The sequence below is a fragment of the Anticarsia gemmatalis genome, chromosome 12, assembly GCF_050436995.1.
Source record: "Anticarsia gemmatalis isolate Benzon Research Colony breed Stoneville strain chromosome 12, ilAntGemm2 primary, whole genome shotgun sequence".
Taxonomy (NCBI): Eukaryota; Metazoa; Arthropoda; class Insecta; order Lepidoptera; family Erebidae; genus Anticarsia; species Anticarsia gemmatalis.
The window spans coordinates 8,549,378-8,693,556 of NC_134756.1; the positions used below are offsets into that span (position 1 = coordinate 8,549,378).

Here is a 144,179-nt window from a genome sequence, read left to right on the forward strand (position 1 = left end):
ACGAAACTCAATTTCTGGCAATTAATATTTATTTGGAAATATCAGGAGAATGTTATTTCGAATATAAGCAAGAGGGAATTTAATCGGAGTGGTGAATGGAAACACGATATGTTGACTGCATCTATGTTTCGAACTGTTTTTATGATCACGAGTTTGATTCCAAAATTTAGCAAGGGCCTATTGGGCTTTTCCAATTTCTGTTAACATATTCTTGATTTTAGCCTAGGGCTACTTACGCCCGGACTAGTAGTGTAAAACGTGGTAACGTGGGTGCTAATCATGCACACACCATGTTATGTAATAGTGTAACCAAATATTTTGTTAATAGAGCTAGCTCCCTACTCATTAAATGCATTTCAAGAAAAATAAAAAGTACCGACATATTTCCCCCACATCTTGAAGACGCCTAGGTCAACGACTATACGGTCATGCATTTATGAATTCCCTAGATAAACTACTTACCTCTCCTCTCTTTATTTTAGCATGCAGGTATATTGCAACTATACACATATACCGCTGCTGGCTATCAGTGCCTCTAAATACATCATAATATCTCATAATCACAGTAAATTGCTCACACAAAGAGTTCCAAACACAATGCAAGTATAACACAAAAGGCTTAACGGGAGTTGTACTAGTTACACCGCCGCTGTAATCCGTGTGTCGGTCGAATACATACGAATGGACTTGCGAGCTTTGCAATCTGTTTTCTTTTTGCTTCACAGATAAATCTATCACTAGCTACCACAAACCCATTGCGACCCAACTGCGTATTTAGGGCTTTAGTGTTTTCGTATATTGTTCGAAAATTATATATTTGCTGCCTGTACTTCGATTTTCTACAACCGTTACGTTCGAGCATCGAAATTTAGACATTTAAAATGTACTGCAAAAACTGTTCTTACTGCGCCCGCTAGAGGCGCTGATCAGATTTTTATACAAAAATTCTCGTTAGCTAGCTTAGTCAACCCTAGCTCGTTAGCTACCGATCTATTTTATTTTGTTACTAGGAATTATATATTTTCTACATTCTCTCTAATTATGCCTGAAGCTTTGTTTGATGGGTGGCATACACAAAAGAGGTAGTCGAGCCGATTCTATCTGCTTGGCAGACACTATATTACACAATATATTACATCATATTTATGAAAATCGCGCACGCTCTCCTTATACATAATATGTGTGACAAAATCAACTAATATAATAACTACATCATTTATCCGCATTATGGGGAAAATTTAAATTAGTTTGAATATAATTTAATGATACGTATTGTATTGACCTGTCTCGTTATTAAATACAGTTTTGAATAAGTTTTACGTGGAGTGTATTGTGCGCAAAATATAATTAAAATTATTTAAATATAAAATATTGTGCTGTTATGTTAAAGTGACTTCAAAAAGACCGTGAAATAAAAGTGCTCTGCTACTAAAATATAACCCATCTAAAAACAATCTAATTAAAAAATAATTGTTCAGGAAAAGTGTGACATAGATACATACATAACGCTTATAATATTCGCGATTATTATTTCAATATGGATAATAATCAAAGCGCAGTTATGGGTGTGTCTCCTTATAAATCTGATGAAGATCTCGCTGCAGTAGAATTATTTAAGGACTACCCAGAATGGCTGCTGATCTTGGCCACAACTTGTGCATGGAGTTTCATGATCATCGGAATATTGGGTAACTTCGTCACTATTGTAGCTCTGGCGTGCTGTAAAAAAGTAAGTTGTAGTTCATATTTCCTACTCACGTTTTTCCAAAGATGTCCGCTTTGGACATAATAATTACTGGTATCAACAACAAACGAAGATTTTCTGATAAAAAGAATTTCTGAAATAAAACAAAGAACGACTTAAAATGTTATCCTTAACTAATCTCACTCTGGTTGAAGACTTAGCTAGTGAAGCGCTAAACTCGCAATTCTTACCAAACAAGCCAAGACGTAGATATAAGATCTTTCAAAATACTAATACAAAATCTACATATTTTTTCAGTTCCGCAACGCCACAGCAATTTTTATAATAAGTCTGCACATCAGTAATCTATTTACGTGCTGTATCATACTTCCAACGACGGCCATCACTTACTCTTTTAGACATTGGATACTCGGCAAGGCTATGTGCAGAATGTACACGTTCATAAAATATTCCTTGAACTGCAATTCTCATCTGACTGTTATCGCTATCACTGTTAATAGATATATCATGGTCTGCCATCCTATGAATTATGCCAGGTTAGTAGAAATTCATTCTTATATTAGTCTGTTTATAGGCAATCTTAGTAAAAGTTCCGATATTTTTTAATCTGACTCGAAATTATTTTCATATAGCTCCGCGGATGCACTATCTTTATAACTCTAAGTTCCCAAGTTGTTGCTGTTATTGGTTTGGATGTCCCCAGACAGATTTTGCGTTTAAGGCAGGCCCTGCCGGTCTTCGAAACCATTTCACTAAATATAAAACTATTCTTCTTCGTCCGAGAGTAGAGTAGTAGCTATACAGAAATGTCGGGTTTGATTCTCAGGCAAAAACAAAAATTACGAATTTTTATATATCCATATGGAGTTTTGAAGTAAATGTCTAATACCAAACTTATATATTTGCAGAATCTACACAAGACGGAATATAATAATAAGTGTGATCTGCACGTGGGTACTGGCTTTCGCTTTATTCCTACCATCCTACTTTGAAGTATTCGGGCGATTTGACTTGGAGCCGAGAACTGCAGGTTGCACTTTGGTACGAGACGAAAACAACCTCAGCCCAAGACAATACTTCATTTCTCTCGCATTCGTTGGGCCGGTATTATTTATCTCTGTATTGTATGGTCGTATCTGGTGGGTAGCAAGAAAAGCAACCAAACAATGCAAACAAAACCAAGTCGCTCCAGCCGCGACCAGTCACTCTGGATCAGTCGCACAAACCACTAAAAGTCAGACTGGAACCATTTATTTGGAGCCCCCGTCATCAACAGTTTCTCCGGTGACTTCAGTTTATGAGATGAAGGACGATGAAATTGATCCAGAAAAATCTACTGCTTCAACGCTCGGTAGAATCAGTCCCAAAAGGTTCTCCAGACATGCGTTCCGAGTGAAAGATAATAAGAGATCGTATCTACCGACTAAAAAAGACAAAAAGCTTGCCACAATGATTATGGCTATATTCGTTTCTTTTGCGCTGTGCCACCTACCGGTTATGATGACAAAAGTATTGTACAAAGATTATTTACAGAGCCCCATAGCTAGTGTGTTTGCTAGTCTCTTCTATAATTCATACGACTTTCTCAGCCCTATTATTTATGTGATAATCTCAAGTGAATACAGACAAACGTATTTACATTTGTTTGCAAGTACGAAATACATGTTTAGAACGACATTTTTACGCACATGAAATACAGATTTTTGTACTCACTTTTATTTTGGGCTTATTTAAAATACTGTTATTATTTAAAATATGTATCTACTTATTTACTTGTTAATTTCGTATAAAAGTTTTAAGTTAATACTCATAATGCTTTTAATAACGGTAAAGCATTTGGGGATAGTTGTCATAACCTTTAAATTAGCAATAGCATTTATACCTTTCGCACTTTCAATTTTCAGTAGCGCGATTCTCTAAATTCGGTATTGTCGCGTTTCGAAAGTTTGACGTTTAAAATATATTTCCAAAATAGTTCCTAACGACGCTCATTGGAGGCGCTGATTAGATTTTTTTAAATTTTTTCACTATCAGCTAGTGGTATAAAATCGAGCTATAAAGCATTGAATAGAGTCGTGTCAACTTTTTGTTAATATGTTGACTTACTCAGTAGTCCGAGGTGCAGTGTATTTAGCTGCTGATCACGGGATCGATTCACAGATAGGATAAAATTGTATAAGGTACAATTAGTATTTTTTTCATATGCGAAAATATCCTAAGCGCGCCTTTTATTCGACGTAAATTAAGTATTTTTTGAGTGACAGTGTACGTATATTTCTAACATTAACTGTATTGAAGTGCGTACCTTATCCGAGTTATGAGGAAAACCTAAATTTAATATAATTTATTGATATATAATTACGTGGCTCATTAAGTAGTGCAATTTCGAATAGAATACACATGGAGTGAAATGTGTTAAATATAATTATTTATGTATAAAATAAAGTGTTTTTATCATAGAGTGAAGAACTATAGAAAGTGGTCATTTCATATTAGTATTCATCTTAAATGCAAATAATCTTTATAATCATATTAAATGAAATATCGTCCTAACTTGGTTATATTATTTCAATATGGATCATAACCAAAGCGCAGTTATGGGTGTATCTCCGTATAAATCTGATGCAGATTTTGCAGCAGTAGATTTATTTAAGAACTACCCAGAATGGTTGCTGATCTTGGCCACAACTTGCGTGTGGAGCTTCATGGTCATCGGTATACCAGGGAATTTCGTCACTATTGTAGCTCTTGCGTGCTGCAAAAAAGTAAGTTGTAGTTTATAGTTCCTACTCAAGTTTCGTTTCCAAAGCTGTCCCCTTTAGACATAATTATCACTGGTATCAACAAAAAACTAAGATTTTGTGATGAAAAGAATAAAAAATAAAAGAAAGAAGGACTTAAAATGTTATCCTTAACTAATCCCACTCTGGTTGAAGACTTAGGTAGTTAAGCGCTAAACTCTCAGTTCTTACCAAACTAGCCAAGACGTAGATATAAGATCTTTCGAAATACTAATACTGAATCTACATTATTTCAGTTCCGCAACGCCACAGCAATTTTTATAATAAGCCTGCACATCAGTAATCTATTGACGTGCTGTATCATACTTCCAACGACGGCCATCACTTACTCTTTTAGACATTGGATACTCGGCAAGGCTATGTGCAGAATGTACACGTTCATAAAATATTCCTTGAACTGCAATTCTCATCTGACTGTTATCGCTATCACTGTTAATAGATATATCATGGTCTGCCATCCTATGAATTATGCCAGGTTAGTAGAGATTCATTCTTATATTAGTCTGTTTATAGGCAATCTTAGTAAAAGTTCCGATATTTTTTAATCTGACTCTAAATTATTTTCATATAGTTGTTGCTGTTATTGGTTTGGAAGTCCCCAGACAGATTTTGCGTTTAAGGCAGGCCCTGCCGGTCTTCGAAACCATTTCACTAAATATAAAACTATTCTTCTTCGTCCGAGAGTAGAGTAGTAGCTATACAGAAATGTCGGGTTTGATTCTCAGGCAAAAACAAAAATTACGAATTTTTATATATCCATATGGAGTTTTGAAGTAAATGTCTAATACCAAACTTATATATTTGCAGAATCTACACAAGACGGAATATAATAATAAGTGTGATCTGCACGTGGGTACTGGCTTTCGCTTTATTCCTACCATCCTACTTTGAAGTATTCGGGCGATTTGACTTGGAGCCGAGAACTGCAGGTTGCACTTTGGTACGAGACGAAAACAACCGCAGCCCAAGACAATACTTCATTTCTCTCGCATTCGTTGGGCCGGTATTATTTATCTCTGTATTGTATGGTCGTATCTGGTGGGTAGCAAGAAAAGCAACCAAACAATGCAAACAAAACCAAGCCGCTCCAGCCGGGACCAGTCACTCTGGATCAGTCGCACAATCCACCAAAAGTCAGACTGGAACCATTTATTTGGAGCCCCCGTCATCAACAGTTTCTCCGGTAACTTCAGTTTATGAGATGAAGGACGATGAAATTGATCCAGAAAAATCTACTGCTTCAACGCTCGGTAGAATCAGTCCCAAAAAGTTCTCCAGACATGCGTTCCGAGTGAAAGATAATAAGAGATCGTATCTACCGACTAAAAAAGACAAAAAGCTTGCCACAATGATTATGGCTATATTCGTTTCTTTTGCGCTGTGCCACCTACCGGTTATGATGACAAAAGTATTGTACAAAGATTATTTACAGAGCCCCATAGCTAGTGTATTTGCAAGTCTCTTCTATAATTCATACGACTTTCTCAGCCCTATTATTTATGTGATAATCTCAAGTGAATACAGACAAACGTATTTACATTTGTTTGCAAGTACGAAATACATGTTTAGAACGACATTTTTACGCACATGAAATACAGATTTTTGTACTCACTTTTATTTTAGGCTTATTTAAAATACTGTTATTATTTAAAATATGCACTTATTTACTTGTTAATTTCGTATAAAAGTTTTAAGTTAACACTCATAATGCTTTTAGTAACGGTAATGCATTTGGGATAGTTGTCATAACCTTTAAATTAGCTATAGCATTTATACCTTACGCACTTTCAATTTTCAGTAGCGCGATTCTCTAAATTCGGTATTGTCGCGTTTCGAAAGTTTGACGTTTAAAATATATTTCCAAAATAGTTCCTAACGACGCTCATTGGAGACGCTGATTAGATTTTTTTAAATTTTTTCGCTATCAGCTAGTGGTATAAAATCGACCTATAAAGCATTGAATAGAGTCGTGTCAACTTTTTGTTAATATGTTGACTTACTCAGTAGTCCGAGGTGCAGTGTATTTAGCTGCTGATCACGGGATCGATTCACAGATAGGATAAAATTGTATAAGGTACAATTAGTATTTTTTTCATATGCGAAAATATCCTAAGCGCGCCTTTTATTCGACGTAAATTAAGTATTTTTTGAGTGACAGTGTACGCATATTTCTAACATTAACTGTATTGAAGTGCGTACCTTATCCGAGTTACGAGGAAAACCTAAATTTAATATAATTTATTGATATATAATTACGTGGCTCATTAAGTAGTGCAATTTCGAATAGAATACACATGGAGTGAAATGTGTTAAATATAATTATTTACGTATAAAATAAAGTGTTTTTATCATAGAGTGAAGAACTATAGAAAGTGGTCATTTAATATTAGTACTCATCTTAAATACAAATAATCTTTATAATCATATTAAATGAAATATCGTCATAACTTGGTTATATTATTTCAATATGGATCATAACCAAAGCGCAGTTATGGGTGTATCTCCGTATAAATCTGATGCAGATCTCGCAGCAGTAGAATTATTTAAGAACTATCCAGAATGGCTGCTGATCTTGGCCACAACTTGCGTATGGAGCTTCATGGTCATCGGTATACCAGGGAATTTCGTCACTATTGTAGCTCTTGCGTGCTGCAAAAAAGTAAGTTCAATTTCTGATTTAGTTATTTCTGCTACGCGATTATTCGTGGTGTTAGCTACAACCACCATGAATCTCATCATATATAGCAGTTTTGCATACATAACCACGGCATCCTAACTAATGCCCTCGCGAAGCAAAACTGAAGTGTGATAGTTGATCAGACTTTCCTAGACCCGTGAGTTTAGCACTCTTTACTATTTTAGTTGTAAATTATTATTCTTGATATTATGAGTACGTTTAGTTATCTGCTCAAAGAAAAATATTATAGTCTTGTTCACAAAATAATATTTATTGTATAAAAGTAATTGCTTTAAAAAATATGTGTTCTATAATATTATTTATTCAATTATTAAAAGTTAGTTATATGTTTGAAACCATTTTAAGCACTATATAAATAAATAATATTCTAAACATACCTAATAGTTTATTTCATTCAATGTGAACTTTAAAATACTAGGTATCAGATCGTGGTCTTAAAGCCAGTAAGATCTATCTAAACAATAATCTTTCTCAAGACTAATACTATCACACGTGTGTAATTTCAGTTCCGCAACGCCACTGCAATTTTTATAATAAATTTGCACATCAGTAACCTACTGACGTGCTGTTTCATACTTCCAATGTCAGCGATCACTTACTCTTCAAGACATTGGATACTCGGCAAGGCTATGTGCAGTTTTTACCCGTTCATTAAATACGCCTTGAACTGCAGCTCTCATCTCAGTGTTGTTGCTATCACTGTTAATAGATATATCATGGTCTGCCATCCTATGAAGTATGCCAGGTTAGTATAGATCCAAACTAATGTTATAAATATGTATATCTGTTTGCCTGTTACGGTTTCGCGGAAAAATCATTGAACTGATTTCGTAAAATGAAGCTTGAAAATATAGTTGAATTATCGAGATAAAGTATTCCATACTTATTTCATATGGTACTTCAATTGTTCTCTGGTTCTACTGGTGTATCATAATCCTTATAACTTGCATATTTTATATTATTAACGTAAAAGTTAAACGTGATCAGTAGCCACAGGTAAATGCTGTGATTTTATTTCCATTTAGCGTGAATCAAATACGTAGAACCAATTTGTACTTCATACATTCATCACCTGGGAGGTGGGCTTTTATGTTTATGGTTTGGAAATTCCCAGGAAGATATAGTTTTCCGAGCAGTCCGGCTGTTTTATGCCAAACTTATTTATTTGCAGAATCTACACGAGACGGAATATAATAATAAGCGTGATCAGCACGTGGGTACTGGCTTTCGCTTTATTCCTACCATCCTACTTCGAGATATTCGGTCGATTCGACTTGGAGCCGAAGACTGCAGGCTGCACCTTGGTACGGGACACAAACATCATCAACCCAAGAGAACTCTTCATTTCTCTCGCATTCGTTGGGCCAGTATTATTTATCTCTGTATTGTATGGTCGTATATGGTGGGTGGCAAGAAAGGCAACCAAAAAGTGCAGACAAAACCAAACCACTAGACCTACGAGTAACACTGGACCAGCCCGAGCAACTAAAAGTCAGACTGCTTCAACTTTTTTGGAGCTCCCATCAGCAACAGTTTCTCCGGTAACTTCGGTGTATGATATGAAGGACGATGAAATTGATCCAGAAAAGTCTACTGCTTCATCGCTCGGTAGAAACAGTCCCCAAAGGTTCTCCAGACATGTTTTTAAAGTGAAAGATAACAAAAGATCGTATCTACCTACTAAAAAAGACAAGAAACTCGCTACAATGATTGTTGCTATATTAGTATCTTTTGCGCTGTGTCACCTCCCAATCATGATGACAAAGTTGTTGTACACGGATTATACACAGAACCCCATAGCTAGTGTGTTTGCAAGTCTTTTTGATGATTCGTCAGACTTTCTCAGCCCTATCATTTATGTAATAATTTCAAATGAGTATAGGCAAGCGTACTTATATCTGTTCAAGACTACGAAATACATGATGAGGACGACATTTTCTTTTTGAAATATTCCATTAATAGGCTTAGTTATACTTGTTATTCATTTAAATAATTTACTTGTTAATATCCCATATCAATTTTAAGTAAATACTCATAACGTTAACACCTATTTTTGTACCGATGATGCATTTGAGGATATTTGTTATAGCCTTAAAATTAGCTTTAGATATTGTACACTACTTATATTTGCGAAGCAAAACATACTAGTCATCAGGCTTCAGTGCTTAAAAACAACTGTTTATGTCTGAAACGTTTAGTTTGGAGAAGAATTTTACAGAAATTTACCCATTAGCAGTCATAATACGTATTTCAACAAAGTTATCTGTCTCTAACCGCAGTCAACTTGACGCATTAGGGAAAACAGAATAATAGCAATAAACACTCAGTATTATACGGTTTCACGTAACGAATCAAACTCGTTCATAATTAAAATTATAGTCATAGGACACACACGGATTTTAATATTGTGACAAAAATGTAGAAACCGAGCTAATTTATAAAGAAGTGTAAACTAGAATAGCTAAATTGTGACGGTTGCGCCGGTTAAAGTTAGACAGAACAAAGTGATTTACAGAAGTAATTCTGTATCTAATTACTGTTTTAAAAGTGAAAGTGAGATCTAAAAAAATGTTTACAATGGCTTATAACGAGACTACGGTATACGCAACTGATGAAGAGCTAGCAGCCGAAGTATTGTTCAAAGGCTACCCAGATTCACTCCTCGAGTTCGCCTTCGCTGCTAGTCTGATCTTTATGCTTATTGGAATCCCAGGCAATCTAATTACCATCATTGCCCTCGCCTGTTGCAAAAAGGTTGGTTTGTTTATATTTAGTTTTCCTACTATTTTGATTGCATGCTAATTAATTTGCGTGTAGCAGGATAATTTTGATAATATACAAACACATTAATTGTTTCAAATCTATTTCTAGTCATAAAAGATAAGTAAAATAAGGAAATATATCCGTACAAATTCAACTTTTAGAGTTATTGTTAAGTTTATATAAGTCTGATTTTATCAGTCTTTTTTAAGTATTCATAAAACGTATTTTACTATTTTCAGTTCCGTAATGCCACGGCACTATTTGTGATAAACCTGCACATTTGCAACCTGACGTTCTGCTCCATCGTTCTTCCGATGACGGCTACCACTTACTTGACGAGCCACTGGGTATTCGGCAAGACGATGTGTAGTGTGTACCCGTTGTTGAAGTACGCGTTGAATGGGACCGCACACTTCACTGTCGTTGCCATCACCGTTAATAGATATATCATGGTCTGCCACCCGCTGATGTATGCCAGGTTAGTTCATATTCTATCTTTACTTAATATACAATGAGATACTAAAGTAAATTTTAAGCTAGCCTTGTATAAAAGACTTCTTGATTAATAATTTGATTGTATAATTTGATTGTATTCTCTATACTATCTTGTCTATTTATCTCATGTTTGCAAAATACTAATACTGTTTCTATATTGTTTCAGAATTTACAAAAAACACGTTTTAATTCTATCCTTAATTAGTACGTGGGCAGTGGCATTTTTATTATTCATGCCATCTTACTTCGAAGTATGGGGTCGATTCGACCTGGAGCCTAAAGGAGGAAGATGCACCATGCTGCCAGACAAAAATGATATCTGTCCAAAGAAATTCTTCCTCTGCCTTGCATTTGTTGGTCCGTACTTGATTATTTCTGTATGTTACGGTCGTATTTGGTGGACAGTGAGAAAGGCAGCAAAGAAACGAACTGCCTGTATTGCCAGGGGTGTTCCACCTCCTACGTTAAGTAACAGTGGATCAGATACATCAGTTGCTGACACCAGTCGCGCTTGTAACGAACTCTCGGTGTACGAGAGCAGTACCGACGATGATGCAAATAAACAAAACAGCCCAGTAGTTCTAACCCCTGGTGGAAGGAGTATTGTACAGTTCTTCACGCCTACATTTCGAAAGCCAAAAGACCAAAATAAACCGAAACTACCGACAAGAAAGGACAAGAAACTGGCCACAATGATTCTTGCTATATTAGTTTCGTTTGCTCTATGCCATGTCCCAATTATGTTGCTAAGATCGTTGTATGGAGAATATAAATCTGATCCAGTAGCTTATCTTATAGCACACTTGTTTGACGATTCGGCGGCCTTTATCAGCCCTATTATTTATGTGATAATGTCAAGTGAATACCGACAGGCATATATCAGTTTGTTTATGAACTTAAAATCCAATACATGTAATGCATTCAAAGTGTGAGATGCAGTCTCAACTGTACTGTGAATGTATTAAGCCGCCTCTATGTGCCTAACGACAAAGTTTTGTCAACACATTTTTTGGAATACCTTTTTGCTAATGGAGATAGCAATTAGCCATACAATATTCTTTATCCCGCGAAGCGAAAAATTATGCATTAAGTAAAAGGAACCGAAATGGCCTACCGTTACTGTCTTTTTGGTGTAGTCGGAATAAATGTGTTGAAAAATGTTTATCTTCTGATTACAAATGATTCTGTGTTTTGGGAGAAACGCCTTTGAAGTTGTTAAGAATCTGCGTAAACACAAACATTATAAAATGATGTATCTTGCTTGCTGCCGATTGCAAGGGAATGTCTTTTTTGATCTCACGAATCGCTACTATTGAAAAACAAATAACAGCAATAAATGTGTACAATTGTAATTATCAAAAACTTAAATAAGATTATTTAATTGTCTTTCTTATTGATTGTTCAATGTATAAAATACTTTACAAAAGGCTACTTTGTGAAGTTTGTAAATATTTATTTTTAAAACTCCAGCATAAAGGAGACCGCGCAAAAATATCAAACATATTATTATACTGTAAATAAAGACTGTAAATTAATTAAGATTATATTTAAGTAAATGTTAATATCGAATAATAAAGTTGCAAAGCACACATGTTAAAATGTTACAACAAAATGTCTTTATAATTTTTCCCTTTTCTTGTTGGTTGTTAAGACGGCGGCCACAATGCAGAAAGGCTGCGGAAAGTGCCAGTTCAGTTCGTTAGTTGTTCATTAGTGTTCTAGAGAGACAATGGACGATGTAATGTTCATTTGCCAGCCACTACCCGCACCGCCACTTTGCTCTCAATTCACCACTTGCCTTTTAATGACTCGTCCAGTTTTACTGCAGAAAATTGTGTACAATATACCTTTGATAATACGAATTGCGCCGCAGAGAATACATGAGTAATTTATTATTTGTGTAAGACGTGCTTAATATAAATAGGTGACGATATATGATGCTGCATAGGGAATAAATTATTCATTATTGTAAAACGCCTTGATTTAACCGCTAGTTTACAAAAGGCAATGATTAAATACAAATTTTATATTGTAATTTAGGTAGCGATGAATGTTTCAGAACGTCGTTTTTTTTGCTAAACCTACATCTATCAATAATTGAGCTTAAAGTAAATCAACTTCAAGAAGTACTCTATACAAAAATTTGGAGAGACATAATTGCCTACATACACGTATAATATCCTAACTTTACCTAAGCAACTACCGAGCAAAATTCACAAACTAAGCACAGGTTAATGCGTATAAATATCACTTATACAGTTTAATTAGTGGGCGAAGTTTCCCGACGAGTAGCGAGTAACTACCCCTCATGTGAGGCCGTATTTCAGCCACATTGGTCCCCCGTGGGCTCTGCGAGCAATCCTGTAGCGGCCGATGTGCGATCATTGTCCAAACATACACACTATAAACGAACTATTGAGCTCTACGGGAATTTTCGTTGAATGCTATTGAGAATGAAATATATTGTGGATGTTGACCGTTAAGACAATTGATGACTTTATTTCTAAGTAAAAGAAACTGTTTTAGATAACATTTTATAGCAAATTTACTCTATTTCCAGGATATAAAAATTTAAAAAGATCGGTAATTGATTTAAGGCATGTAATAGTAATAAGAATTGCCAAAGTAAAATAACTCGAAAATTACACAACAGCTTGAAAAATATTGCGTCTATTAGTTATTCCTAGGGCTTTTCGAAGGAATACCAGCTAGAAACTGGCCGTTTTGTATCACAATTCATAAAATACATTTATTGTGTAATATAGTCACTATTGTGCAACCAGCGTACGTTATTATATGCTTATCAGAAAGCTTAAATGGTCATTGTTTTATAGTTTTGACGTATGTTCCTATACCACATCGGGAAACCCATGGAATACTGGGGTAAGTTCAATTATAATTCACTTGATGTGTCATGAAGCGGAGCGAATTATTTTCCTTTCAGCCCTTTTAATACCTGTTTTCCTATTTGAATTTAATGACTTCTTTTCGTATTTACCGTGACATATAGATATAAGATATGCTACCAGTATTTAACAATTAAACGAAGTAAAATACAACAATTGAATATATTGCGACCTAAAACGTTGTAATTTAGAAAAGTAATTTACCTCATTTAATATCACGCCTGTTACAAGTGAAGTAGTCAGAAGTGTATGCAATATATCCACGTTTCGCCAATATGAAGTTTCGCTCAATAATTTAATATACTGATACCGATCATCCATAAAATGACACCTTGTGATACAATGGTAAAACTTGCAATTTTACTCTAGAACCATAAACATTTCTCTATTTAACCTATTTATCCTACTAATACCAAATATAAATAATAAAGATAAGCTTTAAGTTGTCAAAAAATTGCGCATCCGCTATGGATACACTAATGATACAACATGAATTGTAACATCGTATGTACACAGTTATGCAATCAATTTTTGAATGACTTCAAATAAATATTCACTCCAAATATTGAATGACTTGTCTCCGACCGAGCACCGACATAATTTCGAGATCCTCTCTCACTTGTTCACCGATGTGCTTCAAGGGAACAGTAGTGTACAGTTCACTTGTCAATTAAACACACTCAATTAACTTGGAGAATATTAACTTGATACATCCTCGATATATCCTTTTCATACAGTACCCTTACTATACTCCTAGGTGTGGAGGCAGATATATTTATTGTGAAATAAATATATCGAACTTATGACATCATTATCAAACGGAAACACAACCAACGCCACGCATTGGAAAACCTCATAATAGAAATTCCATGCCTTAAGTTAATTAAAGCTGTCCTTGATAATTCCTAGGTCCCCAAACCGCAATAGGTTAGCGTGGTAGACTCGAGGTCTAAGCTTTCCCTCGTCATAACCTGCATTTGGCCAGCGTGATGTACACTTCCTCATTCTAAAACTGTCTGAGGGAGACCCTTGCCCAGCAATGCGACAGAAATAGTTTTTTTATTGTTAATTATTTGATACATCCAACTTCTTTTGCACAATAAATATCCGTTAGTAATATAATCAAGATATTTGTCGAAATTTCTAATTGTCTTGTTTATATGAAAAATATTTATGAATATGACTTCAAGACTTCAAGGACTTCTATGCGTTTATCTATTCTGCTTATTTGTGCCTACTTCCTTCTATTGTTGAATACTCATTGTGCTATATATCTATGTTATTATTTGCAGTGCAGTGAGACGTTGATGAGTACTGGAAAGTATATAATAGTCCTTCATTATGTCATAGTTTTGAAAAGTAAATCTTGGGAATGTGGTACTTTGCACTTAGGTCATTATAGTTCTGGTAAACGTCGATCGGAAACTTCGCACAAACTTAGAATAAAAATACTCCATCGGTCTTTATGTCAAACATACTGGTTATCACCTCAAAGCTAATATATTGAGATCTCGTCAATTCAACAATTCTGCCCAACAACACGACAACACGCTACACAACATTCATTAAATACTTACTGACTTAAAATAAGTCTTGCCTCACAGGTGACTGAACAAGTGACGAACATAATTCTTACACCTAAATTAAATTTTAAAACAAATATCCTCGTAAAATATAGGTATTTTTGAGAGTCGTTTAATTCACAGAATATATGAGGAATTCCGATACAATTTGTTAGGTATATGACTAAAAGATCGTACGATGCAAAGGTTGTCACTCATGGACTATGCACTCAACCTCATATAGCATGTATATTTTTAGCTGAATCACATTTAGGTATTCAACTTGTTCGTAATAATACCTTAATCTAAACAACGCTTAGTCTGGGCTCTCTATTCAAAATTTTATCAACGAATCGAAATGGGCAGATAGAAATGAATTATCCAAATCAATGAAGCTCAGAAAAATATGATTGAGTTTTATTCTAAGGAGCGTGCTATCAAACGTAAACCATCAGTCGCAAAGTACGACCACACTAAAAAACAGCAACTATCAGTGAGTCATACGAATATTTCTTTCCTGTGGGAATTGAACCCGCAATATCCGACGTGAAAGCAACTAAAAACTGCACCACACGCGCGATAACAATAAAACCCGAATTCTGTAGTTCCCTTGTTCGTGAATTCTAAACTATTCCCCTACTCCCTACTGAAACAGATTTACATACGGCGGAGATTAAAATGTGTCGATCCATTTAATATGGAATGAATTTCCAACGACAATGACGAATGGTCATCGCTACAATATTCAATTCCGACCGCAAATATTTAGTTTCAATTTTGCTATCGAAATAATGGCACGTGAGGGGTGAACGCTGTGGATTCTGTCATGTAGATTTATGAACGTCTAGGTACACTAGATTTTTAGATCATAAAATTGCATATAAAAGTTAGCACTCGTAACTTTTGACATGATTGGAAAGGAATGGAAGTAGCCGTTGTCCAGCATGGAGTAATATAAGTTAAGCAAAAATCTTGGTGACTTACTGCAATCTGTCTTTACGATCTATACTTACTTACTTTGCCTCGTAATATCTCTCGCGATCATGCTGATAATTCCGCACCCAAGTTATGAAATGAAGTTTGATAGGTTATATCATCATCATAATCATTCACAAGCCAATTATACTAACTGTTGAGTACATAGGTCTGTTTTTGTTCATGTCGCGCTCTTCGATCCTAGTTGGCCTATAACGCTTCATAAAGGAAGGTAGCGTCTGTGTAAGAAAATTGTTACATTCATTCCGATTTTTAGTAGACCGTATTTCCAGAGATCATGCATTCGTTGAGTTGATTGAGTTCAAAGAAATATGCAAAACCTATTTAACTTTATTATATGAATAAATACCTATATATTATATTCATTGACTTTATAAATAAAACAATAGTTTTACCTAGAATGTATTGTCATTGCATACAATTACAGCCTCATCTTATATAATTACTCTATGTTCTTTTTCTATGAATTCCTTATTTATTCCGTAGAATATAAAACAATTAATTATTCTTGTAATTTTTAACCGTAAGTGTATTTTAATATACATACATGTATAATAGTATATAGAATAAAAGATATTTTCCTTATTTAATAAACACATACAATACCAAATTATAAGAATCATTCAGCTTCGATACAAGGAAACTTAGTTAAGACCGTCTTTGTATGGTATGTAAAAAATAATTGCTACCTAAATAATGAAGAAATAAAAACCATTCTTGATTTACTGCTGTGGTATGACTTCTAGAATGTGAGACAAATGCAAACGCAAACACACCCACAACATTATTTGAACCAAAAAAATATTAATACAATGTTACCACATGTTTTTTCATTATTCTTACTTTGTACCTAAACGTCAATTGGCAAGACCTCGACACGTAATTTAGTTTAAAACCAACACGCAGATGGCAGCACTTTCTTTGTGCTTATCACGGCCATCAGGAGCAGACAGAATTAATTAATTACTGCAGCACATAGCCCTGAAGCCCAGAATAAGATAAAATTGTGTTGCCACGTGTGAAACTAGACGCGTCGGTTTAAATATTTGGAGAGATAAAAGGAATATAAGAAACGAAAATTAAAATTTTACCCATCAGCAAATTAAACTTAGTCCTTTTTGTAAAATATGTTTACCTATATAAGTAAAACTAATCTAAAAATTATTTAAAAAAGAATCCAATATAAGGCAAAAATATACCTATTGTTGTAAAGATTTCGCTTAATTTGTACTCTAATTAACGTTCACCATTAAGTACTTATATTGGTTTGAATGAATTAGCGTCCATGTATACCTACATAATCATATATTCCTGCATTTAAACAAGCACTATAGAAATACAAATGTAAGTAATAACATAATAAAATACAACTCCGGTCTTTATTGCATGCGGATGATAAACATTCCTTATATACAGAGCAGAATAAACAAATAAATAAGAAGAGCATCAGGATGAATATACAGAGAAACTCTTAAGACGTAGCGCAGTGTTTATCTCGGTTAAAATCTTACAAATATTATAAATACGACAGTTTGTTTGATGGATGTATGAGTGTTTGTTACTCTTTCACGAAAAAACTGCTTTTGATGAACCACATAAATTATTTGCCATAGGGTTGCAGAGACCAAAAAACGCCACGCCTTATAACCTGGATTTACACAAAGGAAACTTATTACCGTGGAAAATCTTTCCAAACAGAAGTTGTCGGACGAATTTATTAATTAGTTTTTTTTAATGCATGTAGGAACTTATAGCAACCATTAGTTTTAAAATATTATTTTTTAACTTCGCGAAATGCATTATAAAACATTATATTCCCGAATATAACAAGTAGCAGCAAAAAATAATTGCTACATTATTTAACTTTGTTTATCTAAAAATCCAAGCACTATACAAGATTACTAAATTATTTCAACACGAATTTACACTTAAAAATGCGTTTTGTAAGATTTTTAGACGACATTCTCTGTCAAAAAGAGCATCTGAATCCAGTTATTTTCAAATTATGAGAGGACGATATTAAAAATGTAGATTTAAGCCGTGGATGTGGCCCGGCCACGTCACTGAATGTTAAATAGGTGGATGGCGGCGAACCGCACTCGATGTAACAGTCCCTTTGCCGCTTCACAAACTATTTTCGGGCTAAGAAACACGCGGCTTGACTTAAGACAATTATATTAACTTAGAAATAATTTGATGATATATTTTTGATTGACGTCTCAAAGAGTCTTCATGCCAAAGTCCGATATATGGTCCGTTCTCAAGATTGGATGGATGAATAAACTGGTAATAGATCTTTTGACAATATCTTGGTAAAAAGCTAGCTTATAAATAAAGATAACGAGCTTGTACACAATTTTGTAATAACACTATATTAGAGAAAAGAAAATTAAAGCATCATATACAATATCAATTTAAGCAACATTTCTTCGATACTCGTGGGCAACACATATCGTTTCTTTCGCGTCACAGTAAATATTTATGTTACACTTTCAAGGTGGGTAATATCCATTCAGCGTATTTTCCACGTGCGAACTTACTTACCCCGCCTCAAACACTTCCCGTACACATACTGATACACTACTTTTACACCGCTGTTTTCAAAGCCACGGTTTTACAACACATCCGAAAGGGATTTGCCGAAAGCTTCAACAAAAACTATTTACATTCAAAACTAAACTTTACACTTACAGCTTAGAACCGAAAATCGCATGTGTTTATATTACTTAGCCGTGTTGAACTCGAGTCAAACAGTGCATAAGCATATTTTTATGTTTATTTCAGGGCTGGATTGCGCCTGCAGTGAATTTAAATAGCGCAGTTTGTGAAATATGCAAGTGATATCACGTTCGTATAGTTTTATTTACACCCGGCCGTTGAATATGAATTTCCGATTTTAAAGTAGTAAATAACAATGTTCTTTTGCCGAAGAAGCGCAGATATGAAACGAGGATAATTTATAGCGAAGGGAAATTGCAGATTTTCTGAATTCCTTTAACCGAGAAACGGGTCATTTTAAATCCCCTTTTTCGTTTTATTGTGAAACTAGTTCTATCTTGAAAATCAAACAACTTATTTATTTTCTCTAGTCTAGTCCCACTGCTGAGCAAAGGTCTCTTCCTTGGATTAGACCCCTCCGTCGTGTGTTGCCTCTAGCTATCCATATAGGGACGCGTCCAACTAACTATTAAAATTAAAGTAAATTAGATACACACAAATAAATAAGCACAATTTTATACTAACCTAATTTGAACAGTCAATAAATACATTAATGAACTGTGTAAGGGCATCAGATAAAATCACAGGTTAATTCATTTTAATACTCTCGATTAACTAAACTTGTTATCAATTGTAATTAAAATTCATTCAATGAAAGTTATCAGAGCTAAATGTTTATTTTACACATTCATTCCAGAAAATTATTTAAATAATCGAATGATTAATTACGATTCACACTACACATTAAGCGTACAACTACTATTCCTATTGAAAAGCAATTAATTAATTATTTAAATGAATGATACGCACACATTGTGATAGATAAAAAACGAACTAAAACAACTACTATTAAGCCTTTTATTGCACAACAATGGTATGTTTTAAATTAAAAAAACAAAGCATGCTACGTTCAGTTAGGCCTGCGTAGCATACTCCGTAGCACACGGCGTAGCACGGTTCTGTAGCACACTGCGTAGCGCCACCGTCAACTACTTCACGTAGCTTGCTTGCTGAGCATGAGCATTACAGAAATACCTACATTATAAATAAGAAAAAGATATCTTTACTAAACTTAATATCAAATCTCAATATCAAAATTATTTTTTCGATACGACTGGACTTCATTTTTATTGAAAAGAAAATATGGGTAGGTTTCTTTCTATTACATGTTTACATTTTATAACGAAATATGTAAGGCTTTTTCTAAGAATATAAAATATTTGCCTCAAGCAGTAAGGAGGGTGACCTTGTACCCAAAGATATGGGTCCCTCGATACTTGGACTGTCACTACAAATATTTAAACGAATCTTGTTTTAGTTTATCAAGGTCAAACAGGCCATACGTTTCATAGAAATTCCTGAAACTTGAAGGGAACCTAATGTTTAATGAATGATAATTTTTAAAAAAGAAGTATATTTTTCTTAAAATGAATACAATATTTAGTTGTACAGATAAGTTTAGCTTACCATAATAAGAAATCAAGGTATATTGTCATCTGCAAAGACTTTTTTTGGGGTTAAATTCAATCTGATAGCAAAGGTTGTTAAAAAAAATTATCTTTATGAAGTGAAACAACACTTATTATCTTGAAACACACGATCATTCTTACACTTGTTGTAAGCAAAATTATATTAATATTATACGGAATACTATTCTCTATCCAAACTATTTATTATCACAATATTATCGCTCGTTGAAAATATAACATTTTCTCGTTATAAGAGTCGCAGAGTGTCATCTATTAAAATCCCCTGAAACTGCTTCATCCCCCTCGTAACCACCACCCCTCAACAGATGTCGCTTATCGATTCAAATTCAAGCTATCGTTTGTTTCACATCCAAGGTATAAATACTCGCAGAATTTATTCCATCTTCACTAGTTTGTAAGGCCATTATATCGAAAAAAAAAATGTAAATAGAAAATTAATTATTGCTAGATGAATACCTAAAATTGAAATTTTTGAAAATAACAGTGTTAGGCACTGTTATTGATAATACCTTATACAGTAGAGATTTTTATCTCAGACTGTAGACGAAGATTCGTTCATACAAATCTTCACGCGTACTGTTTCCTCAGGAAACTGTGCGTCAGTGAAAATTGTATGAACGTCTTGATATCTTCGTCTGTTATATACTTTCTGCCAAAATATGAACCTATTTGGTTATAAGAAGTAAAGCAACGTTATTTAGAATCAGTTGTTTTATTCTAAATCAAAACTTAATTGATAAAGTGTCAGCTGGAAATGTGATATTATAAGCCCTACAATCTTTTTTATAATGTAAGAAAAAAATGCCTTATAAATCATTACAGTTGTAACTCTGCTCTGCCATGATATTAGATACATTAATACAATAATATTATTTGTAAATACTGTTCAGTGTCCAATCAGAAAATAAATAAAGTATTTGGAAAATCGATTTAAAATAAAATCATGGTGCTAGTCCCTGCTTTGGCCCATCGCCATCTTGCCGTGTTCCATAAAGCATTCTTCGTTCCATCGTGGAAGGCTATTTCTCTCGGAATGCTCTCACGACGCCCGCACAAATCTCCCTGCTCTACGGTTCAACAGTGCTGTTACGTATTTGAGAATCTTTCAAGACATTGGTTCCGTTTTGTACATTTCATTCGCATTTTTGTTTAAGATTTTGTTTAGAACAATGCTGTAAACATGGCAGTATTTCACCGATGTTCCTTTTAAAAAACAAGCCTGTGTGGTTGTTGTTTTGAATACTATAATATATTTATACGAATCTAGATGCGCCTCAATTCAGTGATCACTTATTTATTTTTGCGAAAGCGCTTGAAATGCTAAAACGATATATTTAAGTATCGGAAGGAAGAAATCTGAGTTTGCTTAAATTTTAATCATACTAGTACCTTTTTTTTTTTAGAAGAAAATCTTCGCTAAAGTTACTCTACTCTCTAGGAATTGAGAATCCAATCATGCCGGATTCTTACTGACTAACACCATCATCAGCTCTCTTCAGAGAAATTCTGGCATCACAATCTGCTATCCAAAATTAATCATACTTGTATGTATGTCAACTAAAATTTCAAAAAGAGATTCTTCGAGCTTAAAAAATACACATAAAACCAATGTGATATTCAATTTACTTAATAAACAATACCATTACTCGAATTCTCAAAGTAAACAAACTGCTGCACTTTGTGAATAAAAGATACACAAAGAACTAAAAGGGTTTTATTGAATAAAGCATCTCATTCGGTGCAAGGAAACACTTGGAAAATACTACCTGCGATTGCAATTTTCCGCACTGACCCGAAAGTAAATCGAAAAGGCGAGCTATGCATTCTAATTGCTTACAGAAGGAACAAAACGAACTCTCTGCCTTTACCTTACGTTTTTTTTACTTCCATGAACAAATAATTTAAGTACAAAAACGTGAATTCTTTTGTTATTTAAACACGATTGTTGTTTGCCTCTTCCTTTGAGGAAGGAAACATTTTATGTGTCTTTGGTCTTCTTTAAATTTGTGTTTTATGTAGCACTGTTGCTCATTTTATTCGTTTAAAACTTTATTTAGTAATTACAAACTCTATTTCTTAGGAAAACAAAGATAAAATGTAAATCCTTGAATATCTGTTTTGGTTCAAAGTTCACAAAGAACGACTAAGCATTGATGATCCAAATATTATATGTCCTTAGTCTTAAAAGCCTGATGACTGCGCACGCGACTCGAAAGTTCTCATTAAGTTTACATTGTTCGAAAAGTCTTAATCCCTGTGAAAAAGAAATTGTTCGTAATTATGTAGAGTTAATACAAGGATTAAATCTATCCACCATTGATTATATTAGAGTGTTATCTTCTAGGCCACGTAACAACTTGTAACAGCTGCAAAACTTTAATGAATACTAGAAAACAGATTCCCGTTAGTTTGCTACAAACTAAGTTATCAGTTGCCAGCCCTAAGTTTCTAGTTTCGATCGAAATCAATTTGGAAAGTGCACGAAGTTTTTAGAGTAACTCTTATCGGGAGTTTTAGCGAGTTTCTGAAGAGACGCTCCAACATAATCTAGTTTGTCATCTTGTATACGTACACACGGAAAAATTGATCCATCGATAACGTTATTTCGTAGAAGAATACGTGAACATTATATTTCTTTTAGTTATAGATACATTATCTATTCTCCAAGCTAAATAAATGTGAATTGATATGATACATATAATTATTATCTCTTTCGAGAAAATACAGATACATTTCTAGGAATTCCAGATGATTTTAATGATTATCAACAATAAAAACAACAGGAAACATAATTATTGACCTAATTTTGTCTAAATTATCATATAATAAGGAAATTTCAATGCCGGTACGCGATCCAATACTAATATAACTGTACAAGCGTACAGTGATTCATTTCGTTGTTTGTCGCAAAATTATGTCACGGTCATCACTATCAGTCTTTATTCCAATTATTATAAATATATTTCTTGTATTACAATAGTATTTATTTTAGAAATAATTCTAAATACTAACTTCCTCAAGCTTATTCTAGGTATTAAAATATAAAAATGTAGGTACATACAAGGCTGCGACGTCACTTAGATTTTTCTAACAATATTCTGTGAATAATATTGATGTTTGACTTAATATATAGATTAACATCTTAACAGATTATCTCAGTAAACCAAAATTAATCGTCGAAAGACACCTAACTATTTGTTTCAGAGTTATAATTTGAGGGATACTTACAGCTTATGTTCAAGTAAGTAAAACATGGTGTGATGACGAGAAGCATTTTTATCGGGTAATGGACAGAATTAACACATAAGAATGTATATCAAATAAAAATATACATTCTTCACAATTCAACGGATAACTGAAGCGCACATAAAACGTCTGTTCCGTGCAAGGATTCAACTTAAGACATCCTGCGTATAAACAGTGATCTACCGTTCTAATCAATGCGCAATACGCACATCCTAGTCGCATCCGTGTCGGAAACAAAACATCACAGAAAAAATCAATAAATTTGCCTTCAGGTATGACCAAATCAATAGAATTAACCAAGATTATTTTTGTATATCATAATTTACGCAGGGCCGTTGAACATACAAACATAAACTGTTTATCTTTCTTTGGTAGTTAGCCACTATAAATGACCCGGTCATTGCGCAACCGCACGCACTATATTAATTCAAAACCATCAAAACAATAGCTAGTCAGCTCAGTACTCGATACCGTATAGTGTTCACAGGACGTGCCACTGCGCAGGAATACTGTGCCGGTTCATTCAATGGGACCGGCATAATTGAGATCAAATAATAGAACTAGTGCATTAAATTCATTCAGTAACAACGCAACCTGTGCAACATCCTGCATTTTGAAACAAATTATCTAACAAACGACTGCTGCACGCACAATTTACAATGTTTTCATATATTATCATCACATTTCTCTGTATTAAATTTGGTTGTTCTCAATTGGACGGTGGATTCTGGTGGTTAGATAATCATTTTGCCAGCTACGCAGGTGCAAAACCGTCACCGCCAATATTTGAAGATCTTACGGAATTTGATAACGATGAAAATGCAAGAATTGTATTCAGAGATGATCATCTACCAATAAATAGTATAGAGGTTGTAGAAAGCGGAGTGTTGAATAAGCTCGACGAAGAAACAGTTGGTGATGAAAACAATGAACCTGGAACTAATAGCTGGTCAGCGGAGGATAAAGTTGAAAAACCTAAGAATTTGGAAGGTGACAAACTTACATTCAAGTTTCCTGAAGAGGAACACGATTTCGTTTGGAAGGATACCAAATTTACCGTTACAACTGAAGCTGCCAGCACTCTTAAGAATGTAACAAGCATGTCTGAAGTATTTAACGAAAAGGGATCCTTTAATTTACATTTCGGAGAAAGGTTATCGGAAAATATTTGTACTTACATCAAGAAAAGCGCATGCCATCGAAATAAAGGAGTTTACATCAACAATAATAAGTACGTATACTTTTATAGTGACCTAATTTTCAAACTAAATTTACATGTTATCTTTATAATGCCTTCAACTTAAACTCGGCACGTTCAGTTCAGTTTCAGTTTATAAACGAATGTACTGTAATTTCCCTATTCTATTCTTGACGTAGTTTAATTTGGTTGGGTGTGTCTTATATTTTCAGAAAGCATAAAAAACCTAAAAGCAGTCAAGAGTTAATATGTTGTATTTTACCATTAAATGATAAGAAAGGGGAGGACTCAGATAAAATAATATTCCCTGAGCCTTTGCAAACACGTTACAAAAGAGCAGATGACCACCAAAGACGTATGTTATTGGAAGGAAGACGCGCATTTCTAAGCGATAAGAAGAAAAAATCAACACAAACAAAAACGGTAGATTATGATTACGAAGACCCGTATTGGAATATAAAAAATGTCAAAAAACCTGAAGTAAAAAAACTGACAAAACAAAAATACGACGATATTGACGATTATTACGACGTTGAGGATTATACTGTCGAAGTGCCCAAACCAGGGTTAAAGGGTATCTATTCTGACAACAAAAAACATAGACCACGAACGACTTCCAATAGTAAAAGAACTAAAAGTCCAGGTTACGGTGTACCTAACGACTACGACGAAGATGATGAAGGATATTCTACAATCGATCCACGAATAGGTAATTCATGTCACTTAAATACCGATGCTTGAGTGGCAAACATGACGCTTGGTAATTTCGCCCATCAAACATCGGTACTAGAGCCACAATATTTGTGTTAGAATAGGTAATTTTAAATGATGTGGTAGATATTACAGGTAGATTTCGTTTTCAGGAAGTACTACTACAAAGCGACCAAGGAGAAGCAAGCCTACAAGACTGACAACCACATCAGAGGAAGCAACGATTGACGCAGAGAGTCAAACGATCAGTTATCAGTCTCATCCAGACTTTAACGTATTACCAAACTTCAAGCTTCTTCACGTCTTAAGAAATAAAGCGACCAAAAGTGCGAAGACCACGACGACAGAAGGATTTTCAGCTGATGTCAGCACAGAATTGTTGATCAGTGCACCGTTCGAAGGAAGCTCTGAAGCAAGTTCAGAAGCTAGTAACAATCACTTTAAACACCGACAAGTGTACCAAGAATGTGGTAAAACAGCTAATCCGCTTGTCTTGACTGTGGAAGGTAATATTAACGTTATTATTTGAAAAGAAACTACGCTTCAATAGGACTTAAAACCATATTTTATAACATAAAGACCTACCTACCTTTGGATTCCATTAAGACTCGTCAGAAACAAGCTTAAAATTTGTTTTAATAATTCTAGGTAAACAAATAGGCAATACAAAGAACGGATCGCATCCATGGTTGGCGTTCCTTGTACCGACACGCAACGTGAACAATGTACTGTGTTACGCCTCACTCATTCACCCCAGAGCAGCAGTATCAGCAGCGGACTGCGTACAAAAGTAAAGAAAAACTTTTTATTTTGTTATATCACGCATTTTAACGTTTCCACTCATGACTGTTTGCTTCTAAAGATTTTTCAGTCATATAACTTTTCAGTAATGTAACTGAAGTCGTAATTGAAAAATAATATGCCTCTGTACTTTTGTGTCGCTTTGTTTGTTTAGAATTATTTAGATTAATAGCATTATTAATGACGTAACGCGACACAACTAATCGTCTCCTAGGCAAGTTATATTTAGCTTATGTAATTGCCTAATTTTCCATCGTTATTGAGCTTTTACTACCAACTCAATTAGTTCCATTTTCGGAAGGCTTCTTTTAGGCGAGGTACGAGTATGGCCTAATTGGAAGTTTTCAAATAGGTCTCGAAACACGGCTGAAACAAATTTAGCCCGTGCCAACGTGGGTTATAATCGTATCGAATTTCTAAAGCGCTTGTGAGGTTGCCTGTTTGGTAAGCGTTATTCTCAATATTTAACCCAAGCTATATCAAAACTGTTTCAATACGTACATTTAATTTGACGATAGTTATGATTAGCTACTAAAGTAAGAACTATTCATTTGCTAATTTGCATCTAGCCAAGGGTTTACTAGACTTTTCATTCGAATTGGGGATAGAATTCAACTCGTTTCCTACATTATTTCTGTGTAATTTGCACTTGACATTAATCTAACTTGTATAATTCTTTTACCACAGAAGTGCTCCCGGGGACGTCACACTGGTCGCTGGAGTTTGGAACCTTAATGATAACTCACGAGCAAAGACGCGAATAGTTTCTGCATTAATACATCCAAACTATAAAATCGGACATCTCAATCACAACTTGGCTATTTTGGTGAGTCGCAAAATCAAGGATATGGATTTTACACTACTAATTGAAATATTGGTACCCAAACGATATCGTAAACTCAAACCAGTAAATGTTTTAGAAACAAAAACAGAACGTAGACCCAGTTCAGAAGAATCGTTCGACTGTTCTATCGATCGAGCAATCGAAGCGCTAAACACCCTTGCATTTATTTTCCTATAAATATGTGAGTTTATCTTGCTTTACCTTATAATAACAAAAATTTAATTGCATATTTTAGCACTGGAAACAGCCTATGAAGTTGGGAATAAACGTGCAACCTGTATGTCTAGCGAACCCACAGTTAGAAGACAACTGCATATTCGTCGGCTGGGGTGGATTTGATCAAGGTAACTCATTTACCAATCGACGTACCTAATTAATTAGTTTATTATTAAGTGCACGTATTATTATACTGTTCTTATTATAATAAACTTGTCAACTGACAAGGCTGAATAAGGTTTTCCTATTCTTACGAGCTGTATTTTGTTTAACCATTACTGTCCCACTGTGGGGCAAGCGTCAATCCCGAATTTAAGAGTTAGTCCTGGGGTTCACCATGCTGACCAAGAATAAAAAAAAACAGTTCAATTACGTCAATCGCATCTATATTTCTAAAATGTGAGCAAATCTTAACCGAAGTTATTTACAGTTATTCGTCCCGAATCGCGATGGCAACGCGCATCAGTACACTCGTGCAAGGGTCGACTATCACTAAAAGGAATTCATATACCGAAAAAAGCATTCTGTGCTTCTGTACAAGCTCGCAATACCGTTGTAAGTATAATTCATCAAAACCTTACAAATGTACAATATTTTTAGAATACATACCACTGTAACATGAAGCTTAGTTGCTGATCGTAGGAACCGAGAATTTCTCACGTATTTCTTTTCAATTAGATGAATGAACAATGCGCGTATGTTCAATAGGTTATAACTTTATACTACCTACGTTCATTCACAACAGAGTTGGTACCTATTAATTTTCCATAATAGTAACAAATATAATAGACATGTTTACATTTTCCCGTAATATTTTCCCATAGTTAAAACACCTATTGAGATGCGAATTGTTTGTACTTGCGAGTCCAATATCCCATTGAAACGACTACCGCAAAAGATTGATTTATAAATATAGTTTTTAATTGATTGTTCAGACTATCGCAGGTATAATTCACATAATCTGACTCTGCATTAGGCATATTATAATCCTGTGAACATTACTTGTCGGTTTCGTTTATAAAGGCCGACATCCATTGTATAAGTGTAGTAATATAACATGCGCTTGCGCATGTATAGAATTCTGTGCTCGGGTGCCTACAAATATTCAGTAGCAATTAGTATGAAGTCCAAACATCTATTGAAACTAAACTATATGTATTTTTAAAGCACGGAAAACTAATTTATGAAGCTCAATGATACCGTAGCATCGAGTATAGAGAGTTCGACATTTAAAATGTACTGCCAAAATAGTTTCTACAACATCCGCTAGAGGCGCTGATTAGATTTTCACACACAATTTTTCGATAGCTAGCACTGCTAGCAGAGAATCAGGCTAAAAATTACTCCTAGGTATGGTTCATATTTGTGTTTTTTTATGTTAACAGACTGGTATCGGCGGCTCCCTAGTATGTAATGTGAATGACCTCGCATCAGCAGTCGGCGTGGCCGTGTCGAGAGATAGCACGCTCGTTCTATTGCCTGCGTTCGAGTGGGTCACTGAGGCTGTCAATGCTATTCTCGAATCATGAGGAAGTATGTATACCAATAGAGAATTTAGTTCTTGGTTCCTTCTTTAAAATAATCGCTCGATTGACTGGTGACTGATCTTAGCATTTTCATGGCGCTACTTGTATTTTGTAGGTTTGAGTTTGAATCAAGTAGCAGTTTTGTCTTATTCTGAAGGTTACTTTGGTAGTAAGGGCTATTTTAAAGGGACGTATAAAATAAAATGGCGTGTTAGACATTTTATTAATTTATTCATATTTTATGTTCATAGTTTACATTATACATGAGGCCAGCCCTATAACGAATAACTCAACAATTTCACTCGCGGCTGGTCAAATAAGATGTCGCGGCACTATATGTTTATCTATAGGAACTAAACAGTAAAAAACACTACACAAAAACACATTGGGAATGTCGAGATCCATGATAATGTATACAACAGTTCAACGTAGATTTTAATATCATGTTGTACTTATAATCTTTGGTGCCGAATTGTCTATAATGAAATGATAAATTGTTCATGTTTATCTACAACAATTCCGATATGTCGGGAAACTTAAAACTTATGTCTTTAGTAGATTATAAACATAATTTAACAAGTCTTACGTTTTACAGCCCGTCGGTCGTTGCATGCTCTTCACGTCTCCTCTTATTCTATGCTAACACGATACATTTACGTGCACTGAGATAGTGTCGCACTAACATTACATTATTAACACATTCCAATCTGGGAGCTTCTCAAGCGATATAGTCATCTATGATCTTTTGAAAAGCTCTGAGATCCCCTACATTCCGCTTTGTGGCTGACCAACTTAATATCAGTACGAAACTCTCTGACTGCACTTGACATTGAGCTATTAATTCGGCTAAATTCAATAAGTCGGGTGAAGCGCACGCAAGCATTACAACTAAAATATTTTATCTGAATAACATAATAATACTCGGGGCGTTAAAAATGTACTAATCGATGTTACACTTAAAGCCGACGTTGAGTCTACACATTGCTTTCGTGGTCGTTGACTTACAATTTGACTAAGAATTTGGTAGGACCACAATGATTAACGAAAATTTCCTCCTCCTAGGTAATATTAATGAAAAAATAAATACTATATGACAAGATCACGGTTACATCACATGTTTGTGTCGCAGATGCGCGGGAGTGTTCACGCGATCACCAGCGGCTCGTCGTCCGAGAACCCGTGGATCGGAGGCACGTCGTCGTCATCTGCAATCGATCACGTCGCGTTTAAGAACACGTTTCAACACATAGTTAAGACACTTTTACATAGTTGTGTGCTAGTTTTGTAGAATTAATAAATAGGATTTTTATAAAATTTAACAAGTGTTGATAATTTCAATAATCCTACTGACTTCACTATAAATTTTGGTCTACCTGCTTGCTAGAAACACAAGTTATCGATAGGGTTAATAAATTTATGTATTACCTCATAACAACAGAGATATTGATCTCTATAGCGTTGTGGAAAGTGTAAGCACTGGCTACCAGTAAAGCGTGCAGAAAACTTGGTCTATACCGGGGTAGCTAATAGCTTAAACTCGCATAAATTACGGTATGACTACAGTAAGGTAGTGAATAGTGGTGGGTGTTACCGTGGTCGGTGATGATGGCCTGTCCGCGGCGCGAGTCGTAGCGCGGCGTGTGCGCCGTGAAGCGCAGGAAGGAGCGCGCCAGGCGGCGGTGGCGCAGCGCCACGTGCAGCAGCGCGCCGCCCAGCGCCGCGCCCACCACCAGCGCCGCGCCCCAGCCCCACCACATGGGGCCCAGCACGCGAGCGCTCTCCACCTCCGAACCTGAAGAGCAAAAATCATATTATTAAAATGTTTTACCAAAAGGTAGTGAATAGAAGTGCTTTACAAAATCAAGCAATTTCAGAGGAGATGAGTCTGGACATTTGCTCGGCGTCTTGCCGTCTTGCGTGTTAATTTAGGTTTTTTTTATGTGAAAATAGGTAAGCACCCAACTACAAATCAACTTTCGAAGGTTTTTAGATGATCAATATAGTAAATATGCCTATGAAACTGCCATAAGCAAAAAAAATGTAGACGATTCGCCTTAATTAATATGACGCAAACAACTTCGGATCGGGTACACGATATTTTCTTTCAAATCTTATGTAAGGAGAGTTGTGTAGAGAGACACATGGTGTAGGCCCAGCTTCATTTTAGTGGAAAGGTGACCGTTCAGGACCGATGAAGAAGGTGACTGTTCTCACGTAGTTATATTCTGCTTGCTGCTGATACCTTTATCCGTATTACAAAAAAATATAGACCCAACAATTACTTACCCTCCATAGTCAGAGTATGCACTTCGCTGAGATCACTATAATACCCGTCGCTGGTGACCCGTCGTACACCCACGTACAACGGCCCCGTGACACCTTCGGGCGCGGTCAGTAAGCACGGAGACATGTCCGCACTCACTAACTTCATGTCTTCAGTCGGATGCAACATATCTTCGGGGATTTCCTTCGATGATACTACTACTTCGTATTTGTACCTGCAATTGTGTGTTGTTACAGTTTGCTCTTTACAGTCGAAAGGCGCTATGGGACTATAAAACTATGAGTCAGTCAAGTTTGAAAGGTAACTGATTTTAAACCGTTGTGCTCTGAGGCACCGGCGCCATCGCACGTAGCGGTGGTTTATTACGACGAGGAAATAAGCAGCGATGTACGCACATTGCACACATGCTTTCCTCTCTCACTCATCAATTTACTGCATTGGAGAAAGTTTCTCATCAAAAAATATTATTGAACGAAATCGGTGCATCCAAAGTTACGAAGTAGCAAACATACAAAAATAGAACATACGAGAAACGAATCATCATTAAAAACCTTCTCTTATTTTATATTTAAGTATTGGTATAATATAGTGGTCATACTCGTGTATGGGCGCGTCCTCCCAGCTGACGAGCACGTGTCCGTTGGGCGACAGCCACGCCAGCACGCCCGACGGCGGCTGCAGCGTGGCGCCGTGCACGTCCACGCACGTCTGCGCCGCGTCTTCTACGTTCACCTGGCGGGACAAATTCAAAAAACAACTAGTTAAGACGTGTGTTATGGACCATTATTTAGATAGGAACACACTACGAAATATGCCTCTGTCGCACAGTCAAAATGCTCTTCTTAATTTTCTCGTCATTAAATTTTCAGGGATTGCAGGAAGATAAGGAGTTGAGGTTTTAAACCTCATTGACTCGAAGTGCGCGTATGCTTATGCGCCCGATCTCTCGCCAATCGTGTCGTTTATCCGTCGCATTGGGCTTTGAAAATCAGGGACCAAAACGTTTATGTATATTGGGCACATATTTAGACACTATAAACAAAGCTCTGCAGCAGTAACTGGCTAGTTTCAATTAATAGATGACCGTTGGAAGAAATCTGACTCCAAAATCAGTAACCTTCAATAATACTTTCAAAGTGGAAAAAATATATTAGGTACTCATGTAACTTACATGTACGCAGATGTTGTATCGACCGCCGAGCGGTACTTGCATGATGACGTGCGAATAGCTGGCCTCCTTCGACGGTGATAGCTCGTAGTGGCTCTTTGTGTTTTGAGTCATCTCTGTTATGTCCAGCTGTGGGAAAAAGATTTTGTTTTACTTTACGTTGAAATGCAAATAAGATACGTTTTGTTGTAAAGAGTTACTGGCTTCAGAATACGTTTTCACAAATGCTTTAGTTACTAACAAAGTCAGTAAATATTTTTTGTAATAGCTAAACTAATTTTAATGGAAGAGTTAATAGAAATAGAAGCCAAAACTAGATGGGAATCGGTAGTGCAAAAAGATATGAGTAAGTGTGAGGTTTCCGAAGACGATGTCCAGGACAGAGCGAAGTTGAGGAAAAAGATCAGAAAGGCTGACCCCACTATCATATGGGATTCGTAGCATGGAAGACAGAGAGTTAATAGGAATAGTAAAAATGTAGTATACGAATGATTCTTCTGCTTCCAACAGTTAATTTATAATTATTTTGGAATATCATGTGTATGTTATACCTCAATAGACTTAAAATTACCTAAAGTCTGAGTGGTATCATCATTATATGTCATTTTACTTTTTTTAATAAGAATCTGGTTGAGATATTTTTCAATCTTACCGAGTACGTGGCTGGTTTGCGAAGTGCGTTACAGTTAGCGTCCCAGAGGATCTTCATTTGAGCCTTCTCTTCGCTGTAGTCTACTCGCAAGTTCTTTACAGGCGCCCTAAAGATAACAATTTATAAGATTTTAAATAAAAAATACTGTAATATGAAAACACATGTTAGAAACGAAAAATTATATTTGCCCATCTTTCTGACTCGTCAAGACAATAGAAGATATTTGGTTACAATTTGCCGGTGTATTAAAATTTTAGTTGTTCACTTACTTCGGATTCTCCCTGGTGATGATTTCCACGAACTTGGCGAGAGGACCGCCGCGTATACCAACTGTGAATATGTAGCTTTCACATGGGTGCAGGTTGTCGATAGTCACGCTTGTGTTCTTTGTTATTATTCTTGTGTCTGGTGAATATAGCAACAGTGAATTAGTTTGTGTAATTATCATATAAATTTCTGCAATAACACTATTTTACGATTAAAATGCCATAGAATACATGACGATAACATTTACGTTCGCTAAAATACATTTAGACTTGATGTAACTTTCGAATGTTAGTTGCGTATACGCATTGGCCACGCCCCAATTGATGCGTGCAATATATGCAATTATGAAATAGACATACTAACAAGACCGAAACTTAGTATTTCAAAGTTTTAATAAGTGATTGAATTGAGCGACCAATATTTTCTGAATCAGGAATAGTTAAACAAGGAAACACATTTGATAATTAATATTACAATTAAAAGTTTTATAACATTTGTCAGTTTACACTCACCGTTAGACATTTCTCCAGGATTAGTCCTATGAATCATATTAGTATAATGCACTTCATATTCAAGTTGCTTGCCCTTATACCGTTCCGCGGTGGGCGGGGACCAGACAACTTGTACCGACGTTCGTTTCTCTATAGACAGTATAGCGGTAAAGTTGAGGGTAACGTCTTTGATACCGGTATTCCTCAGGGGAACTGTGAACGGCTCGCCGTAGATGTTCGATTTGAAGGCTCGAATGTCGATGTGGATTAGCACGCCTGGTGGGAGGTCGGTCACTGCAAATGAAATATATAGTTTTACTTGAAATAAATAACAACGTGGCTCGTGGATAATGCCATTTCCTGATTCCAAATAATTGAAAAGGTATTAGAATGCTATACAACGACACATCCATTAAGCTCTATTATCATGTTCATGTCCAAATATGGCAACAAGTCATTTGCTGAAAACCTGAAAATAGAAACGTAGACAACGAGTGAAGGTACTGGAACGAAAGGACTAATAATGGTCAAGATAAAACCCATAACTAGTAAGCGTAACTCGTTCCAGTTACATGGAGTAAATATTAACATATTTTTAAGCAAGTTTGTAGTTCCAATTAATACTAACATAATGTATTGGAAAGTAACACCGTCTAATAAACTTTCAAGTCTCAACGACTGGACAGATTCATAAAATATGAAATGTGGAAGATATAATACATAAGTAGTAGTACTTACATGTAACATTGTGCGCTTTATGTACAACGATAGGGTCTCTATTAGCGTACTCGGGCGGCAGTCGGACTTGCACCATATAACCGTCGACGCCGTGTATCTCGTGCCAGTCTAGTCGTACTGCGGTATCGTTGATCCGCGACACGCTCGCGTTCACCAGCTCGTCCACGTCGCTGTTCGCGTCGAACGTTATGTTCCATACTTTTGATGATTTCGATGTGAACGCGTTGTTTGTTGCTGTTAACTGAGGGTGGAGTAAATTTATTAGTACGTGTATAACGATGCAGCCAGATTAAGGTAGAATTGCTACTCAAAATTTAGCGAAAGGTAAAACTACGCTTTTTTAAATTTGACGACTGATTTTCACATGATTGTGACTTAGGACTTTTAAAATTGTACCTCCACTTACGTTACGTGGCTTTACCAAGTTTTCATTGAGATATTTTAAACTTTAAGTAAAAATCTGAATTTAGGTGTTATCTGCATTGGTAGGATTTCAAGTACTTAATGATTTGACATAACACAACAATGGTGAGCATAGTATGATTAAGTTGTCTATGGCTATATTAAACTTTGGGTACAGCAAAACTAGAGCATAAAATAAATTCATAATCAACTTACCCAGAACGAATAATTATTATTAGGTTCGAAGTACCCCTCAATATTGACAGACATGGTCTGCTTATCATCTGCCATTATGATGCGTTCTATAGGCGGGAGAGGTGGCGCGTAGTACAGCGTGTAGTGACGTATGACGCCGCGCGGCTGTTCCGGACGATCCCACATTACGTTGATACGGCGACCTATGAGCTGACGGACGCCGACGCGGATCGGTGGTGATGGTACTGAGGAGGGAAAGGTTTGACAGTTTGAATGTACTACATATGTAGATCCTACGTATGCTAGTCGATAAAAAAATACTGTTTTAAATGGCATAGTATTATACTCTAAAAAAGTATTGGATTATTGAGTGGTATTATAATTTTAAATGCAATAAATACTATTTTTATCTCAAGGGTTAAAAGACACATTTAACTCAAAGTAGTAGATTATTATTAACTTAAATTATTATTAGTATTAACTCTTACCTCCTTCGCCAGTAGTCGTGTTAACATACTTCATAGACGGATAAGTCCTATTAGATTTGCTATCTTGGATATAGAACGTCACATTGTAATTGGTGAAGGGCTCCAGATCTGTAAACCTGTATACAAAACTAGATTACTCATTAAGGACGAACTGGCATTCAAAGGAAAGACACACTTGTAAATATTTCTTCTTAAAGGATAAAATCTGAAATAAGATGAAGAGCATTAAAACAGTCTTAATATTATAAACGATTGATTATGTTCTTTTTATGTTTAAACGATTGATTATGTTCTTTTTATGTTTAAAAGATTGATAAACAATATAAAAGAAATCCAACCCGCACTTGGCCAGCACAGTGGCATCAAGGCCTGCTACCTCCCTTGTTTCAGGAGGAGACCCTTGCCCGGCAGTGGGGTAAATGGGTAAAAATTATTTTTTACAAAGGATTTTTACAATGATCCATGGATATTTTCCATAATTATTAATTTTTATACTACAAAATACAAAAAGGAAACTGAATTTGCTACTGATTAAACACTAGCTTATATCCATTTTCAATGTTTCAAGATAAGCCAACTCGGCATTGCAGCCGGGCAAGAAACTCTTTACTCTTTCTTTAAGCGCTTCTTATTCACAATGAGGTGTTGTTGCTATAATTCATACAGAAATTCTTAAAGTAACACAATATAGTGGTGCTTACCTATAAATACTATCATTGGTCCATGTCATGTTATGCCAGATACCGTCGCTGACCTTCGAGATGGACGGCAAGAAGCTGTACTGTACCATCTTCTGCTGAGCCATCCAGCATGAGATGAGGAAACTGGTTGAGTTTATAGATGACTGGTCCACGCCGATACTTAGGAACTGGTGGTTGTAATAAAAAAAATGAATTTCAATAGAAAGTATGGTTAAAAGTTATTTTATTGTTGGAGTTTCAAGTTTTCAAAGTACTCAAAGGTTTGGAAGGCAATTTATTAACATTTTCATTTACAACTAACTTATTCTTGTATATCAGCTTTCAACAACAGAATATGTTTGAAACGATGTATACAAAAAAACAAAAGACTAGGTAAAATTAGTGGTAAAGCATGTCACAATAAGATAATTTTTTTTTTTTTTCTAAGGCCTCCTAAACTATTTTTTATCATTCATTCTACTTACTTGATACGTATGAGTATTATCGTTGGCCGAGCTGGAGCAGTTGGTCTCATCTGTGCCATCGTAACAGTCCTGTCTACCGTTGCACACGTTCTGCAGCGGCACGCAGTTCGTGCCGTCGTCACACATCAGGTAGCCGCGCTGACATTCCACTATCGGTTTGTGACTCTGTGGTACAAAAGAGAGGAAATTAAGATGGCAGTCCTAATGAAGGGTGGCATCAATTTCGGTATTCTTTTTATAGGATAAAGAGCTAATTTACGTTAAAAGAAGCCCCCTATCACCAAACACTTAAAAGTAGTGAAACACACTTAAAAGTAGTGAATTTTGATATGATACAAGATTTATTAGGTAGTTACCGAGGTGACGGGACAGTGCAGCTCGTCCTCCCCGTCAGGACACTGGCTGACGCCGTCACAGAGCTGGTCGTTGCGCACGCAGGCGGAGGAGTTGGCGCACGGCGTCTCGTCGGGCCCGCAGCGCGCCGGCGCCGCGCCGCGCCGCGGACAGTCGCGCTCGTCCGCGCCGTCCACGCAGTCCACCGCGCCGTCGCACGCCCACTGCAGCGGGATGCACAGACCTGACCACGCAACATTAGTATTAGCTACCTCATACTTGGTTTGACCGTCACTGGTCTTTTCTATCTATGAATCGTGTATTTTATTTAGGTTTCAATTTCTTTTTGACGGTTAAAATGTTATCTTTTACTCAACACTCAAAGCTGTCGGTGAAATTTACTGTGCTCAGATTTCACTAACTATAACAATTACAATTCGTCGACATAAACCTATCTAATAACTGCATTAATGTTTATGCTGTAACAGACCTATTACTCAAAGCCTATCATAAAGTCCACACTTGTCAAAATAAATCTTTCTTTACATTGTCTAAATTTTCCTATGCTTGATTGAAAATAACTGAACGGTTAGACAATATAAATTAGTTATAAGTTTTCAAACTTACCAGGTGCACAAGTGAAATCGTTCTTGCCACACTTGCGTATCGGAGGCGAATGTTGTTCGGGCGTCACCGGCTTCAGTTCGGGCATCTCTAGACCGCACCCGACTTCATCAGACTTATCACCCTCCCCGCAATCATTGATGCCGTCACATCGCCACCAGTCAGGAAGACAGTTTCCATTGTCACACTTGAACATCCATTCTAAACAAGTTCCGTTGCTAAAGAAGTTCGGTTTCTCAGTAGGGTTTGGTAGTAGTTTCGAGTGTGATGTGTGCGTGCAATTTTGTTCGTCTGAACGGTTGTCGTCGCCGCAGTCGTTCTCACCGTCACATACCTGGTTGGACAATTTCCCTTTGTTAGATATCGAATACGCGAAAATCTACAGCTGGTAGTGTAAGTTGATTAAGTTTAGTTTTAGGAAAGATCAATTTATTAGGTGATCTATACTTAGTCATAGTTAATCAATTTAGGGATTTGTACACTGAAGAAGCCGAAACAAATAACTTGCGATTCATTTTTTTTTCTTTCGTCCATTTCCAACTTTGACACAGTATAGGTATTGTTTATTTATAGTCTATCTATTGTGTGAAAACACCTGAATCAGCTCACGCTCCGTCTAAATGACGAAATTGTCGAGTATTTGACATTTGTTCGATACAACCTCGACACTATCGAAAATTTTAAGCATGAAATACATTTAGTTTTAACTTACCCAAGATTTAAAGATACACTTCCCACTAGGACAGCGGAACATATAAGGCGCGCAAGTAGAATCCATACAGCGCTGTTCTCGTTCATCTTCGCCGTTGTCACAGTCTTTCTCTCCATCACACACCCAAGAGTTAGGTATACAGAAGTTGCTGGTGTTCGAACAACGGAACCCGTTGCCGGCGCAGCTCTCTACGATGTCCGGACGTTTCGTTTGAATCTGTATGGAAAGGTAATAAATTTGATAAAGTTTGACCACGGTCGATGTAATTCGATCGAAACGACGGGCAACAAATAAGGTATAGTATATACCTAAGGTATAGTATATAAGGTAAGGTATATAGTAAGTAACCTTAAAATTCTCATAGCGTTTAAGACCCGGTTTAACTAATAATACAAAATGGAAATACCAAGAATAGACAGATTACTCTTCAAGAGATACGCCATAGATTAAATAAGGGTCGCGAAAAACCCTAGTAATTTATATAACATTTTATATATTGATAATGACTCGCAAGCGTGAAGTGAAGCAGAAATTACCCAGAACTAAGATTGTATCGATGAATCATTGCCTGTTTTACAGATAATATTTAAATGCAGTAGTAAACAAGTATATCGATTCGTGATGCTGATATTGGGTGAATAATATATTACTTTCGTCATTTAGCTAACCATTCCGCCCCCTTTATAAACAATTATAATTATAATAAGGAAACTAACATAATTAATTGTTATTTTAAAGGGTAATCCCCTAATAGACTGAACTTCTCCTAATAAAATACAATAAATAACGCGGTCTTCTATATACTAAGACATGTACAAAATAGATTATAATAAAATATTTCTAAAGCTATCTAAATAGCTACGTACCGTACAATTCCTTTCATCAGATCGGTCTTTACAGTCATTATCGCCGTCACACACCCACCGCTTCTCAATGCAATGTCCGTTGTCACATTGGAACTGATTCGCTGAGCAGTTGCGAGGTCCACAATCTATAGCAAAAGAACTTATGATAGACACATATACGGAACAAAAAATACATCTGCACTGGTTTTCCAAGTAGACCAGTGGTTCCCAACCAGTGGTCCGTGGAAGTCTAAATATGGTCCGCGAATGATTTTAAAATTTTAAGGATGATTATTAGACTTTATTTTTAATATACTTACATAGTGGTCCCTGCTAACAAGAATAATATAAAAGTGGTCCCGGACTAAGAAAAGGTTGGGAACGCCTGAAGAAGACAGAAGGACATTGTTGCATTTATAAGTTTGGTATTCAAATCTTATAGGACAAGAACGTATACTTGCGTATACGAGCGTGCACGCATATTTACGTGCATACTCACTAGATTGATACGTGTACATATTTTGTTCTATGAGCAATACATGGTGGCACACAAGTCTACAGACTTAGTACCCTGAATAAATGGGAGCTTAAAATAATACCTATATTATTATGAATACTTAAAATACATTCTGTTCTATAAAATTGTGTATAACACTTGACAACACAATGAATGAGTCATTAATGCAATCGCCTCACTACGACCAATGAACAAAGACTTGCGGTTTTAATTCTCTGTAAGAATGTACTGACGCAAATATTTCCTTATTTATATTCAGTAAACAACTGTTCATTAATAATTGTGATGAACCTTCCATCACACTTTTCAGCGAATGAGGTTACATAGTGTCATTGACTTTCGTTCTTATTGTAATTCTTAATAAACTAACTCAAAACTGCTGTCCAGGTCGATAAAGACTTAAGCAAATGTCTTGGGAATTTTACTTATAACTACAAATCAGATATTTGCAAACCTTCGTCATTTGCTAAGATTAACCTACTTAATATTAGGTTGGGGAAAAAATCTTTAGGCATTATAGTATGTATGAACTTGAAATAAAATCTCTTTGGCTTCAATAACCACAAATGAGTACACGGTTCATTGGATTTCTTTCAGTGAGCTCGTGAGGTACAATAAATATCGAGCATTTTTATGTAGAGAAAAGATTTTATTACAAGTTCATACATACTATAACGCGAAAAGACTTTATCCCCGACCTAATATAAAACTGCCCTATTTCTATAGGTCATATAGTTCCCTAAACAAATAATTAACTCACCTTTTTCATCACTCATATCAGCGCAATCAATATCTTCATCGCACCTCCAATGTGGTAGATAGCACCTTGTATTGTCACACATGATCATAGGCGGCACGCACAAACAAACAATCTCGTCGGACAAATCACCACAGTCGTTGTTACCGTCGCAACGGGCGAATGAACTTATGCACTTGCCGTTCTTGCACATAAATTGATCCTGGGGAGTAAATAAAATAGTTTTTTACTGGATAATCTACCATCAAATATGTTCAATATTATTTCTACTTTGACGTATCTCAACAACTGCAGTTTTGATTTACAAAATAAAGATCTCCGTTTTAGATGCTTTAAAAGAAAAATAAACATATTAAAAGTAGTGTTCAACGTTTATCGAATCAGTGAACTAAAAGAAATAAAAAGGATTTTTAGATTTTTTAAGTAAGCTAAGAAAGCAACATTTTAATTTGACTGCCTCTGTGGCGCAGTGGTTTAGGTCGCCACGCTAATACCATAGCGCGACCGATAGGGAGGTCGTGGGTTTAAAAAAAATTGACTTTTAACAAACAATAAAAAGATACTTACATGACTACAAGTAGCTTCAGTCTTTTGTGGGCAAGTCATATTCGCGAACGGTTCAGTGTTGTTAGGACACATACATTTACCGTTTACCTTCATCAGACCGTCTGGGCACAAACAACTGAACGTATTCCCAGGGCCTCCAAGACATATTGCGTCACAGCTAGTATTCTTATAAGAGCAGGCGTTACTACCGTGCTGGACAAAGTGCGCGAACACTTTCAAGTCCATTAAACCAACAAACGAATCATTAATCGTCATTGTATTCGCACCAGAATCCTTATCAGCCACAAAGATCGATTTCACCTTCCAATCATCCCAATACATCTTATCCTTCAGCACAGCAACAGCGAACGGATGAGTCACCCTATCATCATTCCACAATATTCTTCTGAAATATCTTCCATTCAAATCAGCGCTTGCGATATAATCTTCCATCGCATCAACCCAATAAATTCTCTCGGACATTTGGTCGATCGTTATCCCATTGGGCCACTGGACAATTGGCTTGCCGAACAATTTCTTAACATCCGTGCCGTCGAGATTTGACCTTGATACTGATGGATTAGTCCTGTCCCAGTCGGTCCAGAATAAGTAACCTGCTTTAGGATGAACTGCGATGCCTCGTGGCCTTGACAGTGTTGTTGAATCAAGAATTGTTACTCGCATTCTACCGTCTAGTGTCATGTCAGTTCTTACAGCTTCAATTTTCTTTCGTAAGCCATCAACGAAGAATAGAACATTCGAGATCCAATCGAATGCCATTCCTTCAATACTCGCCAGATCTCTATCAACGATTATTTCTTGCGCAGTACCGTTATTGAAGCATTGACGGCTGATTTTGTCTAGTTCTATATCAGCCCAGTAGATGCAATTATTCTTTATGTCAAATTCGATAGCAACTATGTTCCTCTCGTTTATAACAGGATATATGGTGTTATTGTCGAATAAGTCAATGCGTGCGATTTTACTGCCTAATGCAACAAGCATGAATTCAGTAGGTTCTTCGATGGGGCATGGAATCATATCAGGCACGTATGCCATATATCCAGAAATGGTGCAGACGTCTCCATCGATTTTCCTGTAACCTTTTGTTCTCTTGTAAAAGTGTCCTGGACGACAATCAGATGGAATGGCATATGGGTCGTACTTTACAGATTTATTGTGAATACATTCGTTTCCAGATAGCATGAATCCGAAATCACATTCAAAGTCTCGTCGGCTACATTCACAGACTTCTTTCCTGAAAGGTCTATCATAATCGATTCCGTTATAACAATTGGTATGAGCGAGTCTTCGTTGGAAAGTATTCCTGGTGCCAAGAACGCAGGAAACCGAAGAATTTGGAGGCGAAGGTGACCAGTATTTGTAGTCGTCTTCAGTACAATTACGTGCAAATGTATTCTTCAAATCAATAGTGACGATTATCCACTGATGTTGCTCATTCTCTGAACCAAACATGGTGAAAGTAGTCGTATTCTCACCAGGCTCTGTCATCAAGCCGTATATGCGGAGGTCATCAGCATTGAACCTAAAAATTTATGTAGTTAATAAATGAATACATCCATTGATAAATGCAGAGCAGCATAATGTTTAATTGATAACATTGAACTTACTGATAAGAGTTCCATTCGATGCCTTCGTTCGTGGAATATAGGATTTTTCTCGTTTCGCCACGGGACTTGAAATATTTCACGGCTACTAAGACACCGCCGTGATCTCCGTAGTTGAAGAAATAATAGTCTTTAAGGATTCTCTTCCAAGTGAGACCAGCGTCTCTACTGAGATATACACCAGGTATTCCTTTCAAGGACTTGCCCATTACGCCTGTTGCCATAATTACACCAGGAGCCGACTTGGAGCTCATGATACTTGCAGATCTACAAAACAAAACACGTTACGATTTTCTTGACGTGTGTTCAATTGAAACAACCAGGCATACACTTAAACAAAACCCTTCAAAATAAAATATAACAAACTCAAAATGATGGCCGGTCTATATTTGAATACTATCGATGTAATATCATGCTCTGTTTAATAAAAAAATAAATGAATTAAACCACTGTCGATTGTGCTACCCTGGTCGAAGGTTATTACAAGTGAATAAAAACAACAAAATGCAACCCACATTGAATAAAAAATAATTTAAAAATATATTGTTAAAATGGTAACCGTGCAAAGTGCAAAATAAAAATCGTAAGCATAATGTCTTTTAATAACTTAAATGAATGCACGCTATTATTCTTATGAGTTTACCTCAGACCGTTCGCAACAACATTTCCTGGTGGGCTGAAAACAATTTAATGTTTATCAGCATAGTATTTTTACTGATGAAATAAAATTATTGATTCGTTACATTGATGGCTTATCGTAAAACTAATGATCCGTTTCTCTTATCTCACAGTTACATTTTTCGATTAGAATTAACGGGAAATGCTGGAGTTTTTATTCAACTAATTTATCTACAGTTCTAAATACCTAATGCTACAGTATACAAATCATATAAAACAGTTTTGACGTGCAAACTAAATCATCTATAACACTAACAGATGCAATCAGTTATAATAAATTATAATAGACAAATGTTAATGTATATTTTATGTATCATATTTTTATTACTCTAGAAAATAATTGCGTGGCAACTAGACATTAAATAAAATAATATTTCTCTAGTATATACCTGTACTAGAGAGATATTATTGTATTTAATGTATAGAGTCATTATGTAAATTACAGCGGTGAAGGATTATTATAGTTACATAACGATTATTTATATACCATGAAAGCAATTTACCGAGGACATAATGAAACCTCACACGACAGAAAGATTGAAACATTGTGTTATAGAAGTTATAACAATTGTAAAACAAACCTTTTTAAAACAAGGGATTTCGAAGTATTTTGTTCTATAAGTTATTTGGATAGCGCAAAGACATAGTAATAATATAGACATCTAGTGGCGACGAACTGGGAGTGAAGCCTAAACCAATACTCAGTACTAAGTTGAAGTGGACTAAATAGATAGATTGAGAATTATTAATAGGTATTGTAGAATAAAGACAGCTTGTATCCAAGGCTATTATAGTTTATATATAAGATCAATGTATATAATAGTATAATGACTAATACAAAACCGCATCCCAATACAATCATATCGCTTAATTACTCCGTCATGTTAACAATGCCATAAAATATTTGTAAAATAAATATATTATACACAATATATCTCCATATTAGGTCAAATGAATCATCAGATATGAAAAAAATGAGTTCAATTATTGGTCACTTGTGTCAGTTCAAGGATAAAATACAACATGTGGTAACTGCAAAAGCAGCTGTTTTTTTACAAGAGTGATTAATACAGGAAATGTTTATATTCCTGTATCTACATTGCAGAATAGATGTCTTAGTCACAACTCTCATTATAATATAATAGTCTACTAAGAACTAGATATTGAAGAAGAACATTTTCAAGAATTAATATGTTAATCAGAGAATAGCTCTTTTATGTACCAAGAATAATATATAACATACTGCCGACTGAAGTCAGATTGCAACTGCAGCCGGTTAAACTTGTGCCGAAACGTCAAGTAATTCTACGCACACACGTGATTATTCCAAATAATATTAAAAGTTATAATACCAAATACAAAATATCTTTGAACTTTGGATCGACACGCTTTCGTTTCTACATATGTATAAAACATACCTATAATATGAAAATCAACGTACTAACATCTACAGCAGTTGTTACGTTTAATCAGCCGTGTTATTGTGATGTTAATCGGAAAAAAATACACCAAATGTTCCATTATCTTAAAGACTGGCACTTTATTCTATAACATTGCAATACGATATGAATCATCGAAGAAAGATAGCACTCACAACGAGGCATTGAATTGTGCATGAGGTCAACAAACTGCACTACAGATAATGCTTCGACGCGGGAACTATATCAAATTATCTTCAAGTATAAAGTTCAAGGTAATACAGCTGTATTGTTTTAACGCTACTTATTTCATAATAAGAATAAGATTATCGTTCAGTAGAAAAATTTCGACTTGGAATGGGAAAAATGCTTAGTTTGGCTTTGGATATTTAGAGAGGGGTTGTTTGCCTCTTGAGATCTTCCCCCACCACTTGCTATCTTGGTCATAGTTCACACATTAACTAATAATTATTCAAGACCTAGTATGAACTATTTCTAACTTCTTCTAAGAAATGAAATAGACCAATCACCGGAATTTAAGTGACTAAATTCGATCAGACACTTTGTTATATAATATTAAACATACTAATATGAGATTTGATAAACTGTTGGTTCCGTAAACAACTTCTTGTAGTTATCTAGTTAACGTTTACATAGATAAATATAATAGAGGATATCACGGCCACATTATTACAATGATAAGTACGAATAGTTTCTATTATTTCTATTTGTATTCTTACTTCTGTAGTGTAATAACTTCAATATAATGTGCTCTTTAACTCTCATGCCTGGCTCCATGATAGTTCTCGGATGGAATTTTGTTACTTTTCATACATTTGCTGCCATTTTTTCAAGTAGATATGCCACTCTGACACTTATTTATAAATTGTATAAGTTAGTCTAGTATACTTTCACACCTTCATTTATAGTGAAGTTACTTTTAACAAAGCAAGATTTAATACTCTCTCTCAAATAAACTGTGTGGCACTTTTGAGCTGTAGATTGAATAAGATACAAGCTGTGCACTAACGCGCTGCCTCGGTGCCGAAGCGGGAAAGCGGTTTTAATGACTTTACTTTAATAAGCATTAAACCGAGCCAGTTTGCTCATCACTGCCTGGATAACTTTCACCGTCATTGGCAAAGTACATTTATACAAATTCACTCACAACATAGTTATTTTTATTCTGTAGTCAATATACATTATTACAGTCAAAAACACAACAAAAAAAATTGCGTAAGAAACCGTATTACTATCGTTCTGATAGTAATAATAGATTGACCGGAGTTTATCAAAAATGAGCTTTATTTATAGAAAGTTAGAGTTCATTTTTTTATTACTGTGAATGAGAGTGTGGAGAAGCAGTGGATGATATAATTTACCTTGTGACTGGATACAATTGGCTGAACTTCTGGCATAAGTGTAGACTGCATGAGTTTTCAAGGTGACAGTTCAATGGCTTGCCTGTGGACAAATGCGTTAAAAAAATTATGACTTAGCTTAATTCGTTTTGCACTTTTTTTGGAAATTAAATTGTAAGACGCTTGCGTTGCAAATTACAAGTTTTTACAATAACAATGCTAATGTTTTTAATAATGACACACTAATGACTTTTCGAAGTTATGTTTGTATTAGAAAAAGTTATCACATGTTTCATCGGTGAAGGAAAAGCATCGTGACGGAACCTCGCAAGTCTAAAAAGTTGTTTAACGCATTTCTTGAGTACATGCAAAGTCCCCAACCCGCACTTGGCAAGCGTGGTGGACTCAAAGCCTAGCCCCTCGGTCAATTCGAGAGGAAACCCTTGCGAAGCAGCACATAAACAACCGATTAGATATTAATAGAACAAACAATATAAAACGTTTCTATTAATCGCAATTCAGCAGAGGAAAATTGGTTCAGAATTATACCAATATGACGATAAATTTAATAACAATACAAATAGAAATAGGTTTCAGAGGAAGCAATTAATAGGTAAAGTAATTAATAAAATAACGTGCATTGTTTGAATGAATAGCTAATCATTAGTTTTATTTCCTCTTCATAGAGGTCAATGTTTTTAGAAATATCTTCCTCAAACATACTCCAAATAACTGCATATATTTTTTAAGTTAATTAATTTATATTGTATGTATATATTTCGACGGATTTAAGTTCTAAATAGTTCAGATATATGCGTTATCTTCAACTCATGTTGGTTGCGGAAGCCATTTAGAATTCGGATACATAAAAAAAGGAATATCCGCACACGAAATTACGCAGATTTTTTACCGCATAACACATTAAGCATTAAATAGCAAAGGAATTCGTTTTCCCCTAATACGTTCAAATTTCTAAAGTACGCTGGTATAAGTTACAACTAAAGGCAAACCGCGAATAAACATACCAAACAGTATAGTGAGGAAACCTTTGAACTATACTATGATTCACTAAGCTTCTTAGTAATATAATAAACAAAATAGGTAAGTATTCTGATATTGATGTCATCAAAACAACATATTGTTACTTATACGGTACCGTATAAGTAACAATATGTTGTTAAGCAATTCTCTACCAGTATCGAGTATCGACAGCCGGCTTGCTGTCGTATTTGTATGAAAATCTGATTGAAGCCATTAGCGGGTGCCGTAGAAACTATTTTTGCAGCAGATTTTAAATGTCAAACTCTCGATACTCGTTAATACAGACTGACTGACTGCAAGGCGCCCATAGCCAGTTGCGCTCACCGGTCGGGAAACGATCTGTGGGTTCAGCAAACCTTGGCGCGGTCATTCCATAGATGGGAGACCGCATAGTGGTTTTTGAACTGGGCGTCTAAGTGCTTCGGAGAGAACGTAAAAAGCCGGTCCCGGTTGTTGTCAGTTAAGATAACAGTCGTTAAGCCAGGTCAAGGCCTTTGGCGGCTTGAATAACTTTGACACTAAGTTAACCACTGGCCATACGAAGAAGAAGCACTGACTTTATAGAATCGCGCTACAACTGTTGGAATAACTACAAAAAAACTCACCATTCTCATCTTCAGTAGGTGGATTAATAGGAGACCACGTGACTCCATGATCGAAAGTGATCAGTGAAATCAAATGTTCCGGTCCGATGTTAGTAACATGTGCCTTAGAATCTACCCTCGAAGCGATGTAAATCCCCTTCAGTCCTTCCACACGGTACAAGTCAGTGAAAGAATCTTCCGTCACATCTCTGAAAATAGATAGTTTATTTAGCAAATTATGAAGTATATTTGTTTTGTTATCGACGGTGACCTACAGAAAGGTCAGGTGTCTGGAACTCTAATTTGGCGGTCATATAAGACAAAATATGTCTTTTATTAACTTTATAAAAGAAAATAAGACGTAATTTTCATTTAGTAAACCCCTATTTGGCGTCAGAAATAAGCATTACTCCATGCCCTTTCCAGGGAGGAGGGAAGGGGTATGTCGGGTTCTCCCGTTACGGTTCATTGGACATACCGGCCAAAATCTTGACGGTCATCGTAAAAGGGCCAAGACGCGGTACCTACCTCCTTTCGGATACTCTGCGTCCCGGCCGGTAGTATAGTACCCCCGCCTTAAAGTTTCCGTTGAGTGTATACGTAGAATATAAGTCATTATTGTACTAATTATATCATTCGTCATCTCATTGACATTCTTTGTACCAAAATAAAAAAGTATTTCCCGGCCAAATTATATTCGTCCTTAGTGCCAAGGTTTATACAATGTCGTTCCCTTACACAATGACACTTTGAAAGCAAAGAAAATCGTTTGACAAATGAGTGTATTTGTTATACTTACTCTAGCCAACTGTCCTTCCAATTAGCATCAGGGAAGTAGCATAATATCTGTTCCAAACTCAATACAAAGTTGTACTGAGTGAAATTGTTGCTTATCTCTGACACGTAAAGGTCGGCGAGAGAGTCAGTGTGCATGACAGAGACAAAGATACGTTTGTCGGTTACATCTGCGATGTGGAACTTCCTAAGGTCTAGTTCTGTCTGGAACTCGGCCTTGTAGAATGGACCGCGCTGGTGTGAGATGTACAAGTGTAGGGTGTTTCGCTGAAATAGAGGTTAAATTATTAGTTCAATGACCCAACAACAAAGATTTTAACGTCAGTTTTGGCAAAAGATGATAACGATAATGATACATACACTTTTTGTTGAATAAAACGGAAGACTAATGACATGTTTTTTTGGTTATTTATGTGCAGATTTCTGCAACTTTCTTTTCATATGGGACAGTTTAAAACATCAGACTTTATACTGTCTTCAGGCAGAACATACATGAACTATATTTTCCTCTAGACTATATAAAAGACATCTATTTCAAATACATACAAACAATGTATGTATGACTGCTACATTACTTTGTTCATACAACGTTACATAAACTGCGAATGTGCTCAGACACTATTCGGTAGTTTAGAAAGTTTCCAACTCGCTCCGTGCATTTGTATCATTTGTTACAGTTATTGTAATTGTAGTCTATATTTAGACTAGTCTCGTGTTTATTTCCAAAATGATATAAGCTACAAGAACAGACGTAATAAATAAGGCGTTTTAAAAGTCGCATTAAGCCGTTATTTATAGACATATTGCCAGTCTTGCAAGGACCTTAATCGTTACCTGTGTTAGAAAATCGTGAGCGTCAATGAGGAAAAATCGACACCTATCATTAATATTATTATAAACCTTATTTTATTATTGTTTATATCGTACATAACATTATCAACATATCAGGTGACCTACAGAATCATATTTAAAACACTGACAAAGAATTGATAACACATAAACGTTACTAAATCAACACGTGTATCTAATGACGCTTATAATTAGTAGCACCGTCTATTGTTTTTCAACAATTTCTTTAACCAATCAGCAGTTTTATGACAAAAACAATATCAGACTATCCAATGTTCCAATTTAATTATAATCAACGTATCGTATTACTGGTATGCGTTCAATTTATGTAACAAACGTATACATTAACCTAGAAAATGGTAATAAACGCGTCGCTTTTTGTTTTTTGCACAATCGTACAGCACGTGACTGAAATAGATTAATTCTATGTTATCTATCCCTACATATTGTGAATAACAATATGTAGGGATAGATAACATAACAATCAACTAAATAGTATAGTATTCTGCTTTTTTTTTTCTTATTTTGACTGACGGCTACTGTCCACATGAAAATATCGTTACGGTTTAAAAGTATTTTATATGATAAACCGGCTTATGAACTAATACATTAGTACCTATAAGTTACTGAAATAAACATTATTTTTATATATGCGTGTGTTAAATTGTATAAAAGTAAAATATTACTATTTGTTTAATATTTTTTGCTTGGTAAGGCAACAATCATACGAGGCATAATTGAGAGGATCTCAATTATGACGCAAACAGCTTTCATTTTTTATTTAAACCGATTACAGTATCGTGATTATTGTCGACTATAGAGTTTAAAAACATTGTCATGTGAGGTTTTAATATTGCGTTTTAGTAAAATATGTATTGTAAAACAGTTTGAGTACATACAAGGATAATTAAATCACTTTCTATTAATAATACTGTAGAAAAATATATCCTTCTCTTAATTAGGAACATTGTACAAATTACGCATTACCTAAATTCAACCACATGAGTAATGGAATATGTGGAAGGATAATTTAATATTGTCGACTGCACGAAAAATCACAATAATGTTAATTCTCACGATTTATATTTCCACGCGTTTAAAGAAATCAAATAAGTACTAATTCTAAATATAATAATCTATAAATAGATATATATTTACAGTCAAACCGCTGAACTTAAAACAAAATGCATGAGAATGTCAAGAACAAGCTTGTGTTCTAAACTGCATAAAAAACAGTTATCGATTACGCAAGTGAATGTCGATGAAGTTTACGTAAAACAATCGCAAACCACATTCACTCAAGGTTTTAACTAACTGAGAGAGAAACGACAAGGTAAATCTGAAGACGGTTTAGTAACGTTACCAATTACTAATGTTAAATGCTGCTTACAAATCACAAGAGGAAGGTTTGATCAAAATTATATTTTCCTGTTTAATTACGTTTTCGGGCTTGAACAACTTTGACACTGGGTCGAAGACTAACAAAACAATTTTCTTTGTTGAGTTACTTAGGTCCAAACACCTACATCACCACATTATAGGCAATCGGACAGTGCATCCCAACTTAACTTAACTAGACCATATATTATTATACAATGAAGTAGGACATGGGCCCTCATTACTAAAAGGTTTCATTCATAGTTGGAGAAAGTACTGCATATATTTCACAACTTCAAAAACTAAAAACACCCATATTTTACGTCAAGAACTAACCTAGTCAACAAAGCCACTTAAAACCGAGATAACAAAAGTATCCATTTGTAATTTCGAAACAAAAAGAGTGCTGTTCAAGTATCGAGTCCCATAGCTATTACTTGAAATAATAAATTACTGTTTGTGTGACCTGAAACACTCACTTAGATTACGTAAACAATGACATCATTGTCGAAGGCTTTCGTTGCTGGTATAATCTTAATATGTAGCTTCCGTTCGTTTAATAAACAAAGGATCAAATTATATTATGGCTAGATGTAAAACTTGATGACAGCTACGAGTAAGAAATAATAGGACGATCAATAATTTTTATATTATTTTCAACCGGCTATTTTATAAAATACTTCGGTTTAAAAATATACCTAATAGGCAAGCAGATACTAATTGCCAAATTACAACGATAGGAAACGATTTATATTCTTCTTTACAAATATGAAACTAAAGGGTTATTCCGATTCCCGTCTTGATCATAAAACCATGAAGATGCAGATAAAGAAAAGGATAGAATTTCTTTTAATATAAGGAATCCATATTTTTTATACTTGTAAAGAATATTATGCTTCTAGCAACGAAGTTTATTATTACCTACGGACGGGTAAATCGAATATGCTTAGACTTCTCATAAAAAACAGTGGTTTATCCTAATAGTTTTTGTCAGACACAAGGTTATTTGCTGTTAGTATAAAATAATGACTGACTATATAGCAAATTGGTTAGATATTTTGGTCCTGTCCTTATATCCAAGAACGTCCATATTAAGCAGCGGCAGTAACTTACACAAACAAATTATTTTCTTCTAAATTTGTTTGTCTCTTGACAATTTACTATAGATTGTGTAATAAAGCGATAAAGCGAATATTTATTTCAGTAAGTTCAAGAACGTGATTTGCATATTCACATTACTCGTTTAGGTACATTTCTTTCTATGGCACCGACCTAGTTTGCTGATTCGTAATTTAATTAATTTTAGTTGAATATAATGCTGATTGCAAAATGCCGACTGCTTTTAGATTTTTAAATGGGTAGGTATGTTCTTTAAACAAGCGAAATATACCAGGGCATAATATTTGTGATCAAACGGCATTTTTTATCAAATAGCTTCCAAGAATGTGCTACTAAACTCGAAAAATATACTAGTTGGTTGCTAAAGACAAGGACATCAAAAACGAAATTAAACCAACTAGGCGATATAAACAACAAAAACAATTAATTACTTTGATAATTAAAATAAAACAAAATTGTTTCAATTATTTCATATCAACAGAACCAATAAGGAAAATCTAATTTTCTATCAGAATTTGCCGGTCATTGAAAATCACTGTAAAGGATAATACTGTACCATTTTTAAAAAGGTTTACAACAGTTTTACGTTACAGTTAATGTACTAAAATTATGTAGAAAGTATTTATAATACGTAAATGTATATATTTTAATTCACTTTACATTTTTGTAAAATTGCATCTTGTCACCCTGACGCACGCACAGAAATATTTACTTAGGTATATTGGAAGCTTGCATTCATGGAATGAGTGCCAAAATAATATTTTGTACATAAATGTACACAAATTTATTTACAAAAAGAGGGCGAGGACGTTTACGAATATTTGCATTTAATAAAATTAAATCCATTTATTTGTGCGATTACTGGTGTTTGGGATTCTATATAAGAAAAAGGTATGCCAGCAATTTCGCAACAAAAACCCGCACAATATAGATAGTAATGAAATATATTTTTTACTTAAAAATATATTTTACTACTACGTATATTGTGCGACTCCATTCATGAGTAGTTTAATAATATTCCCTAAGAAAGAATAACAGCTGATAAAAGAACGAGCAAAGATCTTGGGGGCGTTTTTAACGACATAGTCCATACATACTACATTGTTACTCTATAATAATATCACAACTACGCCGTATTGTGGTCCTTGTTATAAAGCCTAAGTTCTGCATAAATTATCATATCAACAGAGGTGATTTGGGTAATTGTACGATCACTCGAGACGTTGAAGGAGCAAGGCGGACAATTTGCCACGTATTATTCACTTGACAAGCGGCTTCCTTCGTGTGCAACGTTATTTATACGTGTAGAAGGGTAGGCTAACGTGATGCGACAATGAACACCACTTAACTGTGACTCAATTAAGTAAGCCTATACTTGGTCTTATTACTGACGTCATTTTATTAGATGGATAGAATTTCAGTAATGTTTTGAATAAAATCAAAACAGAAATCTGATATCGTGATCGAATATGGCTTAAGGTATTTCAAATTAAATGGCCTAGTATTCTAGGCACTTTAATAATGTCAACACGCGCATTATAGATGCATACATTTGAACAAAGTTATATGTAATATTAAGCAGCAATCATTTCTGCGTAATACCATACGATACCCAACAAATACCTATTTTCACAGGATGTAGGTACAACGTAAGTCACGAATCCAATCATAAAGACGCAGAGCTACAATTCAATATTTTATGAAGACAATACAATCACGACTGGCACATACAATTTACTACAGCTCCATATACATACGCACATTTGAGAAGCTTATTATTGAAAGAGGAGACTCCGAAATGTATGCATTGAAGCTGTTTAATCGAATTAAATGATGTTATGAGTGAGCGACTATGCGTCACTCATATGAATCACACATTTGCTGCTGTATCAATACCTAAACAAGAATGTGTAGTAAATGTATCTACTACTGTCTGAGTGCATCAATTAGTACATAGGTACTAATAAATCTAGTAAGTAATAAAGTGATGACACTTTGTCTGCATGGAGCCCCCGGAACTACTGAACCCTTTGTAAAATATTCGCAAACCTTAATAAAAGAAAGCCAAACCAATAGCTAAGTTAACCCAAATCATAGTGGCTACATTAAATGATCGATGAATGATAAGAAATTGTCAGCGCAAGTCAGCGTCAGCGCTGTCTTAGACCGAAACTAGTGTTATGACAAACATAAGGAACGAGCAAACATCGATATCAAGGAGCTATCAAGCTACGTACATAAATATAATCACATGTTACTTTCGCCGAGTTAACGACTGATAACAGAGAATAATTGGATACATTGACACAAAATGTGAACAACAGTTACCTCGAACAAAGCCATAGTTGATTTGACAAGTAAATGTACTGTATCAATGACAAATGGCGCATACAAGTGAATCGGATGTAGGAATAAGTTTATCGGTTATGAACCTTATTAAATGTTTCCTGTGACGCCGGTTGATGGATGTTTCTTTTACCTACACAGTTTTGGGGCTCGCCTACATCGGGATATTTGGTCAACAACCCGTTGAAGCTACTTTATCGACTCCATCCCGAGGGAAAGCGCGGCTTGATCATCAATCACGATTAAAAAGTATTTTGTTTATTTCGAAACACAGCCATAATTTGAATGTAATAAAGATAGTTTTAATAATAAGCTATAGCAAGGCTGTACATTAAAGACAGTTTTGAAGATTATTCATCAAATGATTATTGAACGGAAAAACGACAAGATGCTAATGAGATTGTCACGCTCTATTCACTCTGTGAGCTACGATAGCATAATGACATGATAATTGACGCAAATATTTTTGTAAACATTGTTGTTTTGCTATCATGTTTATGACCTACGAAAGGTGAACGGTAGTGATTGATTGGCAACTAGTCGAGTGCTTTGCACTTTGTATTTCCTTTGTTTTGCTGATATGGTTCTACACCAATAGCTTTGGTTAAAAAAATAACGAGTATACCGACCATGAACCACAATATTATCATTGCAAAAACAAGAACAGAATACGGAATAATAATATTGTTTTTACTAGCGATCTCTTTTGACTTTCAAAACCACAGTATTACGTTCACTGAGGAAAACAAAACTTACCTCTTTTGATTGTTTCGTGGCGAACATAAAGTCTCCTTTGATTTGGAAGTCTTTGGCATCTTCGAAGAGTATGTTTGCGTTGACGAGGTCGGTGGGGTCACTTGCACTGAAGACGGTGCTTGTGCCATCAGGCTTCAAACGTTCCGTGTAGAAGACCTTCGGGAACCCTGGTCCAGAAGACCAGAAGAACGTCTTCACATAACTCTGGATCATTCGGAACGTTTTTCCGCCATCCAAAGTCAGGTATAACTGCAGAAACAGATGAATAAATTAGCAAGAGCATTATTAGTTCGTTAGAAAATCAAGCGATAAATTACTCGATATAGTTGCAACGTGATTGGGTGCAGGATAAATAAAGTAGGTATGCAGTTTCCTATTGAGAACAGAGGTCGAGTCACGTGAAGCTTCTCGAACAAACGTCCCGGCCGACAACATGATTGGTGATATCCCTTCAGTTAAACGTCTTACACTATCGTGTGTATGGTGCAACTATAGTAACTGTGTTGTGTAATAATGCTCCTGATTATTGCTTGGTTTCTATTTAATAAACTAATACAAAAATAAAATGGCAAAAAGGCCAATCTTGTTACGTAAATTAATTATCGACAGCCTAAATAATGCTTTAATATTGGCGTTCATCTGAAAAAGACAGGGACCGAAAACATCACAATTACTCGGAAAGGCTTTCATTAGATCCATTCCAAAAGGCATCATGTAAAGATTGCAGGTGTATTAATATCCTACCCAAAGTCAGTAACTATTCTTTTTGAAGCAAAATATATTCTTACCTTTCTGTTGATGTCAACTTTGTTCAGTATAACATATTTGTCGGGGAATTCCTCGTCGAAAGCCAGCTCACCCGGCGAGAAGGTCAGGTCCGACCTCTCTATCGTTCGTCCATTGTCTCTCGTGTAGAACAACTTTTTGTTCGTAGAGTCAACAAAAACGCACTGCAAAGAAGATTTAGTTTAGAAATGGAGCTGTTATAATTTTAATGTAATGTGAAGCGGGCAGATCTTTTTCTGTTCTTCATTATAGATGGTAGAAGGTAATGAAGGCAGTTGACAACGTCGAAATATACCGAAAAACCGGTGGCGTAACTAGATACTTGGCATCTGTGTGATTGGCAGAAAACGATCAAAAACAGAGACCAGTAGAAGATAAAAGGGGAAAATCCAGTATACAAGTGTTTTTTACTATGAAGGGAAGTGTGGGAGTCATCAATGTATTTCAGGAAGCTGGATTGGAAACTAACCGGATCAAAATTCCCCGAGTTATCAGGACAACGGATGTGACATGTGACTGTTTACGCGAGTTCCAGTCATTTTTATATAAATGTAGTAAAAAACAATAAAAATCGTAAATTTACTAGAATCATCCGTTTGCTGACCCGATTCAAGGCCAAGTTTACTCTAATGATGTAGTAAGCAGATACATGAATAGCATGTACAAAAAATATGATAATATGTTCTAAGCGTACGTTAGCGTCCATAACGGTACTCTAGAGATAGGCGTTTAATTTAACAAGAATCATAACGGAATACAGAATGTGAGCCGATGACGTCACTGTGCACACGGTGTTTATTTAGTAATAAAAACTAGTGTAACTTCGCCTAGGGAGAATCAACAGCAATTCCGAATGGACCTCAAACAGTCGCAAAACTGAGAGAAGTCTTCTTTGATACATGAGTTTTGAAGGGACAATATTGTGCTCGGTTCTAGTTGTATTTTGTGTCCATTATTTGTATGTTTGTAAAAGCCCCCGCGACACAAGACTAATTCTAAGCGCGGGAGTTGTCTTTTAAAAAGAAAAGCAAAAAAGAAAGAGATCATACTTGTCTTTTTGCTACTGTGCTTACTATAAAATATGTATGGTAGGGGCCATCTATTGTTCTAATTTTAACACTAACACACAAAAAAAATCTTCATTAAAACCTTTGCCACTTTAGTAATCTGACCACCGCACCGACGCTGGACTGATTACTTAGTATTAGTTCACGTTAAGTGGCTGCTGTCTGACCCGCCACAACCCAATTAGGAGTAGTGGCAACAGGTCATCTAAGTTTAGACCAACGTATTTAAAAGGTCGCACTCGATCAACGTACTAGGCGTCCCTTGATTTTTTTATTTATACTACAAATTAAACACGGTTTGCAATAGGTATCTTACTAATTTTATAAATGCGAAAGTTTGTAAAGATGTATGTCATGTATGTATGTTTGTTACTCTTTTACGCAAAAACTACTGAATCGATTTGGTAAAATGTGATACACAGATAACCTGGATTTTTCCCCGGAAAATATTTACACGCGGACGAAATTGCGAACAGAAGCTAGTTACTCCACAAGTAAGTTTTTGATTATTTTAAAATACCTAATGACAAATAACCAATTAATGTAACAACTCCATAATAGTTTCCTATAGTAATTGTGTATAAGAACAACGTAATGACGGTTTAATCTCACAAAAAACCATCACTTGGTTGCTAATTTCAAAAGAAAACAATATTATAAACTACCGATTCTCTATTTTAACAATAGATATAGGTTATGTGCTTCCCATTTCCTAAACAAGTGAAACATCGATGTAGTAAACTCGCATCACTTGCCAAATTGCTAAGCCACTTTAGCACAAACAACATTGGTAATGGCCTGCATTGAGTTAGTACATGAGGACTTAGTTAAAATACCTAACGTGAACAACCTCAGGTCTTTCACCTCACAGACATAATACTAGGCTGTTTTGTTACTGTTAAGCCTCGTATCCACTAGGCAACATTTGACGCGCGACATGTTGCTCAACATGTTTCGCAACTTGTTGAATGTTGACGCGGAACATTTGTTTAACAACGTTGTCTGTCCACACATTCTTCAGTCGTCGACAACATGTCGCCAGAGGAACTTGTGTTGATTTCAGCGGCAGTGGTTATAATTTTATCGAAATCAAAAAGAAGAAAACCACGTTGGTGGGTTAGAAAATACCTACAAAATAAAGAAAATGTATTCAGTGATCTCAGTGTGGTTGATGGATCTTTTACGAATTTTACCCGAATTAACAAAACAGACTTCGAGATACTGTTACAAAAACATTCATAGTTTTGGTACAGTTCGATTAATTTGAGCACTCGTTCGTTACACCACACTACGGACATTGTTGTGCGTCACGTCTCCACTCGACAACAAATGATGCTCAACTAACGATGCACTTTAAACAAACAACAAGCCGCGCGTCACGTTGCGCGGTAGCTGGCAACGTCGCGCGCTGTTGTGCAGCGTTGCCGTACATGTTGAGATTCACGTGTCGCGCGCCAAATGTTGCCTAGTGGATACGAGGCTTTATGACACTATTACAACATATTCTAGCCTTTTATGTTATTTGAAACGCTAATAATTTTCTATAGTAGTAATATTGTCTGATTTTGCTAAGTATACTGTTCTGTTTTATTTAATGTAGTGCAAGCAAGTCAGTTAAATTCAAAGTAACCCAAATTAATAATATTGTAGAAATATTTAAATATTCAAATGTAAGTATATTTAATCATTTATCCTTATATGTAAAAATTGCAGAACCGACGACTATCAATAACGATCAGGGCACTTTACGTCATATGACCAAAAATATTTACGAAAAGCAAAAAGAGCAATGTACCCTAAAGCTGCGTGAAGTCATTTAAAATCAAGGCTGCATCGTATCATAAGCGCAGGTAAAAAAATATGCATGCATGCATGTTTATTTATTCTAAGTTAATACATTGAGACCCTGAGCCGGCAAGCAAGGCTGATGAAACTATACACAAGTCATTATCTCGTTCTAATCACTAACAAGTACGACACAGGTGGATCGATAAAAAACATACGTATTACATAGTCTTATTTACTCTACACGCGAAATTGTGTGAGGATGTATAGTTAGCTACAAAAGTGGCTGAACGACTTCAAATCTAATCTCTTTATTACTTAATTTCAATTTCAATACGTAGGTACCTGAACAATCCAAGGTGTAATAGAGAGAAATTAGAGATTTCAATAATTGCCTACAGTTCTTTTAATGACGGTTTCGAAAGATTGGACATTTCGGGGATTTTTAGAGGCGACTGGATTTTGATAAAATTCTGCTCACAAGTAGTTTATACCCTGGATTGAAACGGTATGCTTTTAAACCCAAGGAATATTTGTAGGCGGGCGAAATTGAATGTAAAACTAGTCCAATTAAAGGTTTTTGTTTCAATACAGGCTTACTTTTTATTCAAAATATATTAAATCTATTGACCTATCAGCCTAGCAGCTATCTACAGATATTACGTTATCATTGTTTGTTTTTGAAAAGCATTGTTTTTATACGAATCTTCAATGTATCGTAAACATGTGACGTCATTACGTCTGTCGGAATAAAAACTACATTAGTTTGTTAAACACTATGTTAATATGGTTTATCTAATGTAAAGATAATTTTGTATGATCATTTGGTCTATGACAAGGAAGAATCACAAATTTTAATACATCTTTTGTTTGTATTCACTGTAAAGGTACTATTTGCAAAGATATAAGCATTTCCTTATTGCAAGTAGGTAGTGGTACTTGTGACAATTTTCTTCTATTTACGAATTAAAAGAATCTTGAATGATTAAAAAAAGTTGTAACCTGTAAGAGATTTCAGTATAATTTTATGTTACATATATTATTATTGTATTTCATCAACCCGAGATAATTCTTGGGGAAATTTGGTCTCATTTAAATACAAGTGATACAACTAGATAAGAATAATTAGCCAAGAAAGCAATTAGAATAATAGTTAAAGATGTAAACTATTGGTATTAACAATAAGTAGGTAACAAATCTTTGAGGATTCATAGATTATTTGACTTTGCTATTATCTAATCAATAACAAAATAAAAATCACTAATAGTATTAAAATAAGTCCTTTCACCTAATAGATAGAATGTTCTAGAAGTGTAAACAGAGTAATTAGAATGCTAACATATTGAAATAAATAACATTATCAATATTATCACTGCTTTGCAAACAATCTTCTGATAACATGAAGCAAATGTAACTCAAAATGTTTACAGCCAAACAAAGATTATTTCAATACAACAACTATTAAGACATAATAGAAATCATTATAAGGAAACAGGAAATTAAAAACACACAATACAAAATTACTTAATGACTCAATTAGTACTTACAAATTCCGGATATTTGGGATGATTGAAGAATTTGTCCAGTTGTGCATATCCACTGTCAGGTTCATCCCCTAGTTTGAAGCTCTCAGTCTTGTTAGTGAAGTTTTTCCCATAGTCATAGGAAATGAAGAGGGCTGAAGGTAATATCACCCCTTTATTCCTGGGACTGGAGTCTCTTGCTAGACATATTATCACATGGGAGCCTTCTCCAACCCAGTGGACCATCAACTGCTGGTGACTGTCATTGAGATGTGTTGTCTGTGGAAAAAAAAAGTAAATAAGTATGTAGTGCTAGCATCTGCCATCAAGATTTTTTTAAGTCATGGTGATTATTTGGGTATGAGTGTGTAATTAAATGCTACATAATCAATGAGTAGACAAAGACCAAGTAGATAATAAAAAATAATTTTAGCAGATAATAATATGGTTATTTTAATTCATGTAAGTAGTGTACTGTAATCATAAAGCCATGAAGTTGTCATTAAGGTAGGTTAGGATATCATTATTAATATGATAATGTATTTCCCTTGTTGATTTTATTATAAACAAGGTTATCAATACTAAAAATGGAACAAGAGTGGAAGACAGGTTTATTAGCCAGTGTCATCCCAAAACAAAAATAAATATTGTTATTGCGCCTTATTTACGAAATTGATAGATTAGATTTTTTATATAATAAAAGAAGACACTTTTCAAAAATGCATAGTCATGGAGACAATTACCGCCAATAACACTAATAGTTTTAGTGTGAAAGCTTCTGGAATATAAATAAACAACGTTGGCGACCTTCTGAAACTTCTGCTTTCAGACAAAACACATTGTCATTGTGATACAAAAATAGAAAGTAAATAACGCAATATAATAAATAAACAAGACAACAAATAACACACGCAGCACAAATAATAGGGGTTCGATTAAAAGAAATTAAAGCAACGTAGGGGAACGATTGTAAATAATAAGGATATGGACTATTACCCATGTACTCAAGTTTTTTTGTATGTCCGGAGTTGTTAACGTTGCCGCATCACGTTTTCTCCTTTCCAAATGAGAGTTCTCGTCTTTCTCTACGTGCCTATTGATAATTTGCCATTTTCCGCGGCTGGAGTGCGAATCTTCGGACACATACAATGTACTCCCCGGAGATCCATAGCGGACCGAAACCACACACGATATTAAACACAGTAAAACAATAAAACCGATACCACGTCCAAATGCCAACAACATTTTGTGATCACTGCATATCCAAACACATCCAATCAAATCCAATATTTCAAAGAAACTAACTGCGCTGCGACACAAAACCCGAAGTTAGCCGTAAATAACGGAGAATTTTGACGTTGACTTTGACAAATAATTGACATTTCGACGATTTGTGTTGCCATTAAAAATATAATTGCGGTTGTGGAGAAAGTTTTCAACAGTTTCAGATTCTAGTTATAAAGAAAAGGGAGGACAAAATGCAAAAAGCATGAATTTTGTAAAGTTATTTGAAACTTTAAATCAACAAAATAAATATGTAGACCAAGTACCTATATATTTTATTAGAATTTCTAACTCTAAGAATTTTCTTTTACAGATTACAAAATTATTACCATCGTTAAATAAATTACTTATTTTAATTAGGTGTTAAACTTAAACTTACTTATGTAATAAATTATTGTTAAATCTACTCCTCCTACCATATCCACCATATTATTATTATGATTCTTCAGAAAACTGAACTAGAGTTCTTGAGAAACTAGGTTAACTTCGTGATGTTAAGTGGATTTTAGTCAATATTTAAACAATTTTTTTTAGAATCCTATAACCGAGTAATAGCTTTCTCAGTATTATGCCGTAGGTAATTTTCTAATATATTATGGGGGATTGGAAAATGATGCGAGATCTTGCAATACCGAGATTAGACCTTAGATTGAGTGGCTACAAAAGTAGGGTAGACAGAATATTATTTTTTTTCGGAAGCTACCTATAACATGTTTCATATTTTACTCGTGTCAAAGAAGGTTAAAAATATAGTGAGAAAGTTATATTATCAGAATAGTATAGCTCTGCAGTGGCTTCTCGCGGCTTCAGAGGATAGGGCGGCCAGTACGGCACACAAACAAGCCCGCAATCTCAATTAAGTAGGAATTAATTAAATAATGCATCATGACGAATACACAGTCTAATTATATTATTGTAATGGGCTCTCGTATCTTATGAACCTAATTAATGCTGTTAGAACTTTGTATCAAAGCTGGACCTAACTCCGTTAAAATTAAAATGAAGAAAGTAGGCAGCTTAATATTAATCCTTCTTGACTATAGGGAAAAAATTAAAACATGAATGATTTTTTATAGTTTATTAGTCATTAAATTACAGAACGATGACTGCCTGCTTAGCGGCCTGCTTGGCCTTTAGGCGGACCTGCGCGGCGATTCTGTCAAGATCACGTCTACCCTGAACGGTGAGGATACGGCCGCCATCTTGCATCTTCTCGACCAGCTTGAGGGCCTCGAGGGCTTGGAGGGCTTTGCGGGCAATGCTGCCTGATGATCTGTCGAAATAGAATATTAATTAGAAAGCGTAAAAACACATTTTGCCATTATTTTGGAAATTGCAACAACAGCAACTTGAGCATTTGAGATGGAATAGACCTAGTGTAATATGGCTGTAGTATGTACATGAAATTAGCATAAGTAATACCTACATCTACAACAATTTAATAGTTCTAATTTAATTTCATAATAATGTTGCAGCTATTTAAAATAGATTTAAACAAATGAATATATGAAATACACAGGCTATATGAAGTCTATTCAGAACATCTCACAGAGATGGGAAATGGATATGAGAGCATAGTTTGTTTTTATTGATTTCAGCACAAGAAAATTTAGTAATATATTTACCTGCAGAAATGTGAGGGAGTGACACCATTACGTTTGCGACCACCAAAGACCTTGGTGACGGTCTTGACTCCTACGGGGGAGCGGATGTAGATGTGACGGAGGATAGCGGCACAACGTACATAGAACCAGTCAGGGTCGTAAGGAGCCAATTCCTTGAAGCGACCGGTCTTCACCAGGTCCATGTGTTCTGGCACCTTGACCTTGCCCGTCCTGAAATTGATAACAGTAAATAAATTAAAACATTTATTTTATAAAACAGACATCTTATTTATAATAAAAAGACAAGTTTCTAATTACATGTAGAAATCGATGATGATCTATTGCTACTATTGATAATGATAATTATCAATATTAGGTATTTAGTTAGGTGCCTAATTAAGTTACTTTTACCAGACCTTCATAAATGAAATGGTTAACTAGTACTCTTATACTGTCTACAAACTTGATTCATAAAAGGAACAGAACTACCTGTCCAGAGCAGTTTATAGTTTATGTTGAGGGGGGTAAACTGATCCACTACACTACAGATGCTGTGATTGAAATAACATCATAGTAAAACAAACAATTGCCACGGTAATTTAACATAACTCATCAAGCCGCACATCAATATTGTTATTTAGACAGAACTGTAACTGGATTGGACAAATTCCTCGGGAAGCTTTTCCAGCCTACTCTGCAGAAGGCTGACAGACAGATATAATCTTGTAGCATGTACTATTGGTATTACCATTACTTTAACAACAAAGTATAACTATTATTGAAGACTTTACCCTCAAGGTACAGTTTAGTTTTGCCTCTGTTATAATAATAATAAATTAATAAGAAACAATTACTTTTTAAGATGAGCAGCGACGGTCTTGACGACCTTGTCTTGTTCAACATCCTTCAATGTGACGGAACGCATCTGAAATGAAACATCACATCATAGAAAACATGTCCTGCTGTCTGTATGTTGAGCTTTCGACATGAAACTGAAAAACTAGGAAGAACTGTTTGTAGCTAATATTGATTATACTATTATGGTTCCATTGACCCACGACCATAGTATGATAATTTCTTGCACACTATAGGTAGAAAATTGAAAGCTGAAATCGTCGCTTAAAAATACAACTTGTTAGAACTAATTATCACAGGGTTTTCATAATTAACCGAGTAAAATTGCCTTTTCACTGTGTAAATGTTTACTTGTTAGGATTAAAAGTGAGGTTATGTCAAACAACGAAATATTTGATTACTATGCTTTAACTGTTGTAGTCTATAAAAATAACGAAAATAATGATCACTTTCCGTTCATAATAAACTTTAACACTATCTTTCAGTTAGAGAAAATATATTGGAACGAACACTTCCACAAGTTTCATGACACTTCATGCGCGTTGGGATGCGACATCATTTTTGGTTATTTCTCATCCCTGGTCGTCGGAATCGAACAGAACTTTTATAAACCTTACCTTAGACTACAAACTTTAACAGTAAATAACACTAAATTAGATATTTTATAATTATTTCACTGAAAAACCATGTGGCCTTTTCTAAAAACCCACCTTGCCTTGTGTTGGCAACCGGAAGAAAGAATTTAAAAAAATATCACAGTGATGACATTGAAAAAAATAAAATTTCTACTATATTATTACAACAGCTTATTAGACATGTTTAACATTTCTTTTACTGGATAAGTTTTTATAGGAGTAGCATAAATAGCTAAAAAAATATATTTTATATTTATTTATAACAAACGATTTAACTGAACGATTAATAATAATTAAAAAAAAGTTGTACAGAAAATTATTGGATTTTCGATTGTTAGTCGAGCTTGATTAAAAAACTATATTAGGTAGTAGGTACCTATATTGTTAAATCAAATCAAACTATAGCTAGGTATGCTACCAATGTAGGTATAGTTTTATAGTTATCAAACAGTTGTAGGTAATCCTTTTAAAGGCTAAAAGCTTTGAATGCTACCATTGCCATCGTCCTACCAAAATTATACTATTGTAATAATTAAATCTTCATAACTGCCCGGTTACGCTCAATAAAATTATCTATAAACCAAATCCTTTTGAAGCTTATTACATTTTTGCGACCATATTGTTATAAAAATTAGTAGATTTGCTTAAAATAAAGGAACCGGTCTTTTTCTGAGAACCTTTTTCAACTTTATAGTTTATGGGTGCATTGTCTTTGCTTACTTCATTAGCTCCTCTACACTCTATGCAATAATTATTGTCAAAAATTGGAAAATGGCCGCGAAACAAAATCCTATTGTTCAAGATGGTAAATGTTATTGTTTAATACGTTGTTATTCTCAGTGCTATTTCGGTTAACTCCGAATCTATTTCATGCTTAATATTTTCTCGAACCTCATCAAAATACGTGTGTCTCTATTCGTTTTCTAAGTGTTAAACACCCTTGTTGTTACAGAACAAACAACATCTGACGATATTCCATTGACGTCGTTGGAGGAAAGCCTATTCAGCTCTGAGAAACTAGATCGTGCTTCTCCAGAATTATGGCCTGAACAAAGTAAGAAACTACACCACACATTGTTGGTCATGTATTAATATTACACCTGTCATAATTATATTTTCAAAAGTCGCGGGAAACGTGTTTACTTTTCTAATGTTGTCATCCCGTTTTTGTAGAATTTCATTTTGGTTCTGAGTTTCGGTTATAAACGACCAAATTTTAAACTCAATTTGCAATGAGTGAGGATAATGTTATTGCAACTAATTCCGAAGATGTCTCACAATGTTCGACATCCTCGTTCGCAGTTCCGGGAGTATCGGAATTTGCGCCACTGCCGAATAGCAACCTGTCTCCACCGTCATGGAACAGAGGGGTCACCAAAGAAGATTATAATTATATGCAGCGTGAGTATTCCTGATATTTATATTATGCTAGTCTGAGAGAGTTATATTATTTACATACTATTTATTTTACATAACTAGATATCACACTGTGCTAACTTGTCTACTATTGCATCCATAGTAATTAACAAAAATTTATTTTTTATATATCTTTATAGTTTTTGGTGATGCTAAAGGTTTTTTAAGAATTTACTTTGTTGTAATTATTATAAATAGAACAATAATAATTGAGAATTCTGTGAGAGTGAAGATAAATTTGACTTGCATTGAATTTTTTCATACTTTGGTTTGAATCACAAATGTTTTCTCCCCCGCTATGCAATCTGAGTTATAGTCCTAATATCTAAGTGATTAAAAATTATTTGTTAATGTGACTTATACCACAGAACCCTAGTTATAATGTGGACCACTTTACAATTTCCTAACTTTGTATAACATGAGTCTTCAGATACCTAATAGATTTATAAAATGCATATTTTTCCATTTCCAGAGTTGGGATCATTATCTACAAGTGGTTTGATCATGGAGGTCAAGAAACTGCATGATTTAGCATATCAGCTCGGCCTTGAAGAAGCTAAGGAAATGACAAGAGGGAAATATTTGAATATATTTTCCTCAAGGAGACAGCGATAGTTTATGCATAGTAATTATAGGTAATTTTAATATATTGTTAGAAGTTAATTAAATACTTATTGAAAAAAAAATGCTAATAAAATTTGTAACATTTTTATTGTTTAAAACTTGCTATAACATACATCTACAATGTAAAGTAGATGATAATAAACTATTTTATGTTTAAAATGAAGTTTTAACTGAAATATTACCACACTAGCTTCATATTGTTAGGTTTGGGTCCACTTTGTTTTATTGAGACATTTCAAGGTCTGTCTACAAATCTTATTTTCAATGCTTTGTTAGGTCTAGATATGAAGTTCCTTGTTGAATGGATATCACCATAGTGGTATTCAAGCTTATATTTCTGCACAATCTGGAAACAGATAAACATCGAGATAATATATGAAAACTGTCATTGACATGAATGAAGCTTATTTCTTTTTTTATTGCAAGACTCATGTAAATAACAATCTGAGAATTTGCTTGTATCTGTACTTACTCTTATTGCTAGAAGTGACAACATAGTTTCAGCAATATTCTGTCCCAAACACTTTCTGGTTCCAGAACCAAATGGAATAGAAGCAAATGCATGGTATTCCTTAGCATCATCCTTCAGCCATCTTTCTGGCGTGAACACTGTAGCATCATTGTAGTTACCTTCTTTGAGAGATGCATCTTGTGTTGACATGATTATTACAGTGCCACGCGGAATACTGAAATGTAATTTTAAGTTTAGTCTTAGTACTAAATTCTCTCAATATTTTGTAAGATGTATTGTAAGTGTGTAAGTTACTTACTTGTATCTATCTAAAGTAATATTTTTCGGTAGGATTCTTGTCAACACTGGTATTGGTGGTACTAGTCTGTAACCAAAAACAATTCTCTTGTAAATTGAGGGCAAAGATTATAATAATTATGATTGCTTTGCCTGTATAGACAGTTCTTAAAATTATATGATCTATTAATTTGAGATTTTACCTCAATGTTTCCTTTATACAGGCTTGCAGGTAAGGAGTATGTGCAGTTAACTGTTTTATATTAGAAATGTTCAAATTCGTTTCTATATCGCGTACTTCCTTGTATAGTATCTTCTGCGACCTTTGGAATTTCGCCAAGTAGTATAACAAGAAAGACATTGACGAAGTTATCTGTAAATAATATCGAGGTAAAATTGTAATTGTAAAATAATATGGAAATTAATCTAATTGTTTATAGTCTAAAAACTTAGTAGAGAGCCTTGCCATGCACGATTTATCTTATTTTAAGTAAAGTTAAGTTATTCCAAAATAAAATAATTGTATCACCAGTCAGCTGTGTTAGCTTATGGGTATCTGATGTTCAAAGTCTGAATTTAGTGTACCTTTGTATACTAAATCCAGAATTTAGCCAGTATAGGCCAGCTCTACTAAGTTGTTGGACTATACATGAAATACGGTCATCTTACGGTGTTTACGCCAATAAGAAGCATGTCCATAATGATCGTGGCAATGTCTTCAGCTCTCATTTTTTCTTGACACATTAACATAGAATGGATCAAAGAACTTTTACCTGTAATTAATTATTATTTTTAATTTGTGTTTATCTTTATAATGTCTAGTTTAACAAAGTTACTTACACAATTCGGTCATCATGTCTCGGCTATCTCTTTTCAGGGCAATAGATTGTTCTGCTTCCAGTACATGCTTACCAATCAAGCTGTAAATATGAAATGTTCAAGTTAGTTGCAGGTCGTCTGAAATACGTCTGCGATTGGAGTCATAAACTGCATGCACTATCTTCAATAATAAAGGAGACAAGATGTATATAATACAGTAGGAACAATATTCCTATTCCTTCAAAAGAGCGTCATACTAGACTAGCTGAAAAGTAGTATTAATGTAGGTGCTTGGTCGACTCCAAAGAGGAATGATCGTTAATACTATAAACGCAAGAGAAGTCAGATAAAATCATCGTACCCGTCCAAGCTGTCGCAGTATTTAACAAGAGATGCCCAAGTGGGCGTAGGGAACAACTTCCACAAATGCAGGCCTGACTCGCACTTGATGATCGCTTCGGTGGCCTTCTCCAAGCTATGGTACAACCATGACATGTCGCATTGGCTGTACACGAGGTCCGTTTCCAGCATGGTGAACTTCTTTGAGAAAAGGATTAGTCCTAAAAAAATATGTTCTATAATATCGTTTCTATCACCCCAAATATAGACCGACAATGAATGTGAATAAGGTTCCACCCAGAGATTTTTATGAACCTACTCGGTCGACTTATCCCGTATTCTATAATTTCAAAGATACCTACATCTCAACTGTTTCTATTCTGCACTTACCCATACAATCAAAGGACCACTTATGAAGCTCCTTGTAAAGATCTTTAGCTAGTTCGTCTTGATAGTTCCTACAGTTGTATATCTTCTGCGTAAAGGTTTTGCATACGTCGTCGATGCCGATCAGGTGGTGGGCAACTGACTGGTCTAACGGAGCAACCACTACTGACCTTTGGCGACTCCAAGCTTGACCTTGGCTATAGTTATAAGGTAAGTAAGAATTTAATACATGCTTTGGTAATAAATTTAATATTTTACTAGACATAATTAGGTATTTGCTTTATATGAGATCGAACCCGCAACCCCCGTGCGCAATACTAACAACGTGACTACAGACTAAAGACCACACTAAATAGTCTCATATAGAATTCGAACCCGTGAAAAGAAATCCATCGATTTTTGAAAGAACTTAATTTACAAGTCAACATTTAGGTAATCGTATGTAATTTCATATGCAAAAGAACTAACACAGTGTACAATCCGTAAGTATGATTCCTGTGCTCTGATCTATATTTCTCCAAGGAGTCCAGCGTCGACCTGGCCGGGTAGTCCCCCTCCATAGTGTATACTTTTTGGATATGGTCCGGGTGGTTTATCAGGACTATGTCATTTCCAACGGGGCTGACGAAACGAACGACTGGACCATACTCGTCAAATAGGGCAGATAGGTTCTTCAACGGTTTTTTGGTGTTCAAATATGTACCTGTAATATCTATTTGTATTGAATCTATTATTTTACCCAACTCCATGATACAGAAAAGTCACCTGTCAAAAGAAGTAGGTACCTATAGGTACCTACAAAAAGGTTGGGTACCTGAACTAAAGCAAAAGGCGACCTGGAAATAATTTAACTACCTTCAATATAGTAGGTGCTTACCGATGTTTAGACCTAGTGTGAGGGCACCCGCAGTCAGTTGAGTGCCAAAGTCAGAAATATATTTCCGGCAAGTCGAAATATATTTCAAAGACTTTGGTCCGGGTACATCGTCAAATGGCAATACAACAGGTTCTTTATTTGACAACACAAATGGCACTACCCTCGCAGCGGGCAGTACTTCCCTTGTTATTATGGAATCTTTGTTGGTCATAGTCACAGCGACAGGCCCGGACTTTTCTTCCTGCTCATGTTCAAGCATATTCATTTCCTTTACGCATTTTGTCATGACTTTTTCAGAATAACGTTTCTGGCTATTAGCTAAGCCTAGTTTTATATACGGCTGAATATATCGCAACTGATTTAGTAACATTTTGACTAGCTGTTTGTCTCTCAACTTCGAAAATATTTGATTATGTGAGAATCAAATGTGAAAATAATGCACATAGACAGAGAATTGTTGTCTTTTTGACAAGTAAAAACAAGAGAACGATGTCTTTTCGAATTTGGCGCTTCAGCAAAGAGTACTTCTAGCTGAAAAGTTTAGATCTGATTCTGTATCAGAAATATAAATAACTCGAGACTATGAAATTTACATTCCTTGGCTGTATTTTTTTCTTATTCCATTGATTAGCTTTAAACACGTTTTTGTAGAATTTGTATATGGTTATAGAACTTCTACGCACAAAGGGACATAAATATTCTAGAACGATTATATCGAACTTGTAAGTTTCCGAACGTTTTTCTACTAGTATCAATGTTGCCAAGAATGTAGTTGGTGGTTGTTTTTATTTTGGGAAATATAATATATTTTGAACTATATTTTGAGAAGCTCTTATATTAACTATAAAAGAAATCCGTCCTTGAATTTTTTAATTTAAAGTAAGTAAAACATTACTAGTTTTAGTCATTGCGGTAGGTTTTGATGACAATTCTTGCAACACTTATCTGTCAAAATTGCGATTTGTCGCTTGAACGAAGATTAGCGAAGCGAGGGAGCGAGCGAGCTAAACTGGTAGATGGCGGGAGTGATCTCGTGTGATATAACTGTGTTAGATTAGTTTTTAAATTGTAGTGTTTAATTTTTAGAATAGTTATTAAAATGACTAGGTAAGATATTTGTCGCCTAATTGCCACCATTTCGTAGACCTAAAAATAACCCGTGTGAAGTATTACGGTGCATAAATGAGGCGCAATGCCTGTCCAATATCACGCGATTTTGCCAATAAAAGATCAAATTTGCCTTTTCAGAGCTAAAATAGAACTTGGCGACGTGACCCCACATAATATAAAACAGCTGAAGAAGCTAAACACAGTGGTATTCCCGGTGTCTTACAACGACAAATTCTACAAAGATGTTTTGGAAGCTGGTGAACTGGCCAAGTTAGCATATTATAACGATATTGTGGTGGGAGCTGTGTGCTGTAGAATAGACACGTCGGAGAACTCTCGAAGACTCTACATTATGACCTTGGGATGCTTGTACCCATACAGAAGACTGGGCATTGGTACATTAATGGTGGAACATGTGCTCAAGTTTGTTGAACAGGATGGCAATTTTGACAGCATTTTCTTGTAAGTACACATATATTATCATATTTCGATACTGAAAGCTGAATAATTTAAGTGTTTTATATGAATTTATAACATATATTTATAGACTGAAGGTTATGAATCTTTATGAGTAGGTACTGAGTTAACCAAGTCATTGCCACATTTTATACAGTTTATCAGTAGCTATAAACATGGCCTTTACAACTAACTAAACTAGATTTAGCTTATCAGTCAATTCTTTGTGTGACAATTATTGCATATCAACAAAATGATGGTTAGTACTACCTATACAGGACAATCATAGGGCTATTGCTGTTTGCATAAAATATGTCAAGGACCTATCACCTTACTTGCAAAGCAACATCAAAATACCTTTTTTGTATTAGGCCACTACACTAATATTCGCGACAATAAATGTAATAGAGTAAATTACCTAATTAACATCAACTCTTGTTCAATGCTTTGATTTGCATTTTTTACGTGCCTATATTATGTTAATTATGAATATTGAATATTGATTTGATCATTTAAACTCAAACATTAAAAACAGTTTGAAAACGCTAGAATATCTTATGACTAAGAAAGCTAATACTTTGAAATATTGTGGAATAAATAATGTTGGTGTTTATTATTATTGACCTATTACCATCTTACTTATGTTTCAAAAAGCTTCCATATAACAAGTCTTACCAAAGACTGTTATTGGTACTTGCTATTATAGACGTAGGTGCCTGCCTAAGTGATACATTAAGATATTTGTAATGGATGGGTTAGTCTTGTCTTGTGTCCGTTGTTTGTATGTTTGTAAAAGTCCCCGCGACACAAGAGCAATTCTTAGTGCGGGAGTTGTCTTTTATAAAAAAAAAAAAATGTCAGAAATAACCAAAAATGTTGACTTGGTCAAAATTCATATTTAGGTAAAATTATTACAATTGAATCATAGCTATAACTGAATACAAGTAATATGAAAAGGGGTGTAGGACTTGCCTCATATTATTCTTAGTAATCACTTATAGTTTAACAACATGGCTATAAAGATAAAATCAATACTTTATTAATAACTTAGATGTATGAAACCCACATAAAAAATGTGAGTGGGTTTTGTATTTAGACTTCTTGGTAAATTGTCTCATTTGGGATGTATCAATTTTCCTCATTGTACTGTTATTCATCTTGATATTTTGATACCAATATTTATATTATCAAAATTATGTATTTTCCTTGTCTGAAACTGTAGTACATATTCAGGTTTTGCTCCTGAGCTCATTTATTAAGTTGACCTATTTATTGTTGCTAAGCGAATAAATATAGAATGTTATATGTTCTTATCTTTATTGCTTGATAGTTGTGAAGAGTTCAATATGATAATCAAAATTAAATATCTAGGTAAACATTGTCTTTCAGATTAGATATTTGGTGATAATTTTTTGAACATGTTTTGTCCAGTTATAGTTAATAGAGCTTAAATACCCTTGCTCCATATTTATTTTATTTTTAATTTATTTTTCTACTTCCCAATATCTATGCACAGTTAGTATAGATTATTTAGATATTAATAGAATAATTTTTTCCTTTCAGGCACGTCCAAGTCAATAATGAGGGTGCAATAGACTTTTATAAGAGATTTGGCTTTGAGATCGTTGAGACTAAAGAGCATTACTACAAGAGGATAGAGCCAGCAGACGCACACGTGCTACAGAAGACCATCCGCGTACCACAACCATCGGCACCTTTACTCAATGGAACAGTACCACACGCAAAGACAAACGGACACGATTGAATACACAACCAGACCCAAACCATGTACTTGTAAAGCCTCAACTCGGTTGTTAATGTGAAACAAGTGATAACATAATGTGTAAGAATCATAATAAAAACATTGTGTGCATACAGGATTGATTTACATTAAGATATTTGTAATGGATGGGTTAATCAGTAAGTTGTGGTTGTGGACGCATGAGGCCATAAATATAGTACTAGAAATGACTGATATTCCACTCAGTATCATATAAATGTTGTACAGAATATGTTCATAATAATTGCGTGTGTATTGACTAATGTATTGACTACATTACAATATGCATTCTATCTAGTACTCTTTACAAGTAACTCTATGACTTATAAAATAGCATTCAACTTGTAAATTTATTCTTTTCATGATTTGAATAGATATATGTAAAGTAACAAATAATGCTTAGCTCTAGACATTCTTTTAACTATATCGGACATAAAAATTCTGTCAGTTTTTTACTGTACTTGTATATTGTGGTAAATATGTAGTCATAAAGCTCCTGTTTTCTTATAATTAATGTTCTTTATCCAGAACGGAAGTGTGAATAAACACCTCGCAATTAATTGGTATTTCATATCAATGCATTTGTTTTTCAAGCAATGAGGAAAGAATGGATTTTGATAAGCTGTATAATGAAACTAAAACATTTTTTTTATCGAGCGCTTATTATTATTGCACGACGAAAATAAAATTATTTAATGTATGTTGAGTTGTACTGAAATTTTTGTTTTGTTAAGATTTTACACTGTCTAATAGCTAAATAGATTTTTATTTGTAAACGGCATCTGTAAGTAGTCATTGTATCATAATGTTGTTACCAAAAAGTCAATTGACCCTCGTCAACAACTCTGTAAACAATACGATTTGTTAAACATCATGTTCACTGCAACCTTAGCATTATTAGTATAATAAACATGATTAACATTTTATGCTGTTTTCATTTTTTCTACACTCAAAGAAAACTAGAAAACCAGTTGGAGAACGAGGTATATTAGCTTACAATCATCTAGTGCTTTGCTAGTAATTCTGATAATTTTATCTTTAACACACCAAGTAAATACCCCGATAGGCCTCATAATTTTACAAAGGGTTAGTACCTAACTGTTCTGCTTCATAATCTGGAGACTTCATCATTTATAATATCTAGTCTGGTAAGTATAATAAATGATTGAAGTTATCAAAATATTATGATATGGCGCAAGCAAATCAACTATGTAGGTAATTCATATTGATCAAATCGCGGTCCAGCGCTTCAGAGAACCAATTGCGAGGTGAAGGATCATTGAGTGCCGACACGCATGCACAAACGTTAGCAATAACTGGGTCAACGAATGACAAGCGCTTCGCATAATTTGATGGATACATTTTACTGCACATACGATATCATTATAATAGAGCTCAATGGAGGACGACTTACCCCCGGTTTCAGAGCGTTTTATTTGTATGAGTTTTGACGCTATTGAATAGATAAACTACCGTTAAATGTACCGAGAAAGTATACTATTGTATAAAAGTACGTAGGTAGACTACCTACGCAGCGTCAAGGGCTGTTAAGTCTAAATCAATACAACCTCGATGAAAGGAGAGAACAAGGGAGAAACTTTTCAAGATTGTATAATAATAATTATTATTATTAGTTAACAACAGCCGCGCGGATCGATCTCTGAGGTTAAGCTACGCTTGCCGAGGTTGTTCTGTGGATGGGTGACCATCTTATACATATCGAGTTCCTCCGTGTTTCGGAAGGCACGTTAAATTGTGGGTCCCGGCTGTCAATTTCGAAGATCTTTGACAGTCGTTAACAGTAGTCAGAAGCTTGAAAGTCTGACAACCAGTCTTACCGAAGAATATCGTGTTATAACCCAGGTAACTGGGTTGTGGAGGTCAGATAGGCAGTCGCTCCATGTAAAACACTGGTATTCAGCTGCATCCGGTGAGACTGGAAGCCGACTCCAACATAGTTTGGAAAAAAAGGCTAAGCCATGATGATATAATAATAATATACCAATGTGGGTGTTACTGTGAGCGATCGGCGTTATAAATAGGTAGAGGACGGTTTAAGGGCTAACCGAGGTAGCACCTACCTACCGTTGTCCTGTTCGATTTTGCTGTCCAAAAATAGGTTTTTTCAATTTAGTTTAGATATCTGAGAAAGTTAGAGTCTAGTCGTGGGCCCGGCATGATGCTTGAACCAAGCCGTACCTATGTATTCTTTAGTACAAATCGAATTGTATTTGTGCTTAGTCCTTTGGGCAACAAGAATGTAGTTACTCCAACAAATACTTTGGTTGCGTGAAGATGGAGGAAAAAAGGGTGAAATAGTGCACGGGTATTCTTATCCACATATTATTATCAACCTAATTCCAGACTACTTGATGTGGGTAGTTATGATTTTTTAAATCTATATTGAGTACCTATTGCCATCAAAATTAATGCAAAATCTGCCACACACAAGTCAAGTTTTCCCATTTCATAAGTGTAGGTATGTTGTGGTATCCAAAGAAAAAAAGCAGTTAATTTGCATTCATTTATTGAAATAACATAAGACATTGTACAATATTGTCATTATTGACTAGTTGTTATATTCACTATGGACAATGGACCATAAATAACTATTTCGATTGTGATTATATTTTAACATCTAATGTAATCCATTTCCTCAAGGCCTAATTTCAATTATCCGTCTATTACAATAATTTATAGATATTAATTAACAATAAAATGTTGCAAGTTTTAATAAGTTCATGTATGGATATTTTTATTTCTATAAAAATATTGATAAATATATTTTTACATTTGATAAATTACACAAACAGACAACATTAATTTACATGAAATATTTTTTTAATAATTGTGATTTTTTAGAATACTGTTAGTTATGCTTTCGAAAAGCTTCAATTCACTATCACAGACTTATTGCATTGCATTATTGCATCTAACGTTTGTAGCTCGCTTTAGACAACTAATTGAAAGCCGACAGTGAATTTTGACTAAGCACGTTTATACAATACAAGGCGTTTTAAAATTAGATATGTTGGTATCCAGGAAGTCTGCCAATTAAAAAGAAATCCGCGTTGAAACATTGACAATCCAATTTGATATAATATTTATTTAATATCAAAACATCCAAAGCAAATATCAGTACTACTAAATATCCAGACTGAATGAAAATGTAAGTATCTTAGTATAACCAAATGTTAGGCATATATTATATCTACGAGCTAAGACTACTTGCTCTATTGAATAGTGAGATTTAAGATAGGTGAAGTATAATAAACATACTAGCATAACTAACAAGAATGAGATACATAGTTTGAACACAGCAGTGGAAAAATGCTTGATAACTTTGACAATATATACCTGTCAAATCGGCCAACATTTTGTTCTGCAAGGCTCAACAAAATGGCTCTTGGCAATAAAACAGTTCACAGAACTTCATTTCCTTTAATCATTAACTTGAAATTTATAGACTGTATAAAATAGGTATTCGTTCCACAAATAAAATTTATCAAAAATATACAAAGAAGAATTGAGCATTCCATATGTTCAACATTTTTATACAGAGTGATAGTAATTATGATATATTTCATGATGGTCCATCACGTTATACATACAAGAATAAATAAACAAGATTGCGTTCTTAAGTAGAGGAGAAACTGAAAACTAATAATCAATTCAAATAAATAAACAATCACAAGCCTTGTAAACGTATTCATTAAAAGAAAATAATTGCTTTGGTTATTGAATCTGTAAATTATATTTACACTTAATGCAAATCGGCCAACATTGAGCCGTATATTCGAATACTTTTATGTATTAAACATCGAAGAGCTCTCGGAGCTGTACCAATTAAAGGAAAACATTCAACGTTTTTCTACATAACATATAACATACATATATCTAGACTCTAAGTACACTTTTATTCATCTCCGTTTCAAGTGGACGATTGTAATAATAGAAAAGACGACTGGACAGTAGACAGATTATGAACAAGACAAGTATACTTAGAGCTTGAAAACTTAACTATAGAATATTATAACACAATAATAGCCACTCATTAAATACAACAAATAGATAAAGCTTGAATACACAACACATTAGCCGATTAAATAAACTTCACAACACTTTAGAGAAAGAAAATTTATCTAACAATATACAGGGAAATTGTCACATCGATTTAGTTTAAATGCATTTGCCATTATCACATATGGCAACACTAACAAAGTTTGCCAGTATATAAATATTTTGTGATGGAAATTAATGTGATTTAAACTGTACCTTTATTTATTTAAAAAGTAAAATGTACTTGTAATTCCCTTTTAAAGGGCGACAGTTATGTAAGTAGTGCATTTTGTTATCGCCAAATGGCGTTTTACGTAGTTATAATACGTTATATTGTTAACTAAAATACTGAACCATCCATTGCACATTCAATACTGAGCGTAAGTACTGACACACTTAATGAACTATGGTCTTGCGAAACGATCTATAGAAATTGTCACTGAAATATTTTGAATTTAAAAATTAGACCAGTTTTTATAACCGTCAGTAAACTTTTTTATTACTGAAAAAGTTTTGCAGTTCCAAAAACATGAAATTCCATTTTTTAGAACAAGAACTCCGTTCAGGATAACACTCGGGTCATAACGAACTAAGTCATCTATGTCACATACATTTGACTATGACGTAGTTCGCAAGTTTGTAACGGCTCAAGCATAATATGATATGTTTTTTACAGGGTCCAGTCATAAACAATTCATACTTTTAGTAAATTGTAAGCGAAAATGCATATTTCTATTGATCGTTCCGCAACACCTTTACATAGTTAGTAAGGACAAACAGTGTTAGTTTAACGTGTGAATTATCATATTCTTATTTATAACATTAATTTTAAATTATGTTCTTATTTCAATTGGACAGTACCAGTTTATTATTTAGAAAAACTTGCACCAAATCCTCCCCGCGGCGCAGACACGATGTTGTATGATTGTGACCATGTGACAATGCCACAGTGACGCTGTCGTCCGTATGAGATATTTAAATGAATGAAATGCGCAACCCACATTCCTCTCGATCGACTTACGCGACCGAATCAGCGTCGCAAATAATGCGACCTTATTAGATTAGCCACATATGACATTGTGCATCCACTAACAATGCGAATACCACAGGAAGAACATCGGGTCTCCAAGCAATCTGATGCCGAAAAGTCCGAAAAGTACCTATTCATATGCCTTTCAAACCCTAATGGTAGTAGGATGTTAGATTTTGTAGCTGTAGCTTAGTAATTGTAAATTTCTTTATACAAACTGGTACTGTACATTTACATTTATAATATTATAGCGAACATTCGCTTACTATAACGCCAATTAAGGGCACATTTACGTTCTATTCCCAAGTGCAAGTTTCTACTACGAACTTTGATGAATTCGTAAAATTATATCATATACTTTGGTCAGTGCGAAACTTTACGCGAATCATAATTCAACTTGGAAATTAATTTATTTTATTTTCACATTTTACTAATGCATTTATTTCTTTTTATTAATTCTTATATTATACATACGCGTGATAGATTTAACAATTACGAGAAGCACAAGACCGATTTAAAATCGATATTTTTGTCTACTAAGTAGCTTAAACGATCTACTTCAATTATTTTTTTACAAGTTAGTTGACGTATTTTAACACCGAACAAATTTAGATGTTTATCTTCCAAACTAAGGAAAAATAACAAATAATTTATTGAAGTCAAAACCATAATCATAAGAATAAGTAGTCAAGTACCATTCTTACTACTACCATACCATAATAAAATTTAGTACACGAAGAGCTTGCATTGTATACTAATGCACATTTAATCAGCTACATTTTAATTCGACTGATACATTAGTCGAGTAAGCTTACATTTAAACACGTAGCTTATTGACAAACCATTGTGATGACATTGGAAATCGATTAAATCGTTTAGTCGAGGAATTAATCGTCTTTTACACAGACGTTTGTTGTCCATAACGTGTCTATTTTATGACAACACTGTAGTCGAATAATCCAGCTCACATTCACGACTCGACCAAACAACTAAATCGATAATACACTCCACACGCAATCTTAAACATACATTGTAAGGAATGGCTTCATAGCCAGCACTTCTCAAATACACTTTAGTCGAATAAGATAAAGTTCAAGTGAGGGACATACGCTCGTACATAGCCTACCTGTGAGTTCAGTGACACATCTAGGCACACGTTAAAGCCTAATCTACGTCCGGCAGCAGAGGCCGCACATTCATAATTGATTGTTGTCTCTCGAAATAGTGGTGTTTTCTAAGTCGAGCAACTGTTTTATGCGCTCGATGCACAGTTTTGAGCCTTCGTTCGCTTCTTTGGCCATCTGGAATAGAGATAAAATGTTAATATTTTGCAAACAAAAAAATAGCGTTGGAGAGTAAAGGTAAAGGATTTGTATAAACGGGAATGTTGCGAAGTAACATCCTTTGGTCATACTGAATTGATACCACTGCTTGGCTCGAGCCGATACAGTTTTTTTTTAAACGACTTTTCCGTTCTATGAACTTGGTTCAATATTTAATACAAAATACATTTTTGGTGTTCTTTGAAGTTCTTCTAAAACGTCAGAAAGGTATAAAGCGTACCTTTTTTGTTCTAATTGAGAAAGAAAGCGTTTTAACTTACAAGTGAGAAATTAAGGAATCCATGAGGTAATCCCTCTAACACTTCAATTCCAACAGTGTTGCCGAGTTTCTTCAGCTTCTTGGCAAACATCACGCAGTCGTCCAGGCAAGGGTCTAAGTGCACTGTCTGAAATTATAAAACAGACAGTAAAATATCATCCTAAGGTTACAATGGAAAACTATTCCCGTAATTAGTTAAAATGTTGTGCTCTGGAAGACTATAAAAATAAATCATAGCATAGAAACCATACGCAACATACAACCATATCGCAGATGTAGCTGTCATTACTGGGATGTTTGTTACATACGTTAAAACTCTACAAAGTGACCAAAACATTTTGCTCCACGTAACATCTCTTTTAGAATTTAACTGTTTTTGTTTTGACATGTTTGCACGTGTACGTATACGTAACGACCACTCATATAACGTGCTATAAGTTTAAACAATTAAATTCATGCTCGTATACAAATGTATAGATGTTTTTGTTCAGCAAAGCTATACAATTTTGTTACATACCAGTATTCTAACAGGCGGGAACTTCTTGAGCAAGTGGTCTTCGGCCCAGTAGGGAGATATGAGCGGGTCGCGCGGCACTGAGAATATGAACTCATCGGACGGAGACCGCGCTATCAACGCGTCTAAGTTTGTTCGCGCGGCCAGGCTGAGGAGATATTAATGGGTTACTTTATGAATAACAATATATCTTGTCAATATTATACGCGAATTTACGTGAATATACGTGTTTTACCCTCAATTGCTTGAGGCTTAAGTGCAGATTACACAGGTCGTTGTCGCAAGCTGACTCAGTGAAAGTTTTGAAGTTATGAAAATTGATCCTTTTGAAAACACACATGATCTCAGGTGGTAATAACATATCTTCTTTACAATAGCTTAATGTTCGAATTGATTAGATCAAAATTGAAATAAAAGAATAGTCTTGAAGTTTACTTACTCATCCGGCGGAATCCTAGAAATAGCATTAGATCCAGTAATATAAGCTAGTCGTGATGACATTGCACCCATGAAACCCGTTGCCGCTTCACTTATTCTAGACAAAAAACAATAATTATTGAAAACGTTAAAAATCTTAAAAAATATGTATGTCGTCACGAAAAACCAGGAATTAAAAATAAAGTTTGTGTCTGGCATTCATATTTTCTTCTACCGCTGACCATACTTCATCGAGAGATACCACACGTGATTATGGGCTGTAGCAAATAGCAATATAATAAATACTTACCTAGTTTTAATTCTCTTCTTATTTTCTTTGCTGTACTCATCGTCTACTAAAGGCGGCTCACCAACTAATGTACTTGAATTCTCCGATTCTACCTCTCTGAAAATATGCACTTGTTTTAATTCAAACACACGTATAAATCTTAATAGATTATATGAGAGCTCTGCAAGTCAGTTTTGAAGGAAAACAAAGTCAGCAGTAGCAGCATTTAACCAGCATGTTGAACTCCAGACCAGACCATTTCACCGAGACGTACGCTAAGCTCGTGTACAGTGATGCATTAAGTGAACTAAATTAATGGAACATTTCTTTTGTCGGTTAAAGATGTTGTTTATTATATACCTGTGAGATTCGTCTCGCATTCTAGGCGAAGGTTTGATGACTGGTATCTTGCGTCCTTCAGAGTCCGTGTCACTGTCCAACACGTACCGCTCCAAGAAGTCAGACACGTATTGCTGAGATTTATCTTCTGGTGGAGTAGCACCTGATTACATTATATTCAATTATTTTGTACGCCATTTACTCAAAAACGTAAGAAGTGTTCCCAAGTTTCGCTATTAATATTGCTAGTTTTATGTAATTGGGCGTGCTGTATTATTATAAACTGGGCCGTTTAAGAGAATATTGCAACAGATATTCCGAAAAATGTAATGAGAGATTGTTACTAGTTTATGGTGCTTTCGGATAGTACTTCCAAAATTAATACACCGATTCTAATGTGGTTTTTATCTGAGGAAATATTTCTGAGATACAATTTTATTTTAAAATTTTCTCAACTAATGCTTATTTAGTTTGACGAAGAGGCAAATAGTTTTCAAATAAGTAGTTTTTTTTATAAGATCATGTAATAAGTGGTCTTTTACCAGTAGCGGTGTGTTCGCTCTGCAACGAAGCCGCACTGATAGTAGTGTCTGATGACTTGCGTCGTTCACTGCCGGACTTGTGCGCCTGCAGCTCGGCCAGGTCGGAGGGAGACACCTCCTCGAATGATGACGGACCTTCGCTTATACCTTCTGTGAAGAGGCAAGTAAGGTTTAAAATTTAGGCTAAATGTGAAGATGTATGATTCCCAAGACTTAGTAGTAGGTAATAAGAAAGCCAGTAATTTCGTACTATGTCCAAGGTGTGGTGCAAGATGTAATACTCAAAATTTAATATTTTAAGGGCTTCTTTGTTTACGTCTGCAAAGTTTTCTACGAGTCTACCTCTGGGTGATGCAGAGATTAAAATAAGTAGGTGTTTTAAAAAACAGGAAAGCAGGCAAAATTGTGAAAGGACTTACTCCTAACGAGGGAATAAATCATACCCAATGGCGAAACAGTAAAAATAGAACATAAAAAATAAACTTGATAAACTGTAATAAAAGTAATAAAACAAGTTAGCAATTTTGTTTACTCAAAGAGCTCGTTTAAAGAAAATGACTTGCATAACCTTCACGCATACAGCACTTCAAAGTATTTTATTTACTCAAGTACTAATATATTTCACAGTCTTTGAACACAGTAATTTACAGTGACCAGTTTAACCCGCTAATACTTATTTACGACACCGGCGACATTGCATTGTTGGTAATGAGCGAACGATCGTGGGAATTAACTCATAAATAAACAATGCTTTATGCTTAGAAATAGATCTCATGTTTCAAACATGAAACATTAATGAATTTTATAATGTCTTCATCTTTGTAATGAGGCGGCCATAGCCAGTTGCGCTCACCGATCGGTAAACGATCTGTGGGTTAAGCAACTGTTGGCGCGGTCATTCCATAGATGGGTGACGGCATAGTGGTATTTGAGCTGGGAGTCTCCGTGCTTCGGAGGGCACGTAAAAAGTCGGTCCCGGCTGTCCCGGCTCTACTAAGATAACAGTCGTTAAGCCATGTCAAAGGCCTCTCGGGCGGGCGGCTTGAACAACTTTGACACTAGGTTGACCACTAATCATACGACAAATAAACATCAATCTTTGTAATGAAACTACACTTTTGTTATTATCAAACTTTTATGTCAGACAATTATTGGCTGCCTTTGCCCAGCAGTAGGACAGTTACGGGTTAAAAATAATAGTCATGCATGTAAGTTGTAAATATAATTATACCTTCAAATGTGACGTCTGATATACGTTTGTTGTAACAGTAGAATACAAACTTTGATATCTCATAAAAGCTTATCTCAGACCACCGTAATACGGTATTACGTACAAGATCCGTATAATGCGTGCGTATACGTACCCGCGCCCGTAAATACATGAAAATAGCCAGACGATTTTCCAGTTTACATCGATCTTTGATGGAATTTTGCTAAGTTCATACATAATGTTCTTTCTCTTGGGTAGTTAGAGGCCAAAGAAATTGGCTACAAACTTGGGGGTTTTAACTAAATTGATATGTGCATTGTTACCTTGTGAAGGACTGACTCTAAGGAAGCCATTGCTGTCATTCGGCGTGGTAGCACTTGAATAAGCGTTCTGATTATTAGTTATCTGTTTGTCATCTCTGCCTTTACCTCCTGTGTTCGGGCTTGCGTATGCTGCAAACGAAAATGATATAAATTAAGTGAAAATAAATTTATTCTCAAAGAAATTCGGATAGATTAAATAAAGCTTCTGAGTCGGTAGAATCGAATTTCAGAATTACATAAACTTTTAAAAACATTTTGTTCCCTTCATTTGCATCGAATCCTAAACGTGTTAGATATATGTTTAATTATAAACTAGTCCTTAATCACAACTGTAGTAACAGTATAATTGCTTTATGTACAACTAAGTATAGATATGATATGCAAAGTTAGTTACGGAATTGTTTTCTTTTTGATGAATAACATAGTCTACTTTAATAACCTCGCGACCGGCTCCCGGTCGCTCCACAGACGAAGGGATAAGAGGTAAGATATCTAAAAACATCAAAAGATAGTCTTTCTTACCTTTAAGACACCTCATCATGAACCCAAAAGGCAGTACCGGGTCCATAAGACACAGTAACCTGGCCGGGCTTGGTACAAAGCTGATCATGAGCGGCGCGTACGCCAAGAACATTCCCTCAGGCACTCGTAAACCTGCTTGTAATATCTTCAGCGTGCACGCCGCTACGAGGTTCGCGCCAGCTGAGTCGCCCGCGAATACTATGCGTTTACCTGGGATCGGAGAAAGATGAGGTTATACATGGATTATTTTACCATCGATACGCTATGCAATGACTTTTCGAAGTTATGTGGGTATTAGAATTAATTATCACTTGTTCCAACGGTGAAAAAAAACATCGTGATGTAACCTTGCATGCCTGAGAGTTCGTTAAAACAGTTCTTGAAGGTATGCGAAGTCCCCAACCCTCACTTAGCGTTTTGTATTAAAGACCTTAATAACCCCTTCCTCGTTACGGGAGGAGACCCTTGGCCAATTATATTTTATTATATTTTAGAAGAATTCTTGCAGTATGTATTGTGTCCCTAAGTTGAAAAGAAGGACAACTGTAGTGACTATAAAACGTAAATTATAATGTCATTGAACTCTCTGACTTGACTTTACAAAATATGAAAAAGGACAAATAGGATTGAGTGCTTTTCTAATTTAAGCAACGTTTGGTACTCAGAATTGTATTTTTAGTAACTAATTATAAAATTATAATTTGACTTTTTTGTTTATTATTTTATTCAAAATGTTGCTAACAATATAATTCGACCTTACAGCGACACAGTCAATAAGCAGTAAAACATAAACATATACACGATAATGTTTCTAATTAATGTGCTAACAACTACAGCTGAACTAAACAGGAAAATAACTACAATAGACGTAGCTATTAAAATTCAGATATTTTTAAATTTATTTGTAACAGTTGTGCTAATTAATTCATTTACATAGATACTGTGATGGTCGTACCTAATTTGACTGTTAATCGTAAATTTATTATTATCGAATACTTATAATTCTATTATATTTTTAACACATTATATTTGGAAGACAATAAATGCAATGCAGATATTTAAAAGTAATGCTCTTGCTTTTGTTTCTAATAGTAATTACTGTGGCATAGACACGCCACAGATAACAACAAAAAAGTAAAAATTAAAAACACATACCAGTTGTCCCAATCTCCTTAAAATGCGTCAACATCCAGCAATACGCGTAGAATACTTCCTCCAGTGCTCTCGGGAATGGTGCTTGGGGTGCTAAACTATAGTCCACAGATAATATAGGCACGTTCAACCTAGCGGCCCAGTCGCGGAGGTAAGTCTCGTGGGACTTGGAACTTTGAGCCACGAAGCCGCCGCCATGACAGTGGAATAATACGCCGTCCGCTGGCGGTATTGATGTTGAACCTTCTCCAGACTGAAACAAATAGGTAGCAAATTGTATTTTGGAGTACAATAATAGGAATTGGTGAGGCTATTGGGATTATTATAAGATCTTGGACAGAAGATATTTGTAATCATGAAAATATAAAAAAATCTGTTAAAGATTTCAATGTTTGTTTTCTTTTATTGAATCAGCTTTTGTTTCAGACACAAGAACAGAAATTAGACACGTAAGTAATTAAACGTAAGTAAAAAAAATCTGAATTTTAGATACTAAATTTAATTCTTTGTTTTTATTCCCACAGTACTCAAGCTTCACAAAAAAATCCAATTAGGTAATTAATTTATTTATAACCTTATATTATACAAATTATATTCCGATTTTTACGAAGTGAGGTAGCTGTATGTAGATAGCTGAAGACCCAGAATAACACACAGGCTACTTTTTACTCCGTTTTAGTTCCCGAGGGATCGGGATTCACATGGGAAGGGTTTTCGTGCGGACAAAGTCACGGGCGGCCTCTAGTACGTAATTAAAATAGAATCATATAGGTTCTCACCATCCCAGTTCTCTTATTAACACTCATCAGTCTAACATTCAATCCCTGTAGTCCAATATGTACGGTTGGCGGCAACACGGTGGTTTCTTTACCGTCAGTGTTCAACACAGTGATGGGTTCGGGCGATATCGTGATTATTTTGTTCACGGCCACCGGCGGAGACATTAGGCTTGGTACTCTTTTCATTATCTCTGAAAATGAAATAATGTTTTAGCGTTGAACTCATTATTTACACGTGCGAGTTAAGTTAGAGAAGTAATAATATAACTTTGCTTTTCTGACTTAGTAGTTAAGACGACATATACAGGACATGTCTTATAAAAGTGTTCTTAACAATTCACCTAGGTGAATGAACCATATAAAACATTTTAACTAAAAAATGTTTTGAATGGTGATTCACATTTTTCTTACAAAACGCGGGGAATTCACTAAGATAAGCATTTAACTAACCTAATCATTTAATAAAATAAAACAAATGTAACGAAAAATTATAGTCAAAATTTTATTTAGGTTTACTCAAATGTAAACTTTAGCGTTGTCCAGAAATGTTTCATATTGTTCTCGTTATTTTTAAAACCGATCATGTTAACAGTTTACATTTATAATCTCTCAATGCCATGATCACAACATGATGTATACGGAATACGTCACAATGACAGATAAAGTCCATAGTTTTACGTCACTGTAGCTACAATAATTCAAGAGATACGTAGTAGTATGCTTCCGTTTATATGATAAAGATTACAGATGATTTAAAATAGTTTCAAAGCGATCTCTAAAATACTCAAAACAGCCATTTTAACAGTTGACTACTACAACTGTTAAAAATGACTGTTTTGGCTGTTTGATTCAGTATTCAATAATATACAAGAAGAAAAAACTGCACTATGTAAATATAGTGCAGAGGAAAAAAAAACACATACCACAATGACGTAAGACAAGGAAAATATGGGACATGGTGTCTTTAATTTAAAATGTCCTGTCTGCTAAGTATGGGATGTGTTCGTGCTGCATCTTTTTGTTACTTGCTTTTTCCGTCTTTCATAAAAAAATGAGACATTTGGTTCAACAAATACTACGTTTTCACGCCAAAATGTAACTTATCTGCTAAAACATAAACGTCATAACTGGCACAAACACAATTTTCCGTATTTTCATTCAAGAATAGTTTAGGAAAGTAAGATATCGCGTTGCACCGATGTGCGTCAACTGATGTGCATAACAACGTTCACGGTTTAGCCAATACCGTGACGAGGTCATTACTTACAAACATATGCTCGATTGTTTATTATCCTAAAATAGAAGCTTGTACGTTGGGAAATAAGCACTTTATGACGATAAGAAGACTGCAATTTTGACTGTTACGGTGGACTTGTTTTGGTGGTGATCGTAGCGCGAACGAATTTAAATGGAGTTTTCCGCTTCGAAAAACGTATTCAGTTTTTGATATCTAGCACTATTGTATACAGTATTATTTGAACATTTTTGTATACTCAGTAATATTTAGATTTAATTTACAAAGCAATGAGAACTGATCTGTCTGATAGTACACTTTTGATTTGATTCTGTCAGTGTTAGATAGTCCATTTATCGAGGAAGGCTATAGGATATATATCATTACGCTACGACCAATAGGAACAGAGTACCACTGAAAAATGTTACAAAAACGGAGAAAATTTTGACCCATTCTCTCTTATGTGACGCAAACGAAGTTGCGCGGGTCAGTTAGTATTACATAAAAATTACGTACCACTTTCAGCCAAGAACCAAAACGCCTTGCAGAACTCAATGCTGGCCGACTGCGATATGTTCACGATTCTTCTCGCTCTCATCTCCGGGTCTATCAGGTACTGGCCGCCGTTCCACACTGAACTTATGAGGTTGCCGTGACAGTAGTACGCTTCTGAGAAACCCACCATACATATCGATATGCCTTTGAGTATGCCGCGCATTGATGGTAGGAACTGTAAGGAAGAAATTGAGATTAACGTTGGAAAATGTAAAGTAGGATGGACATTAAACTTAGTGCTTGTGGAAATATGAGCCACAAATAAGAACTTGCCAGCAAATAATTACCTTGGAAACGTCACATGGGTAGTCACATAATAGGAAGACGGTAACATATCAGGCAAATTTATTTCCTTTCCTTATGATGGAGAGGACTGATCAGGCAAACATTAGTTCCTTTCCTTATTTAAATGGAGAGGGCTGGTCAAATTTCCGTTATTCCGAAAAAATCTAATACTCATAATAAGAAAAAAAACTCGATAGCTGGTTCAATATTGGCACGTGCCCGCTTTTCTGCGTAAAATAAACTTTTATTAACTTACTTGGAAGCCAAGACATCGTCCATAAAAGCAATACTGGTTGATGGTGTCGGTTTGCGCGAACAATTCTTCCGGGGTACGATGAGGTTCGGTCGGGAACAGTTCCCCTGGAGGCGCCCATGATAACAGCGTATGTAGGTGATGCAGGCAGGTGCCCAGGGACGCGAGGAGTTGCCCGCATGATTCTATCTCCCTGGAAGAAGAGAGTCCATTGAAACCTTGGCGTAATAAAACCCATCAGAAGAAAGTCCTGGCCATGTCAATCTGCTAAGGCGGCTTCAATTTTTCTTCAGATAACTTTCCTTTTTTTAAAAGAAATCATTTCTACAGATTTTAGGTATGTATGTATGTTGTCATCCGTCCAGATTTATCGTCTCGTATAAATCGATCCTTATTAAAATGATTCAACGTTACCTTTTAATTTTTGTTACAATTTATTAAAGGCTTTTGGTAAACAATAACTGCATACATAGTATCATCAGTCAGTACCTAAAAGCGTTTGAGATCTGCGTGCCAACAATCGCTCAGAGTGACAAACTACAGCCTAATCCCGTTTACAGCGAGGGAAAGAATTGGGGCACTTTTTTATACCAGCGCTATAAAACATAGGCCTATTAAAGTTTGCCTGCAGCTTAAAATATTCGTTAGTTATACGTATAGAATAATATTATAGCATCATAACGTGCAATATGAAGACCTGTAAGTTTAATCAGGTCAAATATCAGATGGCTTTGTGGTGAAACAGGTAACGAATACATTGTGAACTGATCAATAATATTGACATTGTTGCATCTGACATAAATTACTGATTAAATTATTATCGATCATATTAATTAGACGGATTAATGTTACAATGTATGATGCTATTGACTTTGGACTGACAACAAAGAGTTTAATGCCTTATTAGCGTGATAATCTTACTTTCTTTATTCTCGTGTTGGTTAACCGTGTTCAATCTTTTCAAAGGAAAAGACTACTAGATTTGATTTTATGTACAATTAAGAGTTTTTAATTAATTAATTCATTCATATAACCTTAACAAATCATGTTTTTACGAATAATCAGAATTTAATTACCATATTTTTAGCTAAAACCATAACGTTAACGAAAAAGTGAATAATGGCAATAGAATAGTATGTGGTAATATGCAAATCAAAGAGTTTTTCTGCTAGCCATTTGAAGCAAAACTTTAAGTTTCACGTTCCTGCATGCGCTCTTGGTAGCGGGCTTTCAAGCGGAATCCAGGACACTGATGCAATAAGTATAGACCCCTATTTTCTCTTTCAGTTTTAAATAGCACCACTTTATACAGAAGAATCGATAAAAATGCTATAACAAAGTTCCAAAACGTCTTCGTATGGCTATAAAGTTTTCTGCTAAGAACTGCCAAATACATTTGCCAGCTGTGTAAATATTTACAGATTTTTGAGACGAATCTTATTAGCTATTTATACAGGTATACTTTTACGTAAATGCATCTTCAGGTGAGTGTATAAGAAATTGCGTCAGTTATTTATATCGAGACTAATTAATATCATTACCGGCCCAGTTTGCGGCAGTAGAGAGAACAACATTGCACTTTATGAGTTTGTTGTGGAAGATGCAGTCATTTGGCGACAATTGCGAAGAATACGATTCACGTAGGAAGATTTCTAGAATTACGATTTGCTGAAATCGTCGCTATTAAGGTACCGATGACAAAACAATCGTCTTGTATTCAACTCATGTTATTTTGGGTCAGCGGGTACTGTCTATTATGTTAAGTTTATGAATTCTCTCCGTATTACTGCTTAATTAATGATAATGATAGCTCTATCATCCCTTATAAAACCAATATATTCTCCTATGAGACTCAGTTGAGAAGACCTTAATTATTCGTGTGGGTGTTTACTATGATCACAAATTTCCTAATGGTGAGTACCCTAACGTCCCAAAGTAAACCATTCATAACAAGCCAAACTATTTGCAAAAGCATTTTCCCTTTGAATAAGCGTGAAAGGTAATTAAATGCAGTGAATGACACCATTTTCATTTGAAATAAACAAGACGCAACTCCCAAGGCTGGGATATCGATCTCGGTTTGATATAAAAGTAGACAACTGAGCGATGCATTGTTTGTACCGTATTCTGTGTATGTGTGCACTTTGATTTGACTTCTGACATTAGAACAATGGGTCAGGTCGTAGGAGTAACCTTGTGGCCTTGAAGTAAGTAGAAAGCTATGTCATTGCAAGAGTCTCGATCTTCCGATCAATGGTGACAATACACGATAGTCATCTGTTTATCTATATTTACGATGGCGGTTATTGTCTTGATCAGTCAGATAAGTTTTATCCTATAACTAGAGTTTAAGATAACGAGATATTATATTGTTGTTTAGCCCAGTTTTATCTGCGTTTATCTCGATTTGAAATTCATAGTCTTATGCACTGTAAGGCTATAAATAAATGCTGCATCAATTGCGGAAATGATATGCGACAATAACGTTAATAGCGGTTGCTCTGAAAATGATTCTAGCAACATAAACGGGAACGCTGTTCATTTCAACGCAACTACGCGAATAATCATTAATCTTGTTTTAGTCCTCAATTGAAAGGACTTATCCTTGCAAAACACATCGTACCGCCTTGAAACTTAGGTTTATTTTCCTTTCAAAGTCCTCGTTCAAAGGAGTATGTGTGATCATGCCGTGTAATGAATACCAGTTCGAGGTACAAAGTACTTGTGTACCACAAACATGTCTAACTAGTCTGTGTTAATTTTTTGTCATTGTTTCTGCTCACTACTAGTACAGCCAAGGTCATAATCTTCTAACAGGTTTTATTAATACACACTTTATTAATTAATTGTTCATTTCTTAACAATCCAACACGCAAATTATTCAAAACAATGTACAAATTTACCTTCAGTGTTAGAAAAATAGAATTTAATTGCAGATGTCAATTTGTTTATCGAAATGTCGATAACAGCTTATTAGTTAGACGTACACCCACGCGGATTAGTAACACACTATGGGTCTGTTTGATTGACATATAGGTAAGTATAACATGACGTTAAATTGGACTTCGATCCTATTACTTCTCACTAGCAAGTGTACTCGATTTACTTATTAAGGAAAAATATTATGTAAGTCAAAAAGGTAGTATGTCACAAGAAACTTACTTAACAAAATGTCCTTTTCGGAACAGAAGCGCGTCTCTGCTGGTGTTCACTTGTCTGCTAAGCTTGAGTCCATGAAGAACACAGGAGTCCACCACAGACACGAAGCTTCGGTACCCGTTGCCCGGAGATACAGCGTCGAAGTCGTATTGAGGTGCCACCTTAAACAAAACGAAGAGGTTTGAGATAATTGAAGACAACAAGGCAAGAAAAGAAATAAGGGATGCTTTGAAATGTCGTAAAAATTTGTTTATTTTAGTATTGTTGTTCCTTTATACACTTCAGCTAAATCTTCCAAAATTGCAACTTTATCTAATGTATTTTTACAGAAGCGGCTCCTATTACAATACATAAACGTTAATTAAATAAAACGTGAGTGTATTGAGTGGCACTTCTCCCCTCGGAGTGCACTAGTACTCTCCGTGTATCGTAAATGCCAAGCACATTGCATTTCGCGTGAATCTGGAACGGTATTCCAGTGTTTTATTTACATTTTATTATCTAACCACGACAAAGCCACAAAGAGGTTTTCAACGCAGTTTGTGGTATGTAGGTATAAATATCTGAATCATGTAGGAAATTCCGCAAGTTACTTGCAGAAAGAGCTGCAAACAACCATGTTCATTGTTCTGTAGCTAAATTCTGTATACCTAGTCTGTACTGTCAAGTATCGAGAGTTTGACATTTAAAATGTACTGCCAAAATAGTTCTTATGGAGCCCGGTAGAGGCGCTAAACAGATGTTCGTATAAAATTCCTAGATAGCTAGCCGGTTGCCGATAGTAGTAGAGAATCGTGCTACTGGGATGAAAGCATTATGACGTCATTGTAATGTTACCATGAACGTTGACCGTCGTTTCGATAGATCAATGCTTTCAAATACTTTGTAAGAGCTAGTCTGGATCTAAGGAAATTTGTCCTAAATCCTTTATGTGTATATTGTAATGTATATTGTAGTTTCTTGCAATAACTTGCTTGAGTTCAAACCTGGATAGACGAAGAAACGTTCCAATATAAGAGATGACTAGCAGAAAAACTGATGCAATTTTCAATTAGTTTTAAAAGAGTTGTGTGCAATAAATGTCCACTGCAATTTACCGTTTATTACTTAATTGAAACGGTTTTGACCGCCACCCACCCATATTCATAAAAGGAAGACGGGTACAGTTATGTACGTCACGGTTACGATGTCTAACGGTATACTGTATCACTAAAATCAGTATTAAAATAGTCAAACAAATAGTGCTTAAGCCATTATGTGTATGTTCATAGCAGATCCAAAGACCATCAAAGATGTGAATGTTGAATATGAAAAAAAAAAATACCATCAAAGATCGCTTAAAGATTAACGGCCTCTTCAGACAATGCATGGTTTGAAATGAGGTTATACTATATATCATATCAAGAATGCGGATGAATATTAATTAAATATCTATCTTCTAATGACTTGTTCACAAGCAGATAACGCAAATTTTCAGTACAGCCGATAAAAGCTTTAGATATTGCTTGTATTTGGGTAGAATAGTTCCGTTTACTTTCGACGTCTGGGACTGGTATAGTGACCGATAAAACGGTTAAAGATATGCCAAATTGTTATCATTGTGCCCTATAATATTTATTTAAACTATCATTATGATTCCGGGACAGTTCTAGAACGAAGTGTATTTTACTGTATGACAATTTTTGCACGTGTTTACAATGCTAGAAGACTTAAGCGTTATGTATTTCTTAATGCATTATTCGTGGAAGCAAGTCATGAAGATCGTGCAACAGGATACATCATTCACGCACGTTTATTTGTACTCTTATTTTAGAGGTCAAGATTCAACATAAGCATCTGGTTAGTTTAATAGCCTACTATCCTCATGAGCTGCATCAGAGTACATTATCAGAAGGACAGGAAACGCTCGTACTAGAATCTTCACAACAATAGGCGGTCACATAAGGACGAATTGCATTTGAACGAATCATAAAGCGAGACAGTCATTTTCTAATCATCAATCCATCCCACTTCTATTTCCAAAACTGGACAATTCAGTGAGTCATTTTACCAGGTCGTCTGTCCATTGCGGGGGACCGACACAAATAATGGTCATGGACTTCATATTACACAGTTAAGGTAATGAAAACAGCCCGTAACTGTCTATTGTAAGCGGAATCCAAATGGTCCATTACAATGGATGTTCTAAACGAGACGATGTTACTAAGGCTGTGTGCCTGACAGACGGATTGGCTAACATTGTTAGATTAGTACCGGTGTGCAGCTATCCATTAATGTGATCGAATTAATTAGTCCATGAGTGCTCTCGACTGTAGGTATAGCATCTAGAGCTTGACATTTATAGTGCATAATGTGCTTATTGTTACGATGTTTACATTCAACGTCTATTTACTTACGTGTTGAGATTTATATGCCAATATGTTCTTTGCTATCTTCGAAAAATACGCTGTTTAGCCTAGCTTTTAACAACGAATAAAACGCTATAGAAAGTGATTTCTTACTGACGTATACGATGCGTACGAGTTTCGTTATACGTGAAAAGCATACGAATTAAATTATCAAGCAGGACCCGCATAGATCAGCGTATACCCACACGCTGCATAGGATTATTGATTGGTATACCGTTCAGCGCGAAATTTGTTTACAAATACATGTTTTCCGAAAGTTATATGACTAAAAAAGAGTGGTAAAAAACACTATACAAAATTAGGGGGCGAGGTGAAACCCTGACTCTCTTATCATTTAGTGAGCTGATAAGTTGTTTCATTATTTGGATATGAGGACATAATATTCGTATTAGTGTAATCACTATGGGCAGCTGCGCGTAAAAACATTTCAGAGATAATGTTCTGCTGAACCACGCGGCCAGGCATCGGGTGTGTGTTGTCAGTCAAAGCTGACAAGGAAAATATAGACATAAACTAAGAACGGAAAATCTTTCGCGCCAAATAAGAAAATTGTACTAGACAGAAACAAGATGTTAATTTTATTAGGAATAATGCTTATTGTAATGATATAACTTTTGTTTTAAAAATACGTTTATTTATGTCTACTACAAAATGGATTAAAAGCAGAATACAAAACTCATGAAGTAATAAAAGAAAAATACATTTTATTACTAAGGTACTTTGAAAGGCAAGACATTTAAGTCATTACACATAAGAATAATTTTAGATAATGTTTTAGATGCATGAATCTGCATGATTATCTGAATAACTCTGAGTAGGTAGGTGTAACTAGATACCTATAGATGATTAATCTGGGAATTTTATTCCATTGTTTTACTGGGAATTCCCATTATCATTAGTGACAGACGTGACAGTAATTAATTCCCAAATAAACTTCATGTTTACATAAAAGTGGAAATGAGCAGTATTTCAAATTTTTGATAATAATTATCAATTACATATTCTGTTCAAGTCTATACAGTTTCAAGCAGGAAGTTCATACCACACTGACTTTTGTTTACATAATTATGCACATTACTGATAATTGAACTTCATAACATGAGACGATAATGAACTCAGCGTATCTGTGACACATGTGATAATTAGAGACAAACAAAAGAACAGATACAAATTATGATAGAACCATCTGCATGACCTATTATTCTACTAATATTATAGATACAAAAGTCTGTGAAGATGGATGTACATTTGATACCCTTTCACAAAGAAACTACTAGACAGATCTGGATGTATATACAATAGTTCATACCCTTGATTAACAGATAAGATACTTTTTACTCTGGGAAATCTTTTCATGTGAACAAAGTAGCAGGCAGAAGTTAGTAATATTATATTTGTGTCTGTAGAATAAGTAATTTTCACAGCTGTATTAAATCTATTGGAATAATGTATGAGATAGATTGTGAATCATTGATGACTAAGATGTTATTCAGACCGGACAAAGTTCAACTCACATTGTCCAGACATGTGTTGTTTTGTGGAAATACATACACATGTGTGGAACTAATTTGATTTAAAATATTTTCCTTGTCACCTAATATACCTCCATATTTCATGTGTGGTGTATTAAAAATGTTATTCATTCCTTTTATAATATATTCCAAATTTAAATATATTAATGCCCCCTTTTTTTTTACTGAAAATCCCTGAATTATTAATAAAAGTTTTTATCATACTATAAAAACAAGTTTTTAACAAATGGATATTGTTTACCACTTCAAATACAAATTGACCTTGATTTGATTTAAAATTTCAACACAATTCTCTGAGATAAAAAGAAGGAAGTAAGATAATTTATTAATCAAGGGGCAGGCAACAACTGTGGCTTGTTTGTGTTGAGTTTATGTAACAAGCCTTTCTTCATGATCTTAACTTGAAAATAAACAAAATAAAAAATGTCCCTTTAAATTTAATACACTCTTGCCTGGGAATAACATAAATATGTGCCAGTGATGAATAATTAGTACTATTTAATTCATGCAATTAAAATTTCGAGGTAGCATTCTTGGCATCACGACGTAAATAAAAACGATACACATACCTTTCTCACATGATCCACCAGAGGCCACACAGTATCTACATGGTCAATTAGAGTCATGAAGCCCTGGTACAACCTCTGGCCGTTCTCGCTGTCGTCCGGCTGGAAATAGGTCGCGTTGTTCTGGCATGAGTCTTTCAAAGCTTCGTACATCGCATACGTCGGAGGCGACCCGTCTTGCGCGCCCTCGCAACACAGCGAAGCCTTCGCTGGTGAATCCGAAAAAGCCATTTTCGACAAACCCCTTTTTGCCAAACCGAATCCGCGTCTAAACAACTTTAGCCTCATCTGCAAAGATTTTATATAAACATCTGACGCACTTTATTTGTTATGCATGAAGAAAAAAATAGACCAATCCAAAATATAATTACAAAATACTTCGCGGGCAAATTTTGTTATCATTGTACCATTATTACTTTACTGTTCATTCATCGGCTGGTTCTATCAACACTGAATTTTACGATTGTAAAATTACCGTTCCACTACGATCGAGTATTGAATACCATTTGACATGCGACTAACTATTTACGTCAATTTTTATTGAATGACATAATGACAGCTGTTTTCATTGCGTTTCTTTTAACTCAGTGCAACTGTTTGCTATTTTGCCCTTACGATAACGCAGTAGTTCATTATTCAAGGATAAATAAAAGATAAGTAGTTAACACTTAAATAAATACGTTTTACTTTTGATTTTGATTATATTATAAAATTAGTGGTCAGAACAAAAGCAAAAAGTATTTACGTTCAGAATAGAAGAGTAGTTTGGAGTGTATTTGAATTGAAGCTTATGTCATAAATGACAACTAACGAACATGCGTGTTTTTATTTACTAATAAGCTGCCTTTAAATTATTTTCATTAATAAAATGGAGGATATATCAGTGGAATCCGACTTCGTTGGAACTGGAACCCACGTCGGGTATTATAGTTCTACAGAAGCTACATCGGATATGTCAGAAATCAAGGAAAATGAACTTGCCCACGGAGCTAACGTTCAACAGATTCAGTACCCAAGCTTGTTCACTAGTAAAACTTTATTAGAACTTTCGAACTCCTCCTGGTCACGTTCTGCGAAGGCTAAAGAAGATCTTCAGCCATATCTGCGTGGTTGTAAATGGTCGCCGGACGGTACTTGTTGTCTTACAGTGGTGAATAATGATGGCATGCATATTACGGAGCTTCCTACAGAACTTTATTCAGGGAATGTGGCTTCCAATCGAATGATAAACATACTAGATTCTATAATACATGTGAAGGAGTCTGGGTTAATATATGATTATTGTTGGTATCCTCATATGAACAGTGCTGTGCCTGAAAGTTGTTGGTAAGAATCTTTATTTAAAACATTAACTTTTTAAACCATAGATTATATTCATTGTTTTCTTATTGTTACATTACAGCTGGATAACAACTATACAGAATGGTCCAATTCAAATGTGGGATGCATTTAATGGTTCTCTGAGGTGTACCTACAGAGGATATGATGATGTTGATGAGTTGGAACCAGCTATATCATTAACATTTACTCAGGATGCAAAGAAAATTGTTGCTGGATATAAAAAATCTATAAGAACTTTTGATGTACAGAGGTAAGTCTTTTATTTAAATTACACAATTAGATATTTCTAATTATTCACACTTTCTTGCATAGATCAGTCATTATTCTGAAATCCTCAGCTACCTAGTTACCATTTAAATTGTACCTATAACATTTTATTTACAACAAAGGACTGGCATAACCAAAAGCAGATTGATATGAGAGATACTCATTGTTCAGTCCCCAACCCACACTTGGCAAGTCTAACTCCTCCCATGTTTCGGAGGAGTACTTTGCCCTGCAGTGGGATATTAATAGGTAAAAAAAGATGTGCAATTTTATCATGCGCCTTGTTACATTTATTATTATGAACAATTATTTATAGTTTTACTATTTTAAATGTATTTCTGTATTTAATCCACAGACCAGGCCGAGACTACTCTGAGCATAAAATATACAGTCCTGCATCATGTTTGGCAACTAGTGACAATTTGTTAGCAGTTGGTTCATGGAGTACTACAATCAGTTTATACAACATCAATGAGATGGGTGCCTACAAAAGTATTGGGAAAATGCATGGACATTCTTGTATGTGTCTATCTTTACTAATATTATAAAAGCTGAAGAGTCTGTTTGTTTGATATATCATCACGCAACAATCAATAGGAGCAGAGTGCCAGTAAAAAATGTTACAAAAACGGGGAAAATTTTGACCAATTCTCTTATGTGACGCAAGCGAAGTTGCGCGTGTCAGCTAGTTACTAATAATATTCAAGCCACTACAAATGAGCATACTATATTATGAGATTTATCTGGTTCTGCTTGCAGTAGCACATTCCTATAAGTTTTCAGATTATGGTAGTATACACATTTGTAATGGCATGAGTAATTACAATATTATTTAGTAGTATAAGACTAAATTAGTCAGTGGTATACAAATATTGTCTCAATAATGTATTCAGAATTATCAATTGGAAACATACTAGAATATACTTTACATAGATAAAGGTTTTGTGAGATCAAAAGGATCATACAAACAAAATAATCCAAGTTCTTGTTAGCTTCCACCAGCCTATTAATTACGACGTCAGATGATAGTGCCTTAGATTCCAGCAGAACTCCTTATTGAAACAATTTAGAGCATGTCTCATTAATCATATTTATATTCTTTTAATTTCAGCTGGTGTCACTCACCTAAAATTCGCGCCAGACGGTCTGAAACTCGTGTCCGGGGCTCGCAAGGACCACAGACTACTAGTTTGGGACATAAGATACTACCGTAAACCATTAAATATACTAACAAGAGCAGCCAATACGAATCAAAGAGTGTACTTCGATATATCTCCATGTGGAAAGTACTTGGTGTCTGGAGGAACTGATGGGATTGTCAAGGTGTGGGATCAAGATCATGTTGATTGGATGTCAAGCATTGATGTTAGTGATGTTGACAATGATAATGCTACTTATAAGGTACAGTTTTTTTAAGTTATAGTATTTATTTAATTAAAAGTAAAGTACGATTCGCTACGGATTCGCACCTTCTGGACACGATCTAATGGCGGTTTATTATGTTTTAGTGATGTTTTGCTTTTCTTAGATTATTGCGTCAAAGTGATCTTAGAGATTAAGGGACGAATTAATTATCCATGAATGGATACTAGAAAATAAAGTATGGATAAAATGATGCTGCTCCGATAAGGCATTGAAAGCAGTTGACAGTCTACATCATCAGTCACATAATGACGTCAAACTGCATATTATATTATTATATCAAATACCTAAATTGCATTTTCATATTTTAACATTGAAATACGATTTTAGACTAATTAAACTATTCTTTGTTTTCAGTTCAAATTACACAATGATTGCTGCAACGGCGTTTCAATACATCCCTGCCGACCCATCTTGGCTACAGGATCTGGACAATATCATTTCGTAGATCCAATCAAAAGTTTAGAAGATTCAAATGAGAACATTAACACATTAGGACAGGACAATAAAACATTTGAACAGGACAGCAAAACATTTGAACAGGACAACAAAACATTAGGAGAAGACAACAAAACATTAGGACAATACAACAAAAGAATAAAGAAAGAGAGACAATGCAACATGTCCGGTGATGACTCGAGTTCGTATTCAACTGATGAAGAAATACGTAACGCTAGATTTAATTATAAAAGTACAATGTATGATAGAAATTTGCCTAAATGTGAACAAATACGTGATATAGACGTTAGATATTCGAGTATTAGTGAAAATTGTCTTGTGTTTTGGTGGATAGGAGATGTAGAAACGTAGCAACACGTAACAGGGGCAATTTCTTACTACTATCAGTAACTGAGAAGGTTTTGAGAAATTATGTATGAAAACTGAACAGCGCCCCTAGTGTGTTATTTAAGAACTATAATTTTCAAGCAATTTTATATGTGAAACTCGATACTCGATAAAAGTGTCTGAAATAGAGCTAAAATGTGTAAAATTTGTTAAGTAATAAATGTTATTTCTCAGTAGGTACTTATGCACTACGGAATTTATATGAATGTGACTGATACTTTTTTGTGACTTCTGATATATTGTTAAGACCAATTTATTGCATTTATTAACAGAAATTTTATTATAAAACACCAGTAGATTTTAATGTTATTTCATATTTTATAAGTAGCCGTTTTATAAAAAAGTTCATATTGTAAATATTGTTTGAAGAAAGTACACAAAACTACCAATAAATAACAGCAATTAGTGTAATTATGCAATAAACAAAAATGTAAATAAACTTATTTTGATAGTTAATCATTTGTTTTGTATGTATGATAATCTACACCATCCAGACTTCATTAGAGACTACACTTTCGCTATATATCCTTATCGTCATTTAAATCGTATATTCATATAGTATACCTCAAAGTATCTATGTTAAGTTGGCAAAAAAGCTGAGACATTTAAACATTGATTTTCTTTAAAGAATATTGATTTACAGTTATCAATAACGCGATTCTCTATCACTATCAACTACCGACAACCGGCTAGCTATCGAGAAATTTTATATGAAAGACTGCTGCTCTATGAAAGACTATTATTGCAGTACATTTCAAATGTCAAACTCTCGATACTCGATATAACCGACTGCAAAAGAATCACGCTACAGTACAGACACACAGTACCTATGTTCATTGTTCATACTTACATATTTATTCAGTGCCACTTTTCTTGACTTTCGATTAATTAAAGCAACACTTAAGTGGTAATAATATGAAATGGTGAGCAAGTATCGCAAATATTTTACCGTTACATTACCAAGGTATAAAAAGCCTGTTTTAAAAATGTATCGGGCCTAGGAAACTAGGAAGTTAACGATCTACCTCATTAAAAGTAGATACGTTTCTTTATACTTACCTAAAAAGGTTTATTAGGTTAATACGAAATAAAATCAGAAAACTAGGTCTATTTTATTATCCTTTCGGTCGGATTCGTAGTCGAATAAAACATGGGTTTCGTATTGTTTTATAAATAGACTAGCGGTCGCCCGCGGCTCCGCCCGCGTGGAGGTCGGTGAAATTTTCCCTGAATTTTGTTTGCTACAAACCTCACGGAGCCCGAGACCTTTCCAACGAATGCAAAACCGTGGCAATCGGTTCGTGCGTTCTGGAGTTATAGCGTCAGGAAGGAAAACCCGACTTATTTTTATATTATAGATTATTTCGGATATCTTTTTGCGTTTTTACGCAAACTTGAAGAATAGGCACGAAATATTATATTAGGTTGTGTGTTTCATTAGGTTACATTTTCTTGAAAATTTGCCGTTAAAATACACTTTGAGTGCTTTTGAAAAGGGGTTTTGTTGTTTTAATACTTTTCTTTGTTGTTCTTATGATAGCAGACAAGTTAATGTCTATCTGTCAGTTTTAGGCCTTCGTTAACATACATATGAAGGCTTAAAACTGACATGACTGACTGAATCATTTTACCAAGAACATTTTCCCTTCAGTGTATAATGTCCTCCTAGCCGATATACGGCTACGGCGGTCAGTTTCATTGAAACTGGCCATCTGTGCAGGACTTTGTTTATAGTGTCCAAGTGTGTGCACAATACACAGGTACACTCTCTATTCCATCCCTCTCATAGTTTGGTGGGACGGATAACCGACACGACCAGTGAGAGGTCAGGCGCAGGACCGACGGCTTTACGTGCTCTCCGAGGCACGGCGGTCTTCGACCTCAACTTCCCATTCCGGGCAATCTCTAAGAAATTCTTAACAGAAAATCTCAGAAAAGACTTTTTGGCCCGACCCAGGATTCGAACCCGAGACCTCTCGCACGGCAGCCGCATATACTACAGACCCCGCCACAGAGGCAGTTAAAAGGTTCAGTGTATAGATGTAAACGAAAGGGGAATCTTTTAAGTATTTTTCATAGAGCGTAGCAACTGTCGGGAAAATTATTTTTCCAAAGACGTGATATTTCGACGGAACTCAATTTAAAGTGTTGGCATAATTTTACGTAATGTATAAAACAGGTCCTTTGGTTATACTATATTCAATATTATTTCAAGAGATTTAATTTAAAAAAAAAATGTACATAGTAGTAAAGATACCCATAATTTTTTTTACCTTGATTTTATCGTTGCTTAAGTTTCACTTAACCCCAAAACAGTTTCATGAAAAAAAAAGCTTTCTCTACAGACAAAATATTATATATTTAGAGTACCTAAGATGTCTACTTTCTAAAAATCTGGGTTACATTACTGAGCAATTTATAATGTAAGGGTTATCTTTTCAAAAAGACCTTTATCGTAACGGCCTTGGCTACATTCAAATGGCCGTCAAGATAGGGATGTCACTTGAATGAAGTTGTCCCAGAATGTAGAACAATGGGAAGATAGGAATTGTTATTCAAGACATTATTACGTGGATACTTTTTATCTTTAAAATGTAGGCTTTGTAGTCACGACAGGTTTCCTGAATACCTAAATAGTAAATTGAACTGATTGCGTACTTACCTCAAAAGCATTTGGTAAATTTTTGTGTAATTTATTTAAATTAAGCTGATGAAAATCTTATTCGAAGAGATACGCAGTTATAGTTACCATCATTATCTGTTTTACTGTCGTATCGTCAGTGGCGTAGTTACTGTATGGCTAGACAACGTATCACATTGGGGGTCCCGAGCTCAGAGGGTGTCTGGAACCTAATCAACAAATCATTTTTGTTATTGTATGTGAGAGGTCCATTTTTTTTGCACTAGATATTTTCTACCTTGCTACTGCTCTGGGTGTTGTGCACATAAGACTATCTACATAGATATACTTACATGTCTTACAGAGCAAAATAACGTAGCCCTAGCAAATATTCCATTACGCGAAGATAATCTAACCCTGCCTATATCATCAGGCTTTTAAAGCGAGACGTGCTCTCTACGGCTCTTCTCCTGAGTTTAAATACCAGCCTTGACCTTAGTTCATGTTCTGACTTGCTTAGGAGTTTGCGGCTGATTGCCAACTTGCTGAAAATTAAACAATTTGGCTCATTTTTACCCAAGAGACCCAAGAGACGCGACACACAAGAGGGTAATGTATTTATTAACCTGATGTATAATTTTTGGTTCTTCATGACGGTCTGGACACAAAACGCGCAGCCCAACGATTCGTCCCATCTTGATAGTGGTTGACTCCAATAAACTAAGGTGCACTTACTAAGAATTTTGATGAATCTCAAATATTAAACTCAATTATTTAAACAAGATATCGAATTATCATTATATTTCTACGAGCCAAAGATCGGAACCGAGAGTTCATGAGGCGCATACTCCGCTGCTTAGAATACCAACCAACAAACAATGAATATTTTAATAAGTACCTACAAAATGTAACAACATATTACCAGATTGGCTACAACTATTTGCTCTGTGCAAACTATACAAACATCTTAAGGCTGCGTCATTAATTATAGATTAATAAGCCGGTCTAAAAGCCTTAATTTCTATTACCGTCGGAAATGGTCTGTAACCTAAGTATCGTTAGCTAATGGAATCATAATGTCTATCTACCTTTAAGGAAAGGTTAAACTGAAAATTATGGATGAGGGAGACGTCCAAATGATGCAGGGTTAACCTTTCCAAAATTTGATAAAGTACGACGACGGCAAAACTTGATCGGTAAATAACTTGACGATGACATTTCCGATTTCCTTTCCTTTAGCCGCTCTGTTTTTCGAGAATTATCTAACTTACCCACAGGTTTATTTTGTCAGTGAAATTTTGAGCAAAAATAATCTTTTTTCATTAGCTTGTAGAGTTATTTTTTGTAATTATAGGTCTGTAGTGTTACTTGTTTAGTTAGGCTTCATCATCATTCAGAGGATGAAATATAAAGTTGATTGATATCACCTATCTATAGGTATAATAGCCAAAAACTACAGGATGGTTTCAAATCATATACCTATCAATAATTCTAAACGATTTGGGTACGCTAATTAATGTCAGCTCAAACAGATTTAAGCATCTTAACAAAATCTTTTATCTGTAAATTCAGCCAAAATCCTGAAAACCTTATTCTCCAAATTGCGTCCAACATCCGTTGTACGAATTAGATTTGTCGAGTATTTGATTTGGCCGGTTACATCAATATTTGAGGTCCAAGGTTAACAAGTCGAAGACCCTATTTTAATTTCGTTTTCTTAAGAAAATGTACCTATTGCTTTAGCTTTATCTAAAAAGCTTCTTCGTCTCTACTTCTAGTATTATCAAACTTAAAAACATGGTAAAATTCCTACAAAAACATAAAAAAATATTTTAGAAGCTTTTATTTATTATTTTTAAGATATCTACTGCTGTTTATTTTTCTTGTGGACTACAATATTGCATAAAAGATAATGTGGTTTATTGGTCTTAGTTGATTAGAGAAGTGATTAAGAAATACTAATATAAGATATTATATATTTTCACGTATGTTTGTTAAGCTGTTATGAGTTTATGTAGATTTTGTTTGGGTAACCGGATGTCAAAGGGACTTTTTTATAGATATGCGGACGTGATAGGTAATCGTTTACCATTATTGTGTGTTTTCATAAATTGTTATTAGGTATATTTTATCACCAAATTCTTACTTACATTATATATCATCGGGAATTCACAAAAGCTTTGAATAACGAATGTAACTGACTCATACATTTTCCTCTTCATAGTAGTTGTGTGCATCAATTAAGTCTCGTAGGAGATAGCTACGGTGTCGTAGCGAGTTGCTACGCGGAAGCTACGAAAGAAATATGTTCCAAGTTTACTACCGCAACAGACTATGTTATGTTTGTTCAGCCATACCGGTTATTTATTGCCTCGGCTCTGAAACGGACATCGTTGTCCAACTTTCTAATGTCGGTCAGCCAGTTCCTGTAACGATACTAGCTTGTACTGTGACTTTGTTGAACTTTTTTACGCAGGCTAAAATATAGATCGTATTTGTTGGTTGCTAGAGCATTAAAAAAGTGCTAGTAGAGGACGAGTACGCTTTAGAATATGATAATTAGAGAGGAAAAAATGGTTATTATGAAAAGGAAAACGAAAAACATTTTGGATTCTAGTATCTAGAACTAAAATCGCTACATTTGCTCACATGTAGGTAGTCGATCAAAAACATTCCTCCATTTTTGAAACCGCTCCAAAAACGTACAAACCTTTCACCGCAAAACGTCGTATCAAACGAACATTTCTATTCTACGTATAGAAATGGTACATTGTACACGTCACGGCCGAAGATTTACGACGCTTGCTAGCGAGCATCCGTTACACGTCGCGTCGCTCGCTCCACAACGCCTAACAACATTCATGTGGTACGTGCCCAACTACAACTTTATTCCATGGATTATCTTATTAAAACTTATTTGCTGTATCTTTTTGACTTCTGATTTGTGCTGATTTAGATGTTTTGTGGTCAGTATGTAAGATAGTGTGTGGTTTTTAAGCTTTATTTGTAGAAGGTATATTGGCTATTGCTTGATGCCGTATGTATGATAAAAGTTCTGGAACAGTCTACAGAACAGTTGTACGAGTAACTCTTAAAAACAGCGTAGTGATTTATTGATTCTTCTTTTCTAATTCTATGATTAAATATACACATCTGTTTAGCTTCTAAAATGTATATAAACTTCGTTTACTGAAAGAAGTCAATCTACATAATTTACTCGAAATTGAGTTCATTAAACCTCCCTAACGAGACGCAACACACAAAGCTTAATCCTGCAAGATTCATCGCGTAATAATCATCACACCCACTTTAAAACAGATGGGATCTTATCAATTTAATGGACACCATTATCAAGATTGTTCTAAGAACAAAGTCTACGATAAAATACGTCATAGGCTCATCAATCACTGACACAAATCCTTGTTTTAATTAACTATTGGCTGAGAGTCGTTTATTTACAGTCGCGCTCTGCACCGCTCGTTATTAGTCTCAGCTTTTAATAACGCTGGCAAACTTTAAAAATTAAGAAATGTCTGGAAAGTTTATGAAAAATTAAAAGATTTATTAACGTGGCTGTTTTAAAAATATAAATAATATTGAAATTGTGCAAGTTTGTAGACTTGTTGACCTTTCTATAATCTTAGATCAAAGGATGACTGCTCAGGTAATTATCTCGCGTTAATTACAAACTTTTTCAACTTGATGTTTATTTTTAAAATGATGTAGGTAGGTACTAGTTATTAAGAAAAATGGTTTTGTTGAAAAATGTTTCTATTACTTATTTTACCCAGGATTTTGATTCAAAGCAATTGCCCATTTAAAGATCAACTATGCATTTAATCCATCATTGAATTTAGTTTGCACAGAAATAAACCGTACATCTACCTATGTTATATTTAGTTGTGTGATACCCTGTACTTTCATCTTTTTATAAAGATTAAATTCGCGGTAGTGTATTTTTTATGAGAACGATGATGGCGGTCGAAGCGACCCTAATAAATTATTCCATATAAAAGTAAGCGTTTTGTACAAAATATGTAGTACTACCGTTTTTTCTATACAAGTGTAATATAATACGTCTCTTGTAAAGAAATATAAATCGTGAACAATTTGAATTACATAATTTTATACTATAGTAGTTTTTGTTCTGAAACTTAAAAAGATTCCCCGAAGTAATACGTAGGTATAATATACCTACATTTATCCATGTTTTAAACTATCTATATACTAAATATCATCAAAATCCGTTAAGTATTTTTTGCGTAAAGGACTCACGTCATATATCCACCATTATGTATTTGTGTAAAGCATTTGTATCTAATTAGCACTTGCAATTTAGATTCTTCTAGAAAAATTTTGATGAATGACTAACCTCATTTTAGACATTAAAAGAAATAACAGTGAGAAGATCTAATGCTCCAACTAGTGTTGTAGTTCTTATTTCATTGAGCTAACGAGTCAACTTCTAAAATTAGTTGGGAATCAGTCGGATACTCAGATTGTTTGACAGTTCCGTATTGACGAGTTTCTCGAACCAATAATATTTATTGTACCCTGAGGTACCTACACAGTTTCTGTTATAGAACCGACTTGATTAACTAGATGTTGCTCTCATTTGTAATTCATGACGGAAGTTCCAAATAAGGTAAACTATTAAGTTGGTGCTTCATCGAGAGCATTTATATCGAATTGGGCCCACCTTCTTTGTTTTATACAACAAATCTAAGAAGTTAGGTTCTTAGTGCAAAAGTTGCGTTTGAGTGAAGTCTTTTATAAAAAAATCTCACGTATATTTTTTTTACAAATCAGGCCTGGGTATCGCCTGCATTAATTCGGCTAACCATTATAAATATTATGCGATCGTTTCGAGTATTCATTTACTTTATTTGCTTGAGACATGTAGAACATCACAAGAATGATTGCTCCCGGTAAGTGACCATCTTTATCAAGATATCAATCAAAGCAGTAACAATATACCTGGACAGTTATATAGTTTTAGTAACCTACCTTGTTAGTACGAGAATATAACCGAATTGATATTTATTACGGCATTCGTTTATTAGGTAATGTTTCATATGATTGATCCAGTAGGTAAAGTTTACATTCTAAGCAACTTTATAATAATGAGATGGGTGTCTATTATATATTTATGTATTCTACCTAATGTTTATGAGTTTTACTAGAGGATGTCTGGATTTTATTAAAACATTATTATTTTCTGAAATGTATTCGTCTGGCACAGCAGAAATTTGGCCATACTAAAACTATTTTTTTTGTAGTCATAAAAAGGTTTTTAAACTCATGTTTGTGATTTGATACGCAGCTTTACTATTCATAGTGTTAGAATAAAGGTTTAATGTTGTTCATGTCGAGCATTAGATACAGGGAACAGCGTTTTGCACTTTCAGTCAACAATAGTGGGTCGGCATTGTCGGCCATACTCGTTGCATGCGCTCATTGTAGTTAGAATAATAATTATATTATATTTTAGTGAAATTTCTAACGACTTTGCTACTATATTTATAGATAAAGGAGTCAAAGTTAGTGTTGAAATACTTTCTGTGATAGTTACAAGTGTTTAAGTTTGTGTATCAGTTTGAATAGTTGTGAGGAAATTGTGGAAACTAAAGGTAAGTTTGTTCGATAATTGCGATTAGATTAAAGTATCTTTTTGTAAATCCAAATTGTTTTCGGACAAAACTGGATGAATTTTAGTTATATTTAAACATTGAAACTATTTAAAGTACTTTTATATCCATTTTATAGACGACTTATGTTTATATGTAGTCTTGACAAAAAAAATAATAGCGTGACCCGCAGGTGGGTACTTTTGTCATTAAAGGATTACTTGTCTTGTGAACTGGACAATGGTGCCTACCTGATAAGTAACATTTATTTGGGTTTAGTTCAAGGATTTACTCAAATAATAATGTATGTATGTATGCCCAAATTAAGCCTCTTATCAAAGATTTTAAATACCGCAAATATTTCTTCATTTTTATTTTAAGCGGGTAGTTTATTACATCAACTACTTTCGGGATATATTATTGATGGATATGGTGTAATTATGTGATAAGAACCTTTCATAACAAGATAACAAAGCTTTTGTATAGCTATCGAAGTATCGATAGGTAATCAAAGTTGTGACATGATAACTAACTACTTAATGATTGTGTGTGTTGCGTCATGAATGAATGTAGTGTACCTAGTGCTTGCTCGCATAAAAGTAGTTTTTTTGCTAAAATTTTTTTCACAAGACTACAGTTTTAACGGTGTAGGCTCTTATGCAATGGTATCTAAATATTTGAGTGCCTATTGTGCCTAACATGTATTAATATAATAACATATTTTGCTAGTACTAATGTCTTTTTAAAACTGTTTTACTGTTCTAACACATATACAACATTTTGTAAAATAGAACTTCGATCATGACATAGTCATATTCTCTAACACTCTTAACTAGCAGCACCATTATTTAAAAATAAAAGTTTTACAAGTGTTTTAATTCAATCATTGTAGATAATCATACAGGGAGAATCTGATTTAAATGAAGAAACAAGCTTTATTTAAATTTGCCTTTACGATTTAGATAGCCACCTATAAAAAGTTGGGTTACATGGTTTCCATCAGCCACATGATGTTTTTTCCAATAGTTTTATTACTTGTCTCTAAGTTTAGAACCTCTGACATGTGGTTCTATACGATGTGGGTGCTATATATTTTAAACCACTAAGCCCATGCTCGGTCACGCAACGCACCTACATCATTTCATTGACGTTTTGAATGACGCACTAAGTGGAAATACACATAGTTGCCGAAGATAAATATATATTCACTTTATTTTATTCTAAGTACCGTTTACGTCACTTTTGAATAATTTTCGGTCAGTTTATCTGGAGAAATTTTGACAGTTGCTAATAACTTTATCTGTATCTATCGAATAGCCTACCGATAAGAGCCGTGAAATAGTAACTAGCGTTTAACAACTGTAAGTATTGACTGTTTCAAGATCAATATAATAGCAATTATTGAGCATGGATGATAATATATTATATCGCGATAGTTTTGGGTATCACTTAATTTGATCAAACTCACATCATTGTGAAAAATCGTTACGATGACAAATGAAGAAATCGGTACACGGTAGCTCCTCTGACCAATTTATAATATAAAAGAGAAATAAAATATTTGATAAATCGGATTCACGTATCACAAACAGAACTGAGTTGCTTTGTAGTTTAAAATACTTTACAATATTTCATGAACCCACGATTTGTCCAACAAATGACATGAAATAAAAGACGTTTCAAAGACGGCTCCAGACATTGTTGAAAGAATAATGATTTAGTTGCGTGGTGTAATCTATTGGGATGGATAAATCGTGCAAGCAATGCGTGCTGATAGTACTTTGTAGTGCCAATCACAGTTTGAAACCAATTCATCAAATGAACTGTCTAGACTGAAGTATTTTGTGCATTCTTTCATAGATTGAGAATTGAGAAAGTATGTTGGATGGCTTCGACGGATGGAAAGACGTTCATAAAAGGATTTACGGCGTAAATGTAAATGAAAACGCTTGGGGATATTCTGAAAGTTCGAAGTACTCGACATGGGTGTGCTGTGTCTTATGAATTGCATATAATATGTGGAAGGAACGAAAAGGGTGTATTGAGTTTAGAGTTACTTACATAAAATGAACGAATTCTGTGGTACAATGCTAGTAAATAAAAAAATACATCGTTCTTCTGTACTAGATAAATTCTACAAACATTTTGTGCTACAATATTTCGTGTAAGCGATAGATTACATCTTTAAAGAAGAAAATTTACGACACAATATTGTTCCAGCTTAAATTTCTTATTTTCCAATAACCATTATCTTTGATAAAGTGTAAAAACATTGTACAACGTATTGCCTTCAAGAGTCTAAGTTCAACATTGTGTTATTTTTAGCCTATTATGTTGGTTATTAAACATTGCTATTTGCGTATTTCCTCATTCATTTTTACGCGAAATCGATAGAGTTCATCGTATTGTTCGGCTCAATCAAATATATCTGTGATCAAACAGATCTGTGTATGATGCGAAGATAATAGGTACGAAGATTGGATTGTGATTGGAGGGTGTTCCTTTGATGTTTCGGATATTTCCTATTAAATATTTAGGCCGCGATTCGATTTGCGATGAACGGAATTGTTTTTTGACCAGAGGGGTTACTGGTTTAAGTTTAATGAGGTTTGTTAAAAATCTTTGATTCTCAGAAAGTAGATATAAAAAGATTGAGTTATACTTAACTAGTAAAAAGCTAAAATGATTTAAGTACAAAAAATATGCTTCTCATATGTATTTCCATAAATATGAGACCCATACGTCGTCGCGTCGCGTCGTACGTTATTCAAAACTTTGCATGTTTACGAAATTAGACAATACGAATAAAATAAGCTAACAAAAAAGTAAATTTTACAGCGAACTACCCCGATTTTTGGGCAAGTCTGCCTAAACCGCCTTTTTATCTAAAGGCATTCGCTGCCAGAAAAGTATTAGATTAAGTTTATTCACTTCTGTTGGATACAAAAAGGTCACCATCTTATAAGGCTGGCTTATTGCCCTTTGTTTGTTTGTTTGTTTTGTTTTAAAATAGACAACTCCCGCACTAAGAATTGCTCTTGTGTCGCGGGGACTTTTACAAACATACAAACAACAGACACAAAGCACAACCAGACCCGAAGCAATTATTTGTGGATCGCACAAATAATTGCTCCGTGTGGGAATCGAACCCACGACCTCCCGTTGCAGTGGTATCGGCGTGGCGACCTAAACCACTGCGCCACGGAGGCAGTCAAAAAGTTAAACAATTACTTAAATTTGTTTTGATTGTGAATATAATCATATAAAATCTTAACTATTATTGTTACGTATACTGTTTAACAAAAATATGAGACGGTTTACACAACGCTTAGCTTTTCCAAAATAGCTAATTCTTAGAACAGGATATTTCACCACATGAAGCAATTGATAAGATATTATTTTCTTTAGCTATTCTCTTTGGAGTACCACGAAAATATAACTGGAATAAATATCTATCAAAAACATTTTCTCATTTTGTATTCAATCTTATATTATGATAAAAGACAGGCTTTGTCTACGAAATTATTACACTGCTATATTTTATTATTATAATGTCAGACGGATTTTATTTTTCTTTATAAAATATCTTAGCATATTTTACACTTAAGAAATGTAAGACAGCTCACACTTGGGTAGGTGGCGTGTTTCACGCAAAGAATATCTTACAAGATTTGGCTCATAAAGATAGAGTATGATGAAAAATAGAGATACAAATGATTTATAAAGTACTCTAGAAAACTAGATAGTTAATGGGTATAACAAGTTAGAAAGGAATATGTGTTTTGTATTATCATGCTACAAGTGCAATTTAGAACATTTATGACAATCTGTAGGAGACAGAACATTAACTCAAACTTATTAAAACAATTATCCGTGTAGCCGTTTCAGACCTTATATAAGTTAAAAATAAATAAATTTAACCCATTACTGTCCCACTGCTGGGCAAGGGTCTCCTCCCGTAATGAGGGAGGGGGTAGGCCTTGAGTCCACCACGCTGGCCAAGTGCGGGTTGGGGACTTTGCATGCCCTCAATAAATGTATTAAACAAATTTTTTAGGCATGCAAGGTTTCCTCACGATGTTTTCCTTCACCGTTGGAGCATGTGACAATTATTTCTAATACACACATAACTTCGAAAAGTCATTGGTGTGTTGCCTTGGGTTCGAACCTGCGACCACTTGCGTGGGAGGTGTCAACTTATACCACTCGGCTGTCACTGCTTATATAAGTTATTATCTTTAAAAGCTTACTCACTCTCATTCCATCAGTATATTACAGTTGGAAACTTGTGACATTGTAACGAATAAAATAACAAGATGAAAATGTTCGTGCTATTTCATTAACTTTACCAAAAAGACAATGATAAAGTAAATTGTAGGCGTGTTTGTTCTATTGTTCTTCTGTATTTATAATGTTCTATAAACACGTAGGTTTTATTTAGGTTGAGTAGAACTAACTTGATGAGACAAGGTAAATAGGCGATACGGCAAAAATATTGCGTAATATTAACTTTATAAATAGCAAGATTTGGTTATACCCTGCTATTTATTTACTTTGTAGTTCGGCTTAACAGAAAATATAATAAATTGTGTATTTGGGTAATTCTATCTAGCTTCATTGTGAAGGCTATAGTGATTTTATTCCTACATAGATAAGATTTAGCCCTCTATTGTTTCTGCGCAGAATAAATCCGAAAACTATTTTTTTTCCTGGTATAAAGTTTCTTGAGCACATTATTCGGATATATTGCAAATATTGTTCAATTAATTGCAGATGATTCGTTGGTTTTCAGACAATCCTATAAACGAAATAAAATACTCCAGAATATAGAGTTCATTAACCCCAAAAAGGATAAATTTCAAAAGTCAGACGCAGACGCTTGACCTATAAATGTCTAAAACAAACCGCAGCTAGATAGTCTACATTTTGTTTTATATAACACTAACATTATCATACATATTATTCACCACACGGCCCGTGGTGGAGGGTTGACGTGGGTTAACTGCAACATAAATATCGTATGTATTGACAACGGTGATGTATGTAAGTGAATATGTGTGCTCACACCATCAACCCCATATGCCGAGGTGACGTGTTGACTTTAAATATAGCTTCCCGTTTCCTTTTACACTTCCCTAGTACCTTTTGCTTGATGTTTTTTGTAGAAAATTTCATACATTCTGAGTAAAATATTACATGTTATGTTAGGTCTGTTAAAAAACTAGGCTAAACTGTGATTATCGTTTAGTTTCGTTTGATAAAATTAATGTTTATAGTTGAGGCGAAAATCCTGACTAACATAACTTTTTATGTATGATTATTATTTATACATTTCTCGTGTCACGTTTTTGCTAAAATAAACTTAATAAACATACGTTAGAAAACTGATTTTCTTTTACGAAACCGCTCAACCGTTTAATTATGTGACTATCGTATTGAAAACCTCTTTCTACTAATAGCTATTACAATACAATGATGAGGCATAACATGTCTTATTTACATAAACGATAAAATAATAATGTCCTAGCCGATATACGGCTACGGCGGTGAGTTTCATTGAAACTGGCCATCTGTGCAGGACTTTGTTTATAGTGTCCAAGTGTGTGCACAATACACAGGTACACTCTCTATTCCATCACTCTCATAGTTTGGTGGGACGGATAACCGACACGACCAGTGAGAGGTCAGGCGCAGGACCGACGGCTTTACGCGCTCTCCGAGGCACGGAGGTCTTCGACCTCAACTTCCTAACTCCGGGCAATCTCTAAGAAATTCTTAACAGAAAATCTCAGAAAAGACTTTTTGGCCCGACCCAGGATTCTAACCCGAGACCTCTCGCACCGCAGTCGCGTATACTACCGACCGCGCCACAGAGGCAGTTAAAATTTAACAAAGATTATTTAAATCTTTGACATATTGAGGCTTAAGCACACACGGCTAGGCATATCATAAAACTTATGATATTAATAAGTTTTGCAAGTCTTTAGCCGTATGCACGAGAAATACTGAAACTTTCCTCTTTGCTCTGCCAGTTCACTCTTATACGCAAGAATGGTAGTTGCACGTTCTTAGTTCATAGTTTAGATGACATTTTGGAGAGTACCTGTTCCCACACTAGCTTGAGAAGTTTTATTAAAATGTTTAGTAAATGTTAAGCCGCGTCCAGACTAAGCGTGCAGACACGCGAGGCAATATCTCAGTCTCTTTTCTTTAAAATCGAAATGAGCGAGACCGAGATATTGCCGCGCGAGGCTGATCGCTTAGTGTGGGCGCGGCTTAAGCCTTTATAAACATTTATATTGAAGTACAATTAACAGGGTTTGTTACTTACTCTGTAGTTATTCTATTTAAGTGGTACTTATGCTTAGAATATTGTTCGATTTGACGGAAAACTAGATGGAAATTTTGAAATTAAAATATTTGTTCTAAATTGCTAAACGGGTCTTCTATGCGATGAACATTGGTAGCGGGTGGACCAAGATGGAAAATGACGAATCGTTCGAAACGTTACGAAGTTGTGTAAAATGGTTATTCTCACCCCGTTTAATTTAAAAATTATAAAGTTTTCTCTCATTTAATCACTTGTCATCTATAAAGACTAAAAAATCTATATTCAATTCAATACCGGAATTCTAACAGCTTCCAGTTAGCACTCTATTTCTAACAATGCAAGTAATCCGATTCACTTCGAAAGGCCACTCTGTACGTTCACTTTCTGAGTGTACTATTATTAGAGCAGACATCAGACTCACATATGAACATCTGAAAAGCTGTATTAAAGTAGTAAAGTACAACAAAAGAAAATTTGAGCACATAACAAGGTTTGACACAAAACTGTCATCATATCAAAATCAAATCATTTATTCATTTAGGTCAAATATTGACATTTATGATAGTCGTGACAATTATTGAATCTACCACTAGCTCGGAAAGGCGGTAGAGCCTTATGAGAAGAGCTAGGAAGAAACCCACGGTCACTCTTTTCAATCGCCAAAAGTTTTACAATGTGGTTGATACAATAATTGATCATACGAGGCGCTGCCAACAATCAATGATATAGACTAAACGTCAATTTATTCAAAAATCAATATCTTAGCATTTTCGTATTGGCCCAACTATGGTAACAAATTCGAAACGTCTGTTCTAGTACATTAGTATTACTAAGTTCGTTGGTTCTTTATCTTTGAAACATCACGCTGCAACAAAGATTCAGAATTTACATGCGACTGGCCACTGTGCCGTATGTTTGTTTCCAATATCAGTTTGTCAAAGACGTGGCGTGAATCCGCAATGCTCTTGCTTTACGATGTGATCTATTGGTTGTGAATGTTGGTTAGCCCTTTGTTTGATATCGAATATCGTAGGTAAAGAGAAATGACATGTTTTTGATTTATTTTAGGCGTAAAATGGAGTGATTTAGAAATTTTCAGTTCGTACAATTTGTTTCATGTTTTTTGGATTGCATATCGATCAATAGTCACCGTAAATATATTGTTATAAATTATTGCAATAATTATGTATTTGGAAACTAAAATTAAATATTCATAGCCATTATTATAAGCGAGGTATTATTTATGTACACTTAAGGGCGAGGGTCCAACTAACCTTTACGCACTAACTGAGGCAATTTAAATAAAATTTCCACCATACATCACGCCTTAACTTACTAAACAACCATTCGCTGGTGTTAACTAGAATAATTTAGCCATTTTCGCTTGTTACAGCAATAAAATCCTGTAGATAGCTCTTAGGGGATAATAAAATGGCGTCCAAAATGGCGGCCCTATAACTGTCAAAGATGCCAAATGGGTTGAATGTGCGCCACTATCGCCCTCTATGTGCAACAGACAGTACGTGATAAGTTTTATGTTTATTGCTTTTTTATCTAGAGGGCTCAGGTATACGACCTAGGAATCACATAAATTGGGATTATGTGTTTGGAATTTTAGATCTTTTGGATTTTCACGTTGAGTGCGTAGAAAAATCGAGCTATTTGGTGATTTTTGTTAAAAACACAAGTTTTTGAATACTACAACAAGAGGCTAGGCTAATAATAGGCTACGTTGTAAGGTTAAACCCTACATTAACTTTTACAACCGAAATGTGACTGTAAAATAAACCTTATACAAAAACAGGAACATTAAGCTATACTATTTCCTCAAATAAATATACTCTCTACCTCGCTTTCAAAGCAAGGCTAAAATAACGAACGAATAATAAAATAACAGGCTAGTAAAACCTAAAAGCGTCATTGTGGAACGAATGCTGGAGTACAATGGAGGAAACATGACGAACATCGGCAAAATGTGTTCACTGTGTGCTAAGTGGGCTTGTATGAGTTATTGTACCGCTAAATTCGTAAAATATAATACAATTTCATACACCGAGTACGTATAAAGTATTACGTATTTCTTAGTCCGGGACCATTTTAATATTATTCTTGTTAGAGATTATTAAAAATAAAGTATAATGATGAACATTAACAATTTTAAAATCTTTCGTGGACCTTATTTTGACTTCCACCAGTGGCAGTGGTCGGGGACCCCTGGAATAAAGCTTCGTGAATGTTTGTAAATAAAGGACTTGTGATTACACGGAAGGTTTTTGTTCAATTTTATTTTGTGACAGCATCGCTTACTTTACTATACTTAAACACTAGATATACTTGATTCGTCTTCACCGTGATGAGCATGGATTGCTTCTTAATTGCTGTTTGTAAGGTATATAAGATCATGAGGTATGTAGAGCGTTCCGAGACGAAATTTAAAAGGCCGGGCAGGTAAAGAAAGTGACTTTGTAAAGAAAGCTTTTGTCCAACTATTTATTCCGAAGAAGAGCTGGAAATAAGTGGTGATATAGATTACACGGGAAAAGCTATGGACAAGGGAGGCAAAGCGTACAAAATAATAAAAAAGGCCTAGCTGTAGGTGTAGTGGTTATTTATCCGTGGGTGCCAGTGTGAGGGCGTTTTGCCATACGTAGTAGTGGTTACATTCATATAAATGTTATTATTTCTATACGTTACGTTTGGACCTTTATGAATGCTATGACGAATATAACTCCCACATTCTAGACGTATTTGAAACCTAGCGTAGTTGCGCTAGAAAGGTTACCTAAAGCTCTTGTGCTGTTGAAGCTCTAAATTGGTTTCGAATTCCTCTCGAGCCCAATCTCAATTTTCTGGGAACAATTAAAGCCCAAAGCTCTATCCATTGCAGGTTGTAGGAAGAGCATTTGTAAGATTCGATTGAGAAATTGTTCAAACGAGAATCCAACAGTAGGATCGTTTGACCAATACTTGATTTTTTTTTTCAATTATTTAGTATTAATTCTAAGGATTTTAAGTCTAGGTAATAATTAAAACATTGGTTCCCAATATTTCCTGTGGCAAAAACGAAATAATAGAATTTAGAAAAACTCATTTAAAAGGTTTTAAAACAAATTTTACTTCTCCACATAACATTATAATGTAACGTGTCCTAATCGCAATTGAAAATTAAAGACCCGTTGCCTTATAACATTAAATCTTTCTTTCGATTTTCAGATCAAGTACTCTGCTGTGAACTGTTTAGTATCATAAAAGTTGTGACTTGTGTAACGTAACACTCGTTATGAAAGTTAGTCTGAAGTTACAGTCTGTTACAGTTTCTGGTCGAATCTCCGTGGTAATGACTACGTGTGCTCCAGATAAAAGGTAAAGGTGGCTGCTCACTTCAATTACTTTCTATTTAGGTATTCGAAGGAGTAGGCATGGCATAAAGTACATAGACTTTTTGCAGTGTATAATATTAGTCTTACATTATTAGGTAGTGAGTTATTCAAATGCTAGGCAGGATGTTGTCCGCTCGATAATTTGCAATCAATACATATAAAACTCTTAGGTTACTGAGTGACTAACTGACAAACAGATGGTGTAAAGATTCTTTAGGAATGGCCGAGGAGCACTTAGAGGGGATTTGTTGAAATTCCCTCGAAGGAATGAAATTCCACGGGGGCAAAGCTGCGGGCGGAAAGCTAGTACTATTATATTGTATTTCGTTCAAACAGTAACATTTATTTTCAAGTAAATACTTAAGAAAAGGTGAATATTTAGTAAGTAGTAGTTACTTATTACTAATTAATTAATTAAAACAAGTAAAGCGTTAGGCTGATTAATTTATAACATTCCATTATGTTCGAAGCTAGTCTGAATACTAGGAATTCATCATTCAAAATTAACTGTCAAAGCTTATTAGCAATTCGCGGAACATGAATTAGGTTCAATAGCTAACAATTCAATAGAATATATATAAAAGGTTAAGCTTATACTAAAATCTTGCGTTAAAAAGGCTCTTTGGGGCGTCTTGCTACCACCATTGATATTGACAAATGACAACCGACAAGCTATCGAGAAATTTCATATAAAATCATGATCAGCGCCCCTAGTAGCTACCATAGGAACTAATTGTTCAGTACATTTTAAATGTCAAATTCTAGATACGCGTTAGTAGTCTGTAAAGAATTGTACTACAATATTCATTCTCTCTTTTATTTTAAGAAACGAGGAAGAAATGAAAAACACGATTACTTAGTCGTAGTTTTTAATATAATGAAGAAAAAGGGATAAAGGGTAAGCTGTACAAACGTGCCTTAGTAACATGTTCACTGCGAAAGTCACGATATCAAAGATTGATAGCAGTTAGTGACTACCTTTGCAAAATGTGGGTATCCCTCAACCCTGCTAAGTGGCACATGACTCATAAATTACTTTTTTCCAAGTTTCGGCGCCGCAAGATTTATATCTCTTGCTTTTTGCATTTTGTTTTTAAGGAATTATTTGTCATTGTGACAAGTATTTAGTAAGGCAAGGCGGGTATTTAGTTCCTCCATTGTAATCTTTCAAACGACATTTTTCTGAACCAAGTAATACGTTGTCACAAAAATGTCACAGACGATGTTGGATCTCGATAAAATAGTTATCAGCTTTCGCTTACTCTCACTCAAATCTAAACATTGAGTGAAAATAAATTGGCTGGATTTTGTTCCTAGACATTTAGAATAAGAAACACTGCTTAGAGGATGTTATTTATTTAATGAGTTTAAAGTCGGTCCAAGTGCAATGTTTCAATCATTTAGGATTTGAGTTATACCTACGTAAAGTTTATAACTAAAAAGTTTAGTACTGTAACTTTTTAGTTATAAACTTTACGTATAACTACTACTAACGTAACGTACGTACTAAACTTTTTAGTAATAACTAAAAAGTTTAGTACGTTAATGTAACAGATAAATATTTCGAAATAACGTATCACTATTTCATCAACATTAAATTCCATCAATAACTTTTATTAAAACGTAAATTGAAATGCCTCAGCTAGATAAAACCGAATAAAACGGGAACGAACAACGTGCTAGCGGGAACGAGCAATTTACAACAAATTGATATAGGGCCATGATGTAGTGCACATGGAGATGTAGCCCAGATTCACTACAGACTAGCGAATCTAGACTGTGGCCGTATTTATTTGGCTAGTTTCACTGACTGATTTACAAGTTCACTCACAATACCGGACGTCAAAGCGAGAGGTCACACACACTTTTAGAACATTATTTTGAAATAATCTCGAGATCGTATCAAATATTATTCTGACCTATCAACTATGTTTCCAGGAAATAATAAGACTTTTAATTCTCGAAAAGCAAATCCCTGGCTTCAAGTTTCTAGGAATCACTTATTCTAGAAAATCTGTTTATTTAATAACTTCATAACATTTCACACAAAAGTCATATCAGGATTTGTTTGCTACTTTTCTGCTTCGTGAATAAAAAGTTAATATCGAATACCGAGAATTTTTCTTTAGAATGAATTTCCAATATGTTTTCTAACAGACTACTATACTTTAAGTTGCCTTTTGATGGTATTTCATTAAGTCTTAAAAGATGGGAAGCTATTTTTATGGGAAGCGCGTGTATGACGTTCAAATTGATTGAAGGTGATTATGTTGCTAAAATGCTAATTAGAAGACCAGCTTGCTATGCAAAAATCAGTATTAACTATAATATACTAAAGCAAATATACAAAGATAATAAAACTAATTGTTTTTTCTACAGAACACCAGGTTCCGTTCAAACCCTTGTGAGTTTCTGTTTTTTAGGGTTCAGGTGTATTTAGGACTAAATACTTTATACCCGGCAGCGTTTGTGTTTTTCCGATTTATGAATGAACTTGTTAAACTTTACTTTACTTTGAATTTACTAAATGTTCTAGTAACCTTTAAAGTCGTTGTTGGTCCCACACGTTATCAGAAATGAAAAGGACCAAGTTGCATACCAAAAAACATAAACAAGCATGTGAGCACTCTGAATGAACCTAAATGTGTATAAGGGATTATTTTATCCTTAACATTTTTTTTATTGCAGGGGAAAAATCCCTTCGGTTACCCGATTTTCCTGGGGGGAAGTCCTGGGTTATGTGTAATATTTGGTGATTCCACTAAAACACCACCCCGGTAGCCGAACATCTGGTGCGAGGATGGAAAGGCCCTAAAAAGCTTCACCTTCCATTTTATCCTATACCTATTCAGTATTAACTGAAATATAGTCTTTACAGCATTCAATGATGCGACATTCAAATGTCACGCAAGATTGGCCAATAACCACACTATTACGTACACATCCCTCTGAACCCAATTAGAGTCCCGGAAGACTATGTTGAAGCGATCTCGGTTAACCAGTTACCACATACGTTCCATCTATATTGTGACGAAAAAACATAGATTTATACATACAATCTGTCCGTAATATAGATTCCCAAAGTAAGTTAAATCAACAGCGATTGATTGTTGTTTCTGTTTCCAAATAATACATGTCAATTAAGATAATTTGAGATAGAGATCTAAACTTTAAATTTCTTTCGATAACTGTCACAATAAACAATAACTTCAAAGAAACATTGCAGTTATTGGAGGCATTATACTCAGAACGAGAATATGCTCAGGGACGAAATAGTACAGAAAAATTTTAAAAGTGACGAATTTAATAATTGTTGTATTAAACAAAAAGAATGAAATATTAATACAAGCTCACTTTCAAACGAACGGGGTGACCAAGATTCCAAAGCATTAAAAATACATTTCAAATACTCTATACCAGACAGATCCTGAGCCATTTCTTGTACGCCCTACAAATGCCCTAGAAAACCGAAGTATAGGATAAATACGATTCTACGAAATATCGACTATAGCGTGAAAAATGCTTGGGACAGTCTAGATTCGCTAGTCTGTAGTGAATCTGGGCTACATCTCCATGTGCACTACATCATGGCCCTATATCAATTTGTTGTAAATTGCTCGTTCCCGCTAGCACGTTGTTCGTTCCCGTTTTATTCGGTTTTATACGTACTAAACTTTTTAGTTATTACTAAAAAGTTTAGTACGTTAATGTAACAGATAAATATTTCGAAATAACGTATCACTATTTCATCAACATTAAATTCCATCAATAACTTTTATTAAAACGTAAATTGAAATGCCTCAGCTAGATAAAACCGAATAAAACGGGAACGAACAACGTGCTAGCGGGAACGAGCAATTTACAACAAATTGATATAGGGCCATGATGTAGTGCACATGGAGATGTAGCCCAGATTCACTACAGACTAGCGAATCTAGACTGTCCCAAGCATTTTTCACGCTATAGTCGATATTTCGTAGAATCGTATTTATCCTATACTTCGGTTTTCTAGGGCATTTGTAGGGCGTACAAGAAATGGCTCAGGATCTGTCTGGTATAGAGTATTTGAAATGTATTTTTAATGCTTTGGAATCTTGGTCACCCCGTTCGTTTGAAAGTGAGCTTGTATTAATATTTCATTCTTTTTGTTTAATACAACAATTATTAAATTCGTCACTTTTAAAATTTTTCTGTACTATTTCGTCCCTGAGCATATTCTCGTTCTGAGTATAATGCCTCCAATAACTGCAATGTTTCTTTGAAGTTATTGTTTATTGTGACAGTTATCGAAAGAAATTTAAAGTTTAGATCTCTATCTCAAATTATCTTAATTGACATGTATTATTTGGAAACAGAAACAACAATCAATCGCTGTTGATTTAACTTACTTTGGGAATCTATATTACGGACAGATTGTATGTATAAATCTATGTTTTTTCGTCACAATATAGATGGAACGTATGTGGTAACTGGTTAACCGAGATCGCTTCAACATAGTCTTCCGGGACTCTAATTGGGTTCAGAGGGATGTGTACGTAATAGTGTGGTTATTGGCCAATCTTGCGTGACATTTGAATGTCGCATCATTGAATGCTGTAAAGACTATATTTCAGTTAATACTGAATAGGTATAGGATAAAATGGAAGGTGAAGCTTTTTAGGGCCTTTCCATCCTCGCACCAGATGTTCGGCTACCGGGGTGGTGTTTTAGTGGAATCACCAAATATTACACATAACCCAGGACTTCCCCCCAGGAAAATCGGGTAACCGAAGGGATTTTTCCCCTGCAATAAAAAAAATGTTAAGGATAAAATAATCCCTTATACACATTTAGGTTCATTCAGAGTGCTCACATGCTTGTTTATGTTTTTTGGTATGCAACTTGGTCCTTTTCATTTCTGATAACGTGTGGGACCAACAACGACTTTAAAGGTTACTAGAACATTTAGTAAATTCAAAGTAAAGTAAAGTTTAACAAGTTCATTCATAAATCGGAAAAACACAAACGCTGCCGGGTATAAAGTATTTAGTCCTAAATACACCTGAACCCTAAAAAACAGAAACTCACAAGGGTTTGAACGGAACCTGGTGTTCTGTAGAAAAAACAATTAGTTTTATTATCTTTGTATATTTGCTTTAGTATATTATAGTTAATACTGATTTTTGCATAGCAAGCTGGTCTTCTAATTAGCATTTTAGCAACATAATCACCTTCAATCAATTTGAACGTCATACACGCGCTTCCCATAAAAATAGCTTCCCATCTTTTAAGACTTAATGAAATACCATCAAAAGGCAACTTAAAGTATAGTAGTCTGTTAGAAAACATATTGGAAATTCATTCTAAAGAAAAATTCTCGGTATTCGATATTAACTTTTTATTCACGAAGCAGAAAAGTAGCAAACAAATCCTGATATGACTTTTGTGTGAAATGTTATGAAGTTATTAAATAAACAGATTTTCTAGAATAAGTGATTCCTAGAAACTTGAAGCCAGGGATTTGCTTTTCGAGAATTAAAAGTCTTATTATTTCCTGGAAACATAGTTGATAGGTCAGAATAATATTTGATACGATCTCGAGATTATTTCAAAATAATGTTCTAAAAGTGTGTGTGACCTCTCGCTTTGACGTCCGGTATTGTGAGTGAACTTGTAAATCAGTCAGTGAAACTAGCCAAATAAATACGGCCACGAGGTAAACACTCAACGTCAGTACCTCAATTCTCTACTACTATCGACTACCGACAACCGGCTAGCTATCGAAAAAAGGATAAAAAATAATCATGAAAGGTATTATTCTCATAAATAATAATTATAGTCTACTTTAAACGGTATTAGTAAAAATAAATCAATAATATAAAAATATAATAATTAATGTTGTTCAACGAAACATTATCAACACAAAAAAAGAATCAGCGTCTTTTTTTTTCTACGTTGAAGTAGGCAAAGGAGACAATACCTTTTCAGCCTCGTTTGCCTCGTCTTCCTAAAATTATCTAATATAGAATATTTAAATAATTTATTAAAATTAAAAATGGAAAGAATATTTTATTTCGAATTCGAATTTCGAATTGCCCCTAAGTGCGCTTCAGCAAAAAAAAAAAATTTATTTAGTTTTATTTTATTTTAATGTTTGGTGTAAAATGGCGCCATTGAAGAACATAGTTGTTGCAAAAATCCGCTAGGGGCGCTGATAAATTTTTCATACAAAATTTTTCGATAGCGAATCGGTAGTCGATACTCGATAGTTGTACAGAATCGCGGTACTGTTCTAGTGTATTTATGGATACTTTAAATGATTATACCGTACTTCACAAACTTCATAAATTTTGATCTTATTCGCACCAAGTTAAGAGGAACGATATACAATACCCTAACAATAAAACGCAACTTGGAAATGCTAAATGGACCCTTGTAATCTACCCCATGAAACCTCTAAAGCCAATACTAAGAAACAAGTGAACTTTACAGTCTAGTGAAACTTAAAGCGGCTACATACTTTCCAAGTTGCCGAAACTACGAATAAGCATGTTCACAACTTGATCTTATGAAGCTAAACAAGACTTGAACATCACATTACATGCCAAAAAACTAAGTCAATAAATGTCATAACGAGGTAACTGGAGCGAATAACAAGAACAATTACTGGATAAAGTGGTCCGTAACAGATTTACGACTGAACAAATGTTCTAATGCTCAGCCCCCACTTACAGGCAGACAGACGGCTGTTACATGAAACGATAAATAAAATGTTTGTAAAGAAACTTTTCAAAATAAATCAAGTGGAAACTAACGTCTAAATAATGTCGAACTTTACCGTAAACAGGTTTAATAAGCGAGATAGTTTATCGGAAAAAGACTCATTCATGTTCTAGTTCTATTAACACGATTTCTACATTTATATTACCACGAAATCAACAGACGAATCGAAAGAATATACAGTAATTATTACAGAACATCTTAAAGAGCAGGGTTTAGTTCAGTAAATACTCTTTACCCGTATTCATTGACATTGAGCAAAACAAATGTGTTACAAATCCTAAGCAATGATCACTACAATATTCTCTCAGGCGCCAAAGCGTCAGAAACCTTTGTGACGTAAAATCTGTGCGAAAGTCATAAACATGATGTGTAAAACATTTTCCGTCGACGACATCTGAACAATGGCCGCATTTTATACGAGGAGTCGAGGACGTCCCCCGGGAAGCTTCCGACTTTGATGCCAATATGGAAATTATCATAAAGTCGTACCATTTTGTACCCGTAATGTATGAGAAATAAAATATCCGAACGCTTTTTATTAAGATTCCTTGTTTTTTTATTTATTTTATTTCCACCAAGGGCCTTTTTACAGACAGTCTTTCTTGAAGATAATGGTGGATTCCGAGGATCAGCCCTTTCTTTAGAGATTCGATTTGTACCCTATTAAACTAAGTTTGAATGCTTCTGATATAATAGACATTTTGAGAGAGTTTAGTCATTATCAAAAAATCTAAATTGGATTTTAGATCTGAAAAGTCTTGATGCAAATTGGATTTGAAGGATTTTTGGGTATTAGGGGATACGATGTTCAGAAGTTCAGTAGGTAATAATCTGAACTCTAGAATATGAATCGAATGTAGATTACGAAGCCACTCTTTAAAAACCCTTAATTTTTATTCTCTTCGTTAAGGTTTTTAATTACATGTTAGCATCAGTACCAAGTTTTTCATTTTACAAATTACGCGTGACATGTGCTTTTATTATTCTCTTTATACATACGCAAAATTTTCGATATCAATAACGTGCCGTAGCCAATTTCATCGAGTGTAATAATCTGTCAATTTCTCGCAGATACTCCGACAATCTCTCATATGCCTCCATTAATGCGCACTCCAATTTGAAATTTGTTATTCCTCACGTATGCTGAATATTTATTTAAAATGATGAAGCACCTTTTCGAAGAATGGAGATGGTTTCTAGGGATTAGGAGGAATTAATGTAGGAATAAACTTGGCCTATATGTCAACGGTAAGTCAGTAGAATACGTAATGAAAAATTAATATGTATAGATCATTTAAAAATACCATTTTGAATTGTAATTCTATACTTACATGTGAAAATAAAATGCATTTTGTGAAAACCAACGCGAAATTTTTCGCTTACAATATTACGGGTCAAGTGCCGTCATCCAATATGATATTGTTTAGGCGTACATATTTGACGTAGGCCGAGAATGCCAGGTCGCACCTCCAACGAATTCAATAGTGTGACGCCCCGAGCGATTTCAATTTCTATCCAACTCTCCGAGCGACCAAATAAAAAGTGTATCAGTTTGTTCAAGACACCAAATGGCGATCGACTATTGAGCCTTTGAAAAGGGTTAAGGGTATATATTTTGTTTGAATGTGAAATTGTGAACCTTCATATTCAAAGTCAAATTGCTCATAAACGTGCTACGTATAAATATCTTTAGGAAAATAACTTTTAATAAAATTATTTACCAAAAATGCTGACAGTTTTGGTGTTTTATATCTGTAAAAAAATATTGAAAGTGTGAATAAGCATGCATTGTAAATTTAATTTAAAATGACAACAACTAAAAATCTAGATTCTTGGCGAAATAAGAATACGCGACTAGGTCACGAATTTCTTGTTAAAAAATAAATTATATACTTAACGCTGTATTTGGGTCACTTGTATAAAACAGCCCCAAAACAGGACTCTATTATAAAGGTAAATTTAAATGACCTAAAAAGCAACGGAAAACCTCAAAGTGTTGTTATCAGATAATCTCGATTTCTCTGTTCAAGTGTTCAGTGAAGGCATTGTTCGAAACCTTCAAGTTCTAAGTTTAGAATCGAGGGCAATTTGCTCATTACAGTTTGAGTGTTTGTTGAATGTTTATCAAAACATTTTAATGATAGACGTAATAACAATATTCGTAATTAGTTTTACGTCGTCCTAAAATAACTGGCCTGATTTTTGTTATCAAGTTAAGAAAAGTTTCGTTTGTTATCCTCCAGTTTGCTTGTTCGGTTATAAAATGTTTGATTACCGAAGTGATTATGTAAGTATTACTTACATAATCACTTCGGTAATCAAACATTTTATAACTTACTAGTTACTACTTAACTAACAGTATACTTACTAAGTATACTGTTGTACAAAGTTTTGATGATAATTTCTTTCTATTTTGTTGAAATCTGGATTCTATCATATAACATACTTGATTTTATTATTATAAATTTAACAAGTGTTTCGCCAGTTACATTTTTTCTCACTTTTATGCTGTGATTTCTAATGAAAATATAGTAAGACAACTAGTGACTTACTTATTCTCTTATGCAAGAACTTCACATAGTAACAGAGCAACAATAATTCAAGATCGGAAACTTTAAATAAGGTTTTATATTACGTTACGATTAACTGCAAAGTCCAAGTTAAAGTAGCCTTGAAACCCTCGAACAACAATTCAATTTTGATGAATAGCTCTCCTTAGTGTAAGCAAACCAATATTGATAAAACACTCGCGAAGTGTCTCACGACCGCACTTCAATTTAATGCTACAGTGCTCACGAAAGATGTATTCGAAGCTTTTACTACTCGAACGGTGAATAGTTTTGTAAATAGGTCGCCTTTATTCGCTGTAGAATAGAAATGTGTTGGTTACCTTTCAAAACAGGTTATAGAATCAATTGACGAATGTTAGTACGGTTGAATGTGCCGGTCAGATTGCTACCGGCATTTGTTTTAAAATCATGTGAAGATGATAAAGTTGGTTATGTTTGTTAAACACGATCCTTACAACCCTCTTTGCTTCATTCATATCCATACATCTTGTTAAACAATTATACAAATTATGTAACCAAACAGCCTTTAAGTTTCAACTCACTTTAGAAAATGTCATTATAGCATTCAATTAGCCTGTACTTTTCCATAATATGCTCACAGAGTGCTAGTATTATGCAATAACTAGGCGACTCGGAAGCAATAACGTGGCCATGAAATTGTAGAAAAACTTAATAAAAAATTTTTAGAGGAAGTTGTCTTCGCTGTTTCAATTATTTTCTTTCTGTCTTTGAATGCAAGAACAAGAACAGTTTGAAATATAATTGAGCGTAGATAACTTCTCTCTGCTACGGTCGCGTAGCATTCGTAGCAGTGCTACAGTGGCGTCCTACTTAATGTAGTAAGAATTGTAGAAAGAACTTTTAAATAAAAAAATACACCTGTTAACTTATAAAGCTATATAGCTTTTAATAAAATATATTGAGATTTAATTTCAGACAAAGACGCAGTAGGCAATTAAAATCCTTGTAACGAAATATATCGGTCGAATTTTCCTTACTTATTTAAAAATTGATTTAAATAATTATATTTAAAAAAGGTGTACAATGACCTTCCACGTGTAAGAGATAAAAAATAAAGCACAAAAAAGTAAAAGAATATTTCTTTATTTTCGTTAAGCTATCACAAATTTCCAATACATTGGTCTCCTCTGTTTATTTTCTCACATATTTTATACATAAATTATACGAAGACAGTTTATCGATGATAAAAGAGAATAACATTACCGAGAACATTAGTTTACTAACATCTCGAGTAAATAAAATATCGTTAGCTTCGTGACACAAAAACTCATAAGATATCTAACCCACATAAGATGATCGATTTAAATGTTATATGCAAACATATCGATTCCAAGATATTCATAATGCGACCTACTTGTATGGAGGTATTTCGAGACGAATTCCAAAAACGAATATGAAATGAGATTATATTTGAATAAGCGATAAAGAAATGCAAGCCCTTGGAATGATATGTTCTGCATAAAGATAGGAATGAAAATATGTAACCTGTTTAAAATGTGCCAAGGGAACTAAAGTAATTGTATTGAAGACTTGCCTTTATTTTAGCGATGTCGTTCTTGAGTAATGAGACAACATGGGCTTCTGCTCTCGTTAGAAATAAAATGCACTGCACGTTGCGCATGTAAACTCTCTAGTACTTACACTGTTCTTGATTAAATAAACTAACTAGATGTTTGTGCTACTGCCGTGCGACTACCTGATGCCGGAGACGGAAAGCTAAATCATTGTTAGCACAACCCTAAGGTATTTCAGGTACGCCTAAAATGCTTTTATCATCGGCGTCTGGATTCCATTTATGAGTAACATTTAGGTGAATTCTCTCAGCCATTACCATTCGTTAGTACTATCAATTACGAATAACGTACGGACATCAGATCCTTTTTAGCACCCTCCGATCCCGATATAATTTAGGTCAAAGGTATCTATAATCGGTTTTTGGTTGAACACATTTTAACGACCGTGTTGCCTACGGCCTGGAAATTTTCCTAATGTTCTTTTTCGGCCTAGGGATTCGGCTCTAGGTAACAAATTACAACGGAATACTTTTTGAATAGATGGAGGGTCGAGTCTGCGATAAAAACCAAATTTGCTGATTTAATTGTGTAGATTAGGGAATTGAGATTAATGGGGTAGGTCTAGAAGCTTTTTTAATGAAACGGGGAAAGCAAACGTACAAAATACACAGTCGCTGTAAATATTAAAGTGAATTTGTTTGCGTATCTCACTTATTACTTTAAGTTATCAGAAGATATAAATCTTATTTCATTTAACAAACATTACATAAAGTCTTTCATAGCCGCAAGGATATTCAATAAATTTTCTTTTCTCTGGCGTTTGTCCACAAAATACCTACTTAAACGTACTAATGTGGAAAAATGTTGGCAAAATAAGTACAAGTGGAATATATGTTGTTGAACTAAAGTACTTAGTCGTACATACGGCGAAGTTTCGAGACATTACGACTCACCGAGTGTACTAACAGGCCATACAAGTAAAATGTGTTGTTTATTGCCGCTAAACTTGAATACGTACATTTTAGTACTTTACGTTTGTTAATGTAGAGATTCTTTGGCTTGTTCTTGGGTTTATTTATTGGTGTCTTTGAAGGTGTCTTCTTAAAACCTACACGTAGTAACGTTGAATTTATCGTAAATGCGTAGTAAATATGGTCGCGTTGTCCGATTGGCCAATATTTTCCAATTTCCTGTGTTTATTTTGCGTGTTCCATTTAAAGGGTAGTAAAATTTGTCATATTTTGATTATAATTTGTGATATGGAAGAAACTTTTTGCGTTGTTTTGTACATCTCTCATATTCGTGGTTCTACACCACGAATATGCGAGACAAAGAATCTTTCACAAGCCTCTGGCTTTACATTTAAAAACTCTTAAATAGTGAAGTAATATCATGTTTAACTGCATGAATTTTAAGTTCGCACTGCAATAAACACTATAGCCAGGCATATTTCCGAGAGCGGTATTTCATTATTTAATTTGTACAAAGCAGCACGGCACGGAAATTGCAGTACATATTATTGTTTTATGAATGGTCTCACTACTGCAAGTAATTGTCCTGCTTCCATAATAAATTACCCGCGCACTTGTTTCTTGGCAATAATTTCAAAAGGAAGTAATAAAACTCAAAATTAAATCTCGTAAAATAAGTATTAAATTGTTACTTCATTGCTTTTAAAAGTTAAAGTATCTAACTGGTTGCGTGGGAAACTCCTGATCATTATGGTACCATAAAATCCAGTGGAAGTATTTCGGCAGCCTTTTGAAGGATTTTGGACATTGGTTATACTTCGTTGCGCAATAGGCACGTTTTGCACGATATGATGTTCAAAAAGTGACAGAAATGTTTGCAATTTCCTACTCCAACTAATACTATCCTTAAATATAATTTTCCGAAGCGCTTTTGCAGATTTATTTGTGTTGATACAGCTCCTACACGCTTAGGTTGTCTTTCTGATGGATTCTATAGTCAATAGCACAATAATAGCCCTATAATAACTTCTAAACGGTCAGCAAATTACATGAATCTAAAAGAAATGCAAAAACTGGTATCCAAACATGGTTTAGCAAAAAATATTTCATAACGCGCACAGGACTTACATAATTTAATTTGAATACCCCATGGAAACTACTGTCTTCAAATGATACTCGTGGACCCTGGAAATTGTATTCTCAATCCCAAGACGGTTGAAAGTTTTGGTTAGTAAAGTAGATATTTGTATGCAACCGCGGTCCTCAGGGATACGATGTTGGCATGCCGTTCTTGCATGTAATTGAGGAACAAGAATGTTCTCTCTAGATTGTTACAGTTCTATTTGCATTAAAAAGATGCAGTTGTAGAAGATTTATGCTGTTGGTCTTTCATTTCATTTCCTTTGAAGTATTTTTTTTTTTGTATTAGTACTGTACTTAGTTTTCTTCTTTTAATTTTAGGTGATAGAGGGCTCAGGATATAGTGTCATCTGCTTTTGAATTATTCTGTTTATGAAAACAAAAATCTTTTACTTACTTACTTTTAATACTTTGATGATTTTCGCATGAAGTTTTACCTCAAACAAATCGAGTTTACTTCAAGTAAAGCTGAAATCGAGTTGATACCACGGTCAGTATGTTCATACAATATTTAATCAAACAAATCGTTTAAAACTTAAGATTAAACAGAACTCGTGCATTTTCTTATAATATAAGTTACATAAACTCTGAATATATTTTGATACAGTAAATATTATGTTACCCAAGACAGGTTATTTTTACATCAACATTTTCCTGTTATTATAAATGGGGCAAAGAGACTGTTTGGCGAAGTTATATAACGTGACGACATACGCTGTTATAGATATCGAAAGAAAATTGGAAAACAATAAAGTTTACATTGTATTATGTACAGTCACCTACAAAAATCGATGAACAAATTGAAGTTTTTAATACCATATTTTCTGAATCGCGCAATCAATCGAAATCGTTGATTTCCAACGATAGCTGCTTTTGGTTCAGTATTCGTTAAAACTACAACGAAAGAAGTATTGACAATGTAGAGTTACTCAGCGACTTTTGTAGCTGACTGTACCTCACAGAATCTAAAAATGTATAACAAACAACTTTGTTTTAGAAGAAAATTGCTTTTCATTGAGTTATTTATAGACACGATAATTTCTCGTAACCTTCTTACTGATTAAATATGAATGAAAACACGTATTTTTTTCTTGGGAAATTAATTTTGATGTTTAATCATAACAGAATAACAATCAGTTTTTTTATAAATGTGTTTTTAGGTAAATATATTTATTTTTCTAAATTGCGGTATCGGCATACCTTCCATGTTTTGTGTTTTTTTTCAGCAAAATATATCATTAACCGATTGAATTATTTAAAAAATGTTCGACATTAACATTGAATATAATCGGTGTGATTACATCCTGCTAAAATTTATCGAATACAAAATAATAATTGTTCTCAATATATTATTATTACTTGCACAATTGCACATCATTAAAATACTATTAACCGCAACCAAGCTGTTAGTTATATTGTGTGATACATTAATGATATTTATGAGGATATCACTAACTAACGAAATATTATGCGAACACAGTTTCTAATTAATATAGCACATAGGGCTATAGGATATTGAAAGGACTGTAAAGAATTAATTCCAAGAATAGCACATAGGTTCCACGTGCTCTTCCAATTTTCCTACATTATGTTGTTACAACATTTAGATAACAGTATTTGCGCTAAGAATAATGTCCCTTTTCAATTTCCTAAGAAAAAATGTCTTACGTATGTTGTGATAGACTATCCAATAGTCTTTTCATGTCATTCAATCCTAAGAATCCGTCTCTTATTGATTACCGAGTACTGCTAATTGATTATTGGCATCCGAAAGATAGACGTATTCGGACGGCCGTGAATAACGGATGAATTAGAGCGTGACGAAGGGATACCGAATTGGCGAAGTGTACTGCGTGTTTACGAGATAGAGCCTTTGCAGTGGACGATTTACTTCGATATTAGTATCGGATTATTGATGTAGGCTTTCGTAGACAATAGCCGCTACGTAGATGCTACGCCCACGCTACGATATCATTCATTCGATAAAATCTTGCATGTAGAAATGGTGAGTCGGTTGTTCAACTATGTATCGTAGAATGTCGTAGACGATCGCTACTGCAGCGGTTTTATCGGCTACGAGAAGAGAGAGTTTTATTTACTTTAAAATTTGTCCGTATTCCGGTTAAGAAATATAATGGGGTATAAATGTTAAGCTCCATTTTTTTCCGAGTAAACGAGACGGCAGTATAAAATACTTTTTATAGAAAACTACAACGCTCAGTAGAATATTTTTTTAATAACGACATATTTTTTTTTATTTTTTATTATAATAAATAAATAAATAAAATAAATTTAACCCATTACTGTCCCACTGCTGGGCAAGGGTCTCCTCCCGTATTGAGGGAGGGTGTAGGCCTTGAGTCCACCACGCTGGCCAAGTGCGGGTTGGGGACTTTGCATGCCCTCAATAAATGTATTAAACAAATTTTGGGCATGCAAGGTTTCCTCACGATGTTTTCCTTCACCGTTGGAGCAAGTGATAATTATTTCTAATACACATATAACTTCGAAAAGTCATTGGTGTGTTGCCTCGGGTTCGAACCTGCATCCACTTGCGTGGGAGGTGTCAACTTATACCACTCGGCTATCACTGCTCTATTTTAAGGAAATTTAATAATTATGTAAGTACTTAATTGTAAATATATTTTTTTATTGTCATAGGTACATCAATACAACTGTTTATAATAAAATGAAATGTATAAGAAATAGTCTATTATCCTGGAAAACTTGTATTATAAAGTACAAAACCAAACGTTCGTAACATGCGCAATACTGTACATTGCAACATTCAATAGTCGTCTTTACTGTGTAAACCTGGGCGAAAAGCTTTCGTGCTGCAGTTGTTATGACTTCCTTTTTACTATAACATTGAACGTGTATAGAAAACCGTGTGTTTTCTTTACAGTATCGAAGTTACCAGCGAGATGGTTGCATCGCGGCACGTTTCGAGTATTATTTTATTACTTAATAGGTGACCCCGCGCAACTTCGCTTGCGACACATAAGAGAGAATGGGTCATAATATTCCCCTCTTTTGTAACAGTTTTTACTGGTACTTTGCTCCTATTGGTCATAGAGTTATGTTGTAAAGCCTTCTTCAATGAATAGACTATCCAACATTTTTTTTTTCGATTCGCTCCAGTAGTTTCTGAGATTAGTGCGTTCAACCAAACAAACGAACTCTACAATTTTATAATATTAACATAGATGCGGTAGAAAGGCGGTCGCCTCATTGGCTTGCGCACTCAAAGTCTTTTATTACACTTATTTGAAGGTGTTTTTCGACCTTTTTATATTTCTTATTGAATGTTTATCTTCACGATGTTGCTTCCCAAGCCTTATACATATTTATATTCTGCAGCGTTTTGTCGCGATTAAGATAATGATTTTATGTTTAAAGTTAGCTGTTTTTTATTAAATGAACAAGTGGCAATTTAGATAGTACGTTCATTTACACTTTCTGGGAAATCTTTTATTTAAAAGTACTAAAGAAGTACAGCATTTTTATATAATACAAAATAGCAAAGAACGCCACTTGTTACGATCCTTACAAACTTCCCTTGCTTCATTCACATCCATACATCTTCTTATGCAGTTCCGCCGGTTTCGAGTATTACGCACCTTACCTTTTTTCAAGACATCGCAGTACGAAAGAATTACACTATATTTTTTAATTTATTGTTTAAAGTAAAAATTATTTATTTAGTAAAAATGATATGATTTAGTACCAATAAATTCATTGCTATCTTGTCGACATAAACAACATGGTGTAACACAAAGCTAAAAAAAAATCTCATGCATCATTAGAGCAGTCTTTTCTAACGAAATTAATGGTGTGTAACTTCAGGTTTCCGAGGTAATGTTCAATGTATCATAGCATGTTTATCTGTTACGCTTCGCATATCAGAAACGGCTTAAGTCATCAATACTAACGGATAACAAAGGTATCGTTTGTTCCGTTATTTTACAAGATATATACATTTTGGTTCTGTGGTTTCCTGTGTTTTCCTTAAGTACGCGTAGTAAGTAACTCGTAGGTTGTAATTAATGATCTGTCATCTCATTACCTTATTCAGTATCGCGATTGTCTACAGTTGATTCTATTGAGTATTGACAATTTGACATTTTACATGTACTTACCTACTGCAAAAATAGATCTTTGGGCGCCCGTTAAAGGCGCTGATACGATTCTCATACATAATTTTTTGATAGCTGGCCGGTTGTTAATAGTTGAAAGTGGTATCGAGTCGACTATTATAAAAAAGATACTTTAATTCAAAAATGAATATTGTGTTGGTCGAACCGCATATCCTCAACTAAAGGTGGACCCTGTGAATAAGTATTGAGAACAGCCTTTAATAAAGCTTAAATAATTTTGTGTCCCCATCGTTATCTTAACGCCACAGGAAGGGAAGTTGAGGCAACTTTTAAGCCATGTTTGATGGGTCCTTATCTATTCTATAAATAGACCGCAATAGATCGTGTCATAAATTTAACTTTAATATAAATACACAATAGGTGGACCAGTCTGTTTATCCTCCCTTACCTTTGACTACTTGAACCAAAAGTCTTATGCAAAAAGTAAATATAATAAGCTACTTTAAAACCCGCCTTGTATTTATTTAGCTAGAGCACAAATCATAACAAACTTTACTATACACATACATATAAAAGTTAGTACTGCGAATGTTCCAAGCCGGCTAGTCTGATTTACTTGTTGCTTTAAGGTCTGACCTCAGGAATTCAACTACTGGGAACATTCGCCCCAGGAGATTGTTTCAATTTGTATCCTAAAGTAGAACAATACGTGTAACTTATATCGTTAACTACAGGAGCTCGTTGATTTGTATTGTATACCCAGTCTTAATAAATTTGTAGAATACCAGAGCTAATTTCTTAAAAATCGTGCTTTGTCTTTGAACTTGTTTGTAGAGTTTTCAGCAGACTGTAAATATTTTATGACTGATTTACTTGTTGAAAGTTATAAGAAAATGTCCTTTTAAAAAATAAAACCTCAAAGAAGTCATCGTATACCTAAAGTGGTTTTCGTAATTGTTCCCTTAAGGATGATTTACCAAAAAAACATTGTTTTCAACCTACTTAACATTTGCAAACTTCTTAGTTCATATTCTTGGTAGTCTTGTTTGTAATAAAGTTCAAACCGAACAAAGTATACTACTCGACGAAACCAGTACCTATATTTTCCAAATATTTTCTTCGACTGTGTTAATGCCTACGTTGTTGAGTTCAACGAGTGTAGTTTACGGAAAACCTGTCATTAAAATGTCTGTCACGATAATGACTGTACAAAAGTTTGACAGCTAGCAATTTCGAAGTGTAATTGGTTCCTAATGGCGTCCTTGATGTTCGCCGTTGGTGGCTAATAAGCATAGCGTTCAGCTTTGCTGTACATAATAATGTTATTACGCTACTATATAGTATTGCTATAATTATGTGTTACACTAGTAAAGGAAGAAATATAAAAAAATGTATGAAGCTTAATTCTCTTGCTAAAACACTGCCCGATTGGTTTTCAATTTAAATCGATTAACGACTTGCAATCCTATTACTTTTACAGTTTTTTTTAAGAAACCATGCGGATAAAGTGGTTCTAAAATTTGTTATCAAACAAAATATCTGAAGAAAACAGACTTTAAGTACATACCATGTTATCTGCTAATGTTGCCTTTATGTTTTTTTTCCAACTTCATAATCATAATTTTGTATAATTTTCATCACTAGGTATCGTATAAACTTACATTGTTAGATATATTGCTTGTAGTTCGACCTATTAATAGCTCCGAGAATAAGGTTACTGAGAAGCTCTTAAACTATTAAGTACTTAGATGCTTGAAACTACGACCTAATCAGGTGTAATGCGATCCTGAAATAAATTAACTATAATTTGTAACAATTCACTAGACAGTATTAAATTTCCTAATCTTTCATCGTACTTTAAACTAAAATAGGCCAAAAAATCAGGCCAAATAAAGAACGTAGGCCGAATGACCCAATTCTATAGTTCGTCAGCTGAGCATTATTTATTAACAAAACTTTTTTGTTTATACTTTTCACAGACCTATTAATATTTATATTAAAAAAGTTTTGTGTATTTCAGGATTTGTATTACATAATCGTGGAGGGCTGTTTATCGAACCTCTTTTGTTTGAAGTATTATCAGTGGTTTAGTTAAACGGTGTGGAAACTCGGCCCAAATGTATCTTTATTTATAATTAATGGATGAATAAATGAAAAGTACTTCGTTTTGAAAGGTTTTGTGATGATATATCGTGGGCGGCTTGGATGAGTGCTTAATTGAGTTAGAAGCCTGTAATTCATATGTATCGACAAACGGACGGTTATTCGGTTATTTTAGACAAAATTAATTAAACATATAAGTTACGTGTAAGTTGGAATAAAGCTTTTCTAGGTACCTTGGAGAAGAAATATATCTAGTTTAGTCAAATGGTTAAAAGTGGCCACATTGTCATGATTTTTTGGGAAATAATTTTGTATAAAAAATCAGATTTATGTGCACGAGTTTTGAAACATGGCTACTTAAACATATTATTAGGTATGTCCTTTGTCTTAACAAACCTAGATTAGAATAGAAATATAAATAGTAATCTTTTAACAAAAGAATTTCATCAAAATCCGTAATCTTACAAAACAGAGCTTATCAAGACAGGCTTATTTGTCGTAGCGGAACACATCAAAGAGAAAGGTAGACATTTTTGGTCAGTAAATCATTTCGGGACAAGGAATGTGAATGCTCCGAATACAAAACTAGGTCGAAACCCTGCTTATACGTCCGGTAGTCTTTCTAACTGCGATATCTGTATAAATTTGTATAAATAATGTTTGTTGAAGTTTCATAGACGTTACTGATACTATTTTTGACAAAGATTAAGGTTATGTTATTTGTTTTGGTAGATTGTTTGAGAGTTTTGATGTCTGAATAGATTTTGGTTAATATTTCTGTGGATAGAGGTCACGATCCGATTAGATTTGTTTTAGAAAGCTTAGATATTATTAGGTAAGTTTTGGGCCAAAGAAGGCCCTTATTTATCATACGTATATTTATCAAAGGTTTTGTGTTTCATAAATATCTTTAGTTGGTACCACGTGTCGCTGAGATTATCAACTTTTTTATTAATATCACATTTGATAGCAAACCATGTAAGAAAAACAAATAAAAGAACAATACACCCGGGCCCGGTGGACACTTTATGCTAATTTAATGAACAAAGCAAACCAGAAATCAAACCTAAAACTCTGTACAGTATAATTTATTTTATTCAAAGATAGACATTTTTCGTAAAAATATCAAAGACTTTCCATTCACAGTTCCCATATTTTACAAGAACAAAAACTTGAGCACAAGAAGCAAGTGTCAAAGAATACTTGGGACAGAAAATCCGTCATTTCTTTTGAAATCCAAGTAAGCTAATATAGATGTAAGAATCCGCTTTTACAATACTAAAGCCGCAATGAAAAGAACGACGACACAAGTCAACATACTTCATGCTTTGTGCTCAGTTGTAAAGAATTTAACAATGCAACGAAATGTATAAATAATTGCCCTTTTAGAAATCCTATGATACATTAGTGCACCTAAAAGCTGGGAGAATGCAAAAATGTGGTATTATATTCTAGGTTTTAGGACCGCTGAATGTATTCAATGTTATTTATTATTCTACTGAATGGACTGGCAACCATATTATTTTATTTATTACGACTTATATGAACTAACAAAAAATAATATGCTATTTACAATGTGACTCTAAAGTTACTTGACATTTATTTCTATTTAGTATACTTTCCATTTTTGTAACATGAATAAATTAAAAGCAAGGAAGGTAAAATTTTAAATAATAATGTTGTCAACTTCTCTACCTTTCGCACCGCGTAGAACGCATTGAATAAGTCTGGCTTTATTTAGTTTTATACTAACTGTAGTTGGTATAATTTCATCCGTAAGTATATAATACGTATGTTCACAAGCACTAATGGACTCAGAAGATAAATAACGTCAAGCTGTGTAGTCTGATATCAAGAATACTGAAAGGATTGTATGTAACGTAAGATAGAATAATACCTTGTTGAGGCGACATTGTTAAATGACTTGAAAGTGTGATGGAGCGTACAAATCTTTAGAAATACACGACGTTGATGTATCTGGGAGCTTGTTTATTTATTATTCTTACAGGTCATTGACCTGTCCTTTCTTAATCTTAGTCTGTCCGTTGGTAATCAGAGGAAAGGGAAAGGAACGGAATAGCGAAATCGAGACTTTTCATATGGAAATGTCGTGCGTTTCTTGCGAGTTTTAAAAAGATATACGAAAAATCCGAATGTTAGCGTAGGGGACGTCGTAATTTCTGATTGCGCTACTCGTAAGAATTTTTGATAAAAATAGTCTTAAAAACTACATGACATGTTTTTTCTTCTCGTGCAAAATGTACGGACTGGCTTGCGTTGTCGGAAAAATGCTTGGACAGACATTTCCAACTCCGTATTTTTCACGAAAGAGAAAAAACTAGCCTTTAGTCGTTAGTGGTGTTGTTTACGACAGAAACTGAAAAAAGTATTTGGGAGAAAGGTTTTGTTGTTCATGTTTTACTTAAATATACTTAAGTAGTTATTCCCTTTACGTTATTTCAGTGAAATAAGATTTTTTAAATTCACATTGATGGCTTGTATTTAACAATTTTATGGTAAGGTGATAGAAAAAGATGGTAAAAATAATAATAACTGTTGCCTAACGCATTCAGGAAATTAATCTGTACCTCGATTCTCTACCACTATCGACTACCGACAACCGGCTAGCTATCGAATTATGACATTTAGAATGTACTGCCAAAATGTTTCCTACGACACCCGTCAGAGGCGCTGATCAGATTTTCATACAAAATTTCTCGATGACAGTTCGGTTGTCGGTAGTCGATAGTAGAAGAGAATCGAGGCACTGTTCTGTTGGTTTAAAAATCCAAATAAGAGTTAGAGAAGAAAATAAATCTTTGAAATAGTGCCAAAAGAATAGATAAAAACTATATATAGGTTAGAGTGCTACGTCCTAGAAATGTTCAAGTGAATTTTGAAGAAGTGTTATGGAATCGTTAGGTAAAACATAGAAATTCTCTCGTCTTCACCTTTATACAATGAAGTTTTAATTTAATATTTTTTATGCACAACCTTTACGTTATCTTTCAGATACGACTTATAATGCATAATCGTAATTAATTCAAGTTTTATGGCTTGACTGTAAATGCAATTTTCGCAAAGGTTTTCTTTTTATTTAGGAAAAAAAGGAAACTATTGACGTCTAAAATATGTCCCCAAAAAGAAAATTTCATTCGGTAAAACAATACTAAGTTACAAACAGATGACGGACAGACGCACATTGAAACCACTCTGATGAACCCTTGTATATATTTCGGGTCCGTACCCCACAATAGGACCCTAAATAATATCGTGTAGAAGAAAATGTACAAAATAAATGGCGTTCAGGGCGATTGGTTTGAGCCACTAACCTCACTTTGGTGAAATAACTTTGTCGTATGAAAGTTAACAATGCCCCGCCGACGAAGATGAGATATTGTTTGGTTCAGAATAAAGATAGTTGGGCTTTTTCGCAATATTTTCGTCTGACCTCGTAAAATAGTATTTATTTAAGAAAGTGGGCTACAGTTCCCAGCGGTGATTATGAACAGAGCTACTTGTTTCAAAAATATTGGCGATAAAAATCACACTAAAGATTTTTTTCCAAAGTAAAAGGTTCAGAATCATATTTTCGACATTAAAACAACATATTAAAAAAATATATTGGGTGTCGTAACATTCGACCGCGTCGCAGTCAACTGGAAAGGAGCCCCGAAGGCTTTCCGCTGGATCTATTGACATTTAAAATATCAGTGTAGAAATAATACCCTATATTGGTGTCTACAACCCACAAATTCAATCACGCAAAATTAATTCATAATAGGTCTCTAGGTACTCCGCTTCCACGCACCTGTTTTCCCACCAAGAATACTGTTTATCAAAACATTACACCCACACACATTAATCCTTAAAATAACCTAATCAAATACATATCAGACAAAATTAGAACACGTACTGAACAGAATCCACAATGAAGATAGATTGTTTAAAGATATTACCTTAATATGTATTATGTATATTTTACTTGAAATAGAAGTACGTGATACGTTTTTTAGGGTGCCGTACCTAAAGGGTTAATCGGGACTCTATAACTGAAACTTTGCTGTCTGTCTGTTTGTCACCAAGCTGTATCTCACGAACTGTGATAGTTAGACATTTATTTCGAATTATGTATTTTAACACAACAAAATACAAAAAAGACAGACTTTTTAACGTTTTTATAAATAATGGCACGGAACACTTCGTGCCCGAGTCCAACTCGCATTGGCCGATTTTTTATATAAAATATAAGTACCTACAACACGACACCAGCAAAGTTTTATACAATGGCATGTAGGTGTATGTACGTGAAACTTGAGTTAAAAACTCCGAACCCGACCGGTCGCACCCGCTATGTTACTGCAGAAAAACTTTAAAAATATAAAAAAAATCAAATGTCCGCCAGCCAGCAGGTAAGGTTATTTTAATAAATGTTTTTTTTCGTAGTTTGAAATATAAATATATGTATATATGTGGCGTTGCTCCCCTATCCTGCCGTAATCTAAAATTATTAGTAACATTAGGTTCCCATCCGACAGTGTAAAGTGAAATTAAAAAGGAGACCTTATTATGCCAATATCATAATGACAATTTAGAGTATCCACGTAGGTCTATGTTACAACAGACTTTCAAGTCATGTTCATAATGTGAACATGTACATTCAACAATTTACTCAAACAAGTATTAGCCGGCGAGTATTTGTGCTTGATTGAAGGGTGATAAGGGTGCTTACTGGCTGAAACGTGACCTTAATTGGTGGAGGCTTCGAGTCGCCTATTGTCGGAATCCGCAACTTGGCAGTAGATTGATGGCCCCAAACTTTACTCCGAGCTGTTTTTAGCTAAGAAATCCCTCGAGGAGTATTCGAATTGTTTTGAGAACAAAATTGATTTCAATTGTTTTCAACAGAACGTTTTAGTGGAGAACTTTGTTAAATGAGCCAGGTATTGTGGAGCAACCTACTTTGCTTAAGTAAAGTTTCGTCTGAAAATACTTTTCACCCTAAATATAATAAGCCTTGAAAGGCACATTCTGACACGAACTCGCTATATCTATTCCTGCGAATAATAATATCCAAATAATCTGTTTTATTATGCGGAAAAAATAGAAGTTAGAAGATATTATTTCTTTGCTTACAGTAAGCAATAAATAGTACGATATGTACGCTCCGCTGCTTCGAAATACAATTTATTAAGCTTCATAAAACGAGTTCCGAATCCGTGGAAGTTATCTGGCCAGTTTCTGAGGTTAACAACGAATAAACGGCTAAAAGGCCTCCTGGGGCAAAAACTTTTATGATTTAGTGTCACTGTTATGTATAAAGTTAGACGGCAAAATTCTCTTAGTATTTATAAAGACACCGTATTGAATGAAATTTCCATTTTCAATGTATAGTTATTTAAAGCTTTCAAGTGGTAGTTGCTATTAAATATTCATTTTAGATTAGACCCCCGACGGTCTGAATACTGAATTATCACGTGTAGCAGACGTAGTTGGCGTCCATTTTAATTGTAGGTACCCCGTTCTTGGAAACTTTTACACACGTAACACTTTATTCCATCCCAACGCGTTCTCCACGCGGTGTAATTATATTACAGGTAATCAAAGAGAAACGAATCGTAGATAGGTATGTTTATTTGCACGTGTATACAGTATTGATTGAGTTTCAGGACTAAATCAGCAAGTATCTTCACTGATCATATTTGTTACACATTGTTAGTTAACTAGCAAAACTAGGCCTACGCAATTTGTGTTTGACATTTCTAGTATTAGGTAACACAACCCTTGTATTAGTTAGTTGAGGTTTTAACGAGTCAGTTTCGATTGTTACAAACTACGTAATACCTATTGCTTATTAGCAAACGCGCCCACTATATATTCTGAAAACGTTAGGGTTTCCGATTCTCAATTAAGTTTTGTAAATAGAAACTCGAAGTTGAAATTAGTTGAATGTGTGCACAGAAAAATGTGGGAACATTTTCTTGAAAATTGTGGGATATTATTTCATGATATTGCATACGTGACTGCGGTTGTTGAAGATGACTGACGTCGCAGGGAGAATTCTCGATCTTATGAAAGTACGTAACAAGCGAAACGTGAAGAATAAGCATTTATGAGGTAGCGCAATTGTGATCCAAACAAATTGTCCGAGTGTCACCCGTGGTGAGGTCAGAAATATTTAATTCGAATGAATACCCACATTTATTACGGGGAAATTTGATCTTGGGACCTTTACGTGAGGCGAAACCGAAAAAGGGGTTGGATCGGATTCGAGCGAGCCATCGAGTTTATATGCGATATTGATAGGCTTCATGCCCTTCTTACAGACAAAAAGTATATTTTATTCACTGTCAACTTACACCCAATTTAATGTGTTACCAACTGGGATTTAGATCTTTCTTTTGTATGAAAATATTGTTAAGATTTTATAGTCACTATTTTAATATGATTTATTTTACTACCTTATTACTGGCGTTGATGTTCAATATCATGAAGTTTATACATTTTAACATAAACCTTATTAAACACGAATGAATCTTGAAATTTTAGGCATAGCAACTATTGGGCTACCCCGGCAATCCTTAAAGGGACGAAGGGGTTTAAGCGATCAAACATCTCGCCGCAACCATCAATTAAGCGAGCAGCCTGATTGATGATCCGGACTGATCGTTATTTATGATAGCGCCACATAGTACTAACCACAATGCACTGCTACATAAATCATGAAATGCCTTATCTTTAACAAACCACAGCGAAAAGGAAACCCAAGTGGTACTTAGTAATGGATGAAAATACATAGGTACTTACTTGATTGTTTTATCTGAATTTTCACTTGCAGGAAGATTTGCTGATTCAGTTGAGACTCGATGCAAAACGAATAGTGCACTTCGAAAGGCAAAGCAAAGAGAATTGTTAAATATAACATCAAGCCAATTTGAGCGTTAAAGAATAGGGATAAAGTTCACAATGCCACTGAAATTGTCGTTTGTTCCACACCTGCTTGTATACCTTCAAACATCAAAAGGCCAGTATTTATGTACACTTCAAAAAATATTTGATTGACAAAGACGTTGTATCGCTATTTTACGTCTTTTTAAATTGTATTTACCCCAATCACAGTGCTGTGCTTCGCTTTTATCAAATAAAACTGAAATGCGATGTAACGGATACGTTTCGGCTGCCAATTTCCTGTTGTCAGTCCCAATGGCTGGACATGCTCTATTAACTTGCGCTTTGTATTGACACTGAGTTACCTTTTTGGCGAAGTGTCAATAGGCAGCCGACTCTTAGTTTGTACGCTGTCTTACGCTGAAATGAACTGTTTAATGATGAAGGGAGTGCATGTATCGGAGTTCTTTGCTTTTCACGCCAACGTTTTCATTTTATTTGTTTTTTTATTTTTTTATTTAACGAGGTACACAAAACAAACCATAAAACATTTTAAAATATCATAACAAAAACAATACATTAGTTCATCATCATCATCTCAG

General features: G+C 34.7%; 8 protein-coding genes across 13 annotated transcripts; 5 read left to right on the forward strand and 3 right to left on the reverse strand.

The window, feature by feature from the left end:
* Nucleotides 1–7,817: 7,817 nt before the first annotated feature.
* LOC142977060 (G-protein coupled receptor moody-like) lies at nucleotides 7,818–12,054 on the forward strand. Its single transcript, XM_076120749.1, has 4 exons — nucleotides 7,818–7,949; nucleotides 8,376–9,958; nucleotides 10,207–10,445; nucleotides 10,629–12,054. The coding sequence occupies exons 2-4, from the start codon at nucleotides 9,773–9,775 to the stop codon at nucleotides 11,392–11,394; spliced, it is 1,191 nt and encodes a 396-aa protein (XP_075976864.1). The 5' UTR covers nucleotides 7,818–7,949; nucleotides 8,376–9,772; the 3' UTR covers nucleotides 11,395–12,054.
* An 11,494-nt stretch (nucleotides 12,055–23,548) lies between these two features.
* Nucleotides 23,549–29,941, forward strand: LOC142976976 (uncharacterized). Its single transcript, XM_076120626.1, has 9 exons — nucleotides 23,549–24,611; nucleotides 24,791–25,287; nucleotides 25,442–25,795; nucleotides 25,938–26,079; nucleotides 26,778–26,916; nucleotides 27,170–27,278; nucleotides 27,581–27,705; nucleotides 28,536–28,683; nucleotides 29,806–29,941. Exons 1-8 carry the CDS (start codon nucleotides 24,040–24,042, stop codon nucleotides 28,677–28,679), a joined length of 2,082 nt encoding a protein of 693 aa, XP_075976741.1. The 5' UTR covers nucleotides 23,549–24,039; the 3' UTR covers nucleotides 28,680–28,683; nucleotides 29,806–29,941.
* RpS19a (Ribosomal protein S19a) lies at nucleotides 28,888–64,513 on the reverse strand. 4 transcript variants are annotated; one of them, XM_076120625.1, is made up of 32 exons: nucleotides 64,427–64,513; nucleotides 63,716–63,786; nucleotides 62,883–63,092; nucleotides 62,354–62,530; nucleotides 60,970–61,273; nucleotides 59,998–60,252; nucleotides 55,601–55,762; nucleotides 54,813–55,061; nucleotides 48,370–48,632; nucleotides 47,592–47,779; nucleotides 45,967–46,048; nucleotides 43,132–43,164; nucleotides 42,492–42,755; nucleotides 40,882–42,406; nucleotides 40,318–40,516; nucleotides 39,062–39,186; nucleotides 38,196–38,411; nucleotides 37,487–37,817; nucleotides 36,883–37,103; nucleotides 36,527–36,691; nucleotides 36,063–36,229; nucleotides 35,362–35,489; nucleotides 34,895–35,118; nucleotides 34,277–34,517; nucleotides 33,560–33,832; nucleotides 33,050–33,185; nucleotides 32,781–32,886; nucleotides 32,132–32,257; nucleotides 31,559–31,692; nucleotides 30,963–31,174; nucleotides 30,268–30,468; nucleotides 28,888–29,881 (listed from the first exon to the last, which is right to left on the reverse strand). In XM_076120625.1, exons 2-32 carry the CDS (start codon nucleotides 63,784–63,786, stop codon nucleotides 29,820–29,822), a joined length of 7,050 nt encoding a protein of 2,349 aa, XP_075976740.1. In that variant the 5' UTR covers nucleotides 64,427–64,513; the 3' UTR covers nucleotides 28,888–29,819. The 4 variants fall into 4 exon arrangements, with proteins under 4 accessions (XP_075976740.1, XP_075976737.1, XP_075976738.1 ...); XM_076120622.1 differs by lacking the exons at nucleotides 62,354–62,530; nucleotides 62,883–63,092; nucleotides 63,716–63,786; nucleotides 64,427–64,513 and having other exon boundaries at nucleotides 35,362–35,477; nucleotides 60,970–61,287; XM_076120623.1 differs by lacking the exons at nucleotides 43,132–43,164; nucleotides 62,354–62,530; nucleotides 62,883–63,092; nucleotides 63,716–63,786; nucleotides 64,427–64,513 and having other exon boundaries at nucleotides 60,970–61,287.
* Nucleotides 64,514–65,060: 547 nt separating this feature from the next.
* Nucleotides 65,061–66,550, forward strand: lin-52 (DREAM core complex component lin-52). Its single transcript, XM_076120630.1, has 4 exons — nucleotides 65,061–65,156; nucleotides 65,304–65,405; nucleotides 65,654–65,752; nucleotides 66,240–66,550. The coding sequence occupies exons 1-4, from the start codon at nucleotides 65,123–65,125 to the stop codon at nucleotides 66,380–66,382; spliced, it is 378 nt and encodes a 125-aa protein (XP_075976745.1). The 5' UTR covers nucleotides 65,061–65,122; the 3' UTR covers nucleotides 66,383–66,550.
* Nucleotides 66,544–70,015, reverse strand: LOC142976977 (putative cytochrome P450 301a1, mitochondrial). 2 transcript variants are annotated; one of them, XM_076120627.1, is made up of 10 exons: nucleotides 69,562–70,015; nucleotides 69,153–69,396; nucleotides 68,688–68,881; nucleotides 68,320–68,518; nucleotides 67,980–68,059; nucleotides 67,809–67,912; nucleotides 67,343–67,512; nucleotides 67,162–67,227; nucleotides 66,864–67,077; nucleotides 66,544–66,737 (listed from the first exon to the last, which is right to left on the reverse strand). In XM_076120627.1, exons 1-10 carry the CDS (start codon nucleotides 69,929–69,931, stop codon nucleotides 66,627–66,629), a joined length of 1,752 nt encoding a protein of 583 aa, XP_075976742.1. In that variant the 5' UTR covers nucleotides 69,932–70,015; the 3' UTR covers nucleotides 66,544–66,626. The 2 variants fall into 2 exon arrangements, with proteins under 2 accessions (XP_075976742.1, XP_075976744.1); XM_076120629.1 differs by having other exon boundaries at nucleotides 66,545–66,737; nucleotides 69,153–69,387.
* A 493-nt stretch (nucleotides 70,016–70,508) lies between these two features.
* Nucleotides 70,509–73,831, forward strand: san (Probable N-acetyltransferase san). The gene is made up of 3 exons (XM_076120854.1): nucleotides 70,509–70,668; nucleotides 70,810–71,133; nucleotides 72,691–73,831. Exons 1-3 carry the CDS (start codon nucleotides 70,661–70,663, stop codon nucleotides 72,890–72,892), a joined length of 534 nt encoding a protein of 177 aa, XP_075976969.1. The 5' UTR covers nucleotides 70,509–70,660; the 3' UTR covers nucleotides 72,893–73,831.
* Nucleotides 73,832–75,423: 1,592 nt separating this feature from the next.
* Hsl (hormone-sensitive lipase) lies at nucleotides 75,424–96,199 on the reverse strand. Of its 2 annotated transcripts, none has more exons than XM_076120656.1 (16): nucleotides 96,085–96,199; nucleotides 95,681–95,965; nucleotides 91,175–91,332; nucleotides 88,016–88,205; nucleotides 87,436–87,649; nucleotides 85,686–85,876; nucleotides 84,910–85,159; nucleotides 83,755–83,964; nucleotides 83,233–83,361; nucleotides 81,700–81,849; nucleotides 81,179–81,320; nucleotides 80,840–80,935; nucleotides 80,552–80,647; nucleotides 80,116–80,260; nucleotides 79,600–79,725; nucleotides 75,424–79,297 (listed from the first exon to the last, which is right to left on the reverse strand). In XM_076120656.1, the coding sequence occupies exons 1-16, from the start codon at nucleotides 96,103–96,105 to the stop codon at nucleotides 79,193–79,195; spliced, it is 2,508 nt and encodes an 835-aa protein (XP_075976771.1). In that variant the 5' UTR covers nucleotides 96,106–96,199; the 3' UTR covers nucleotides 75,424–79,192. The 2 variants fall into 2 exon arrangements, with proteins under 2 accessions (XP_075976771.1, XP_075976772.1); XM_076120657.1 differs by having other exon boundaries at nucleotides 96,049–96,197.
* Nucleotides 96,200–96,486: 287 nt separating this feature from the next.
* Nucleotides 96,487–99,979, forward strand: WDR79 (Telomerase Cajal body protein 1 homolog). The gene is made up of 5 exons (XM_076120642.1): nucleotides 96,487–97,003; nucleotides 97,080–97,268; nucleotides 97,641–97,804; nucleotides 98,397–98,686; nucleotides 99,065–99,979. The coding sequence occupies exons 1-5, from the start codon at nucleotides 96,546–96,548 to the stop codon at nucleotides 99,515–99,517; spliced, it is 1,554 nt and encodes a 517-aa protein (XP_075976757.1). The 5' UTR covers nucleotides 96,487–96,545; the 3' UTR covers nucleotides 99,518–99,979.
* The last annotated feature ends 44,200 nt before the right edge of the window (nucleotides 99,980–144,179 follow it).

Excerpts from the sequence above, each read along its gene's own strand:
- LOC142977060 (XM_076120749.1), top strand. The coding sequence starts at position 9,773 with ATGTTTACAATGGCTTATAACGAGACTACGGTATACGCAACTGATGAA. Across the intron at positions 9,959-10,206 it reads CCCTCGCCTGTTGCAAAAAG|TTCCGTAATGCCACGGCACT; the intron begins GTTGGTTTGTTT and ends TACTATTTTCAG. Across the intron at positions 10,446-10,628 it reads CACCCGCTGATGTATGCCAG|AATTTACAAAAAACACGTTT; the intron begins GTTAGTTCATAT and ends ATATTGTTTCAG.
- LOC142976976 (XM_076120626.1), top strand. The coding sequence starts at position 24,040 with ATGTTTTCATATATTATCATCACATTTCTCTGTATTAAATTTGGTTGT. Across the intron at positions 26,917-27,169 it reads ATCACAACTTGGCTATTTTG|CACTGGAAACAGCCTATGAA; the intron begins GTGAGTCGCAAA and ends TGCATATTTTAG. Across the intron at positions 27,706-28,535 it reads TACAAGCTCGCAATACCGTT|ACTGGTATCGGCGGCTCCCT; the intron begins GTAAGTATAATT and ends TTATGTTAACAG.
- RpS19a (XM_076120625.1), bottom strand. The coding sequence starts at position 63,786 with ATGCGTTCCGTCACATTGAAGGATGTTGAACAAGACAAGGTCGTCAAG. Across the intron at positions 34,518-34,894 it reads ATAATAATTATTCGTTCTGG|TTAACAGCAACAAACAACGC; the intron begins GTAAGTTGATTA and ends CTCCACCCTCAG. Across the intron at positions 30,469-30,962 it reads GCATACTCTGACTATGGAGG|GTTCGGAGGTGGAGAGCGCT; the intron begins GTAAGTAATTGT and ends TTTGCTCTTCAG.
- lin-52 (XM_076120630.1), top strand. The coding sequence starts at position 65,123 with ATGGCCGCGAAACAAAATCCTATTGTTCAAGATG. Across the intron at positions 65,406-65,653 it reads AGAATTATGGCCTGAACAAA|TTCCGGGAGTATCGGAATTT; the intron begins GTAAGAAACTAC and ends CCTCGTTCGCAG. Across the intron at positions 65,753-66,239 it reads AGATTATAATTATATGCAGC|AGTTGGGATCATTATCTACA; the intron begins GTGAGTATTCCT and ends TTCCATTTCCAG.
- LOC142976977 (XM_076120627.1), bottom strand. The coding sequence starts at position 69,931 with ATGTTACTAAATCAGTTGCGATATATTCAGCCGTATATAAAACTAGGC. Across the intron at positions 68,519-68,687 it reads GTGGTCCTTTGATTGTATGG|GACTAATCCTTTTCTCAAAG; the intron begins GTAAGTGCAGAA and ends ATATTTTTTTAG. Across the intron at positions 68,060-68,319 it reads TACTGCGACAGCTTGGACGG|CTTGATTGGTAAGCATGTAC; the intron begins GTACGATGATTT and ends TCATATTTACAG.
- san (XM_076120854.1), top strand. Across the intron at positions 71,134-72,690 it reads AATTTTGACAGCATTTTCTT|GCACGTCCAAGTCAATAATG; the intron begins GTAAGTACACAT and ends TTTTCCTTTCAG.
- Hsl (XM_076120656.1), bottom strand. The coding sequence starts at position 96,105 with ATGAACAGTAAAGTAATAATG. Across the intron at positions 95,966-96,084 it reads TGAACAGTAAAGTAATAATG|ATGAGGCTAAAGTTGTTTAG; the intron begins GTACAATGATAA and ends AAATCTTTGCAG. Across the intron at positions 85,877-87,435 it reads TTGGTTCTTGGCTGAAAGTG|AGATAATGAAAAGAGTACCA; the intron begins GTACGTAATTTT and ends TTTCATTTTCAG.
- WDR79 (XM_076120642.1), top strand. The coding sequence starts at position 96,546 with ATGGAGGATATATCAGTGGAATCCGACTTCGTTGGAACTGGAACCCAC. Across the intron at positions 97,269-97,640 it reads AGAACTTTTGATGTACAGAG|ACCAGGCCGAGACTACTCTG; the intron begins GTAAGTCTTTTA and ends TTTAATCCACAG. Across the intron at positions 97,805-98,396 it reads GAAAATGCATGGACATTCTT|CTGGTGTCACTCACCTAAAA; the intron begins GTATGTGTCTAT and ends TTTTAATTTCAG.